Consider the following 101,960-nt stretch of genomic DNA (forward strand, 5'->3'; position numbering starts at 1 on the left):
AAGCTTTTATAAAAAAAAACCCTGGTACCCCTTAAATCAAAACAGCTGTGCAGTGTGCACATAATATTTCATTTTTTTTAAATTAAACTTTATATATTATGCCAAATTTTAAAGCTTATTTAGCCCCCTTAACTTTACCCATAAACTATTTATCATTGATAGGTTTAAGGTTACGTCACTGTATAATGTATATTATAATATTAAGTACTGACTTATTAAATAACGTAGAAAAGAAATAACAATCGAAAAAAAATCGGGACTCGAAGGCATGATGATACCACCTCTTATAGAAAGATGTTAGTCAAGCGTTAGCGCGATGTAAAAGACGCACGGCGCCATCTAGTATGAATTTTTGGAACTAACTTAATTTGAACAAATTTTCGTATTTTCACCCCCTTACAACCTTTTTTCCAGTAAAAAAGTAGCCTATGTCCTTTCTCAGGCTTTAGACTATCTGTATACAAAATTTCATTACAATCGGTTCGGTAGTTTTGGCGTGAAAGCGAGACAGACAGACAGACAGACAGAGATACTTTCGCATTTATAATATTAGTATAGATTAGTATAGAAGTATAGATTATTAAATCTGGTAAGTACTAATACCTGCTGATAAGTAGTTTGGCATGGTTTGTACCAGCGCAACGTTACTATTGCATATTTTTAGATTAAAAAGTAGTTCTTGTAAGATAATAATAATTGTAGTAGTCAGACATACGATGTCGCGGACTTTTACGTTGATATTAATGTCCTCTATAAGACTATAGTACATCACTTTGCGATAAGTAAGTATAGTCTATAATTTATAAAGCATAAGCAAGAAGGAATATTTTGGTAGATTTTTCACACAATTATTAACACTTAATACGGTTCCCTTTTTTCTCTCATTAAATATAGCCTATATTCAGCAGAAATAGTGTGGATTAAAAAATATGCATTAATACTTCCATCGTGCATCGGCATCGTGGGTATCGCAGACACAATAGATCTTCAATTGTTATGCTGGCAGCCGGCTGCCGCTATTGGAGATTTATAGTTAAAGAAATTAATGAAATATAATAGCAATCAAAAATAATAGTCATTCAAAACTTATTTTAAAAAGTTCTAAAAATATTACTTTCGTAGTAATAACTTTTAAAGCTTTTTTGAAATTAGGATTATAATAATGAAGCACGATAGTCTATATCAAATCAATAAAGCAGCACCCGGCTGTCGCATAACTATTGAAAATCTATTGTGTCTGCGATTCCCACGATCGAGGTAATATTTACGTGGACTCTCCGGGCGAGTCTGTGGCACTGATAATTAAATCTCTCCCCTACCGCACGCACACCCGCGCATCGCGCCTTGACGCCCAATTCGCAACGTGCAGCAAAAATCGTAATATTTTAATTTCGCCATAACATTAAAACCAAACGTCCAATTTTAATCATTCAAAGACCGAATATTATCTACATTAACTGTACTTAGTGATGAAATAATTTATTTTGATAAGGGTCAATAGCATGATTTAAATAAACGCATTTAAATATAGTCCAAAAAAAAATCTAGATTTTTTAATAAAAAAATGGTTATTGTGCCTCACTCAACATAGATAGGTATAGTGTGTCGCGGACTTTTTTGTAGATATTTAAAAGATCTATAATTACTTAGAACATTTTATGCCTCTATCTTTTATAGTTTAGGCAGCGTACGCAAAATAAGTAACTTTTCTGGTTGATTTTTTAAACCTTGCGTCCGAAAATCCCAAATATCTTACTGAAACTTATATTTTTCCAAAATAAAAATTAGCCTATGTTCAGCAGAAATAATGCAGGATTCCAATGGTAAAAGAATTTTTCAAATCGGTCCAGTAGTTTCGGAGCCTATTCGACTCAAACAAACAAACAAACAAACAAACAAACAAACAAAAAATCAAATCTTTCCTCTTTATAATAGTAGTGTAGATAGAACTAATCATACTTATTAGTTGTTAGTATGTTTTTGTTTATAGTTTTTAATACGTTAGAATATTATGTTTAATAATATAATCACTTGGTATAATAATAATCAATCTATCTTATCTTATAGAACTCCTACTGCATTTCTAATCCATACTATCCATACTAATATTATAAATGCGAAAGTATCTCTGTCTGTCTGTCTGTCTGTCTTGCTTTCACGCCAAAACTACTGAACCGATTGCAATGAAATTTTGTACACAGTTATTCTAGAGTCTGAGAAAGGACATAGGCTACATTTTGATGTGGGAAAATATCTTATTTCCATGAAAATATCGATGAAAATGAATTCGCATTGCGCGTGGCCAGCGCTCATCCCGGGGGTCCTGGGTTCGAGTCCCGCAGGCGGAACAAAAAGTTTTCAATGTTCCTGGGTCTTGGATATGTATTAAAATAAAATTTCAAAAATCTTAAACATATATTATGTATAATATTATAAAAAATCCAGAAATATATCGACGCAGTGAACATTTTAGTTCTAATACGATTCAACAGATGGCGTTTTATTTCTTACTTTATTGTACCATAGAACTAATCATACTTATTAGTTGTTAGTATGTTTTTGTTTATAGTTTTTAATACGTTAGAATATTATGTTTAATAATGTAATCACTTGGTATAATAATAATCAATCTATCTTATCTTATAGAACTCCTAACTGCATTTCTAATCCATACTATCCATACTAATATTATAAATGCGAAAGTATCTCTGTCTGTCTGTCTGTCTGTCTTGCTTTCACGCCAAAACTACTGAACCGATTGCAATGAAATTTTGTACACAGTTATTCTAGAGTCTGAGAAAGGACATAGGCTACATTTTGATGTGGGAAAATATCTTATTTCCATGAAAATATCGATGAAAATGAATTCGCATTGCGCGTGGCCAGCGCTCATCCCGGGGGTCCTGGGTTCGAGTCCCGCAGGCGGAACAAAAAGTTTTCAATGTTCCTGGGTCTTGGATGTGTATTAAAATAAAATTTCAAAAATCTTAAACATATTTTATGTATAATATTATAAAAAATCCAGAAATATATCGACGCAATGAACATTTTAGTTCTAATACGATTCAACAGATGGCGTTTTATTTTTTACTTCATTATTGTAACAGAAGTAAGAACTAATCATACCTACTTTATTATATATTGTTTTTATTCATAACTAGCTGTTGCCCGCGACTTCGTCCGCGTGGACTTTAGTTTATAGCGCGCGGTGTCAACAAAATTTGTGTCAAATTTAAAAACTTTTTAAAACCCTGGTAAGTGGTACCCCTCTTAGGGCCGCGTTACACCGGAATGGCAGCGCTGAAAGTGCTCGCCTCGCCGCTGCCATTCCGGTGTAGCGCGGCCCTTAATTAATCAAAATACCCAAAAACAGCTGTGCAGTGTGCACATAATCTATACTAATATTATAAATGCGAAAGTATCTTTGTCTGTCTGTCAGTCTCGCTTTCACGCCAAACGCCAAAAGTATCTCTGTCTGTCTGTCAGTCTCGCTTTCACGCCAAACGATAAAACTACCGAACCGATGGTAATGAAATTTTGTATACAGATAGTCTAAAGCCTGAGAAAGGACATAGCCTACTTTTTTTACTGGAAAAAAGGGTTGTAAGGGGGTGAAAATGCGTAAATTTGTTCAAATTAAGTTAGTTCCAACAATTCATAATAGATGGCGCCGTGCGTCTTCTACATCGCGCTGACGCTTGCTCAAAAGTCTTCCTATAAGACGTGGTATCATCTTACATTTAAGTTTCGATTTTTTTCGATTGTTATATATATTCTACGGTATTAAATAACTCAGTACTTTATCTGTGCAGTGACGTAACCTTAAATCTATCAATGATAAATAGTTTCTGGGTAAAGTTGTGTAATCGGAGGGCTAAATAAGCTTTAGAATTTGGCATAAAATATAAAGTTTAATATAAAAAAATGAAATACTTATTGTGTGCACAATGCACAGCTGTATTGATTTAAGGGGTACCAGGGTTTTTTTATAAAAGCTTTTGACACCAATTTTGTTGACATCGCGCGCTATAAAGTACTATAAACTGAAGTCCACGCGGACGAAGTCGCGGGCAACAGCTAGTATACATATATTCTGTGCCCCCGCTAACTTCTAAAGTAGGGGGGGGGGGGTAACATGATAAATCTTAAAAAATATATATGATGTACATTGCTATAAAACTACCAACGAAAATTGGTTTGAACGAGATCTAGCAAGTAGTTTTTTTTATACCTTTTTAATGGTAAACCTTAATTTAACTTTAATTATATCAACTGAAACATAAAAGTAAATGAAAAACTTTTAATTACATAGAAATAAACCTAATTGCTGCTGTGGAACCCTTCATGGGCGAGTCCAACTCGCACTTAGCCGGTTTTTTAACCTTTAGCTGAGGCTGACATGCACCGTGGCAGTGTTGCCAGATCAGGGGATTTTCCCTTAGATTTAAGGGGTTTTCGACCAAGATAGGGGTAAAATAGGGGGGTTCCCCGTAGATTTAGCTAGATTTAGGGAGTTTTCGATCAAGATAGATGGGAAATCAAATAAGTTCAGGGGTACGTCGCCGAGACCATCTGGCAACACTGCACCGTGGATTTGGATCAGAATGCCTTGAGCAGCCATTCTCAAAGTGTGCTCCACAAAGGCCTCGTGGGGGCTCTGCGAGGCCTTCATCTGTCTGATGATATTTCTTTTTAATCAGACATATAATTCATTTAGCAGGGAGACAATTAACTCAAAATTCTTTAATTTTCTTCTCTATGCATTCTTTTTTGGGGGTCTGTCAAAAATTTCACTTTTAAGGGCCACGAGGCGTGCTTGTTTCATGCAAAGATCGTTTTACGTTAAGCCGTCGGCCGTCGCACGACGACGCGATGCGTTAGCATTCTATAAAGTTTGTGACGACGCGACGGTGAGCGCACGGCACGGGCGGCCGCGCCCGCGCCTGGCGGCGGGCACACGCTCAACGCAGCGAACGCCCTTAAAAGGGTTAAGAGGACACCTTAAAAGTCTCAGAATGGCTGACCTAGAGGTTTAATTAATGATTAATGAAATTAATATTAACCACAAAGATGATTGTGTACATCAATGATAGGACCTATTATTGATGTACACAGAGAACTCAAAAGTTTTTGGATATTTTCTTAAGATAATTTTAAGTAATAACATTAATTTGCTGGGTGTACATATTATCTTGGTCTCTACTCTCACAGATTACTAGTATATATTTGTAGATCTACTCTCTTGTATTGTATTTCAGTCATATTTCAGTAGTGTCACGAGCTAGTTTCCTACTCTTTGGTCACAAGGTCACAAGTAATTTGTCAAAATATTATGATAGATGATGAAAAATTTTAGGTATTTATACTACAAAAAGAAAGCACATTTTAAAATAAAATATGGACAACAACCCAAAGCCAATGAAGGATTTCAAACCAGTAGAGGTACCTAAGTTTAAAATTACCTATATAGGCTTTATCAAACTATCATGATCAAATCTGAAGTACAGTTGATTAGTCAACATCCCTAATATAAAATTATTATAAATGCAAAGGTATGTTGGTCTGTTTGTTACCTCTTCATACCTCAATAGCTGAAGTTATTTTTATTTTTAGGATTAAATTAGAGACATACTTTGAGATCTAAGAAAATATGTAGGAAAGGGCACGGAAAGTTTCTATTGCGTAAAAATGTACGGTCCTTGCGCGATAAACTTATTTCGGAACAATGGAGTTGAGGGCGTTATCTAAACTATTCCTCAATACTTTAACACATTTAAGAACCCTATAAAAAGGCTGGCTGTGTTAAAGTTTAGACCATGGTTTCTCTTTGATGAAGTGGTTAAAAACCAGACTATAGGTAGGTATAATTATAGTGCCTGATAGACGTACGAACTTAAAGCACGCGGGTTTTAAGTTCGCGAACTTACTCGGCTCGCGTCGCGTCGGTGTCCGGTGACTCACTAGAATCGCTATCACTGCACTGCACTGACTGCCGCCGCGCCGGCAGAAATAATATCCAAAGGGTGCAGATTTTGGTTTTCTTTCTTTTCTTTTCTTTTTTACTTTTTACGAACAACAGTGACTGCCTATTCACCTCAAAAGAATACATTTAGTGCCGAAACATTACGAACTATCTTTGTACGACTTTTTATTTCAATAATTCCTGTTGATTCCGAGATTCCCAAGGGGTGCAAGTGCACAACCTGGCACCCCCTTGCCGGCGCCCATGCACTGGATTGCCATGCCCCCAGGCTCGCGGCTCGCGGCTCTTTGCTGACACACAGGCGATTAAGATCGTCGAGCCATAAGTCCGCGTACTTACTCGCATGTCTGTCACCCCCTTATTAAAATAAATAAATATAAAAATCGACCAAGTGCGAGTCGGACTCGCGTACGAAGGGTTCCGTACAATTATAGAGCAAAAATATATAAAAATGTGTTTTTCCCCTTAATTATTTTATTTAAATTTTATTATTAATTATCTATACTAATACATATTACAATTGGGAAGAGTTTGTTTGAACGCGCTAATCTCAGGAACTACTGGTCCGATTTGAAAAATTCTTTCAGTGTTAGATAGCCCATTTATCAAAGAAGGCTATAGGCTATATATTATCACGCTAATACTAATAGGAGCGAAGAAATAGAGGAAAGTGTGGGGTAAAAACGGGAGAAATTATTTGAAATGGCTTATTTGAGCGCGCTAATCTCAGGAACTACTGGTCCGATTTGAAAAATTATTTCAATGTTAGATAGCCCATTTATTGAGAAAGGCCATAGGGCAATTACATATGTGACTGACTCTACATTTGATACGACTTGCGTTTTATTTTGTCATATATTATGGTTACTATCATGTTGTTAATATCAATTTTAAGATGGCTTTGTAGCAGATTAAACAAGTTAACTTATGCAGAAAAAATGGTGTACACTGTTGTTTTCAAATAGCATTTATTTAGTCAAACATAAACGTGACCGACACTACATGCAAAAGGAAGTCGTTTCCGAGAGTGTTTGTAAACACCAATAATCTTCCTCTCTGTGTGCTAAATAACTCTACTTTGTATTTTTATCGAAAGTGCATGAAACAAACTATTATAAAATGGTTACCTATAACCTGTAAGTTATTTAAAAAAATATTTATTAGCAAAAGAAATTGTGACCGACACTACAGCCCAAAACGTGACCGACACTACACTCACTTTGTGCAGGTAAAAGATGGTAGTTTTACATGACACCTTAAGATTTATGTATCTCAGCACGTACAATATGAACTCTAAAATTATATAAAAGCAAATCAGTAATTAGTTAATTCATTAAAATGCTTTTTTTTAACTTAAACATCACAAAAACGAAATCACTAATAATTTGTCAAAAAATAACTCAACACGAAATCTTCTAAAAAACTATTAACATAATAACTCAATAGCCAGCGATAGGCAGACTTTCGTCATTTTTTTAAGCTTAAAAATTTCCCTTTATATGACCCCTATAGAGGTAAGAACGACCGGACACTATGGAGTTTCGGTCGCTATTACTTTAGAAGGTTTCCAGTTCTGCAGTCTGTGTCTACCCTTACGTGCTGCGGTCGTATGTCACGTGTTTCCCGTAGTCCTACCTTCATGAGCAGGAACACCGTTGGGGTTTTAGTGGGTAGTCCCGGGTGCGGATACTACATCCGTCCCGGGGAGTCCCACATACCTCGGTGGTCCTCCCCAGGCCCCGGGGATGCGTAAATGCATTTCCCCAACGATAAAAAAAAAAGAAAAAAAAGTCTACCTTACGTTCAATAAAGTTTAAAGATCAATAATTTTATCTTATTTTCTTGCGATATCTGTAAGAATCTCATATTCTATTGCCAAATTTTTGTGACAATTGCTTCCCATTTCCAGACATCGCTAAATTTTGGATTATATTTGACTTTAACTGGTCTGACAGCTTCTTAAAATAATAATTTAGCTTTCTGCTTCTCTCTCTCTGCTTTCTATAACTATTTTCGCCATCTATCACCAAACTAACAAACAAAACGCTACTTTTGGGCGTGATCAACTCAATAATGTGACTACAAAAATATTTTTTAGAGTTTAGGTGTTATAAAAAAAGATGACAAATTTTTAAAGCCAGTATCATTTGAGTAACGGCGTCACGTAGGAAAGTTTCTAATTTTATTGATGTAAAAGTAATTTTACTGTAGTTAAAGACAAAAGTAATGTTTTTTATGTGACCGACACTACAACTTGACACTGTGATCTTACAAGCCTATGATATCTTTTTAAAAATGAATTTTCCCGAATCTCAAAAGCTATATCGGTATTTAATTGTGTGAACAATCAGTGTGTAACAAAATATGACAAGAATTTAAAATAGATAACGTGAAAACTAAGTCAGAACTTCATCACACAAAATCACACTCAGCCGAGCTCAAGACATCATCTCATAAATGGCAGCTTTGCTAGAAAAGTAATAAATGCTTAGAAATTGTTGCTTCTATGAAATATTAATAGTACCATAATGTTGTGACTATAATTAAGTATATTTAATATAAAAATAAGGTATTTATTTTCTTAGTTTATGGTAGACTTTTTCATGGAACTGCCCTACAGGCTATATTTATTCACACTAAGCCCCAATTTCACCAACGACTGTTAAAGTTAACGTTCGAATTAGTATCACGTTATCTCTTTCGTTTTTCTTATAAATGAAAGAGAAGACATTACATTTTAACAATCTGTTAACACTAACAGACGTTGGTGAAATTGGGGCTAAGACTAATTGGAGCGAAGAAATAGAGAAAACAGTGGAAAAATGGGGTAAATTATTTGAAAGGGTTTATTTGAACGCGCTGATCTCAGGAACTACTGGCCCGATTTGAAAAATTCTTTCAGTGTTAGATAGCCCATTTATCGATGAAGGCTAATTTTATTAAGCTAAAACTAATAGGAGCGAAGAAATAGAGGAAAATGTGGAAAAAAAACGGGGGAAATTATTTAAAAGGGCGCTTATCTCACGAACTACTGGAGCAATTTTTCTGTTATTTGGCACAGATAAGAAGTAGACCACGTGAAGGGTCATAGGCTATTTTTTGTGGACTAATTTGTCTGTGAAATATCTAATTTACGCGGGCGAAGCTACGCGGAACGTTATATTTCGCGTGGTCACGACACGCGTAAACGGCTGGACCCATTTTGCTGAAATTTGGTATAAAGATACTTTGAGTCCCGAAAAAGAACATAGGATAAATTTTGTCCCGGAAAAATGTATCCTATGTTCGGTGTATGTATCGGTTACTGCACAATATACTTTTATAATTTGCGGTGGATTTGCGCGTAAACTATTCCATCTATTTTGATGGAATTTGGCATGGAAATTGGAGATACTAATTTGAATCTGGGACAAGGAATGTTTTTTGTTCCGGAAAAAATTTGCGGTTCCCACACAATATACTTTTCTGATATGCGCGTAGGTAAACGACTCAATCGATGTACGGGAACAAGTATAAAGTAAAGTCCACGCGGACGAAGTCGCGGGCAAAAGCTAGTTAAAGTATAAATACAGGCTACAGCGGAGTATTTTGTGTACATTTCAAGTGCCTACCTGTTGTCATCATTGATACCGAGCAAAAAATGTTTGAAAAATCACGTTTATTATATGGGAGCCCCCCTTAATTTATTATTACCCGACTGCCAGGAGGGTTGTGTGTTTAGCGCGTATCTTGTATGTTTGTAATATTCTTTATTACCTTGTATCTCCAGAACCGCTAAACGGATTTTCACATTTGAGGTATCGTTAGATTTGTCTTAATGACCCAAGTGTTCTTAGATAGATGACATTAAAAAAAAACCAAAATGGCAGATGTTTGATGCCATATTGTGAGGTAAAAAAAATAAAAATCTACCAAGCATATCGAGTGGGGTAGGTATCAAATTATAGGATTTTAAACACTGATTCTAAATATGTATATAACTTGCAGTTTTAATATTAAATGGAACGATAAATCTACACTAATATTATAAAGAGGAAAGATTTGATTTTTTGTTTGTTTGGCTCCGAAACTACTGGACCGATTTGAAAAATTCTTTTACCATTGGAATTCTACATTATTTTTGCTGAACATAGGCTGAATTTTATTTTGAAAAAAAAAGGGTTCCGTAAGATATTTGGGTTCTTCGGACGCAATGCGTAAAGAATCAACCAGAAAAGTTACTTATTTTACGCGTACGCGGCCTAAACTATAAAACAATGAGTTTCTAAAATACTAGAGTAGCAATGTCTTACAAAAGATTCTCAGAAATGCGTAACCACTTTTTTGTTCAAAAGACAATGTCAAGTCATATATTCGTTATGTCATTATGTAAGTGAGATATGCCTGCAGGCATCTTCGAAGTGGCAACGCGTTGCTACCGTAAACTTCCAATCTAGTTACGTTAGTAACATAGAATATCATTGCTATAAAAGATAGAACCATAAAATGTTGTAAGTACTTAATTGTAGAACTTATAAATATCTACAAAAAAGTCCGTGACACACTATAGCTATCTATGTCAAGTGAGGCACAATAACCATTTTTATATTTAAAAATCTTGAACTTTTTTTTGGACTACATTTAAACGCGTTTATTTTACTCATTCTTTTAATCCTTATCAAAATAAATTATTCCATCACTAAGTACAGTTTATGTAGATAATATTTGGTCTTTGAATGAATAAAATCGGACATTTGGTTTTGAAATTATGGCGAAATTAAAATATTACGATAGTTGGCGTCACCAAGGCGGGTGCGCGTGCGGGAGGAAGACCATATTATGTGTGCGTCGTTATAAAACAAAAACAAAAAACCCGCCTGCATAGATAACCACAATTAAAAAGCAACTGAAAAGACTGAAATTGTTAAAATAAGAGAATTTCCAGAAGCGGTATTTGTGGAGCTTGATGACCCAAGTATAACGGGAACCTACCTGGTATTGGAGTCCGGATTGAGCCTTGTGCTACAGAATTTAATGCTTTACGTGGTAAAGGCAAGATCGAGCGACGAATGCTTCCCTTAATTTTATGCTGGGCAGTGATGGTGCATAAATTACAGGGCACAACTTTAGACCGAGCAGTTATAGATTTAAGTAGAAACTTATTTGCAAAAGGTCAAGCTTACGTTGCTTTGAGCAGAGTGAAGACTCTCTCCGGACTAGCTAAATAAGTTCTCTTGACGCTAACAAATTGCTAAATCAACCACATGACATAAACTCATTTAAAGAATTAATCCGGTTACGTAATCTTTCTTAACAAAAATACATAAATAAAGTAAATTAATTCAAAAAACCCGACTGCAAAAAATGTTGACTAAAAAGAACGAAACAAGACCTAATTCTGCCGGAGGCATCGAATCCATGTTTTAATTGATATAACTCTTGCTTACGAGTTTCATGCCAGGATGAATCGAAGGTTACATAGAAAAATGTAGAAGAAGAAAGTGGACCACAAAATGCAGTCGGAGGCATGTTGCACATTACCTATTACCATCAATTCATAAATCATAAAATATTATTATGCCTCCGACTGCATTTTGTGGTCCACTTTCTTCTTCTACATTTTTCTATGTAACCTTCTATAGGATTTTTTGTTATAGCGGCAACAGAAATACATAATCTGTGAAAATTTCAACTCCCTAGCTATTACCTTGTTATTCTTGAGTTACAGCCTGGAGACAGACAGACAGACATCGAAGTCTCAGTAATAGGGTCCCGTTTTTACCCTTTGGGTACGGAACCCTAAAAATATAGCAGACTATGGTATTATGTTATCATTGTGTTTGTGTCTATTTATGTTTAGACGGTGGACAATGCTGCGGACCAGTTTAGAAAGACTCAGCAGGCTCAATATGAGTCCATGGAGCGGGCCAGTCGGGACAGAGTCCTGATTGTAGAAAACCATAACCAGGCCTGTCCCCGACTCCAAGATGAGCTGCAGAAACGCCTTTCCATTTCAAGGGTAAGACTGGTTACATTTACCCATAAGGCAAATTCTTCACAAACTAGCTACCTTTCCGAATTAAAGCAAAACAAATAATTTTTGAAATTCGAAAAAGACTTTTTTAGTGCAGTCCAGAGTTATTCAACATGTAAGTTGTGAACTTGTGACCCCCTGAGGGGTTAGTGCGAGTTTTATTCGATCATACGCATCGAGCACGTTAACGCGAATTTATATGGAATCAAAGCAGCGCCATCTACTGGCTAATGTAGATACTGCTTTGATCCCATATAAATTCGGGTGATCGCAAATATTTTGTCGCCAGAGGTCGAGAGAACTATTTCAGTAATCAAAAAAACAATCAAGATAATATATGTAAATGAATGATAATTGTAACAAAATTTGTTTTAAATATATTTAATAAGTGATAACAAAGCAAAGAATGGGAAGTAGCATCATAAAAAAGATGATAGATGATGGAGATAGATGGAGCTTTTCAGACTTCCTAGATAGAATAAGTTTGAGTGTAAAACGTCCAGAAACCTAACAATATTTGAATATTTGTACTTTATATTACTCGAGCTTTTGCCCGCGGCTTCGCTCGCGTTAAGAAGTATTATTATTAGACATCGGATTATATGCATTTGCATACTTGCATATGCAAATGCATATAATGGCACTTTTTAGGCGATAGTGCATATTTTGCATATTTCGGTTGTATTATGCCCTCGTAGTCTCCAAAATAGCTAATCATGACACACACCGAGGCCACAAAACAGAGGTACAATATATCAAAACACTTCGAATATGTGGTCCATCCCCATTTAAAGATTGCAATACACCCAATATACAATATCTTTCTAGAAACAAAACATGTCTTTGTAGTTGGCAACATTATTAAAATAAAATAGTTAACGATTTAATGAACTTCCATGGACATTAAGATTATCGGAAAAGGTAGAAAATTATTATTGGTGCTGTATAAGAAATGAATAATCCTGGATTTGATGAAATTTTTAAAATTGGCGCTTTTATTAACGGCACCACCGGAAAACTCTTAGAAAAAAAATTAAGTGACTTTTGATTGTGCATATTTTGTGCATATTTCGGCCTTTTTTTGTGCATTTTTGCATGCATATTTCGGCACTTTGATCGTGCATATAATCCGATGTCTAATTATTATATATATTACTAGCTGACCCAGCAAACGTTGTTTTGCCATATAAACCGGGGATGAAAAATGTTTAAAGGTTTGGTGATAAAAAAGTAAAAATTTAGGGTTGTATGTATTTTTAAAATATTTTTAATGCCACATTATAAAAAAATAAAAACAAAAAATTTCGTCCAAAAATAAAAATATTTTTTTTTAAGGGTGAACAACCCTTATTACTTAGGGGTATGAAAAATAGATGTTGGCCGATTCTCAGACCTAATACAATCGCGTCACCGGCAATTTTTAAGTTACGATGCTGTTGCGCATTAGTATCGAATATCGATACAGTTGCGCATTAGTATCGAATATCGATACAGTTGCGCGTTAGCATCGATACACACGCGCGACACCATAGATTTTTGCATCGATTTTGCTTCTGCATCGCGACAGCATCGCTACTGTATCGCGACCATGAAGCTAATACAGAGCACTGTATTAGCTTCATGATCGCGGCTGTATCGATGCAGGATGCTTAAAGTAGCACAAGTGTGTAAACTAAAGACTAAAGATGGACTATTTGCGACTGCATCGCTGATAAAACTTAAAAGTCGCAGTGTGTAAGGGTTTTTAGGTGATTATTGATTACTATATTGTACCGTCGCGTAGGTATTATAAAATAAATAAAATAAAATATCTTTTTATTCAAAATGGGTATCATGATACACTTTTTGAAAGTCGAACGAAGAAACTACGTTGCCTACCACCGGAACTACCCCGCCGAGAAGAACCGGCTTAAGACACTCGCACGGGGCCATCTTTTACTAAAAAAATGGAAAATTACAATGTTATGGCTTACAGCTATGTAACAAAATTAAAAGTAACCTGCATGAAGCCACCCTATTCCCAATTATTAAAATACGCAACAGGGTCGATTGCTGAAAAAGTGTATAAGTGTCAAAATAAATGAATAATTATTCGTTGGTGATAAATGATAAGTAATAACAGCCTTATTTTACAAAATCTGATGTTCTCATGGAGTAAATTTTTAGGTAACAGCAGAGTCGTGCGCGCCAAAAATAAGCGCCTGCAGAAAGTCGACTAGCCGCCTACAGTTAGGAAACACTAAATCCAGGCGCAAAAACACGAAAAATAACAGCACACGTACAAAAATTGAAAAAGGAACGAAGAGGAAAAATTCAAATCGAAAAAATAATCTTAAAAATCTGATTGGCACCTGCCCACAATGCCTGTCCAAGTTAAGAAAAGCAAAGCAAACACCCTTCCGTATTAACCGTTCGATACAAAATATATTTACGGCTAAAGAATTTGATAAGTCGTATTCTGATGACGATGCTGCATTACTGATGATCGTAGAAGGGAGAACTAAAGCTAAGGATAGCCTCTCAGTTGCATCTTCGCAATATCCAGACACTAGTAACCAATCCTTAGCCAGCTACCACTCTTTTGACTCCATGGATAAGGAACCTATGGTCTAATAGAATGTTTTAGCTACTTACACAAAAATGTGCCGTAAATTATTTTTAACCGACTTCCAAAAAGGAGGAGGTTATATTTTCGGCTGTGGATATATAATATATATATATATATATATATATATATATATATATATATATATATATATATATATATTTATACCTTTTTTATTAATTAATATAAAGTCTGTCTTTTTGGTACAAGCTTTGCTCTGCTGTAGAAACCACTTACCATCAGGCGATTCGACTTCTCGTTGACTTTTGTTTATTTAGTCGTTAAAAATAAAATAGTGACAAGTCTTGTTTATATTTTATTTTACACTTAGTAAAACTACGCTATAAGCGGTCGTTTTCAAGGATTTCAACTTTGGAAGTTTCTATTTCTCACTTTTTACGATTCAACATAAATAGCGAATCGTTGCAGTTTTCCTGATGTGCAAACGTCGTTAGTTTTGCATTTAACAATAAAATTTTGCTTATTCTACAATCTACACGATGAATTAATTCTTAAAAATGCAAAATTATTTATTTTAAATATTACAAGAATAATATAATTAAGTATATTTAACCATCCATTTACTATATTATTTTAGTTGCGACCGGAAAAGACTAAAATAATGTGCCAGAACATTATTTACCTATTAATGACATCAATATTCAAGTAATTAGGTGACTGTATCTAGAATTGCCTACTTTGTACAAAATCATAGTTCATAAGTTTACTAAAAGCTAAGACAAAGGCAAATAATTACTTACTTACTCATTTACTTTAGCTAGACAAACTATGTTTTAAAAAAGAGTGGGTAGGTAGCCCCCACCAAGCTTAATATTATGCCATCATTTAATGTTTTTTTTTCAATGTTCCCTCATATTATAAAGCCAAGCCAATTTACTCTACAACTGAAATAATTTTCGTTATTATTTATTACCCATCGCGTGTAAAAAAAGCGTTGACCAAACAGGTCGGGTTATTCCGAGTGATCAAGTCTAAGTTATTAAAGTTATTTACCTTGACGCATCAGTACGGGCTCGCTGTATTCACACATAAGACGTTGGCATTGAAAATTAAATGGTATCAGCCAGCGACGAAAAAAAATTAATTTCAACAAAATGAAGAGGCTATGTGTGATTTTGTTATGTTCGTGGAGTTTTGTTGAAACGCAAGACGCTGGTACGGGGTCCGGAACGAATGGAAATTGTAAGTAGATTTTTTTGAATTTTAATAAAATTTGAATTAGGAAAGAATATTTTAGTAGAAGTTGCAGAATATGAGTTCATGGCATTTATTAATAATTATTATTAATGCAGACTTAGTAATATTCGTTTCGTTATAATATTTTTGATGAATTTCCTACTACCGCGGCTGTTCTTGCTCAAATTAAATGTGGGTAGGGTAGGGTTGCCAGACGTCCCGTATTTCCCGGGAGTAGGGAAGTCTCGTATTTTAGGCATAAGTTTAAAATGTCTTGGCGGGACTGACTCTGTCCCTTATTTAAAGCGTCCTTCGTTTTTAGGGTTCCGTACCCAAATGGTAAAAACGGGGGTCCCGGTAATGCCCGGTATTACTGAAATTATCTCAAGAACCGCTGTGGCTAGACTTCTGAAATTTTCACAGATTGTGTATTTCTGGTGCCACTATAACAACAAATAAGTAAGTACTAAAAACAAAAGTTAAAACTGACTTGATCCTCGAAAAAATATAAAAAAACTAGATGACGCCCGCAACTCTGTTGCGCCAAAATTCGTTTATCGCGCGGGAACCGTACATTTTTCCGGAATAAAAAGTATCCTATGTCCTTTCCCGGGACTCAAAGTATCTCCATGCCTTTCAGCAAAATCGGTTCAGCGGTTTGAGCGTGAAGAGGTAACAGACAGACAGACAGACACACTTTCGCATTTATAATGGAAGTATGGATGACACTATAAATAATTTTGTTTTTCATTTGTCCCGGGTAAAAAACTGAAATCTCGTATTTTTTTGCCCATTTAACCATTTGTCCCATAGGCTGAAAAAAAAATCTGGCAACCCTAGTAGGGGACGCAAACTATTGAAAATTATAGGTACCTAGAGTAAAAAAATGAAATAAATTTTGCGCAAGTAATTCCATAAAGATAGTGCTAAATACTAGACAAAATAATTTAGGTGCCTATAGTATAGGCATAGATGATAGCCTGATAGGTAACTAGATCGTATTTAAAATCCTGGTTATTTCAAGTTTCAACTTTCAACCCCAATATTTGTTGTTATCAACTTATCACAGTGACAAATTAATTTTTGTCCATTGATAACAACAACAATCTAGTACGCCAATATTTTGTAGGTAGATACAGCAGGTTGTGAGACGTGGTCTCACTTGACTTAGATGGGTGATCTCTTTGTGCCCAAAATCTCTAGATAAGAGGTAACTGCAGGCCTGCTTTGTACTGAGGTCACTCAAGTCCGCTTGCACACAGATCTTAACCCAGCGTTAACTTTTACCCGCTTCAGGGCGTGGACTTCAGGAATCTAAATTCTAAATCACCCTATGATTTCGGGCTGTTTCAAAGCTTCTATAAGTACATATAAATTGGACTATCCAACACGATTTGTGTAACCAGAAACCGGGAGCGATCCTCATAACATCTTCGTAGAAGATGTTATTGCCTATAAGTGATTAATAATAGCTACAAGATGATGCCCGCAACATCGTTGCGCCAAAAAATTTTTAATTATCGCAATTTGCACGGGAACCGTACGTAGTAAAAGTCAGTGGGAAAAATCCCACTGACTTTTACTACGTACGGTTCTGCATAACAAATTTCATTAAAATCGGTTCAAATAGGTCACCATAATAATTAAACCCAGGGTTAACCCGTGAGTCCAGTGAGTGAGAGATGGTCGTAAGTGGGTCCCAGTGTCGTAATCACTTATTATAATATCATCCAATTTCCAAACAACTTTTTATTATGTTTAAGGTGTTTTCCTCATCGTGGGTATTCCCCATCCTCTGTTGTCTGAAACTGTGGTCTGTGACGTCACCGACGGACTTGAAATGTCTTTTCCTCACAACGGGCAACCCCGATGACACATTGTCATAGTATTTAGCGTTTGGGTACTTGTACTATTATCTATTCTGTGGTTTGGGTACGAAATTCTTTAAGATTTCAAAGAAAATAAAAATAAAGTTTAAAAAACTAAAACCCGACTACTAAAACACGCTCTAAAAAGTACGAAACAAGAAAACAGTTTATAGGGATATCGAAATGTTTAAAGGATAGCCGTATTTTATTATGTATTTGTACTCGTATAGATATTGTATTGAAGTGATTTATGAATTCTTGCAATTATCTGGTGATTGCTCTTAAATCTGTGAGAAATTGATTATAATGTTTACATATTTGAAATGTGCTAATAAAGCTCTTTCTTTTGATACCCCACACGACATTGTCAGGAAAAATATATTTTTTTTGTTCTTTACTTTCAGTCCCCTAGATGGTGCTACAGTCAATTTAACGTGATGTCATGTAGCCTATAACCAGCGGACAGTCAAGCGGTTTCAACATCCATATCCACATACATACATACATACACATACATACAGGCCAAAATCATAACCCCCCGTTTTGCTTCGCCGTAGTCGGGTAATTACAAGTATCCATTACAATAATCACGAGGTGAAGTCTTTGAATAGGTCGTAACGACATTATTTCTTCTACTATCATAATAATATTAAGTACTATGTGTATTTAACACTCGACCCCCCCAACTTACCGTACATTTTTTCGGGATAAAAAGTATCATTTTGTAAACGACTCAAATTATCTCGGCAAACTTGGTTCAGCGGTTTGGGCGTGAAGGCGCAACACTCTTTCGAATAAATTATTATTTATGGATTTGAATGCAACATCGAAAAGTTGGGTGCAGACTGCAGACTGCAGTATTCATTCAAAGTATGAAATAATATGAATACATTTGTTTAGTATATTTTAGTGAGGAGGCCACTCGGTCACTCTCAAGGTCTCTAAACCGGAATGCCACTTCGAGTTTTTTCGAAATAAATCATTGTATGATGTAAAAGTGTTTTGTTGATGTTATCCTGATATATGAGCAGTCAAGACTTAAGATGTGAAATAATAATATACATATTATCATTTAATTAGTCAATTTAGTATTTGTCTTCTTTCTGTATGGTTAATGTCCAGAGAAAATATTAAGTACTTACTGAAAATTCGAAATATTTGATTGGTATTGCCGACTATTGCCTAACATCGTCATAAAGCTTTACCCTAGCACGGTAATAGCTAATTTCCCGCAACATAAATAAGTATATGAAAAAAATACACCTATGATGTACATTAGGCACTATTAAAACTACCAATGAAAATTGGTTTGAACGAAATCTAGTAAGTAGTTTTTAGGGTTCCGTAGCCAAATGGCAAAAAACGGAACCCTTATAGATTCGTCATGTCTGTCTGTCTGTCTGTCTGTCCGTCCGTATGTCACAGCCACTTTTCTCCGAAACTATAGGAGCTATACTGTTGAACCTTGGTAAGTAGATGTAGTCTGTGAACTGCTTTAAGATTTTGATACAAAAATAGAAAAATTATAAAAAAAATTAGGGGTCCCCATAAATACAACTGAAATAGAAAAAAAAAAATTTCATCTAACCTATGCGTGTGTGGTATCTATGGATAGGTCTTCAAAAATCATATTGAGGTTTCTAAAATCATTTTTTCCTAACCTGAATAGTTTCCGAGAGACACTCTTCCAAAGTGGTAAAATGTGTGTCCCCCCCCCTCTAAAGTAGGGGCATGACAAGTCTAAAAAAAATATATGATGTACATTACTACAAAAACTACCAACGAAAATTGGTTCGAACGAGATCAAGCCAGTAGTTTTTTTTATCCATACTTACTAATATTATAAATGCGAAAGTATCTCTGTCTGTCTGTCTGTCTCCCTTTCACGCCAAAACTACTGAACCGATTGTAATGAAATTTTGTACACAGATAGTCTAAGGCCTGAGTAAGGACATAGGCTACTTTTTTTACTGGAAAAAGGGGTTGTAAGGGGGTGAAAATGCGTAAATTTGTTCAAATTAAGTTAGTTCCAAAACTCATAACAGATGGCGCCAAGAGTCGCCTAGATCGCGCTATCGCTTGCTCATATGTATTTATTTAAGAGGTGGTACCATGTTGGGCTTGGTTTATCGATTCTTTCGATACCTATACGTTATCAAATAACTCACCCACCAACATAGATCAGATCAGAAACAACAGCATACCAATAATAAATACTAAATAGTTAATGGATAAAGCTAAAGTTGTGTAATGCAGCTAAGTTGTGTATAGATAGATAAGCTTTAAAATTTGGTAAGTATAAAAGTTTAATTTAAAAAAAATTATGTGCACACTACACGGCTGTTTTGGGTATTTTGATTTAAGGGGTATCAGAGTTTTAAAAAGCTTTTGACACCAATGTTGTTGACACCGCGCGCTATAAACTGAAGTCCACGCGGACGAAGTCGCGGGCAACACGTTATAAATGGTAAACCTTAATTTAACTTTCATTAAATCAACTGAAATATGAAAATAAATCAAAAATCTCTTAATTTCATAAAAATAAACTTTATTGCTGCTGCGGAACCCTTCATGGGCGAGTCCAACTCGCACTTGGCCGGTTTTTTTTAAATAAGTACGTAATAAATGGTTAACCTTAAACCAATTTATTACGTACTTATTTAAAAAAAACCGGCCAAGTGCGAGTTGGACTCGCCCATGAAGGGTTATTTCCGCCCATTATGCGTGTGAGGTCTTCAAAAATGATATTAAAGTTTCTAACTTTCTAATATAAATGTTTTCTAACCTGAATAGTTTGCGAGAGAGACTCTTCCAAAGTGGTAAAATGTGCCCCCCCCCCCCTCTTACTTCTAAAGTAGGGGCATGATAAGTCTAAAAAAAATATATGATATACATTACCATAAAAACTACTAACGAAAATTGGTTTGAACGAGATCTAGCTGGCAGATTTTTTATACGTCATAAATGGTAAACCAATGTGGTAAACCTTAATTAATTAACTTTCATATATCAATAAACATAAAAATAAATCAAAAACCTTTAATTTTCATAAAAAATAAACCTTATTGTTGCTGCGGAACCCTTCATGGGCGAGTCCAACTCGCACTTGGCCGATTTTTACTTTAACGCGGCGTCACCCTAGGTAAGTACCTACGGTATATTAACTTTGTGGTCCCGGCCGGGTATGTGGAAAGCTTTTCCGATGTAAAAATAAAATGAAAAGAACGTATAATATATATGTAATAGAAATAATAATGATATCTGGAACTTATGAGAACAATACAATTATTTTATAGGGCATCTTCCTTGTACTATGTCCCAATAGGTAATAATAGGTTATTTATGATTGACCGCCATTTTCCTTGTAGACTAATAGACATTAACTTAACTGATTAAGATGTTAACTGTAAGCTTACAAACAGGTAATAACACAGGAAAATGGTCAAAGTTATTCGCAGAATAACGCGAGTCTCAAGCATTGTGCCGGGTGCCCTTGCGAAATGCTTGTCCAATTTTCCTACTTGTAATGAACTGATTCACAAATTAGCAATCAAGTTCTCCCACACTTGTTATTGTAATTTGTATGAAATAACTAATATATATAATAAGGGGGGGGGGTCCCTAACGTAAAAAAGCGGCCAAGTGCGAGTTAGAATCGCCCATGAAGGGTTCCGCAGCAGCAAATAGGCAACGTATTTAGGAAATCAAAAATATTTTTTTTAAATACATGTACCATACCGATTTTAATCGGCGAGGTACATAATATTATATTATTGTCGAAATTGGACAAGTAAGATGGATAATAATGGGGGGGGGGGGGGGGTCCGGACCCCCCAGGACACCCCGCTTATATACGCCCATGTGTATTACTGAGCCGCAGAGGACGGAGTACATGCTATATAATTTTCTATTTTCTAACCAAGCATCTTCGTTACGATATTAACGTTAACTGCAGTTTGTCTAAACTTTATCATCATGCCCAGCCAGTTGCCACTCGCCAGCCAGCGCGGGCGACAGCCAGGCTTTGTCAATTTATAGGTACTTCTTTCATTTCGTCCGTTTTTCGTCGTTCTTACACCTATACGGGGGTCATATACAGGAAAACTTACAGCTTTTATAAAATGTCGTACTCGCTGGCTCTTACTCTATTAATGCAGTGCAGAGATTTAACAAAACTTTGGATTTATTTCTGACACTGATTTGGTTAACTGCGGCCTTGTAGTTGAGGGCCTAAATAATGTAATATGCCTATATTATATTGAATTACCTATGTTGAAGGCCTTGAAGCCGAAGAAAAATTACTTTATATTGACTAGGCCAGGGCTTCCCAAACTGTCCCAGGGGCGTCGCATGTCAACACAACCAAATATGTCATTCTGAATACATCCCGGGCCCGGTTTCAGAAGCTATGCTCAGAAAAAAATATCCACAGCCGAACGTATAACCTCCTCGTTTTTGGAAGTCGGTTAAAAAGCAAGCGTATCCTTCACTTTAGCTAGCTTTGCTGTCAATAGCTTTCATAAAATTATCTTTTTTAATTTTTATGTAAATGTTTTGATTTGGTCATTATTTCCTAATAAAAATATACGCGTCCAAATAGTGTTTTTATGATAACCTATATAGGCTGGTTCTGAAATTGAAAAGTATTTTTGGGGATTAGGTTGAGGGGCGTCGTAAAGAAATGGCAAAGTCCCAAGGGCGTCACAGTACAAATAAGTTTGGAAAGCACTGGACTAGGCTGCTGTTATTACTTAGGTATAACTTCTGTGGAATGGAAGCAATTACAAAAATTTCGTTATGCGATCAGCCATAATGGCATGTCACACTGCACAAGTCGCAATAAGTAAGTAATTAATAATTATTATTATATTATGACGTCTAATGAATCGTGATGACCAAACAGATCGTTAAATAAGTACCTATAGACAAGTTTTTTTATTATGATTTGTAAGTTATAGCATGCATGCTTGTAACATTCATCTAATTCAGCAATTCTCAAAGCGTGCTCCGTGGAGCCCTGGGGCTACGCGAGCGATACATGAATTGTTTTTAGAAATGTCATCAGACCCCAGCATGAAGAAAATTGAATCAATTTCATTTCAATTCAGGTAAAACATTGTTATTTTAGGGGGACACCAAAAAACGTTTGAGAACCGCTGATCTAGCTAAACCTACATAAGAAAGATTCTAACTTTGTCACGTTTTTGGATCTAGGTCACTGGTAAGGTAGAAGATGTAATAAGTACCTAAAGTCCTAAACACACGTAAAATATAATAATATCTTGGTTCATTTGAAACTTTGTAGTGAAATCGTTAGCTTTTAAAATATGTCATTGAAAATAAGTAAGTACTTACTTACTTTAAATATACATATTTTATGTAGGTATGTTATAGCATTAGGTACCGTTAAAGTAGCTTTAAAATTAACGTTTCATGTTAATTGTAGTGAATTTAAAAGTTTGTAATATTTTTGTTTAATATTTCAGTGCGACTGTGCATCGTGGAGGGGAAGGGCGCGTACAAGCGCGGAGCCAAGTACTGCCCCGTGCTGGATGATGAGAAATCCGGCATAGAGTGTGTCCTCGGCATAGACAGGTATGGACTATGGCAGTGTTTCTCAACTTTTTTCAGCCACGGACCCCCAGGATGTCAAGCACAGTTTTCCCGGACATTTAGTAAAATAACCCATCGATCGTGGAATAACGAGACACAATAGCTTATCTATTGTTATCGCGGCCGATGCGGCCGCTTAGGTCTTCATGAAATAAACAGCAAAAAAGTCGATTTACGTATGGTCCAGAGATGACACCGCGGACCCCCAAACAAATACTCACGGACTATGGTGTACTGTAGACAGAACTGCGACTTGCGTGACGTGGCACTTTATTATGGACTTAGAGCGAGGCACACTGCTGCGGCCTGCGGTGCTCATACCACAGAGAGCTACGGCAGCTTCAAGAGAAGTGTTTTCGTCCATCTCATTAGAGAAAAATAATGGTCCATCTTCTCTGAGTTCATAACTGCGATTGAACTAAGCGAGAATGTACATGATCGCACTCGGGCAAGGGGCTCTCGCACGAGACTCTCGCCCGAGAGCTCTCGGCGAGAGTGTACAGCCGATATAAGGTGTGCTGCAGCACACTGGCATAGTAAAAGGAGGGGAAGTAAGTTATCTTCATACAAAGGCACCACGCGCGGCTTGTTTGTGTGCGCCATAGTAACAATCCGTCGCCACGTACCGCACACAACAAAATCTCGGCGGTACCCACGAAGCTAAACTGGCCGAGATTTTGTTGTGTGCCGTACGTGGCGACACATTGATACTATGGCGCACACATGCAAGCCGCGCGCGGTGCTTTTGCATGAAGATAACTTACTTCCCCTCCTTTTACTATGACACTGGTGTACCGTGACCAGCTGTAGTTGGTGTGCCAAAAAAATTACATTTTACCTACTGTATATTCCTAGTTTATAATAATCAAAAAGGCATTATCCACTGACCTCCATTATACAAGTACGCTGGACTTATGAGTTATGATACGACGCATAAAAATCCAGCCTAAAGTCATAAAAAATCTATTAAACTTACGTAACTTGACGTGTCTCTTCCAGGCTGGACTGCCTGCGCCGCATCAGCAAGGGCACGGTGGACTTCGGCGTGTTCAGCCCCGAGGACCTGATCGCCGCCAAGTGGGCCAACATCGATGTTCTAGTCACTAACGAGCTAAGACTTAGACCGAGTAAGTAGCAATTGTTGGTGTAATGTATGAGCATGAGCATTAAGAAAGCGCGTATACCTACAGTCTTTTGAGCAGTTATACAGCGTTTCACAGTTCACACTACACGACACTTAGGCCCGATTTTACCAACGTCTGTTAGTGTTAACAGCTTGTTAAAATGTCATGTCTACTCTTTCATTCATATGAAAAACGAAAGAGATAGCCTGATACTAATTTGAGCGTTCCCGTAATAAAATTATGCAATTGCCTAGCCCTCACGTCTGAGGGGGCACCAGGAGAATAAAGGTTCAAAGACCGATTCTAGTTGACATACGGATAGGGGGACAGCAGCATGCATGGATTGCTTAAGGCATTAAGTAGTCTCACTGACTCTCAAACAAATTCGCGTTCTAATTAAGCGATAGCACACTTCGGTATTGTCGCCACTTGCATTATTATTTACAATTCGACGCCCCCACCGAATAATCGGACAATCGTAAAAATGAAAATGTTCAGCGGGGCTAAAATGGTCGCTTTGAAGAATCATGATATGAATCATAATATGATACATTGTTCTAAAATCGCAAAATGCAATTCTGCTTGCAATTCATTTCTGTATTTTTGTACTGATTTTATTGTACAAAAATACAGAAATGAAATTGCTAAATGTGACCATTTTAGCCCCGCAGGAGAGCCGAAAAACTGATATTTATAACTCAAAAAAAGCTAATTTTTTTGCCTATGTTGCTATGCTAACAATATTTAATTACTACCGAAGGTTTTAATTTAATAAAGCAAAACGCAACTTATCGTTCTGGAGTAGGTCAAGCTCTGAACATTATTGTCTATTGCATGATTATTCGGGTAATTTTGCGTTTCGACTTCAATAAAATGCACATAATATAACATCTCATTGCAATATTCTTCGGGGAAATTGTTTGGGATAAGAATATTGGTAAACACCTATTACTTTACTATTCGGTCATTAAAAAATATTGTACACTTTATAATTATAGTCATTGTCGTTTATTCCAATAATTTTCTACTATAGGTAAAATAAAAATAATATGTATTTTTATTTTAATACATTCATTATTTGATGACATAAATGACATTCTTGCATTCGAAACAGCTCTTGGTTAAAAAAACACTCTGGAGACTGGCTCTATCATTTTAGTGGTACTTATAATCATTGCAGTTAATTAAAATGTTAATCATAACCCTCATCGCCACCGGAGTGTCAGAGTTGGTGTCACAATAATCAATATCATATTATGTTCTAATAAAATGAGTGATAATGGAAGGAAATTGCTTTAGACAGTCTTTCGAGAGCATCATAGGCCTTTCTTATATGACGGTAATTTAATCGCCGACTTCTGTCTACATCGTAATACAGTTCAATGTAATCAGGATCAAAACTATGTTAAAAACTTCTCAAGTTACAATACAATACAATATTCACACAACACACTATAACAGCACATCTTATAGTAGCTAGCAATCGCATTCCTAATTAAATACTGAATTGGGTCCCATTAGGTTCTGCAAGACAACTTCCACGAATAATGCTTGACTGTCTGACAGCTGTTTGCAGGTGTAAAACTGTAACAAGTGCTGTGGTGACAGTTTTAAGCACTTCTTAGGAGTCTTTGCGAAAGAAGAAGATATCTAAATACGTTCTCGTTAATTTGTAACAGATCTCGCTGCTTATCGGCCACGATTAGTTTATTTTGTAGCAAGTATTGCCCATACATCCTTGTTTGTGAGAAAACCGGCATGTGGATTACAAAAATCGAAACATTATATCTCCTGAAAACTGAAGAAGACGGATTCCTTTAATAGCCGTAAAGTATAAAATTATATCGTTAAATTAGGTACATTGCTCATATTTTTAATATGAGCAATGTACCTAATTTAACGAATATTAGGAAGGACTTTACCACTTGATGTCTTCCAAAACGACGACGTTCTTACGTCTATGACAACTTAAGATATCCAAAAAAGCTAGCCAGGGACAGTCAGACATTCTTATTTTTTTAATGAAGAAAATCTGACAATTCCTGACTCTTCGGTCCTGTCTTCTGCGATGACTGATCTGATGCTTGTCTGAGACTGGAGGCTGGAGGTGAGTGGACTGAGATGATTACCGCGATATGATGGTCGTCCGACTCAGATTCTACAAGTTGTCCAAAATAAAACCCAACCAATATGCCTTTATGCCCCAAAGGTGCACTGAAGACGCCCTCTATAGGTTATTGAACCACATCAGGAAGAAGAGAGAGGAGGAGAAAATTTCTGTTGTGGTATCGCTGGACACAGAGGGGGCCTTCGACAATGCTTGGTGGCCAGCTGTAAAGGTTCGGTTAGCTGAAGTTAGGTGTCTGGGGAACCTAAGGCGGGTGATCAGCGGCTAACTGAGTGGAAGGAGTGTGAAAGTGAAATGCGCAGGAGTGGAAGTGTGCAGTAGGCAGCAATTTATTTGCCCGAATAGTCATGCAATAGTTGTTTATCGTCAATTCGTTTTGACATATTTTTTCGCAATAGCCTATTGCCCAGTTTTTGGTGTAAAATACAATTTTAAGTATCGTTATGGAATAAACACATAATTTTTTATATCTTTGTAAATATCCATAGAAAAATTCTGAAAAAAATTCACATGATGTATTTTGACTTCTAGATGCCAAAAATCGCATAACAGCAAAAACCCCACAATAGCACATTGTCTGATTATTCGGTGGGGGCGTCGAATTGTAAAATAAACCAAAATTAAAACATTTTAATATTAATTCACCTTCAAAATGTTATAAGAACTCTCTGCGCGTTGGGCCATAATGGCGAAGCTATATCATACATAATGGACGTCGCGATTATCATTAGCAGTAATTGTAAACAAATACCTCATCCTCTTCGTAATCGCTTGAATTAGACCATCATGAGCCAAGAGACTGCGTTTACAAGATTCAAAAACAATCTCCATTTCCAGGGCCATTCGAGCGGAGTGTGGTGGCAGTGGTGAACCGGCGGATCCTGCCCGCGACCCCGTGGTCGCTGGAGGCGGTGCTGCGGAACACTACGCTCTGCCACCCCGGCAACGGCGTCACCGACCTCAGGCCGCTCTCAGATACTTTAGCTGGGGTGAGTCATGATTTGTACCTTGCACGAATTGAACCTACTTAGGGAAGTAAACCGCACGGATTTTATTCGCGCGAATTTATTCATATAAACTTATTGCGAAATTTTATCGCAAATGCGATTCATGCTCTCTGATTCAATGTGTTACAGAATTGCAACAAAAATCCGCGCGATTGAAATTCGCAGTGCGGACAGTCTCCTAGATTCTCCTTTCTTGTTTTTGAGTCATGAAAAAAAAGAAGGCTAAAGTGCGCTTTTATAATTCCGGACGTCACGTTATCGTGGACGCCGACTTCCACAGTTAAAACGTTGGGTACGTTAAATGCGCTTTTGATTTTACACACCGCGGACGTTTTGTGGGGTTCACAAGAGTGTAGACGTCGTGATGTCCTCTAACGTACACGTAAAAAGTTATCGTCGACGGAAATTTAAAAGTGTCTTCATATATTTTCATACATTTTATGTATCGTTTTACCGTGAACGTTCATGATATTACCGCCAGGCCACGTCCAAAATTATAAAAGCGCACAATCAGAGGTTTGCCAATATCTAACCAAAATAGGCGCGTAACCCAGTGAAGTATATTTACCAGCTGAAGATTTGTACGGTATGACTCCCGTGGTCCACATGACCTTTAGAGTTTGGCCCTATATACTTGGCTCTTGCAGCTTGCTTCTTCTTTGGTCGTGGGTTCGATTTCCGTGTAGGGAATTAGGGCAAGTGTGCGATTCTCGCGATAAAACAATTTCAGCGCAACAAAGTTTTGGACTACGTCTAGTAAGGCAGATGTTGACTCCATGATATCTATTTCAGTACCTGGAATCACTGATCGTCACGCGGTCGTGCGACCCGCAGCTGTCCCTCACGGAGAACAGGCTCAAGGCCATGGCCTCGTTCTTCTTCAAGGCGTGCAAGGCCGGCCCCTGGGTGCCCAACGTGGTCAGAGACGCTGACTTGAGTGAGTATTGTTTACAAGCTAGCTTGATTTGGAATAAAGAGAAATTTCTTATTTTCCTGTGCCGTAAATAATACGGCATCTCCTAGTTTTGTATTCAATGCAAGTCAGTTTGTGTGTGTGTTGTGATAGATGAAGATACTGCAAGAATTAAGAAATGTGTTTTTGGAAATCAATAAAATCCTTTAATTTGTCTTATCTCGCTTATCACAGCAAATCTATTGAATTACTCGCCACCCTGCTCATCTTGATTCGTTGTTTTCCGAAGGAAATCCAGCCTTAGACTGCGTTTCCACCAGAGGTGTGTTGCGAGGAATGTGTTTTTGAGAACCAATAGAATCGCTTCATTGACGTGAGCTTGCCATGACATCGCTCAGCGCGGCGAGTGGAAGTCTGGTGGAAGTGGAAGACTCTGGTGGAAACGCAGCCTTAGGATCCCTAAAGTAGGTTATTGAAATCTTATATTTAACTTTAAATGAACCGTGTTTGCCACAGAGAAGCGCTACCCGTCTCTCTGCGAGGCGTGCAACACGGCCACATGTTCTCCGAACGACCGCTACTGGGGCACCGCCGGCGCGACCGCCTGCCTGGTGGAGGAAGCTGGTGACGTCATGTGGGCGGAGCTGGATGACGTAACGTCTTACTTTGGGGTACGTTGTGTGATAGTAGCTAAGGAATCTTTTGGTGAGGTGGGGAAAGATGGGTTCAACTGGGTAAGGAACAAGCATGATCTAAAGATGCGTTTCCCAAACTGCGGACCATACGTAATCCGATTTTTTTGCTGTTGTTTAATCAAGGGGGTAAATGAAAACTGTGCTCGACATCCTAGGGGTCCGTGGCTGAAAAAGGTTGGGAAACACTGATCTAAAGTCATGTCTAGAAAAGAGACAGCTTGGAGCTCTGTTTACGTAGTAACTATTGAGTAATCTGTGGCTCTGTCAATCGCCCCATTATACTTAGGAGTGATTTGAGTGATTCGAACTAAATGCTAGCTGTAATATATAACCATTAATAATTATTATGTGTTGATGCAGTCTACGTCCGTATAGACGGCAACATTTTAAAATTGCTGAACAAGTGAACACCGAATAAGTATATCTTTAGCAGAGAAGATGGCTGTACAAAGAAGATGGCGTTAAAGCAAGATAGTTTCGGTATTTTCTTGTAAAGTTTCCGAATTCCGAATCGTGAATCGCATTTCTGGTTCATTTCATTAAAAAAGGTTCAATCTCCAGCTGAACACTAAATCGACGCCACAGTACGGTTCGCCGGACAACTTCGCGTTCCTGTGCCGCGACGGCACGTGGCAGCCGCTGCGCGACAATGCGCAGCCCTGCGTCTGGCTCAATAGACCCTGGTCAGTCGTCGTCGCTAAGAGGTAAGAAGAACACGATCAGTCGATCACTATAAAAGGTTTCTTTATGAGGGTGCAACCGAGCCGAGTCAAACTCGTTTTATAAAACGAGGGTCGAGGGTTGTTATAAGTTTGAGTTTTTTTTTTCTTTAAAAGCTGACATGATCGAGACTCGAGAGTGTTCTTAGCTAGGTAGTTAATCATCATCAGCCTGCTCAATGCTGTAAAATCCGCACTTACTATTTTTGAAAGGTAAAATGCTGAAAATGTTATTATCTCACAGGAAAGCGGCAGAGTCAGTGGGCACTCTGCTCTCGACGCTGAAGGACGGCCTGCTGCTGGATGGTCACTGGCACGGCGCGCTGGCGGCGTTGCTGGAGGCTCGCGAGCCGCCGACGGTGCTGCTGCCGCCGCGCGCGCCGCTTGACCACCTCGCCTCCGCGCGCGGCTTCCAGGAGGCCTACAGCCAGACCGGATGTAACCCATCCAGGTAAGTAGTAATAATTTAGATCAAACTTATCTGTACGATCTATTTTTGATAACACGGCCGCGGCACACTGCTATGAATAATACTCAACCTCCTATCTATGAATAATTTAATCGTAATCAAAATCATTTTAATGTTGTTTCCCACTCAAACTCTTAAGATAATTCCCAGGCATATAACAATCTGCACGACGTCGCTGCTGGAGAAGAACAAGTGCGAGTGGATGAGCGAGGCGGCGGCCGTGTACGGCGTCGCGCCGCCGCTGCAGTGCCGCGTCGCCGGCGACGCGCGCGCCTGCCTCGCCAGTGTGCAAGCCGGGGATAGTGACGTCACAGTGCTCGGCAGCGACTGGCTCGTGCCCGCTACTAGGTGAGGATATTACGTGATACGAATAATTGTACAGTTCGACAAGGTTTTTTTTTATGAAATAAGGGGGCAAACGAGCAAACGGGTCACCTGATGGAAAGCAACTTCCGTCGCCCATGGGCACTCGCAGCATCAGAAGAGCTGCATGTGCGTTGCCGGCCTTTTAAGAGGGAATAGGGTAATAGGGGAGGGTAGGGAAGGGAAGGGAATAGGGGAGGGTAGGAAAGGGAATAGGGTAGGGGATTGGGCCTCCGGTAAACTCACTCACTCGGCGAAACACAGCGCAAGCGCTGTTTCACGCCGGTTTTCTGTGAGAACGTGGTATTTATCCGGTCGAGCCGGCCCATTCGTGCCGAAGCATGGCTCTCCCACGTATAAAATGTTTATGAACGTGGCTAGGAACTGAAGCTTCTATCATACAAAATCGTCATTTTTGACAGTTCTCCTTTACCAGCAGCGCCTATTGACATCATTGTCATAATATTCATATAAAGCCTTGTCGAACTGTGTACGCTTAGCCTAGGACAGTGTTTCCCAAACTTTTTCAGCTACGGACCCCTAGGAAATGAAGAACAGTTTTCGCTGATCCACTTAACCCGTCAATCCCCAAGCGGCAGCCGGCTGTCGCAAAACAATTAAAAATCTATTGTGTCTGCGATACCCACGATCGAGTTCTTAATACAAAAACAGCAAATAAAAATCGGATTATGTACGGTCCAGAGATGACACTGCGGACCACCATAGGCCATACCTATACTCGCGGACCCCCAGGGGTCCACGGACCTCAGGTTGGGAAACACTGGCCTAGGACATAAGAGCGCGTTTTTTTTATCGTGTACGAATGCCGAATGCCGACAATGATATTGGCACTTATGTCATGTATTTTAGCGGCGCGACACATGATATAAGTAACGCCGCCGTGCAGTGTGTTTATAAACGTTTTATTTTTTAAGTCTACGATGAATTTAAAGTATATTGTATGGAGTGGCACCACCAAGGCGCCGCTGCAGTGCCGCGCTGCAGCCTGTGCCACGCCAGTGCATGCATTTTATATAATGACGTTACAACTCATAATGATCTTCTGTCTTCTTGCAAGCTTATTAAAGTACTTTATTTTCAGAGACTACAAGTTGGAATCCCTATTGTACGAGACAACGCCGATCGTCGAGAAAATGGATACAGTGATGGCGTACGTTAAGAAGGATTCGAATATTGAAAGCATAAATGATTTGCGCGGGAAGAGGGCGGCCTTCCCCGTTGTCGATGGTTTGGCGTGGCATGCCGCTTTGCAATATCTGAAGAAAATGGACGTGTCGAGCTGCAGCCAGGTTCTGCACGGGTTCTTCGGTGAGGTCTGCGCTCCGGGCGTCGAGCTGCGCAACGTGAGCGCCGATGTTGTGGACAAATACACGAAGTCCTGTTACAAAGATGGCGAACTGACAGTGACAGGGGAAATGGCGGCGCTGCGGTCGCTTTTGGAGGGAAAATCCGATGTCGCGTTCATCAGCATGAAAACGATCGCGATGTACCAAAGTAAGTGAAAATTTTCCTTCAATAGATATAATACTGCAGTGTTTAATTTAGATAATACTAGTTGTCCCGCGCGGCTTCGCCCGCGTAAATTAGGAATTTCACAGAAACCGTACATTTTCAAATAAAAATAGCTATAAATACTCCTTTCACGTGGTCTATTCTATATAAGTGCCAAATATATGAAAAGGCTCATAATCATGGGACGATGCATGGGTAGTGATGATGATGAATGTAATTTGCATAGTAGTATATGCTTTCCATTCTTAAAACAACGACGAAACTCCCAAACTTGTATCTATAAAGAATCAAGAATTCTCTCAGCACCTTCCGAACCACGGTATACCAGGTATACCTTGGTGCAAAATCTTACTTGTTTCTAGCATATGCTAAGAATACTTCTCACGAAACCGAAGTCACTACATGTTTCCCCATAAATTTTGAGGAGTTCCCTCGATTACTAATGGATCCTTCATCAGATCACCACTTTTGTGAATATAATACCAAATTGGGATGATACCCTATGTACCAAAAGAAAAATTTTGAAAATCGGTTTACAAACGGCGGAGTAAACGTTGAACATAAAATCCGTTCAGTAGTTTTTGCGTGAAAGAGTAACAACCATCCATACATCTACACATCCACACATCTATATATCCATACATCCAAACAAACTTTCGCCTTTATAATATTAGTAGGATAGTAGGATAGAAGTGGTATGTAGGTATGTATAGCTATCAGGAATTAAAATTTGAAATTGTTGAACGAAGCGGAATTCTGTCAGTGTGATTGGACCTTGGATTGGACCCTCATAAAACTGAAACCAAAGTTTGGTTGAGATTTAAGTTTTCGTGATATTTTAAATAACTCTATTTTTACAGATAAACAGATTGTCGATCCATGGGCGAATGTGGACGTCGAGATAGTTCCCGTGTGTCCCGAAGAGAACAAGAAGTTCTGCTACCTGTCCTGGGCGCACATCGGCCACGTTTACGCCGCCAATAACCTCACCGATGTCCGAAGGAACGAGATTGTAACTGTGTTCACCAAGCTCGACCAGCTGTTCGGCAAACACCAGCCCTTCCACTCGCCCATGTTCACGATGTTCGGGCCCTACAACTTCCAACTGGACGTGCTCTTCCACAACAACACGAAGAGCCTAGCGACGGAGCACGTCTTCGACACGCACCCCTACGATACCATGCCGTTCAACTTCGAGCGGTCCCTGGCGAACGGGACCCGCTGCACCGTGGAAGACATCTCGGCCAGTTCCGCCTTCGTTTTTTCACCTAGCCTCGTAATACTGCTTTCTAGTCTAGTCTTTTTATACTTGTAATTGAATTTTGTGATATATTTTTATTTTTTAATATAAAGTTGAAATATTTTTTTATGCTTTTTCATTATAAACTATCCCAAACTCCTAAAGGCGAGGCCGCACTAAAATGACACTACGCGGCAGCGACGCGACGCGACGCGAGTGGCGATTCACAAGTCACAACAGTAACCACAGAATACAAATACAGTAACTATAGTTGAATTATAGATGCGCGCGCGGTGACACTTTATACAGGGGGCTGGGTCACAAAAAAAATTATTGCTCTTTCAACGCTGTTACTTTCAGAGTGGACTCTATGAAGGGACACACCCTTAAGTATTATCACTTAATTTTGTACGCGCCCCTTTTTTTTCGGTGGGAAATGTGTTGCGTATTCCTGACAGCCCGAGGGAATGGCCGCCGGGATATGTGGAACTCCCCAGGTGCTGCGGCAAGGAAGAGCACCCGGGTTTACCTACTAAAACCCACCGGTGCCTCCTTCCTCCGCTACGCTGCTGGGCCACAGGACCCGCCTACGAGGGCGATATCTGCGGCAGCCCAGTTAGCGGCATCAGCCTGTGCAGACTCCGATGGAGTAGGAGCTGTAAGCTATTGAGCCTTCGGGAGAGCAGCCTGAGGCATCGGGCGCTCATCTACCGGGCAGGGCCTGTGCAATGGGCAGCGGATTTGTACGCGGGCCTCTAGTCCAGTGGTCTCCAACCTTTTTTTCATGCGGGCCACAAACATGTTCGTCTTGGTGTCGCGGGCCGCAACACGTTCTTCAAAATTAACGATTGAAAAGTGCCAAAAAATTCACGACTTTCACGATGACTTTACATTATTTTGTCGTTGGGCGTCGACCTTTAAAAACTTTGTGAATTTCAAAATGGCAGCTATCACCAACCCGCGCTAGACGATCAATTTTATTGTGCAATATCACGTAGGTATTAATCATAGACTTAATATATCCTGGTATTAATAAATGTAATATTATGGACCGTCTAGACTCTAGAGTCTAGACTCTAGGGCAGGGGTCACCAATTAGTTTCGCTCAGGGTCCGTTATAAAAAATAAAATGACCTTTACGATCCACACATTTTATATAAAAAAATATATTATTATTAACCAAAGGTAATCACGGAAATTACAAAGGTATTTCTTTATGTCGACTGTACACTCTCGGCGAAAGCTCTCGGGCGAGAGTCTCGTGCGAGAGCCCCTTGCTCGAGTGCGATCATGTACATTCTCGCTTAGTTCAATTGCAGTTATGAACTCAGAGAAGATGGACCATTATTTTTCTCGATGCATCGAAAGATATCATTGTAATCCAAAGATCTATAATCGTATTTAATTTTATTTCTCACAGATAATGACTGATAATGACGTTTATTATTGTTATTTTTCTGTTCTGCACTGTCTATCGGCGCGACTAATAGTGAAAAACGCGAGAGTGTACAGTAATGCGCTCGCTTTCCTCGCGAGACCCTTTGTCTCGGGCACAAAATACCGACACCGGACCGAGAGGGTCCGAGACAGGCGAGACGAGGCGAGCGCACCCATTTACACTCTCGCACTCGGGCCGCCTCGCTGTGTCTCGGCGAGAGTGTACAGCCGACATAACATAAACGTCCGGATGCGGACCACGGCTCGCCATTTGGTGACCCCTGCTCTAGGGTAAGATGGCGCCGCCATCATGGCGGCACTCGATATAAGGCCCGATACAAAAAAGCGGCGTACTCGTTAGCAAAGCGCGTACTTCAAACGCCAAAACGCCCAAAGTGTACCAATTACCATACCATCGAAAGTTCCGTTAAAGGTTTTTACAACTATACTGCATCGAGCGACTCGACCCCTTGATTGTATTGACTTTTATTTAGACTTTCGACTTAAGGACATAGAAAAACGATGCAGGAAACTGAAAATTATTACAATAATATTGTTTTCCCGTTATTTACTTGACACTAGCCATTGTGTAATATGTAGCCGTAGGGCCATAATATTTAAAAAAACATATGTCAAATGCTTGTCACTTTTTTTTTTCTTCTTATAATGGCACTTCGGCTATAACCATGGCCAGTGTCGAGTATAATATTATGGCGGGAAAACAATATTCTTTAATACAATTTTTTCTATATTATCGTCAGGTCAGTCAGGTCTAAAGTCTAGTCAAAGTCTAAGTATAAAGTCAATACAGTCAAGAAGTCAAGTCGGTCGATTCAGTAAAGTGGTAGACGCTTTACTGAAACTTTCGATGGAGTTTTGGAGGGAACACAAAAGAGCACGTTTCTGGTTATTACATCACTTTCCCACACTTGTGCACGATAACAAATATATAATGGTTAATATCCTACCAATATTACACATTAAAAACCCAGATATAATAAGTCTATGCAGATAACACAATTTTAGGAAAATAATATAAAATGCTTGTCACTTGTCACCACTTGTCACTGTTTGACATCTGTTGTCAAAAGTAGATTCAAAACTTTATTTCATCTTTGTTTGCATCTTTCGCGGCAATTTGTTTCTGTTTATTCAATTATTTATAAAAGGGTACCGTACTATTTATTGCAATTTGCAATACTTGTATTAGTAGAATCGTACACTAGTTACTGAACTTAATTTACCGTTCGTAGGTAATCACAGTTAAAAATTATTAAAGTTCACAGCTATGTCTACAGAGAAGTTGGATAAATTCCTCAAAGCTCTGGACGCAGTGAAACAGGATTATACCTGTGGATTTTGTGATAAACTGTGTAATAATCCTGTTACATTAGATTCCTGTTACCATATGATTTGCTCCAAACATTTTAAAAGTCTATCCGCTTGTCCAACCTGTAACATCCCTCTTGTCCACTCTAAAGTAATAACGGACGTCCGCTTAGAATCCTGTGTGAACTCAGCCAAGCAACTGTGCGACATATTCGACAAATTTAGAACCAAAAATGTCCTGGAAGAATCTAAAACGGAAAGTTCTGTAAAAGTTACCAAAAAACCATCCAAGCAAAATCCAAGCGCTAATGCTAACACGTCAGACAAAGAAAATAAATCGGCTACTAAAACAACAAATCTGAAACAAATCCCTGCATCCAAAGATAATCAAGTCAGAAATAAAAACAATCACAACACCACCATTACATCCACTGCGAGTTTTAAATTTAATAAGGGAATAGAAAAGAGAAACAACAAGGGCGAGACGGCCCTTCACGTCGCCTGTCGGCAGGGTAAAATTGACAATGTGATTGAACTATTAAAACAAGGTGCTAACACCAACACAAAAGATAATGCAGGCTGGACACCACTCCATGAAGTAGTGCAGAACGGCCGACTGGATCTGGTGAAAATACTGTTGCAGTACAATACCTTGATAGACGTTCCTGGCCAAAGCAACGAAACCCCCCTCCACGAGGCAGTGAGATACAATCACAAGGATATTGCAGAGGAGCTGGTCAAGAATGGGGCAGATCTGAATGCCAGAAACTGTAAAGGGGAGACGCCTATGGCATTAGCCTCTAAAGAAATGAAAAACATCTTATATACAGCTGCAGAAAATCTGATTCAAACGCAAGGAGTTAATATTACATTTATTTCAGAGCTGTACACTGAATTAGATTTTGATGACATAAGAGTATACTGCGTATCTCAGTACAGGACAGTGCATAACAAAATTAAGTTGTTGAGTAAACATCATTCTAATGTTCACATTGAAGCCAAGCTTACCAATAAAGTGACACACATGATAGTCGATGATGAAGATGGTGTCTGTGCTTCCAGCTTGGACATTCTTCAGGGTGTAGTGTATGGTGTATGGATTTTATCATCAAAGTGGATCACAAAGTCCACGGAGGACAAATTGGAGCCGTTCAAAGACTATGAAGTGGAAGGAATAGGTAGTAAGTCATACCAAGGCCCAAAGAACGCTCGCTACAACAAATACAAACAGTTGCCGGGTATTTTTAATGGTTGTCACTTCTATCTTCATAATTTTAACATTAAATACGAGATAACCAAATCGCTGATTGTAACCAAGACTACGCTTTCAAAACTCATAGTGGACGCCGGTGGAATTGTATTGAGACGAGTGCCCAATCCGGAACTGATACCTGAAGCCGAGAGACTTGTGCCGTATCACGCTAAAAAGGGTGGCAAATTAGCAGAATGTTCCCATTACATAATTTTCAGAGATATGTATGAGCCCATGTACAATATGTCTCACATAAAAGCTCTGCCAATAGGATGGCTTATTGAGTGTCTGGAAAAACATGAGCTTTGTGAGCCCTGGTAAAATTTTTGGAAAATATGATCTATCAAACTGTAAAATTTACTCCATATATAATTCTTATTTCAAATAAGTACATTCTATAATTATTTATAAAAAAATACTTTTCTACTAATGATCTTGGGAATATGTATTAAGAGATAGATATATATTAAATATTTTGCTGTAATCAGCATTGAGTTTGTTTATTAAATTATCAATTTTCTTTTCTTTATTTTTTATTTCCTTCTTAACCCATTCAATCCCCAAGAGGCACCCGGCAGTCGCATAACAATGAAAATCTATTGTCTGCAATTCCCATGATCAAGGTATTAAATTATCTCAATGATTGGTATAAAAATAAAACCATTATAGTTGCCAACAGATTGTAACCATACTTTGTATTTATAAATATAAAAATGATGTCTTATAATAACACAATATTATCTAGTATTGATATTAATAGACTGGCATTAACCATTTAGTAATAACTTAATATTTTACAGAAAAATGTCTTGGTATACAGTAATAAAGCCTCAAACAGGAAATCCTATTGTTTTAAATAAAACACCTCATTTGGTGGCACTTCAAGAGAACTGTTACAGGAAATTCTATTATTGACATTCCAGGGGGGTGAGCCAAAATCTTTTCGTTTTCGCTTCGTTATAGAATGAAATGAAAATGTATGGAATTGACATAAGCGTTCGTTAATTTGACGTTGACATTCAACTCGTCTAATGTCAATTCCATACATTTTGATCGGGGATTCTATAACAAAGCGAAAACGAAAAAGTTTCGGCAAAATAGCCTTGTATTCATTCCTTCCTAGTAAAAGAAATCTAAGTAGCCTTTAACAGGATCTAAGTAGCCAAACTGCCAACTGTTAGGTAGTTTAAACTTTATCAAGAGATATGATTATATCATATCTCTGTAACAACAAATCGTTTTTCAATATTTTTATAGTAGCAGCCATTAACTGACAAAACAAATAATGTTTTATATAAAATAATTATATTATCTAAATCTCGGTATTTCACCCTTGCCAAATAAAATTGGTACTTGTTTAACATTATTATTAATCCTAGTTTAATTTTTCAATTTCACATAATATTTCCAGCAATTATATTTATCTAATTTTAGTTCATATTGCAGTTTGTCAACTTCTTGCATCATGCACACTCTCTGGGACTTTGATTTCTAATCCATCCATTTCCTTGGTGAGAGTAATCTGACATCCGAGTCGTGAGGTGTCTGTCAGACCGTACGCTAAGTCCAACATGTCTCTCTCTTCATCAGTCACTTCGTCTGGTATTCTGGAACATGGAAACAAACATTTCAAACTGTTTTACTTTATGGTTTAGATCGAGACTGGACATAGACCATATTATAAAAAAATCTGTCTATCATCTTGAACTTTAATTTCTTTCATAGTAGATGGTAAGGATTACAGTAACATAAAATTATTATTCAGAAATAGTATTCAACCTGTCATAGTCTTCTTTCTTCAATACAACATGACATGTTGAGCATGTGACGGTGCCCTCGCATGCACCATACCCGTCTATGTCCAGGTCGTTGTTGACCACCACATCGAGGAGAGTGTCTCCCACCTTACCCTCTGCTTGCAATGTTCTTCCGTCATAGAGATGGAATGTTACCTTAACTCTGAAACAGAAATGTTTTGAGAATGTAGAAAGCATTTGGACTTTAGAAAAGTTCTGTGTTATGTAAAGTAATGCCAATAGTAGTTCTATCATCTAAGATAAAGGTACTAATTTAAAAGACTGTTTTAATTAATGATTTTTTAAATTAAATAACGATAATATTATGAAAGCTTATCTAAGGGAATAATAAAACTCTTTTTTAAGACATAAAGATTAAGTTAAATAATACTAAAATGCAGAATTAATTATTAAAAAATAAGAAGTAGGAACTCAAAGGGTAGGTGTTTCAAACTTACTTATCCTCCTTTAAACATGGTTTTGTAGTCGATAACGGTATAAAACATTTGTAATTCCCAAAAACAGGAGCACCACTGTTTTTTAATAAATAAATGGAACGGGGATTGGTGAAAGTTTTTAAAATGTGTCTGTGAAACATTTCAACAATATTTTTCACCGCTTTTTAATATCAACGCACTAGAAGCTTCTTTATGGTGAAAAATGCTGGCACTAAAATATATGTAAATATATTATCTAAGATAATACATTGCAATATTTTACTCTTGACCCTGATAAAAATGTAACAGTTTGAAGAAGCAAATAGCAATTGAAAAATTGACAATTGACAAGTGACGAGTGACGACTTTGACAAGTGACAACGAAGTAAGGTTGTTCTTATTATGGCACCTCGGCTATTTTACCATAGCCAGCGTCAAACTTTGCAAGCATTCAGCTATAGAGTTCTTAGGCAGACGCCAAAAATAAAAAAAAATTCGCCATGTTGACTGACTGCTGTCAAGGTCAACTGTCAATTGTCATACTGACAGTTGTTTCATGTTTGTGGTTGTTTGCTGCAAGGTTACTATATACTAGTAATCTGTGGTGTTTTGCTCTATTTTGCCCTGTTTTACCCTATTCTATCCTATTTTACCATAGACTTATTATATACTGTCGTATTTTACCAATATTTACTTTTTGTAATTTATAGAAGTAAATTAGTCACTTTTTAACCAGCAGTTTTCTTGTAAACATGTCGGATAGATTGAAGAGCACAAACAACATTTCGAACGAAGAAGTAATAGATGATTTAACAAAAGATTTGGAGTTTTCCCTGCGCACAGAGGGGCAGGATGACTGCCCAGTTAACCCAAGTCACAGCTTAAGCGACTTTGAGCCACCGAGAGATTTACCTGCAGAGAATCTAACGGGTATGTACCTACTGGCTACTACCTACCCAGTACCCTACTATGAATCAACATAATATTACATGTTTGATGCTCTGCAATATGAATGTCGTTACGAGCAATAATTTACTATACAAAGGCTTTTTAAATATTTTGCGATGTAGATTAATAAATACCCACAAGCATTCTCGCTTTCCTTTTTTATTCCGCATCTTTGTTTGTGAAAATTAGTAAATTGTGTTGTATGTTACATTTGAAAATAATCTTGGTATTTAGTTTAGTTTGAGCTTAGTCACACCTCCATTTAGAATAATAATATTATATAAATGTTTTCTCTACGAGTTAAGGTTTATTGCACACTTACTCAACTGTACCAATAATAGTTTCTTATGTCAATGGTACCAATAGAGGTTTATGTCTTTTGAATATAAAACTGTGAAGTTAATTAAGTTAGTACTTTTTATATTTGACATACCTTATAGCTTATGTGGCTCGTCACATTTGAACTTGAAGGTTATTACTAGAATAGTCTTAGTTTTGATTTTGTTTTGAAATTGAACATGGGTATAATAAAAGAAGTCAGGTTTTAATTTATTTTTCGTTTGGTAATTAAAGCCCATCAGTACAGCGACAATGAGACAGAATTAGACAAGAAATATGAAGCCAGTGACAAAGATGAGAGTGATGATGATTCCATCGATGAGGTGTCACTGAAGGATGCAGAGATGGACCTGACTGATGATCAGAAGGCGGAGAGACAGATAATTGCTGAGCAGTTAAAAGTGGCAGGAAATGAAGCTTTCAAGGTCGGAGAGTATGAGAGGAGTATAGAGAAATATACAGAAGGTGAGAGTTTTACACAGCATCCTTGACAATATTAAATAAAAAAAAGTAACAAAATCAAAAATCTTTATTTGTATAATATTATAAAAGTACAAATTGAGCATTACTCTCCTCCAAACTAGGCGCAGCCTGTGCTATGGGGGAATTTATAGGAATACAAAATATTGATTGCAGCTTACAACTTACAAGTTATCATTGTTACAATATTTTGCTGTATCACCTATAGTCTTTGACCAGGCTAAGTACTAACAAGTAAAAGCAATCAATAACACACAGAAAGAAATAATGGTTACATTTATTTAGTTATTGTATGAACAACTACATTGCTGAAGTAATATAAAATTTTTATGATTTTATTTTCTTCTTCCTAGCACTCAAAGTATGTCCCCTGCAGTTCTCACAGCAACGTTCAGTTCTGTATTGCAACAGAAGTGCGGCAAAAATGAAGATGGAAAAATATAAAGTGGCCATCAAAGACTGTTCTAAGGCCATTGAACTGGATGACAAATATCTGAAAGCGTACTACAGGTAATCCATATTATTATTAGCCGTCATTGAAGTTCTAACACCACGTAAGGGCGCGTTCAGACGTGCGCGTGTTCTGCGCGTGTTCTACTATAGCGTATGGAAAAACGCGCGCGGCCTGCGCGCTGGTTCTGCGCGGGTTCAGCGCGTGCCTCGTGCGTGTTTTCCCACACGCTATAGTAGAACACGCGCCTGAACGCGCTCAAAGTGACTTTTTGCCTATTTGGACGTTTTAATGCAATTCCCTAGAAAATCGGAAGATGCATCTTTTTTGCCAATTAGGAACATATATAGGCCACTAAAAACTCGTAAAATATGTAGTTAATACTAAATACACATTATAAGATATAATCTATACAAAATTCAATCACTTTTTTCTCTCCTGAAAAGTTCCTATTTTTTACTAACATGGTGTTAGCACTTCAACGACAAAATGTGAAAATGTGTGTGTCTGTCTGTCTGTCACACCCAAACTGCTCAATCGATTTTGTTGAAATTCAGTATGAAGATTCTAACTGACTGTATTATACTTCACATACTTTACACTTTTTTCCAGGGAAAGTCTAACTTTCCCTGAAAAAAAGGATAGTTTTTATTCCGAAAATATGTACGGTTCCCGCCTGATAAATGAGTTTTGGCGCTGCGGAGTTGCGGGCGTCATTTAATTTCTATATAAGTATTTCTTTTCTTTTTATTGTTTGAATGAATAAAATATCTTGAAAAAACTACAAGTCAAGTAATTGTAATTAATTTACATTATTTTTGTTTCTACAAAAAGATAGACGAAAAATGCAAAATGAATATATAATCTCTTGGTAGTAAGATTTAATTTTGCTCATATTGAATAATTTCTATATTTATCTTATGCATTATTCAAAATATTTCAGGCGAGCACAATCTTATGAAGCCACAGAGAAATTGGATGAGTGTTTGGCAGACTACAAGAAGATACTTGAACTAGATCCATCCCACAAAGAAGCCTCCAGCGCTGTAGTACGCCTGCCTCCTCTAATAGAAGAGAGGAACGAAAAACTAAAAACAGAAATGCTCGGAAAGCTAAAAGATTTGGGGAACATGATTTTGAAACCGTTCGGACTGTCAACCGAGAACTTCAAATTGGAACAAGATCCAGAATCAAAAGGCTATAAAATTAATTTTAAACAATAGTTTAATGCTTACTCTCTAAGGTTACTTGTGATATTGTAATATATTTAAGGTTATATTATGTGAAGTTTTGTTTTTTTCATTAATATTTCAATCTGTTTATTCTATTCAATTTTCAAGTAGGCATCAGCCACCCTGAACAAAAGTGATTCATTATTATTTCTGCATTTTTGTAAATACTGTAATATTAGCCATAGAAGTAAATAAAGATTGCCGAGGGCCATGAGCAACATGATTTTTGTGTACATAAAATATGGTGTTTCAGGTTGTTTGAGGTAATATTGTATGTTTGTTTTGTATAAATATTTTATTGTAATGGACTTAAGAGACTATAGAGGCGTGTACCAAACCTCTTTGGAGTTTGATAGTGTTCAAGAACTTATTTTCAAATTGAGAACAAATTTTGAAAAATTCCATCTATCACCATTTTGACGCAATTATTCTTAATATAGGTACCTATTGAAAATTTTCAAGAGGACTACATATTTTTGATACATTTTTTTTTCAAAATTAATGGTGTAATTTGTCCAATACTGTAATTGTAAGTATTTCCATTAAGTATCTAAAGAATCATAATGTTTTTAACCCGCTTTCAAGTTTTTAGCCTTTAGAAAAGGAAATTTCTGTAGTTGGACTTTCATGAATCATGATCTTGATCGCTACACATTTCTTCATAAAATATCGCGAGCAAAATACGGCTAGACTAGATCATCATTATTAGTATAGGCCGTGCAATACTTTATGATCGCTCGGCAGATATGGAAGAGGAGACGCATTGTGCGCTTTTTAGGGCCTTCGCTAGCTAGGCAGACGGCGCAAATATAGTGTGCGCCAGCCTCAGCTGTCGTAGGCGATAAAGCCCTCAGCAAACGTGTCTGTGGCTGTTTCCACACACGCCGCAGCGGCACCACCACCGCGGTGGTGCTCTGCTGCAATACTCATCCTTGTATTTCTATGAGCCCTTACACACGGCGCCGCAGCGGTAGCGGCAAATAGAAATACAAGGATGAGTAATGCCGCTGCGGCGTGTGTGGAAACGGCCTTTGTTGGGGTAAAGATTTTATCTTAATTCGACGCGATAGGAGTGCGAAAGCTATATACTTGTGAGCGTCTGAAAGAGACAGCACTGATAGATCAATGCACTAGACATGCTCAGCGACCAGACTCCAGACTACATATCTTGCCCCTTTAGAGATTTACATAAAATTTCTGTTATTTTTTGTTTACTTTTAAGAGAACATGGCGCCCTGTGGATGCACTCGAAAGCTTCGTCGGAGGTGAGAATAACAATTTAATTATTATATTTACCTAAGTAAATCCAAATTACACATTACCAAGTTCAGAACCCTATATCCGCCGCCCCGTGTACGAATTGGGAGTAATCATGCGACCATGTGGACCATGAAGCTAATACAAAGTTTAGTATTGTTTTAGCTTCGTGATGTGGACTGTGGGCAATCAGCATTTTCCATAAATCCACTAAATAAAAATTGTCGATTGGTCGAGTGCTCAAAACCGAATAGTTGCTGTTCGGTTCGAAATTTCTAATCATAGAATTCGATGATGACTTTTTAACATAATAATTTTGTTTTTATTCCAGAAGAAAGATGCGGTAAGTGCTTGGAATACCTTACCTATATTATGGAAACCATGATTCACTTCGGGCATCGGCAGGTACCAGTAGCCACTCATTAGCGATGAGTCGTTTCGATCCATTCCAAGAAGAAACAACAACGATCTTGCAAATTAAATACCCCTAGGTATAATAATAATGAAAACAGGTAAGCATTACTCTAAACTCTTAATTATGCACTTAAGATTATATATCTGACATATTTTAATTTAATGAAATTGGTAGTATAATAGCGATTAATTGAGCTTATTGTCCCTTTGTTTAAGTTTATATTAATTATTAGAAAGGAAAATAAATTCATCTGATAGGTACACTGGTTCATCTTTAACCTCCGACGCAATATTTACTGATACTTTGGAAACTTGCATCCCGGAAAAATGTACGGTTCAGTTGTAATAGTTAGTTGCGACTTGCGGCCTGCGGGCGACATCTAGTGACTAGTGTTATTATAAAGCAAGATGTTGTGTTTACAGTAAGACGCGGTGTCGCTCGAAGAGCGGGCGCTTCAAGCGTTGCCGCTGCGGCGATCGCCGGTACCCCATCCGCAACGTTACGCGCCGCCGCTCTCGCTGTCGCAGCCGACGCCGGAGTCGGTAAGACAGTAGATAATATGCAGCTACTTTACCACAGCTTGAGTTTAGATAATTATAACCGTAAATCTCCTCGCTCTGTAATATTTAATCTGTTAATATACAGGGTGCAATTAAACCTTCCTGCCAATTTTTTTCCAGGACTTAGGTATCACTAAGTGAGTCCATTTATCCAAAAAAAATTGGACGTTATTTTTTTTCAATGACATATTTTATCCCATTTAAAATCGTTACAGAACGGTCACTCGCGGCGCGGGGGAATGAGAGGGGGTAACGCGCGGGGTCACATCACGCGCGGGCGACGCGTCGTGTCCATTAATTGTAGTGTATTTTAGGAAAACTTTCGGAAGCTATTTCTCAACATATTAGTACTGAGTGATTATAAAAGAAAAAATACATGTATTTTTATTTTTAACGAGGATCAATATATCAAAATTTGGCAGGAAGGTTTAATTGCACCCTGTATAATATTGTCTGCCTATATAGCTATGGAGAAGTCAAGTCGGGTCACAAAATTTTTATAGACCCCCGTTATCGACTCGTGTACCCTCATTTTTCGTCCACGCAAGCGTAGACCCCTGTCGGGCTCATGTGGACCCCTGGGGGTCCACCTGGACCACTTTGGGAATCAATGCTCTAGAGCCTACCATTTTACCGCAAAACTAGTGCCCACACGGAAATGAAGTCAACGGGCAAAGGGTGGCCGCGAGGAGAGCCGGCTTGTCCGAGGCCATATAGGTCCAAACCACAACATTGCGTGGCGGCCTCGTATCGAAAAAAAAATCGGACCAGTAGTTAAGTTCGGCCAAACCTGCGCGTCAGTAACGCGGTGACGCCCGGGACCTGTGCGGGACCCGCTTGGCAGTCGCTTTGGTCGCGTAGGTTTGGCCGAAGCCAGTGTTGCGATGTTTTTCAAAAATACATCTGTTTCTAAGGTCATAGGGTGCATTCTGCGTCGTCGTAGATGTTAACCCTATAACGGGTCACCCACATACATCTACCTATTACATCACAAAAAATTGGATTTTGAATAAAATACTTTAATTAATATTAATAACATATTGTTTTTGTGTAATAAGTTTTTTGTTCTTCCAGGTACCAGACGCGATGTCGGTCGCGGTCGGGCTCCTTCAAGCGGTGCCGATACTGCGATAAACGATACAAGATCCGACGCTGAGCTGGTCGGTTTGTTTAAATATAAAATTAAATAATATAATATTAAGTATAGAGTATACAGGGTAATACTACTATCTACTACAAAACAAAGTAATAATACTAATTAGGATGTGCCCTGTGTATGAGTCCCCTGTTGCAGCTGTATACATAGAGTTGGCTGTGAAAGTAGCAGAGTGCTGAAAGAGCATCTTTTTTTTAACTTTTTAATATAAAATGCTCTTTCAGCGCTGCTACTTTCACAGTGAACACAATATAAATATAGGTACACATTATACACACCCTATATATCGTATTATCACTTTGTTTTGCTACACCTGACCCCTGTATAAATAAGGTAAGTTCTACTAAATACTTAAGATTGCACGGCGAAAATGGAAGAGAAATACTTTTCTTTTTCGGCGCAGTGTTTAAGTTCTCTTTTGGTGGGACGACTGGACGAGGAGTGACTGTGAGACGACGGGGGCGGAAACACGCTATTGGTAGATCAGTATAAGTTCAGTAGTAGTAGATCGCGACCAGCCTCGCGTCCCTTGGACCACGAGGAGTATTTAGGATAAATTACGAGGTTTGATACTCGTATTTAAAAAATTAAGACGTATAAAAATTACTAGCTATTTGACCGAGCTTTGCTCGGTAAAAACACGAATAAAATGGCATTTTCTAAAAATGATTCTTAGCTAGATCTATTTATCGCCCCCGAAACCGCCTATATACCAAATTTCATGAAAATCGTTGGAACCAATTCCGAGATTCCCGTGCGTCATCAATCAGGGCCTCGCAATACATATCTTGCCCGCATCTAAATTTGGTCTTGCCCCGCAGCCCGCCACTGAACGCGACCATACGATGGCACATTTTAGTAAGTATACATGTGGCAAGTACCCCCTTCAGTTTTGCCTTGCGATCTGCTCCACTAGGGGCACTAGGATACTTTCTAGGTACGCAAGACCTACATTTGATGTGGGCAAAATATATTTTGCGAGGCCCCCTGGTGGATACTGCAAGGAGACGGATTAGTTGTTGTGAGATTTTTTGGTATGTAGGTACTCTTAAATCCTAAAAAAGACGCGCCGTCCAAGAGGGTGCGAGGCCCCTAGGACCGCGAGGCCGTGGGCAGTCGCCCACACCGCCCACGCCTTACGCCGCCTCTGTACGAGCGGCACCCGTTTATTGCGCGAACACATGGGCACTTTAACATCTTCATAATTTGTTTAATGAATTCTTATTTATGTTTCAGTGCCACGCCAAACTCGTGCAGCATTGAAGTTCCTGACTCCTCAGACTTTTTTATTACAAACATTTGTTTCGGCTACAATATTATTTATATAGTTTAAAATTTGTTTTATGAGTGTTTTGTTTGTTTTTTACTGTTTTTAATATATCATTATTTTGAAACGTATGGCGTTATTATTAATTCGTATTCGTTCACTGTATCTTCTGATGGAAACAAAGCCATGGTTAAAGTGGGTTAAAGTGACACGGCGCCGCAGCGGCAGCGTTTTTCGCCGCTGCGGCGCCGTGTGCTGTATTAGCGGCATTACGTAGATCGGTGTTCATCTAGGTTGCTTTCTACAAACAAGGATACGCGGATGGAAATAAACGAATGTCAAAATTGTTTTTGTTCCTTCATTCCTAAGTTTATGATATAGTGTTTGTATTTTGTACAATACGGTAATATTATGTTTTAAAATAATATTTTAAGTGCACTTCAGTCGCTCTCTAAGGCGCGAATGACGATGGGCCGCTCGTCGCGACCATTCATGATCAGACTTGCCCGTGTCCGCGCGGCGTGCGGGTAATGCGATCTCGCGGACAGGCTGCGGGCACGGGCCTACGGGCATGTCTGTGCCCGTACCTAGGAATTAGGCGGGTCCAAACCAAGCGAGCCGCCGCGGCCGAGGCCCACCGCGCGCGCCAAGCGAGCAGCCGCGGCCGAGGCATGCTCGCCGAGGGCAAGGCGGACGGGCGTACACAGCAAGGTTGCCTCGCTCCAACAGCCCGAGCCGCTCAGTTGAGCACAAAGACACGATGGTACCAAAACATGTGACGTCCACACTGCGCGCGGCAACGACTGAGGCGCCTTTGAGCATTTCAAAAAACAGACACCGCTCGGCTCGGATGCGCGCGCGCTCGCCCGAGCGTGAGCATGCGCCCGCCTCGGGAGAGCAACGTCCACACCAAGCGAGCGTACGGCGCATGCCGCGCGAGGCGGGCCGCGGCCGAGGCGGCTCGCTTGGTCCTCCTATTAGCCGCCATTTCAAAAAACCGACTCGCTTGGTGTGGACCCGTCCACACCAAGCGAGTCGGTTTTTTGAAATACTCAAAGGTGCCTCGGTCGTTTGCCTCGCGCAGTGTGGACGTCACATGTTTTTGTTTGTGCCGCGGTTAAAAATGAACGATCAGAGTCGACAACTAATTAGTTTATACGCCGCAAATGTATGGCTTTGGGATGCCAGGGATCCCAATTACACTAACAGAGGGATGAGGGAAGATTCTTGGAGAAAAATCAACCGCAAAATGAATATTCCTGTTAAGGATCTAAAAAAATGGAGTCGTTGTTAGGATCATACAGACGAGATTCTCCTATTTTTTATATTTGTGTATAGCAAAATAAAAGCATATTAAGCTACCATGGCTGTGCATACGTGCGGTGCCATCGTGTCTTTGTGAGTAATGGCTCGGGCTGTTCGAGCGAGGCAACCTTGCTGTGTACACCCGTCCGCGTCACCCTCGGCGAGCATGCCTCGCCCGCGGCTGCTCGCTTGCCGCGCGGCGGGCCTCGCCCGAGGCGGCTCGCTTGGTGTGGACCCGCTTAATGACGAGCGGACATGCGACAGACCTGCCCGTGACGGGCGGCCTGGAACGACTAGCGGGCGGCCCGGTAGTCAATTCCCCGATAAGGGCAAATACTAAATAGAAACCAAGTATGTAATGGAACGGCACCGCCGCGGCGTGTGTGTAAACAGCCTTATAGCAAAAAGGAATAATTTTTTAACAAATAATTTGCTATTGCTTTACATTGCTATACATATAAATAAAATTGGAGTGTCTGTTTGTAATATTCAAAGAACCGTTTTTTACTAAATGCTTAAGAATGTTTATAGGGTACAGACACCAAAACAACATTTTTTACAATTTTTGTCTGTATGTCTGTCTGTTTGTTCCGGTTAATCTCTGAAATGGCTGGAGCGATTTTGACGGGACTTTTTTAGGCACATAGCTGATGTAGTAAGGAATAACTTAGGCTACTTTTTAACCGACTTCCGAAAAGGAGGAGGATATATTTAACTTTTTTTATAAAGAAACCTTTTAAAAGGGGATTTTTTTTCTCTTTTTTATTATCTTTGTTATCATCACATTTTGCTGTCGCGAAGTCGCGGGCAATAGCTAGTTCACATATATATTTTTATTTAGTGGATTCCCCCCAGATGCCAGAAAAGCCAATAAAAATGTTAAATAAAAATATATGGTAAAGAAATTATGCAGAGTCAATCAATAAAAAAATACCAATAACTTAGCTAGTATAAAATAAGTATATTTCATAAAAGCAGTAAAAACAAAGTGTGGTCCCATGATTCTTAATAAGCTATTTACATATTGTCCCTCATTTATTCAACTGAAAAGAAAAGCCCAGCAAATTGCTTTCTATAAAATGTAGTATCTCTATTATTATATATTTTTAGTGCAATGTAGCCTCAGGGAACATTAATATTAATTTATATTCTTTGCCTTAGAAAAGTAATAATATTTAGGTACACCTCAAGCCCTATGTGGTACTTACAACTAACATAGGTATAACCACAAAATGAACAGATGAACAATCACAACATTTGAGACTAATAAGGCATCAATTTGATTTAGCAAATCACTAACAAACTATTCATCTTTCCAAATATAACCACCCAATCTGTACACTTGTCTCAGGTCCCACTTGAATATTCTTTTGCCTTGCCCTTTGCCACCGGCCCCCGCTATAACAATAAGGGGCATCAGATGTTCAGCAGCGTGGGGGGGATGAGCCTCTCTTGCTCCTGGTTGTTTATCCCATACTAGCAACTTCTTTTTTCGCTCCTCATTCTCTGAGGTACAGGCACTCTCTAGGAAGCCATCAAACTCTTTATTTACAACTGAATCTCGAGTTCTTCCGTACATGAACTCCCGCATGTTATGATACGACATTCCCGAGCCAAACACGGCGACACCCTCCTTACGGAATTGATACAGCACCTCCCCAAGTTTGTAATGGTCTTCCGGATCCTGACTTTTCAACACCGAGATTTGAACTATAGGCACATCTGCCGCTGGATTGATGAGTAACATAGGTACGAACACCCCATGGTCCCAGCCACGTTTTGGGTCTAGTTTAGCATCTATGCCTGCACTCTTTAGGGAGTTATGTATCCGTTTAGCGAGCTCGGGATCCCCGGGCGCGTCGTACCTGTACTTGTAGGTTTCCGGAGGAAAGCCGTAGTAGTCGAAATACAGGTCGTGATGTTCCGCAGATGATATAGTAACTTTGCTTTCCTCCCAGTGTGCGGTCACCAGAATAATAGCCTTTAACTCCTTAAGGTTAACGTGTTTCTTTACCTCGTCGCGAAGGAACTGCGTGAGACCCGCGCTCTCCTTGTCGCCCATGAGCGGCATGGGACCGCCTCCGTGGTTGACGAACACGGCCGGCGCGAGCACTGCCATCCTCTTCGTGGTATTAGTAAACTGACGTATTATATTCATAGAAAGTAAAGTCATAAAAACTATAAAACCGACGTGTACGAGGACCGATAATGTATTGAGAATGATCATGAAGGCTTAAGGAAGAAATCTTACTTATGAACAATAGTAATTATCTCATTACTTGACTCATGAGTCATGTAGGCCACGACCTTGCGTTCGCTTAAATTATTACAGAGTAGCTGGTTATTTTCATACTTATTTGCTACGAATAAGACAGGAAAACCGTAAGAAAACCATAGAAATAAATGTTTCGTAACAATAAAAACAAAGAAAATGACATATTAGTTTGACATTTGACACTTTCGGACAGTCACATGCTGACAAATGACACTTTTGAGTTTTGAACGAAAATCATCCTCGGATTTTAATCATTGTCCTCGGAATACGTTTTTGGACGACTTTGTGACAAAGAAAGCAATGGCAATAGACAAAGATAGAAATATTTTGTTCGTGCCTTCGTGATTTAGAAATGGCGTCTCTGTGAGTTGTCCTTTTCGCACAAATATTACGATTTTATTCAAACCAAAACAAGAAAAATCTGTTTACAAACCGTGTAATATAATTTTCTGTATTACTCCAAAGCCGTATTTAATCTTATAATGATCCAACGTGTTAAAATGTGACCATGACTGATATCGGGCAAGGCGTTTCGATTTTAGTCCTCAAAATTTCCAATTTATCTAATAAATCCTGGGTCAAATATAATTTGGGGCCACTTTAGTGCAAAGTACTAGATAACTCTATAAAAAATGGATAAAAAGGGTAAGAAGAAAACTGTCATAAAACGAAAGGCCGACGACTCGGGCGAAGGCGAGAAAAAGCCGAAAATGGTGAACCGAGCGAAAGCCGAAGAGGAGAAGGACAAAGTGGAGGTGGTGAATCAGGTGGTGGAGGTTCCCGTGGAGCAGGGGCAGCAGGTGGTACACACGGGGCAGCTGGTGGAGGGGAACTTCGAGCAGCCAGTGTTCGTGAACATGAAGGGCGAGCCGGTGCAGCTGGGCCCCAACACGGTGATCCTGTACGAACAGAGCGGGAACCCCTCGAACTTCGCGTTCGGCGGCATGTGGACCATGGACTCCTCGGGCCGGATTGTGATGGCGGAGACGATTTATGACGTGAAAGGGGAACCCGAAGAAGAGAGTGCTACTTTCGTTCAGAACGCCACAGAAGTTAGCAGTGTAAGTTTCTGATTGAATGATTTTTGAGGAAAAGGGTTCCATATCATTGCAAAAAGTATTAATTACAAGCTAAAGTTGAAGTTTTTATGACCTATTAGTATATAAATAACTAAAATGGCCATTCACCAATGGCTTTTATGTGGCAATAATTAATATTAGTAATTATGTTATCATAATATATATGAAATCCAATACAGTTTTTGTTAGATTTTTTAAGTATTCCAATATTTACATATTGCATTTTAAGTTTGTATATATGTATATAATGTATATCTGTATATTTTGGATTGTATTTTTAAGTTGTTAGATTGTTATCCTATTATTAAATATTCCAGCAACCAATAGAAGAGACGAGTACGACATATCAGCAGTTTGAACTGAGCAACAACAGCCAGGTGGAACAGGAGTATGAGGTGGCCATTATTGAGAACACAGAAGATACATCAAACAGGTTAGGGCATTTTATTGTAGCAATGGTCAAAACCCACATATATAACTTTGTGATGGTAAATGTCTCGTGAGGACCGCATTATCTTGGTTGATTCTATTTTAATTTCATAATAGGTAGTAATTCATATAAATATTCTGTATGGGGTTGCAGAGAATGCAATGTTCATAAAATGTTTAATAAAACTTTTCTAAGAAAAATAAGCAAACTTTGCTATTATTAAATTGGGCAATTTATTGTATCTGCTATATTTAATGATTGAGATTGTGTTATTTTTGTATGCAGCATACAAAAATATCACAATCATAGTTAAATGATGTATGAATAATGTATATTCCAGGCCTACGGAGACGCAGGTGATCACAAATGAAGCTCAGCTCCAAGCACTCGGAGCGGCGGCGATGCGCTGGTTGAACCAGAAATACGACTTTGTTGTGAGGAAACTACAACTCAATTATGGTATGAGTTTTATAATATATTTTATACTCATAAAATTTATTGTTACATGTAATAAGAATTTTACTTGTAATTTACTTTTTACTTACATTTACCTACAAAAACATTATATGTACATACATACAATAATATTTTGGTTCTGTATAATATCTCACAGTCTTCCAGTTAATTTGGCCAGATAACTCAACAAACAGTATAGTAGCTTTAAATACTGTGATTTCTGAATAACACCAGGCTAAGTACTTCTTAAATAAAATAAAAAAATACAATGTACTGTAACTACACTGTTCATTTGAATACCAAAGCTTGTTGTTTTTATATGTAAATACTAAAATTTTGTAGATGCTGGGGTGAAGCTCCTACACTCACAGTCGGGGTGCATACAGTGTGTGTATCTCACCACTCCAAGCATGCAGATGGCGTTCAACGCTGTGCCGCAGTTCTTGTGTATTGAGACAGGTATTTTCTATCTATTCCTGCTGTCTTGTCGACATACTAAATTGTCGATTTAGTATGTAAAAATATATATTGTCATAGAACATGTTTTTACATTGTCATAGAACAGGTTATTTGTATGGGCGAATACCAGCTTCATGAATTTTCCCATACAAAAGTGAAAAATAACTCTTTTAGCACTGCTACTTTCACAGTTATCTCTATACAGGGGACTCATATACACACCAAAGTATTAAAACTTAGTTTTGTTACACCCTGTATAAAATAAAAATAAATAAAATAAAATATCTTTTTATTCAAAATGAGTATCATGAATCATGATACACTTTTTGAAAGTCAAACGAAGAAACTATGATGCCTACCGCCGGTTCGGGAACTACCCCGCCGAGAAGAACCGGCGTAAGAAACTCGCACGGGGCCATCTTTTACTAAAAAAATGGAAAATTACAATGTTATGGCTTACAGCTATGTAACAAAAAAGAAAAGTAACCTGCATGGAGCCACCCTATTCCCAAGGTGTGCTGTCCTCGAAGAAATCATTTACTTTATAATACGCTTTAGCACACAAACATTTTTTAACTGCTTTTTTAAATTTGTTTAAAGGTAGATTTTGAACATTTTCTGGGATTTTATTGTATAGGCGTGTATACATTGGCTTTAAAAGGATTTGCTTATTTTGGCTAGTCTGAAGTCTGAACATTGGTATTGCTAACTTGTTCTTATTTCTAGTATTTATATTATGATTATCACTTTTCTTTTTGAAAATATTTATGTTCTTTCTAACATATAAGAGATTTTTCCAAAATGTGTATATTCTTTAATATTTATATTACAGGTATAGAATTCAACAGTCCTATGACGGGTGTAGTGGGGTCTGCCACGCCGCTCGTCAAGCACAATGTCACTCTGTTCCTGGCTGAGGACGGCAACGGAAAATCCGTTATAGTTAGCGCAGGTATGAACTCAATATTCACTAGCCTATACTTTTGTTTATGTTGAAAAATTTCTGTAGGTATATTAGACATTCAAATCGGAAGAAGTGAGTATGCTTTTGTGATACCATGTAAGCTGCAATTAAGTTTAAGAGGCCTAGATGATGGATTGGCTAGTCACATGTGTACAATATCCACCGAGTATAATAGCTACGTGAAGTGTCGCGTCGCTCCGCAATTACTGTCTCTTCGGGCCAGGCCACAACATTGCGTTGCGCTTGCGGCGTCGTATCGCAAAAACAATATCGCAAAATTTCATATAGTATAGCACTCTTTCATCGGAAATTTTCACGATGCGTTATGCGGTGTCGTAGATTTATACGTTGCGACGCCGCAGCGCAGTGTTGTGGCCTGACCCTTAGTGCAGTCTCGCCGTTAAGCTCTGTGCGGTTACACAATGGATACGCTATTCCATCTTGTCCTTATCTGTAAAACTAATTTTGAATGTGTAAAACAAGAACAAAACATTGGTAAAAAAATCTTTACAGAAATATATTTTTGGATTCAAGTATTGTTGTGTCTGTAGGAATATCGACGCTGATCGGCGACGACCTGACGTGGCTGCTGGAGACGTTCAAGTCGTGCAACCCCGCGTGGAAGCAAGTGCGCTGCGTCGTCATCGACCCGACGCGCAGCCAGCATGTGAGTTAAAAAATATTCATGTTTCATGTTTGCACTAAAAACACACACTTAATTGATTTTTTTTTTTTTTATTTATTTATTTATAACACCTGAGGGCTAAGCTCAAGTTTAACTTTAAGAGGATACACCAGGGGCGAGAGAAATTGAAAATAGGTATTTGAAAATGTATTGCTGTCTCACCCATCTCAAGTCTCCCACCGCAGAGCGCGATAGAGACAACACGACAAAAGTTCTAATAAAAGAACAAAAAATCTTCGATTCGTTGTCCGCTGATTCCTTCTCCAAAACTTAACCGATTTAAATATTTTTTTCATTAAGAATTAAAGCAAGGCTTGAGCTGTGTTCCTATGTTTTATTTTTTTTTGTATATTCTAGCCAGTTTTGTTTTCTGGGTGTTTGAACACAGAGGAAAATCTGGCCATTTTTTTGGGTTTTTGGTCGTTCTTATCTTTTTTAACAATTAAATTATGAAAAAAAAGAAAACATAGGGACATGCTAATAGTGGCCATAGATATTCAGGAAAAAAATTATAACTCTACCGGCATTATCCAGGGAGGAAACAGGGGACAGCGTTTGAATGGAAAAACGGCGGTGTGGAATCCTCTTAAGCTTCAACGCTCAATCCTATTTCGTAACCAAGTTAAGAGACATAATAAGGATACACTTACTGCAAATAAAGACTAATTTAACCTCCATCTTCAAAATTCTTTTAGCCACTTTAATATGGAAATAAATGACACTGAAACTATTTGTAAAAATATTACAGATAGCATCGACATCGCAAATAAAAAAATCAAACCTACGAAAACTTACTCAAGAAACGTTAAATATAACAGATAAAAGATCAAAACTAGTAAAAGGAACAATGGAATACAATATTCTTGATAAAGTAGTAAAACGTAAAATAAGACAGGATTTAAGAAAATTAAATACATTAATAAAAAAAGCTCTGGAAGAAAATAGTTCACTGAGGGTAGTGAAAAACGGAGCAACCAAAACCAAGTACTGGATTTGATATTGAATGTACTGTCACTTCTTGGTGGAAATTCATCTTCAATTAAATAATTATATACACTATCCTTGCACTTATTCCACTTTAAATAATAAAGTGGAATAAGTTCTGGATTACTGATTTAAATTATGTTCACCAGAGCGTGTGCAGCGCGTTCCCGTCGGCGCACGTGTCGTGCAGCGTCTGGCAGGCGTCGCGCGCCGCCGCCGCGCGTGTCGTCGCCGACAGCCGCGACCACGGCGCCGCAGTCGCTGCGTTCGCCGCCGACGACGTCGCCGCGCGCTGCAAGACGTACGCGCTCGCGTTGCTGCGCGGTGACCACACGCCCGCTCAGCTGCAGGTAACACTGATATATACGCTTTGACAAAGACCGCAAAGTATTGCTAGTGGCCCCATTCAGTTGTCGCCCCACCGATGAGAACTAAAATTCAAACACTGCGTCTTTTTTTCTTCCATTTCTGTCGAGCGTTCTTCAAGATGTGCCCGGGTTATAGTTTAAACTTGAAAGGGATACAAGTTTATTAATTATTTATTGCATCATGATAATGTATCTGAAACTGAATGATTGCAGGTTCTGAAGCGCAGTATAATCGGCACGGGCGCGGGCACGCTGCGGCTGTGGGAGGTGCTGACGCGGCCGGGCGGCGCCATCGCGCGCCTCGACGCCTGGCTCGAAGCCGACAACTACACTAATATATTACACAAGGTGTGTACTGTACTGGGTGCTGAGGCGCAGTATAATCGGCACGACCACGCATCGCCTGTCTCTTTGGCTCAGTTACGAAACTGGCGTCACGTTATTTAGACGTGTGATAGCTATGTTAGTTAAGTGGGAGTGAACGAAGCAAGCATGATGGGTTCAATGCTTGTCTATGCACCCATCACAGAGAACAATAATGCTACATGATGCCTTGAACAGAATTATAGTCGTCGGTCGAGGTATGTGTTTCAAATCAGTTCTAGATATTGATTTCTTGGTGGATAACCATGGTGTTTTCAATCTTGCAGGGCTTGGAGCGTCTGGTGGGTAAGTTCATGGGTCTGGTGCGCACGCAGCTGCAGCCCGAGGACTTCGTGTCGCTGTTCTTCAACGTCGCCAACCAGCTCGAGGACGAGCGGCGGAGCTTCGCCATCGGCAAGCTGAGGGTACGTTCTATTATACGAGACTTAATGAAAGCCTTTTAAAAAAAAACTTTTACTTGCTGAAAAATAATACAAGAAAATGAACTAACAAGAAATAGAAAATTACAATTGGTTACTAATATTTCGAGACTGAGTTGGAACTGCTCTCCGTCTGACGCTCAAGCAGCATCCCCTTCTATCTCTTGCTTATTTAGAAAAATAGAGAATCATTAGTTAAGCTGTAAGCATTATTGCTTAGGCATCTATTATTATATTGACTGTCGCTTGCATGATCGTGTAGATCATGTAAGCGACAGTCAATTCCGTCAATCATGAATTATGTTTGACTGATGGTGACTGATGGACTGACGAATGGTATTAGACGTTTGTTTAATTCTCTTCAGTTGTCTTGTCAGTCAAGTTGGCGCTCATTGGGGATGGCCTACGTTCAGCAGTGGACGGCAAAATGCTGATATCAGCCTATGACGATGATGATGTGTCAAGCAACATTTATTTGTTTTTTACAGGATACAGAGACGTTGAAGCAGTCTCCGACAGACACCATCACACAGTACGCATACAACCTCATGAGTCACCAGACGAAGCTCGCTCAGCGGTCGTTGGACGACCGGGCTGGCAGGTAAAACTCATTGAAACGATTGTTTCCGAAATGTATAATTAAAGACGTGAGTGGAAGAACCAGATAGCTAATATTTTATAACATAATGAACATTACTAATTTTTTTCCATAGAATTTAAACAAATATTGTAACTTACCTTCTTCATGATCTTGCCATTATATCTGTCTATACATATAAGGCAAGGCAAGGGCCACCAAACAATTTTTATACGGGACCTAGCCATGCAACGCTGCGCTTCTGATTAAAAGGCAAATAGCGATAAAAATCATACTTATTGAGTACTCAATGTCGACAGACGGCACAGCAACGCGGCGATCTGCAAGTACGGCACGTCGACGCAGGAGTGCTCGTGCCTCTTCAGCAAGGTGTTCCGCCTGCCCTGTCGACACATCCTGATGCTGACCACGGAGCTCAAGGTACACATAATATATCCACATTCTGTTGCGTTGCGTCGTCGCAGCACGACGGGTCTTTTCTTACTTAGTATTATCACAAATCAAATTGATAATACTTTAGTAGGGTGTGCATATGTTCCTTTTACCTTAGTCAAAATGCACGATAGTTGAGCAAAACAGTGGACCATGACAGAGTACATAGTCAAAACGCATTCGCTAGTTTTGATAGCAAAGTTAGATGTCAAAAATGTATGTTTGACACAAGTCATAACGCAAACCTGTGTCACATTTTAGCAGTGCGCTATGTCAAATTCCAACCATTTTATGACATCTAACTTAGCTATCGAAACTAGCGGCTGCATTTTGACTAGTACTTTGGTATGTGGTCAAGATCCTCTTGTTTCGCTTAACTATCATAATGAATAAGATATAGAGTAACCCACACCGCTACGGCATTACAGGTGAAGACTCACATCCCGTTCGAGCCGCGGTGGACGGTGCAGCACTGCCTGTTCGGCTGCGAGAACAACCCCGCCGTCACCGCCAACGCCACCGGTATGTTGTGCACATCCTACTTCCCGATGGTCGTTTTTAACACGCTTTTATTAGCTTGGGCTGTATGTATGTAACGGAATCTCTGAGCACGATTTTTACCTACATCCAGTGGTCCACTAAATTCGAAACTTTGAGCCAATGACAATACAATAATTTGTTAAAAAAACACCAAAACTTGAAGAAAAATTTGTTTAGCATTAACAAAGTCGTAACGAAGATAAAAGAAAGAAAAATGAAAACAATAAGTCCTGATTTTGTTAGGGGGATGGACATTAAAAAAAGACGTGAACTTTAGTGATCGAAGCGTGAACGCCATAACTCTACAAAAACGTAAAATATCAACGGAATAACCATGCGGCGCCGGTGACCGATACCTATTGATTTTCAGAGTTTGTGTGTGCGTGGCGTCTTAATTTGGTAAACTTATATTTTGCTCCCTCAACTGGTATTCTATAATAATATCTCTCTAAAATAAATATTTTTCACGTCTTAAGAATTAGAGCAATTTTAATGAAATTCGCTATGGAGTTAACTGATACCCTGGATTAACAAATATCCTGTGTTTTACTATGGCAAAATTAAAAAAAAATCTTAAATAAACCTTGGTTAACACCGCGGGGCATAGGTAGTTGGTTATATTTGTTTAAAGTGAACATTTAAAAAATGTAATGTGATGTAACTCTCGCAGGCAACAGCGGGTTCATGGAGCAGGTGGTGATGGAGACGGCGGACGGGCACCGGCAGGCCATACAGCAGGCGCCGCAGATACACCAGGTGAACACGGACACACTCAACGCTACTACCGTCGAAGAGATCGATTCATTGGCTGATGACAGACCTACGTTAGGGCCACAGCCCTGCGTTGCCGCGTCGTATCACAAAAACAACATCGCACAGAGATGCGTTGCGATGTTGTTTGTTGGAAATTTCCACGATGCGTTCTGCGGTCGTAGATTATAACGATGCGACGACGCAAGGCAGTGTTGTAGCCTGGCCTTTATAAGAAGACACGACCAATTTAGTAGGTCCATCATCTGCCTATCAATCATTTTATCTTGTACAATAATCCAGAATGAGGTTTTCATTGTGTCGATTCAGCGACCAGTGATGCTAGTACTGCTTATTTTAGTATCTCAGAATATCGACGATACAAAAAGAATATATTATGAGAAACAGACGTAATGTTAATAACACTTGTTAATTAATATTGCAGGTGAGCGGCGTCCGGCAGCAGCAGTACGTGTTGACGGCGGCGGGGCAGCCCGCCACGCCCGTCTCGCAGGTAATGTCGACCTCATTATATTATAACTAGGATTATACTATAGAGAATATCTTCATTTAATTACAGTTAAGCTTAGTTAAGTAATTAATATTCGTCTCTGAGTGCGACAGTAACTTGTATAACTTGCGCAGGTGATATTCTGCGGCGGCGGCGTGGGCGGCGTGGGCGGAGTGGGCGCGGTGGGCGGCGGCGCGCCCGTCATCACATCAGTGCTGCCCGCCGGGGGCGCCGTGCTCACGCCGCATCATGCGTTACACCACTAGGGACACACCAGGAGAAAATAGCCAGACATTGGCAGACCTTGACATCGAAGCTAACTGTGGACAAGACACAGCCAGACATGGAAAACCCTTGCCAACACCAGAGTTAACAAGGCGTCAACATACTACTTGTCAGACCCTACAGCAGAAAAGAGCTCCTCAAAATGGACAGATAGCATCAGATACAGAATGCCAGATAGCCTCAAACATGTCTCATGTAGTCAAAGTGCTAAAAAGCAGTAGCCAGTACAGCCAGTCTGACTTCTAATACAGTACAACACTGGCACCTCTAGACACTGCATTCGCTGGTTTGAATTCCTTATTGCTGTACACAAAATTTGTTTCGTGTCTGCGTACTATTAAGGGTCTCCTTCTAGAATATTGTGGGGCGTGGAACTAAACAGCGAAAGAGATATGATCAGTCAGTCGTGACAAAATTAGAAGTTTTCTAAACAAGCATATTTTGTACAGTTATTAGCGAGTAAGAAGTGTAAACTCGTAAAGGACGTTTTAATATAAACCTAAGAGGCATAATGTAACTTTAATCCGTACTTAGGACACCATATTATGTCGATGTATGTCGAAGACAATTTCTTAAGGCTGATACGTGACACTCGCTACGCGGGTAGATTTAAGGGCCAATAACGCGCGTGTACGTTTGTCAACATATTTCCCTAACATAAAAATATGGAAAAATGTACAATTTTTATGTGAAAAGTGACACGTCGCGCCGTTTGGACTCTTCAGCAGTGTGACTCGAGCCTGGGCCAGTTCACATTGCAATGACGACGCTGCATTTGTAAATGACCTATTTAAAATTATTGAACTTTATTTACTACATAAGAAGAACCACAGATATATATCTTGATCTATGTCCGTGAGAAGAACATTGAAATGGTTTGCCGCTTTCAGTGTTGGACTGCTCATTCAAATTTTAAATGGCTCATTTAAAAATACACCGCCACGTCATGGTGCAATGTAAAGTGATCCTAAGGGTCAGTGCACACAGAACGGAACGCACTAGAGAGGATTTTATTATTAACGCACTTCAAAATAAACATTAAAATTAATATACTCAAGTGCGATAAGAGATTCCCGCGTATCCTAGAGTACATACATACATTTTTTGTAATGCATTTTATGCACTTTAGGATTAATTTTTAAAATTTATTTTCAAGTGCGTTAATAAAATCCTCTCCGCTGCGCTCCGTTCTGCGCTGACCCTTAGACCATGCTCAAGAATGGCAAATTGCGGCGTAGCGTCGCGTTGCCATCTAAAGGGCCGGAGCAATGATATTATCAATTATGTGTTGTTACATGCAGTTTGCAGCATGGACGACTGTGAGAGGCGCGGTCTGATCACATAACCTAATGTAATGAGTAGTTAATAGTAAAAGGTGGCTTTCCGTTGCTTGCCGCAAGCGACCGTGACAAAAAAAAAGAAATAAAATGCTATTTTATGACATAGGTTTCATTTTCTTCCGAAATTGGTCTAGCGACCCGAGCCATGAAGTAGCATTTATTTGAATTGTTGTTGGTCGCGATCGCTTGCGGCAAGGATCGAGAAGCCACCTTGAAACATGTAGCATACAAGTGTATGGGATAACGCTATGGTGACTTTTGTAAATACAACCTCAATATAGTACAGTCAGATACAAGAGAGTGTGTAATGTGTATGGATCGTTAATGCTCCGTTTCTGGATTTTCGACAAGAGTTTTTAACGTAGGCATCAAAAGTGCTGGTGGTTTGATAAACTTCTGCAAAACAAACTCTCAGAAACGGGGCATAAAAAAAGTTGAAGTGCTACTCATATATTACAATATTCTTTCTTCTGGCATCAACTTAGTATTATTTTTTTTAACACTGAAGATAATTGAACATGAAAATAATTTATATGTAAAAACTATTGTTAAGGACGCTATCACAAGAATTATGACAAATTTTGGCAGGTCAGTACGAATATCGACGTTAAGGACATTAAAATAACATTCAATATCAGCGCGCCTTGTACAGTGGCGGTTACGACGCTCGCCGCTTTCTTGATAGGGCGAAAATGTATGAAGAAATTTGAGAGAGTTTCTTATTTTTCTTATAAATGGAAATGTTAATTAGTTTTATATAAAATATTTAGCTATTCGTATAGGAGACTAAATAAGTAACAATTTTTTTGTATATTTATTTTCCTTAGTTCAGTGTATTTAGCTATAATGGTACCTAATCACACCCGATTTTTAAAAATATTTTGCGATTATTGTGATGGTTAAAACGTATTTATGTGAAAATTTTGTATACGGCTATAACATTTTTATAGTATAGACGTGGAGATGAATATATTATCTTTCATTTGAAACCAAAATATCCTTGCAGTGTGACTCCTAATTCTTTAAAATGGTACCTGGAAATCGCTGGTATTTGTGAAAAAATGTGATAGCGTCCTTAATACCTACATTCGTATTCGAAGATTCGCCGAACATACTATACCGTTGAGCTAGCGCGTCAGATGCGTTCCATGACTATAACGATATTGTGTCACAAACGGGGAAGATGCATAAATATATTAATTATCTCATTATTTTGCGACATTTTAATATTGTAACTTTCTGTAACACATTCAGAAATTACCCTAAGTATGTTCTTCCTTTGTTTGAGTCTGAAAGTACGTATGACCATGGGCGTACCCAGGTTCTGGGCCAGGGGGGGGCAAATTACCCAGGTTATGGGCCAGGGGGGGGCAAATCAGATTTTCTATAAGCTAGGTGTTTATAAAGAATAAAAAAATAATAATTTTTTGTTGTAAAAATATTGTATTGCAAACAAATGGCAAAAATTTGTTTTCTTAATTTTTAATTTTTATAGATAAAGTACAAAATAATATACTTAGTAGGCACGTCAACATGTTCCAGCTGCCCCCCCCCCCTGCCCCCCCTCGGTACGCCCATGTGTATGACTGTTTTGTATTTTATATTAAAATTTAATTTTGTATCCGACTGTACTGTAAAGTATTTAAGGAATATATTGTTTTTTTATTTATAACAACATTGGGTATTATTTATGTCGTCGTCCCCTTACCTTCTGACATTTATTGAAACCGGGCAAGCAACATACACATGTGTGTCGTTTTACTCCTGTTAAGTGTGTGCGCAGTACAAGGATTGGTCCTTTATTACTTTAATTTCATAACCTAGTGAGATGGATAATAATATCCGATATAACCAGCGAGAGATCAGGCGCAGGACCGACTTTTTACAATAGGGATGATGACAAGGTCAAAGATTAACGAATTTTGTTAATAAAATAAAGAAATCACGGTGAAAAATAAGTGTTCCCAAAATTACAGCTCGATAGCATTTTTATTTTTTTTGTTATGCGCCTTCAAAGTTAGATAATCAAGTCGATTTTTTTTTCAATTACATTTCTTAATATTTGTATACCAATCGATAACTTGCGGCCGTCAAGATTCAGAGGACGCTGGTCCTCCTCCCAGACTGGCGAGCAAATAGCGACTGGCTGTCAATGCAGCTAAGTCCCAAGCGCTCGCCGTCACCAGGAGTCGGGGTTTTCCGGCCCCCCTGAAGATCGGAGATGCCGAGATCCCGTGGGGCAGAACGGCGAAATATCTGGGGGTGATTATCGACCGGTCCCTTTCCATGACAGCCCAGTGCCAGGCAGCGGTGAACGGAGCTAAGGCAGTGTAGCCCAGCTGCACCCGGCCTACTCATCACCGCAGGATGTGGAATGTGTGCGGGAGTGGACCCATACACGTTCCCTTGGTCCCGGCCGGGGCCCGCACGCACCATTTGGATAACCTGCTGCGGCTGATGTTCGATTGTGGCCTGGTCAGGCGTGGTATGGTCTGTTGCTCTTGGTTTTCCCCGCGTTCTGTCGCGGGGGTTTTCCCGTTAAACGGTATATAAGAATGGTATTTTCCCATGCAGAGGGGTATAGCCCCTGGACATGGTTTCCCACCCGGGGCCCTTTCGCGGGCCTTGGCGTGTGGGAAGTTACGACCTCTGCATACACATTCACATCCGACAAGCCAAGCAGATGCATGCGTAAGCCCTGCTCCACCAACACTCCGCTCCAAGCAGTACCAAGTTTTTTCCTGTGTTTCCTTCTCGTCTCCTCAACCTGCACCTCCTTCTCCAGGAATCTTCCATCCGGCATCCTTCACCCACAAGATACAGTCCACTGCTCTACCACCTGGCGACCACGGCCCCGCCGAGTTTGTCGTGTCGCCAACAATGGTACTTCCGTAAAGAAAATATTATAATTAAGTAGTTACAATAGAGAATTTTTGCAATAATAATAGCAGAGTAGACAGAATTAGGTATGTATTTTTATGTCTACGGTTGCTATGTGTGCTACGGTTTGCTACGTGTGCTGCGGTTTGCCACATGTGCGATTTGCTACGAGTGCTACGGTTGCTATGTGTGCTACGGTTTGCTACGTGTGCCTCGGTTTGCCACATGTGCGATTTGCTACGTGTGCTACGGTTGCTATGTGTGCTACGGTTTGCTACGTGTGCTGCGGTTTGCCACATGTGCGATTTGCTACGTGTGCTACGGTTGCTATGTGTGCTACGGTTTGCTACGTGTGCTGCGGTTTGCCACATGTGCGATTTGCTACGTGTGCTACGGTTGCTACGTGTGCTACGGTTGCTACGTGTGCTACGGTTGCTACGTGTGCTACGGTTGCTATGTGTGCTACGGTTTGCTACGTGTGCTGCGGTTTGCCACATGTGCGATTTGCTACGAGTGCTACGGTTGCTATGTGTGCTACGGTTTGCTACGTGTGCCTCGGTTTGCCACATGTGCGATTTGCTACGTGTGCTACGGTTGCTATGTGTGCTACGGTTTGCTACGTGTGCTGCGGTTTGCCACATGTGCGATTTGCTACGTGTGCTACGGTTGCTATGTGTGCTACGGTTTGCTACGTGTGCTGCGGTTTGCCACATGTGCGATTTGCTACGTGTGCTACGGTTGCTATGTGTGCTACGGTTTGCTACGTGTGCTGCGGTTTGCCACATGTGCGATTTGCTACGTGTGCTACGGTTGCTACGTGTGCTACGGTTGCTACGTGTGCTACGGTTGCTACGTGTGCTACGGTTACATACGATTGAGGCCTACAGCGACTAAGCAAAGACGTTGCTTAACTACTCTAAGTTTTTTTATAGATAAGTAAGTTTAGAATAAAAATATCATAGACTTATAATATATACTGTCGAAAAATATATTGTACTCGTATTTTCCAGCGTCTTCGGTCTTCGTATGTTTTACGCCTTTATGGCCTACGGCTACGCAAAAACTGCTACGATATTTTACTACGGTCTACGGGACGGGTCTACGAAAATGAAAGATACAATAAATACAGAATAAAAACCGTAGACTGTTTATGATAAATACAAATATACAATAGGCTAACTCAACTGTGTTCTTCAAATCTTATTTAACAATCAATACTATTACATAGAAACAAATTTTGTGACATCAAATTCTGCATTATACCTACTCTTTAGAGTTATTGGACGTAGTACGTGGTATTTGTGTTATCCGGCTCTGATTCCCGGTTGCGGTAACCCCTTGCACGCAACTACCGTCACGCCAATGTAATTGGGTTAAAGATCAATACATGACACCATTATTTTATAAACAGTGATTGCTGGTTTTAAACGAAATATTTATATTTATTTTAAAACGTCCTAAAAATATCCACAGCCGAACATAATATAACCTCCTCCTTTTTGGAAGTCGGTTTAAAAAGAGGTTTTTAATTTGACCCGTATGAATGTTAGGTTTCATTTATGTTAGGTAGGTATATCAGCGTCCGAACAAATGTGCCAAAATAGTGTATACTGTATATGTATGTAAGTTTTTATGTTTGCGTTCGCATATCTCCGGAACTGCAAGTCCTATTTCAGTTTTTTGTTATACTAGGCATTGTTTAATGTTTAACCCAGGTAAGACTTAAGTACAAAATCGGTTCAGTAGATCTGAGTTAAGTAGTATTAAGTACAATTTTAAAGCCCCCCTTTTTAAACATAAGTTACAACTTTTATTGTTCTATGTTTAAAAACTTTATTTAACTTACTTATTATATAAAGAGGATGCATATTTGAGGAAGTGTCGTAATTAAATTAAATCTATTAATTAATGTTTTAGTAATTTTCAAAAAATATTCTGTTGTATGTATGCTTTATTTAGTCGCGGCTTTCTCTGAACACAAGAATATATTATTATGATTAATAAAATCGCCTAGACAGATTAGATATTCAAAATAGACCAAGAGTCAGCGACAGCCAGTCTTTCGTCATTTTATAAAGCTGAAAGTTTTCATGTTTATATGACCTCTATACCTCTAGAGTTAAGAGGAGTCCACACCGCCCTTTTTTCCATACAAACGTTGTCCCCTGTTTCCTCCCTGGTGCTAGTAGAGTTATAATTTTTTTCTTGAATATCTACGGCCACTAATACAATGTCCCTATGTTTTCTTTTTTTTCATAATTTAATTATTAAATAAGATATGAGCGTTCAAAAATCCAAAAAAATGGCCAGATTTTCCGCTGTGTTCAAACATCCAGAAAACAGATTTGGCTAGATTTTACAAAAAAAAAAAAAAAACATAGGAACACAGCTCAAGCCTTTCTTTATTCTTTAATGAAAAAAGTACTTAAATCGGTTAAGTTTTGGAGAAGGAATCAGGGGACAGCGTATCGTTGATTTTCTGCAGTTGTCTCTATCGCGTTCTGCGGTATAGGCTTGAGGTAAGGCAGACAGCTATAGATATTACACGTACTTTTTTTTCATTTCTCTAGCCCCTGGTGTATCCTCTTAAGAACGACCGGCAACTATGGAGTTTCGGTCGCGGTTACCTTACGAGTTTCCAGTTCTGAAGATCTACCTACCTAACCTTGGATAGAATATTAGGTATAAAGCTTAATTTTTTACTTTAAAGTGGTCTGGCAGATTCCAACACTTATCCCGAGGAAAATAAGGGAAAAATGGGATATCTTAATAAAACTTCCTAAAGTAACCATGTCCAAAACTCTAGTTGCTGATCGTTCTTACTTCTATAGGGGTCATAAACAGGAAAACTTTCACATTTTAAAAAATTACGAAAGACTAGCTCTTACTCTATAATCCTTTACTTAGATTCAATTTGAATTGAAGCGAATTTTTGCAACGAAATGTACGTAGCACAATGAACTTCATGTCAACAGTATAACACACTTGAAATTAAATAGTAGCCAAAAATTGGAGACTTCTCCGGCGCGGTGCCGTCTATGGATATTGTGGGTGCCATGTGCATGCGGGTGCCAAATTCCTCGCATGAGGCGACATTGATGCTTCCATTCTGTTCCATTCCGCGGCGGTGTAAATTGATTGCTGTTTTACCAGTGCCCTTGTCTTCTTTGATGTGTTAACGTGGAATATGTATTCGACGAGGAAGTACACAAGTTCGACGAAGCTGATGAGACTCGCGCCGAGGAAGAGTCCCGCTGCGCCGCCGAAGGACACTGCAACAAATTGGTACTTAGGTAGTAAAATTATTGAACTCCATAATTAGATGTCTCATGTCAGACATGTATGGGTTTTGCGATGGAGTTTTAACAAAACACATCCTAAACATGGTGCTTGCGAAGCCTAATGTCAAGTCGGTAATTTTTTGGCATTGAACTTCGCCGTCGAATTTATCAACGACTTGACTTGACTCAGATCCTGGAGGACCTGCAACTCACCGACCAGCTGCCGTGCACCGCGGTTCTTCGCGACCAGGTCCTGGCGCAGGTCCTGCAGCTCACCTACCAGGACTTGGAGGACCTGCAACTTTCCGACCAGGTCCTGGGAGTGGAAGACGATGTCGCGGGTGTAGCGCTCTCGCGGCGCCCGCACCGTTAGCCGCACCGGGTCGCGTTTCTTCGAATCGCGACCAGGTGCTGGAGGACCCGCAACTCACCGACCAGGTCCTGGGAGTGGAAGACGATGTCGCGGGTGTAGCGCTCGCGCGGCGCCCGCACCGTTAGCCGCAGCGCGCCGCGGTTCTTCAGCGGCCCGCGCTCCCTGATTTTTTTTAGGGCTAGTCAGACACAGCGAAAATGGCGCGGTTTAGAGTCGTGCATTTTAACCACTCAGAAAAGGCGTTGTAGCACGGGAAACGTACAGTTTTTTTTTCATATAACTAGCACTCACGCCAGTACACCCACGCTGCGAAACGCGAAACAACTACGAAACTGTAATAGAGCGAGATGCAATACATTGTCGTGTGGCGGATAGTACCTACGTAAATCGGTTCGCCGCTGTTTCGCAGTTCGCAGCGTCGCGTCGGTGGACTAGAGGCAGTGTTATGTGATGTCCATGCACGAGGATTGGCAATTGTCTACAATTTAGATTTTATAATATACTTAATGTCATAAATATGTATACTATGGGCATACCCAAGTAGGGGAAGATGAAATAACGTCCATTTTCCTGGCAAGTAGAATAAAGTGCGACAAGGCTTTAAAATTTCAATGAACATGGGCGGGGCGCTGCTGGTAAAGGAGAACTGTCAAAAATGACGTTTTTGTATGATGGCAGCGATAGTTTCTTTTTTCGCCACGTTCATATAAAGCCTTGTCGAGCTGTAAACGTGTTACCTACGCTCTGCGCAAAATGAAGTGTTGGAAACAAAATATATTTTTCTCACCTCCGGGCGGAAAACGTACTCAACTTTCTTCCCGCTCGCTGCGCTCACCGATGTTGCTGTTTTCCGCCTCCGTCGATGAGAAAAATAGTATACACACCAGGGGCAGTAAATGTTTTATTCAGTCAGATTAATAAAAGTCAATTTTCATGATTTTTTGTTTCAATATTTACCTAGGCTGTTAGGACTGTTATTTACAATCTGTAAAAGACATTCCTACCTGCCTATAGATCTAATGAGAACTGTTGTGGTACCTGTTATTAAAAATAAAACTGGAGATATATCAGAAAAGGCCAATTATCGGCCAATATTGTACCTACTTGATGGTTTGCTTGAGAGACAACTTAAAAAAATACTTAACTTACATGATGCGTAGTTTGGTTTTAGGCCGAAATTATCCACTGAGTGTGCGATTTTGTCTCTCAAGCATATCATCAAGTACTATACGGACCGCAAAACATGTGTTTATGGGGCTTTTCTCGACTTGCAAGGCATTTGATCTGGTAAGATTACAATGTTCTGTGGTCTAAGATGGTAAGGTATGGCGTGCCATCTGATACAGTAAAGTTATTTACATATTGGTACGAACACCGATAAACCAGGTCAGATGGCTTGGACAGTTGTCAGATGAGTATAGGCTAGAGTGTGGAGTAAGGCAAGGTGAATTGTCGTCACCTACTCTATTTAACCTATATGTCAATGAATTGATTGATGAACTCAGCAACACTCAGGTTGGATGCTCACTAGATGGTTATTTTGTTAACAGCATTAGTTATGCGGACGACATGGTGTTGCTGAGTCCATCAATCTCAGCTCTACGGAGACTGATTAGTGTCTGTGAGACATATGCAGAGTCACACGGCCTTGTCTACAACGTCCAGAACAGTAATCTCGTGATTTTTAAAGCAAGGGGACGTAATGTAGACTCAGTACCGACTGTGACGCTGAATGGTATGGCTCTTACGAGGGTATCGACTTTCAAATACCTTGGTCACATTGTGACTGAGGATTTGAAAGACGATAGTGATATGGAGAGAGAACGGAGGGCGATGGCAGTCCGATGTAATATGTTGGCCCGCAGATTTGCACGGTGTAGTGCAGAAGTTAAAATAACTCTTTTTAAAGCTTTTTGCCAAAGTATGTACACGTGCAATCTGTGGGTCAACTACACGCAGAGATCTTACAACACCCTCCGAATTCAATATAATAACGCACTGAGAGTGATGTTGGGGCTGTCACGATTCTGCAGCGCATCAAACATGTTCGCACAAGCGCATGCTGATGGCTTCCAGGCCGTTATAAGAAAGCGGGTTGCCTCCTTGATGAGCCGAGTTCGTGACAGCACCAACAACATTCTTAGTATAAATAAGTGACAAATTTGATTGTCCCTTTATGCGCCATTGGGTACGTATACATGTGGACGTACCTAGTGCAGCAAACAGGCTACACAGATACTTAAATTAAAGGAATTATTGTATTATTATGTCTACTAACATAGTTTTTAAGTACTATACTATAATATTGTAAATTACTAACTAATTACCGTATGGACTTAGACTTAGCGACCATTTTAGCCCCGCAGACCGACCATCTTCTCGAAACAGATATGAGTTACCATATAGTATAATAACTTTAATTTTTATGATCTTATTTGCGTCGGATGGTCATGCAACAGAAAGTTCTACATTAATTGGCATCAGGTAGGTCGTGTAAATTGAATATCTAAGCATTTTCTCCCTGAGCAATTCAACGTAATATTAATACTTAATCGATAGTAAAAACAAATTATTAATCAAACTAGTTATCTTTATCGAAGTATCTTATCACAAACGATTGCTATCTATCTGGTACACATGTATTTTAAAACGTCTGGATTAACATTACATCAATGTACTTTAGAAATATTGTCAACTATATAATACGCTCTACAGTCTAGGGGACATGTAATTAGTTAGTAGTTACCTACTGTGAAACTCACAGGATCTGGTCGTCATTGGAGACCTCCCGGAAAACGGAGTCGAGGCACTGCTGGGCGCAGACGCAACGAACTCCGTCAAAGGTGGCGAGGCGGTGCGCGTGACCGGCCAGGCACCACATGCCTGACGCGTTGCACTGCCGCTCCAAGGGAGAGAACCCTGACCATAGAGCTTCTATGAGTTAACCTAGGGATGATGCTCACGATGGTCTGGTCAAAGTGCTTGCGAAGTTACGATAATTATTTTGACAGCGTAGTTAAAAATAACAATGGATTTGACAGCGAAGTTACAAATAACTATATTAATAATGGCAGCGCAAGCGCCATATTATCTTAGTGACGCGTTTTGTCAAATGCCTTGGGGACTTTAGCGACGATACCTTCATAGAAGTAGTAGAATGGTTTGCAGCCACACAGTCGCAGCGCCAGCCTCGCGCGGCAGCCGAGCCGGCAAATGTTTGTGCTATAAACCTGGAAGTAAAGGAAGTCATAGCTCATTAACTACCTAGATTTAAACGCTTGTAGGTTCTAAAGGCGTTTCATGAGACCCGCAACTCAGCTGCGCCGAAATAAATGTTTAGCGCGGACCCATACATTTTTTCGTAATAAAAACTATCCTAGACGTCCTTTTCCGAGACTCAAAGTGTGAAGGGGCAACAGACAGAAAGACAGACACATTTTTCCACTTGTCTCAGTATGAAAGCTTTACTACTTTTAAACTGCTTTATACTGCTGCTTTGACTGAAATATCTTCAAAGCCATCCAACTCACTCGTCTGCCGGGGCTGGTGGGCTCGTCGGTATGTCGGCAGGCGCGGCGAGCGGGCGGCAGGTCGCGGACGCCGGCGCCCGCCCTGGTCTCCGTGAGGGTCAGCTCCGTGAAGCGGCTGAGCGAGGGGAAGATGAGGCCAGCTGGCAGTGCCACGTCAGCGGTGTCATACGGCGAGTGAATGTAGTACTGAAATTGTCGATTGCCCCACTCAGATATATATGAATATGAACTTACTTAACTGTAAGTTAATCAGAGTAAATCACTTTGACATAAACTCCAATCTCCATTCGTTTTTCGTCAAACTCTTGATAATATGTGAGTGTGGCCGGAAGAAAAGCAGCCACCGAATTCAAACTCTTAAATAAGTGGCAGGAATCAGAATTCAAAACATTGAACCGACTGAAGTTGCTTACTGTATACCTTTCATTGAGTAGATAAACCCTAATTTTCCTGCACCGAGCAAGCTGATGATGATAAATATAGCTGATAATACTTTCAGAATGTTTTATTAATGATCTTTTGAGCGACTTTTCCAAGGAGCAAAACATCGTCTGCATGGGACAAATATTTTTAATAGTAAGGGCGATAAGTAATATCTAATAGATATTCTGAAGGACTGTTTTTCTAACAAAATATGTAACTAACTCACCCTGACGACCCTGCTGGTCTCTATCACGAGGTAGCAGCCCTGCGCCGAGTACGCGCACGTGTGCGGCAAGGACTCAGCGCTCGATGGCGTACTGTTCATGTTACTGAAAACGTTACATGAAAAACAAATATTTTGGTGAAAGAAAAGGGACCTAGATCCCTAATCCCTGCTCACGTAGAGTTCTAATACAATTATTTAGGTATAACTTAAGAACGGCGGAATTAGTTGATACATGGTTTACCAGTAAGGTTTCTTTTTACTGTGAGAAAATATTATCACAATTTATTTTCCTGAACCGTGGGTATATACCGCGGGGCACAGCTAGTAATTGAATAAAACGAACGAACATGGCGGAGTCTGTTGTGGCGAGGGAGTTTATGGTGTGGCAGACGCCGGCCTCCGTGACCGCCGCCGCCCACCGCGGGCTGATCCGCTCCGACGACCCCGTCTTCATCACCAGCTCACCTGACACCTGGCAATGAGGGTGCTTGAAATTCTATTTACCACCAGGTGGCTCTATGTAGCCTTAGGGTCTATCCGCTAGGCGCGCACATGACCGCTATATCGTGACTATGTCAGCAGTTTGACAAGATAGACCCTAGTAAGGCTACATAGCGGCACGGTGGCAAATATAATTTCAAACACCCTCAATTATAGGGTCAACTATTTAGAACTTTACTTGCTGCTGCTCGAGGCTTCGTCCTCGTTAACACGTTTTTAATTTAAATGATTTTATCTGTTTTTTTCCTCAATACATTTATCTAGGAAAAGTTCATCTATTAACAAATGACGCTGCAACCAGTAGGAGCAAGAAATCAGTAAAAATGTGAAAAAAAAAGAAAAAATATTCATTTTTGACTACCCTATTAAAAATAACTTATTTTTCTTAAATAATTTGATCCATTAGTTTCTGACATTTGTAGTCTTATAAAATTTGTTGTGTGCTTCCTATACCTACATACCAATCCTACGAATACGACCTGCAAACTTTCAAGAGGAGAGCGTATTCCCTCAAAGGCCAGCAACGCACCTGCAGCTCTTCTAATGTTGCGAGTGTCCATGGGCGACGATAGTAGCTTTCGATCAGGTGACCCGTTTGCTCGTTTGTAATAAAAAAAATACCTTCAGTACGATCTGGAACAGGTCCACATCCAGGGTGGTGTCGTTCTGGAAGTCCCCATACCCCTGCAGGTGGTACAGGTCGGAGTCGGCGACGGTGCTGACGAAGCCCGCATAGTACTGGTACGTAGAGTCCGCTGGTGTCACGTTCCAGATCAACTTGATGGTGCTCGGCAGAGAATCCGCGTTTACTTTGTTCTGGATAGGGAGTAGGGACATCTTCATGTTATCATATCGTATTGTCACGCGATTTACCTTACCTAAGGCAGGGGCTCCCAAACTGTGCGCCGCGCCAAATATTGACGTGCAACTGCGCCGCCGCGCCACAATAGACATAGCGACCAGTAGTTCGACTGCAAAGAGACGGACAGGTTTCAATATCTGTCAAATTCGTTGGGTTTCACTAGGATTATGAACGGAATGTGCCTCGCGCTGGCTGATATAATTTATTTTTAAATATTTAAAATAAAGGTTTCAAAATTAGATTCTGTCAATTTTAATCGCATGTGCCAAAACATAAACAACAATACGACCAAAGAGGAACACGTCCAGCGAATATGTCATAGTTTTGAATTCGTATGTAACAAGTTAACAACCCTAGCGACGATTTTCGTCATAATACGTCAAATTTAAAAATTTCAACATCAGTTCTAAGTCGGCATACTCTATCATTCTGTCTACTCTGGCCGCGCCGCGCAGGCTGAAAAAGATTGGGAACCCCTGACCTAAGGGCTCACAAAATTGCTAATTCGCATCGCATCGCAAATTTCTGCGACAAATTTAATAAGTAATAACAATGACATAGAATGCGATGCGATGCGAATTCGCAGTTGTGTGTGGGAGCCCTAATACGTGCAAAGTTACAGGGCAATTCGAAACCGATAACTATATTTTCCTTAGGGCCTGTTTCACCACTTTCTGATAAAGTGCTGAATAGGCTATTCAGAACTTATTTGACAGATTCTCCATACATGGCTACGACGAACGACGAATAGGCTATCCACGCTTGGTGGATAGCCTATTCGTCACTTATCAGGAAGTGGTGAAACAGGCCCTTAGTCTATGCAATAACAATAACCGGAGCGAAAGTAATAAAAGTGCTAGAAAGATAAAGGATTTGACTTTTATAATTTTCAATTTGGTAATAGTAGCCTCTTCACGTTGACCTGTGGAAGCCTGTGGAGCAATACAAGCGAATACAAATTACAAACGTGTTGAGGATTCGTGTTGTAGCTCTTACTTATTGTTCTTAAATCTTAGTATACTCTGTCACCATTCTCGTCGCTTCGCATGTCCATTCTCCAATGCGATGCGACATATTCAATGTAGGTATCATCGAAGAAACTGCCAAGAAAAGATGTATCAACTTTTCTGATAGAAAAATTATAAGCAGTTATTAAGATTGCATGAAATAACGGAGAAAACGAATTTAAATGCCTCCAACTTTCTGTTTAAGGCCGTCCCCCGAGCAAACGACCTTGGCCATACATTTGCCGCGTTAACGAGATTGCACCAAACCCAATAGGGGTTTGGTGCGATCTCGTTTGGTTTTTACTTATCTTACTTCAAAATTGACTTAAAAAAATTAAAACGGGGAATATGTAGTTTATGATATTGTCGATCTATTGGCGTGTGTTTCAAATAAAAGTAATTTGTAAATACTAAGGAGATGCTGAATGTATGCTTGAATTTTAATAAATTGGCTTTACTTTGGAAGCTGATATCATGAGTATAAAGTGGAAAGGAATGTTAAGATACTGAAGATTATTGCTGTATTTTTGTTATAACTCTGTAGCTTTCAAATTATGAGTTTATAAGGCTGTAAATACGGTAAATTACGGATTCTCCGTAAATTTGGATGTTAAGGTTACTTTCAACTTAAAATATATGAAGGGTTGTATTCACTTTAATTAGTTTAAGTGCAGATGATTAGAAGAAAGTAAAGGACTTGCACTAATCAGTCGCTGACCACCTTCTTCTAATCGCTAATCTCCTGCACTTATAACTAATGAGTAATGACTTATCAAAGTAAATACAGGCCTTAAGTGACCGACCTGCTCGCACACGGTGACCGCCGGCAGGGTGTACCTCCAGGTGCGGTAGTCTTTCTCCAGTGTCACCACGGTGGGGCTCTCCAGGAACCGCTGCAGCTGCCCTCGGCTGATGTCCACCACACCCCAAATCGCTACCCCCAGGATACCCACCCAGAGTAATCTACCAAAGAGGTTTATCTACCATTTTACATTTGTTAGGGCCTGTTTCACCACTTCCTGATAAGCGCCGGATAGGCTATCCACCACTTATCTTGACAGATTGAGTATAAGAGAATCTGTCAAATAAGTTGTGGATAGCCTATCCAGCACTTATCAGGAAGTGGTGAAACATAGGCCCTTAATGTCTTAATAGGAACTTATCAGTTATTCGGTCAAAAGTTCTAGCGGTCAGTTCTAGAGGTTAAAGTCACAACTTACCTTTCTCGCGCTTGCTTTCACTATAATTGCGTTGTTGCACAAAAGCCTACTTAAATTGATTGTAGCAGATATACCGTAATTTGGGGTGAATAGATAGGTCTTCGAACTTTGGTAATTATTTTCGTAAGGTTGCAGAACGGATACCCACTTTTTTAGTCGTGTATATTAGGCCTAAGACTCAATAGTCTTAGGCCAAACTATTGATATAAATTTGTTTCTCTTCGAATATGTTTGTAGTTAATGAAAAAAGACACAAAATATACGTAATTTCTAATTACTACTTATCAGGGGACAATAGACACACCTGAGGGAAAATCAGATTTTTCATAAGCTAGGTGTTTATAAAGAATAAAAAATTAATAATTTTTAGTTGTAAAAATATTGTCAAAAATTCGTTCTTAATTTTTAATTTCTATAGATAAACGTACTAGATAATATACTTAGTAGGAACGTCAACATAATCCAGATCCCCCCCTCGGTACGCCCATGAATGTAGCCACACATAAAAAATTGCCAGACTAAGGAGAATGTTACCAACAAATTTATAAAGTTGCGGGTTTTTTACTGGGGATACCGAGTTTGCCATAAAATTGCCATTAAAACTTATCCTAAGATTTTTTCCTATTGCCCCCTTCAATTCTATTCACCCCGGTTTACCGGTACCTTTATAATTTACATCAAATGATTTTTTAATAGAAAGAAATGCTCTAAATTTTACACATATTTTTATTTTTCCCTTAATTTTAATCAGCTTTAAATTATGCTTCTCAAACCTTTCTACCCAGTGTCGGCGCGGGGCCGCTATGTGACTGAACCCATGTATACTCGTCTGCAAGCAGAAGGTTCTGCAGCAGCTCAGCACGGCCTGGATTACGCCATGTCCTGAATATGGTTGATTGGACGGCATCTCGGTGCAGGTCCCATAAAATCGGTTACTTCTACAAAATGCTATGTTTAACTCATGCTACGAAGGCATGCAATTTTCTTGCATCAAAATCGATGTAATCGCAAACAGTAATTTTTGTTATAATGCATATGTCTTGTTTTACAAACGTTTTGCGTGATAAGGTCAGGTAAAATGCTCCTGAAAAGCACATGCAATGGTTTGTTTCTAGTAAAATAAGCATAAAAGAAAATAATATTATTATAGGCTTATAGTATCGTCACAATCGAAATGTCTATTTTTATGCGATGCCACATAACTGTATAATATAATATTATATTCTAATTTCTATCCACAATTCCTATACAATCCATTTTCAAACGATAGGCGATTTCAGACAAAGCTAGCCATTTAAATGGTGAAAAAAACATAAACAAGCAGATTAGGTAGTATAAACATTTTAACTTTAAACAGTATAGAGTCTATATACTATATTGGACGACATCGCAGAACAATGTCAACTCGGAATCACAGTAAGAATCGAAAGTTATTATTGATCCTACGAATGATATCAAAAATTAATGAAGTACCTTTAACAATTGACCCAATAATGGAGGTCAATATGTAACGACTTAATAGTTTTACGTTCGGGCGACTGATTCATAATTTATGTCCGGAAATGAACCTAAACAATATCCTAGATAATATAAATATTACTATCTCTGAGTCAGGTGAAATGTTACACAGAAAAATAATATATTTATCAGAAACATCTATGAGTGTATTTTTACGAGAAATTAACGAAACTAAGACGAACTTTTTCAGTAGTTAGTTTTTCCATAAGAAGCAGCTAAATATTAATGGCTATAAAGCGAATAATTATAATTAAATAATGATAAGTAATGGAAAAAAATCATTTAGGGCTAAGTATAACAAATATCATATCCTGTCAATATCAACAGCTTAAACAGGAATCACGAACAGCTATTAAAAGCCGGTAAACGACATCAAAACTCGATGTGGTTTTTTTGATCGCTGAGCAAATAGATCGATGAATCCGTTCCCAGAACCTTATCAACAGATAACGATACACATTCACCGTTAGGGCTAAACACTTATGTCATAATTTTATTTCAATGTATGAAAAATTGATAAAATTTCGTAAAATATTTTAAACAATAATTGTACTGCTGAGACCTTATTTGGAAATTAACATTATAGGTAAATAGAATTTAACAAAAGTTAGTGAAGTGGCGACCAATGATGGTGACTGATAATTCATGAATATTAGCAATTTTTTTGTTTTTGTAGCAAATTAGTTAACATATTTTTTTCCCAAATAACAAGGAAAAATTCAATTTTTATAATTATGTTGTATTGCGAATTCGATTTTATTGCAACCGCAAACGTCGAGCAGCGCGGGGGCCAGCACAGCGCCCTGCGGTACCCGGCGGCGTTATCACGTTATCAGCTATATTATCGCCCACCTTTACACTGAATTTCAACACTGATAAGATTTCACGACTCCGCACAGGACGGTTTTAAATAGGCGATACCGATAGCGCAATATCGGACAGTATTAGTGTACGGGCGTGCCTGGAGACGCCGGTGTAGTGTGTGAAACATGGGGCTCAATTATTTCATATTTGTTTTAGTGATCGGGTATGCGTCTGCGCAGAGCTGTGAGTGTTTAATCCTACTGTTATTGTTATAATTTCAATCGCTTTTCATGCAAAAATACAAAATAGTTAAGGTTAAGACGTGGATGGCAACGGAAAATTCGATAATTTTGATAAGGCTTTTGATTGTGATACACAAACCGAGTAATCTTTATTCGTTATTGTTGGATCCATAATGTTACATTTTTTTTCAGAAAACTTCCCACTATGTTTAAAAAACTAACCAAAAATACATCTTCACTGAAATAACAACTACTTAATTCAGTAAAAAAGCATGTTTTATGTTTTTTTATTAGTACAATTATACTTCGTTGGTAGTTCATATTGTAAGAGAATTTTGACCCAAACCATACTCCTATCTTGACATTCACTTGTTTCCAATAATTTTATCGTCCACTTGTAATATTCAATAGTAACAACCAGTAGTCATGTTTTATTAAAAGTACCGAGGTACTTCAATGGATTAGTTAGAATTTTTATTACAAAGATACACCCTCTTTAAAGTTATTGCTTTAGTATTTATCCAAAGATAATCAAATTTCATAAAGCATCAGTATGGCTAGCATAATAATATTTTAAGTTTAAAGGTATTAATATTATATGTACGAAATGTAGATTAATTAAGTATTATGAGTTTAGACTTTAGTGCTTTCCATGATTTTCCGTACCCGTTCGCGAAATGTAGAGTTGGGACCACGCCTTACATCATTTACAATAATATTTTATACTGTAGCTTGAACTATCTTTAATGATTCAGAATTATTTTATCATATCATGAAGGTTATTGGATGAGGTTTACTGGAAATAGTAATGTTACAAGAAAATATTATGATACTTTGAAATTTTGTTCTTCTATATTTTAGCGGATGAGTTTTATAGTCTTCAAGAAAATAAATATTTCGTTTATCATAATATCATATAATAATAGCTCCCACACCGGTTTCGGTGACGGTGGCCGATTTCATTGAAACCAGACCAGCTACGCAGGAGTAATTTTATAGTGCCCAAGTGTGTGCGCAGTATACAAGAGCACTCTCTATTCCTTTACTCTCATAACCCAGTGGGACGGAACACCGACACGACTGGCGAGAGATCAGGCGCAGGACCGACTTTTTACATGCCCATCCGACGCATGGATCATCTTACTTGTCAGACAATCAGGTGATCAGCCTGCATTGTCCTAACCAAACTTGGAAATAACATGTTTCCAACGCGGGAATCGAACCCACGACCTCCGAGTCAAGAGCCGCGCTCTATACCACTAGACCACGGAGGCGTTATATCATATGACTATGTTACAAGATAACATACTTCAGGGCGAGTCGCATTAGTCATCAAATTTAATCTACAAGTAATAGTGATATGAAAAAATATAATAAATCGATCGCTAGTGGACGCCATTTTATAATAATAAAGAGTTTAAATTCTACTGAAATATTTGGTCTGGCTCTGTTAAATAAAAATGGATTTTCAATTTTGTTAGTCTCGCTAAATTTCGAGAACGGCGGAACCGATAATAGCTAATTTTTGGTCTTGAAATGTTCGTGAAAGTCCAGGGAAGGTTTATATTAGGCTCTCCTAAGATGTTCACAGGGACATCTAGTGATTCATTAAAATACATGATTAAAAAACCCCCGCCAAACAACTTTAAAAAGTAACGAAATAATAATAATAAGAAATACGTTATAGTTTAGGGGTTAGTTTTCAGCGAACCAAATCGAGACAATCAGTGACATGGCGATACAAAATGCAAAATACACTGTTGGCGGTCCCCCGACACACCGTGACAACAATAATTATGGACTAAAATATCACTTTACACTTAGGAATTATTTAAACTTAAAGTTAGTAAAAAAAAAATATTATTTCATTACTTTTTAAAGTTGTTTGGCGGGGGTTTTTTTAAATTTCTTAATTTAATTTTATCGATGAGGCCGTTAATATGAGCCCAAACATGAAACCTCCACTTTGTGTTCATACGAAGCTCGGTTCCTATAGAATCCAGGTGATGCTGCAGCAGCAGCATGTAAATATTTACTGTCTATCTACTTCTTACTGGTTGTCGCAATTAAAATGAGCCCAAACACGAAACCTCTGCTCTAAGTAGGCGAGGAGTTGGATATCCTATTGATTACCAGGTGATGCTGCAGCACCAGGTCAACTTTCCATTAATGTCACGAACTAGAATGAAATATAAAACTCATCAAACGACTGCAAGTTGCTAACGGCCTTTCATGAACCAGATAAACCCTGATTGTCCAGCACTGAGCAGACTGATGATGATGAATTATAGCCAAGTACACTCTCAATCATGTCACCTTTCAAACAAAAAAAACTAGATCAAAATCGGTCCACCCGTTTGGATGCTACAATGCAACGGACAGATACACACACAGACAAACAGACAGACAGACAGACACGTCAAACTTATAACACCCCTCTTTTTTGTCGGGGGTTAAAAAGCAGAAAATACAATAGTCACTAATTATTGCATTGCTATAATTATAGAAGTATAGTAGGAATCATTAGGAATAGATAAATGAAAAGATGATAATGAAATGGTAATTAATTATAATTAACCAAAATTCTCACCCAAAATGATGAATTTCAGTTCCCTTACACTCTTTATACGCAGACAAATTAATCACATTAGAATTTATACCAATTACAAAATATGAAACCAGAATTCCAAGCAGAGCAATTAGCATTTTTTATATATCCTTAGTTCTATAGATTAATTATAGATCCATAAAGTATAAACTATTGTTGCTTGGGTTTCTGGGTTTCCGAATGCGTTTTCTGCGGCTTTCTATGTTTATTTGATGTTTATGCAAAACCCGTTGGTTGCTAACAATAAATAATTTGTTTCAGTGCGAGTATGTATGCCCTCCACCAGCACCGTAGTTTGTCAGAGTTTGGACAGAGATGACAGTCAAGTAGTATGCGACCCGGTAGAATCAAGGTATGACCATCCTTAAATTCAGTTGTAATAGTTCTACTTAAGATTCCATTGATCCGTAACACATTCCGCTTAGCAACTGCCCTGCGTCTTGGTGCTCCCCATGTCGTCCCCCATCAGTGTGTTTGCAGCGCGCACGTAGACAGTTACGGTCACCATGGGTTGTGCTGCTCGCGAAGCGCTGGACGCTTTTCGCGGCATCACAGCCTGAATGACCTCATCCGTCGGGCTCTTGTCACTGTCGGTATGCCAGCTATACTAGAGCCCTCCGGTTTGGCGCGCGACGATGGGAAGAGACCCGACGGAATGACCCTGGTCCCCTGGAATGTGGGACGGGCCCTTGTGTGGGACGCTACTTGTGTCGACACACTTGCCCCGTCCCATGTCCAGGGAACCTCGAGCTGTCCGGGAGCAGCCGCAAACCAGACAGAAAAACTGACGCGGCACAAATATGAGAACCTCAGCGGAGATCTCATATTTGGACCGTTTGGGGTAGAAACCCTAGGCGCATGGGATCCGGGGGCACATAAGCTTTTTAGACAGATATCTAAAAAGCTTATTGAAGCTACCCGAGACCCCAGAGCCGGGAGCTACCTGGCACAGCGGATAGCCATTGCCATCCAACGTGGCAAAGCTGTCAGCTTGCTAGGCACTCTGCCAGGTGGGGACGACCTAGGGAAGTTTTGCTTTTTATAGCTTTATACTTTAAGTTTATATATTTTAGATTGTATTTTTTAGTGTTTAGATTGTCCTCTGTATCTTAGTTTACTACTTTCCTTATTAATAAAATAAATAGATTCCATTGTCAGACTAAAAATACAGCGAGTTTTTGTTGCCGATAGAAGCTTTCTCAATATTATTTGAAAATATCGCTAGCCAGGTTTTCTCAAAAACACTAAAAGAATATGTGCGCAAAGAAAATATCATGGTATACCAAATCCTTTGATATTGAATAAAAGGATATGGACGAACAGTTCATAGACGGCCCCAATTTTAATAATAAAAAAAAATCCATTGATATACTTAAAGGATCGACTGTGCCATCAAACTGGCACGAGGGACTGCCGACTTCGGAGTGTTCTCGGAGGAGGAGACGGTGCTCTTGTCGCTGCAGCAGCCCACTGAGAACAGGATCGTCGCTTCCATCAGAGATGTTCAGAGAACCGGTAAACCTTTTGATGTTGTTTCTAAGGCTTTTTTGTTAACGAAAAATCTTGAGCTCTAAGAAATCTATAAGCGACTTTACCTTATTGATTTCTGGTGCTTCAATAAATTATTCTAAGCTGAGTGCTAAAGTTTACATTGTAAACAAGATGTCAAGATTGAATTTTGTCTGATTTTGTAAGGAAGACAAACAGTGATTTGAAGAGGCTTAAAGTCGTGTTTCATTTCTTTTAGAGCCGTACGCGTTTGAGGCGGTGGCGGTTGTGCCCGCCAACCACGTGGGAGGCTTGGAAGGTCTGCGCGGGGCTCGATACTGCCACCCAGGTCTGGATCAGACCGACCTGCGCTGGTCACCACGAGTGTTGAAGACCTTCGAACGAGTTGTAAGTAATTCATTAGGACATATTCTTATTCGTGGGAGAGCCATGCTTCGGCACGAATGGGCCGGCTCGATCGGAGAAATACCACGTTCTCACAGAAAACCGGCGTGAAACAGCGCTTACGCTGTGTTTCGCCGAGTTTACCGGAGGCCCAATCCCCTACCCTATTCCCTTCCCTACCCTCCCCTATTCCCTTCCCTTCCCATCCCTACCCTCCCCTATTACCCTATTCCCTCTTAAAAGGCTGGCAACGCACCTGCAGCTCTTCTGATGCTACGAGTGTCCATGGGCGACGGAAGTTGCTTTCCATCATGTGACCCGTTTGCTCGTTTGCCCCCTTATTTCATAAAAAAAGTAAAACAAAAAAACTTTGTGGAGAAAACGCTGCAGAGCAATTATTATTTCATATCAAATATGTTTTAAATAGGATGGTCCCAGATTAAAAATTATAGTAAGAGCAGAAAAGATAGTAACCAAATTATGAGCTTATGGTGAGCAACAAGAGAGAAAGTGTCCAAAGTGTAAGTACGCACGCTTCCCTTCATTTTCCAGGTGGCACGCACCGACCACTGCCCAAATGTGAACACAGACCATAAGACGGCCGAGGAGGTGGAGATGGAGACTCTCAACAATTTCTTCGGCAGCGGCTGCCGGCCCGGAGCCTGGAGCGCTAACGTCACTGTTGACGCTGATCTCAGTAAGTATAATAGACAATGAAGAATACACGCAAAATCAACACTATAGACCTTATATTTTCATTAGGTTATTCGTTGATTAAATACTAGACTAGATGTTGACGGTAACTTCGTTCGCACAGAAAGGCACGTGTACAATTCCCTCTTTGCCGCGATAAAACTATGTATTCCGTGTCCTTTTCGAGGACTAACACGAACCAGAACAAATATAATTAAAATTTGTTTAGCGGTTTATGCGTGAAGAGGTAACAGACCAACAGATAGACGAACAGACTTTCGCAATTACGACATTAGTATAATATGACAGGCAGCTGCGAATTTGATTGTGCACTTATGAATATTGATCGAAACTATTATTACAGAGAACAGATTCCCGAATCTCTGCTCGAGCTGCGGCGAGGGCGCGAGCTGCTCCCGCTACAACCTGGACATGGGCGTCACCATCAACGGCATCAACAACAACAACCGCCACATCCAGGCGCTGGAATGTCTCCGCAGAGGCAATTCCTCCGTCGCCTACGTCGCGTGGCAGCACGTCCGGGAATTCTTCACTGTTAGTCTTTGTTGTAATTTAGGAACCTTCAGGCAATATTGTTTAAAATGTAGTAACCTTTTTTGGTGCATCTGGTAAAAAATTAACAGTTTAGCCACGCATAGCATTTGTTATGCTGATTATTTTTAAGGGATGTAAAATTAACAAGTCGAAAACTATTTATCCATTCAGTTTTTGGGCATGACCAGTTTAATGTTTATTTAACGGAGTATCAATAGAATGTCAATCAATAGAAAATAATGTTCGGTTATTATCTAGCTCTAACATTGTTCAGATCCGTAACCCCCAAGAAGCGACGTCGTACGCGCTGATGTGCGAGGACGGAGCCCTGCGCGTGCTCACGGCCGAGGTTCTCGCCGCCGCCACCGCCCCGTGCTCCTTCGTCAAACAACCCTGGGCTACCGTTGTAGCTTCCACGTAAGGATATATTCATGCTATATACTTTTGCAAAGCCACTATGCAATTGGTTGGGCTTATTTTCTTTGTTACCTACAATAAAATGTTTGCTTACGTTTCTGTATGTTGTGTAGAAGTAATAGATATACGAATGATCATACTTCCGTATTTATAATCTATGTGTGCAGAAACGAGCATTGCCTACAATATATTGAACAATTTTAGAGCTAAGGCATCAGCAGTCCTTACAAAACTGCGCGAGTGGTGGCCCAACGGCGTCAGCCCCGGCGACAACGGCTGGAGGTCGCAGCTGTACTCCAACATTATCGGCGGCGCCAACGCAAGAGTATTCTTCGAAACCACCCCCCTGACTGCTAGCAACTACACTTCTCCCGGTAGGCTTACCTTCTCTTGATTCTTGTTATACTAGTGTATTTTCGTAACAACTATCAATAACGAAGAATGCGGGTTTTTTTTAAAGAGTTTCCCTCTTTAAAAAAACCCGCATTCGTAGCCTGAATAATATGTAGAGATTTTTATAATCTTCGAATTGTAAGTCATAAGACAAGTTGATAGGAATGATACACCCATGTAGACCACAGATTACTACTATGCACTTCAGAAACAATTCAAAACTATACACGATCTACATTTATCGTCATTTATCTAGATTCTAGTTTTTTCCAATCAATAAAATATATCGTGATTGGCGATATCATTTCAAACATCGCGATCGATATCGAGCGCGTAGCATCCGCCAAAGAGAGACGTAAATAAAAGCTTGAATATTTCAGTTCGCAACATAGCCGATATCAGTGCTTCAACATCGTGTATCCCCGCGCGCCGCTGGTGCACCATCTCCACACAGGAGCAGACCAAGTGCCAGTGGCTGCGCGCCGCCGCCTACGTGCTGGGCATCGAGCCCCACATCACCTGCCAGCAGCGGAACAACATATTCGAGTGCCTCGCAGACATCAGGGACCGCAACGCCGATCTCATCGTATCGCCTTCCAACTATGGCTACCTGTCTAGACAGTGAGTACCTTACCTACTGGAATTAAGGGCACTAAAAATGATATGTCATTAAAAAAAAAGGGATTCCTTCGATTAAGACCGTCTAAATTAATGTGAAGTTGATACACTACGTTTCTCTTCCAAGGCATTACAAGCTCTCCTCGGTGAAGTTGGTTCAAAACTCGAGGAACAACCCCGCCGCCTTCTCCCGTGTCGCCGCCCTCCTGAAGGAAACCACCACCCAGACCAACGTCACCAGGTTCGAAAACCTTCGCGGCAGGAGAGCTTGCTTCCCCGAATACAGTGGTATCGGTAAGTGATCATCAGATTGGCTTAAAAGTTAAAGATAATAATAACATACCCTATGTTGTGGGGTAAATATTTAAAAGTAAGAAAGCTTGGTTGTTGATGTAAGTAACTTAATTTTTCTTGAGCTCTCAATAGGTATTCAATTAAAATTGAAATCTAAAAATTATATTTGTGTAAAGCTTTCGTGGCGTTCGTGAGCGTCGCTCACGAGAGAGGTGTGATCAGCTCATCGGAGTGCGACTACGCGCAGGCAGTTGGGGAATTCTTTGATGGTGCCTGCGCACCCGGAGCCGAGGCTGCCTCACACGCCATCGGAGACAGCGTAAGTGGAAGTGCTTTAGACGTAGGTTACACGCTCAGTTTTTCATCAGTTCAGTCCATCAATCTGGTAAGATTGACGCGAAATTGAACGTATAACCAGTTAATTGACGGATTGATAATTTATTATGTACTTTTTAGTTACGTTAGTAACATAGAATATCATTGTTTTTAGCCATCAATCTGGCGTCTTATGCTTTTAGCTTTCATGTTGAGATAAATTGTAAATTCGAGTAGTTTGCACACTTAGTTGAGAGTATTCTTATGCAATAGTAGTATTTTCATGGGCTCCTGGTTTCTTGTGTAGCGCATACTAGCTCGGTACCAATATACCACTTTAGTAATTCAGTAAATATTTTGTTGCAGAGCTTCAACGCGACCAACCTGTGCACCGCCTGCCGTCCTTCCTACTTGACTAGCAATATTACTTGTAAGTGGTTCAATTTGGTTTTAGAGAAAAGTTTCTTAAAATATCAATACTTACTTATATTAACTTTTTTAGTCCTATTTTATATTTTAGCACAACCTATTTCTTATATTTTCCCGTCCATTTCCAGACACTTGCGCCTACGACTACTCCAACCTGTACTACGGCAACAACGGCAGCATATCCTGCCTGGCCGACAGCTCCAACGACGTCGCCTTCGTCGAGATTCAGAACATTCAGGGTAGGAATTAAGAAATTTTTAAGTAACGTGGTTATAATAAATTGTAGAGCAACTTACAGCAGAAAACACTAAAATTGTAGACTTAGGGCCACTTCGCATTTTAACATGACGAGCAATGAGGTGTATTTTTTAATAGCTACGCCTCGTGGCAATGTGAATTGAGGTTCAGTTTCCAACCGAACTTTTGCATTCAATTTATCATGAAAGCAGAAAGCCTGTAATAATAATAATAATCATTTTATTTTCAGATTAACATCCATATTCCATAGTATTTTTTTAAGTCATTACGTTACCAAACATTATCAGAACATTATACAAATCATCACTTTAAATGTTATTAATTTTACGGTTCAACCTATCCTATTTTTAGTCCCATTAATATTTTCATCCATTTATCTTGAATGATGATGAATCTGTTGTATGTAATGATCTGATGACATGGTCGATTGTTGAATGTTGTAAGTATATTGTGGTGCCATTCAAGCAGTTCTGTTATAGTCTTTGTAGAGTTATATCATACTCCTTGATCTTATACTGTTATGTTGTCTGTAGCTCACCTGACTACGGCGGGTCTGCAGGCGTCGCAGGTGCGCGCGCTGTGCCGCAACAACACGCTGGCCATCACCACCGGCATCGACATCGATCAGAACTGCCTGCTCGCCTACGTCGTCGACTCCGAGGTGCTCGCACGACGGTGAGTATCGAGCTGTGCTCATTTCGTGGAATTATTAGCATAAAATCTCCAGTCTCTCCAATCAATTACTACTCGGTAACTTCTTTGATTGTGGCGAATGTTTTTAAAGAGTAATAAAGGGGCACGAAAATTCTTTTAAAATGTCGTATTAAATAAGTCCGCTCCGGATATCCTTATATTTTTAAGGATTGTCTTTAATTCTCATGTTTTTATTCTAGGGACGACCCTCTCCTGAACGCTTTGAACACTCTGCTGGACTCCCTGGACTCCCACTTCGGGTACAACGAGCCGATCTCGACGCAGCTGATCAACCTCGAGCTCTACTCCCCCTTCGACGGCAAAAGCGACCTCCTGTTCAAGGACACCGTCGTCGGCCTGGCCGAGCCCTCGGCTACCACCAACGAGGCCGCTAAGAACTACTACGACCTGTTCAGCCACCTGGAGTCCTGCAACGCCGCCGCCTCCACCCCCGGCATGGCCTCTCGCAGCATCTACTCCGGCCTCACCATCATAATGATGTGGTTCCTCACCAAAGTGGCCATGGACTAGGTCCGACCCACCTCTAGTTTAGGTTTTAATGTGACATTTGAGATATTGTATTAAAAATTAGGATGTCCCGTTTTCATGACCAGTAGTTCTATGTAGAGTTCTAGTTGCTATCTACATAAATAGACTTGTACATAATACATATAATTATATAGGTTAACTATAAAGTAAGAGTAACAGTATTTAACGGCAAGATTGCAAAATGTCATTCTTCTCTTTATAAAGAATACAATTACAATATTATGTTGTAACCTCCTTTCTGTTCTGTTCAATGACAGCATCTAGTAAGTAGTTAATATATGACTACTTAAACACGTACTTAGGTACCGGTGTTCATCATTATTTAAGATTTTTCAAGTTCAAAAGTGTCATTAATTGTGTTCATGTCTGTAAAGTTTGAATTTTTGGTATGTAATAATATGTTTGTATGGATTTAATTAAACTTTATTTTGTATTTAAAATGTTGTTTATTTTCCTTTTGAGTAATTATAGCCCCTAGTAAAACACAAGTTAATTTCAATATTTATTAATTTTAAATTTGGACGCTGTTAAGCATTCGTGTACTACCCCACATAAAAATTATGTATTGAGTGAATGCAGTTATGTTCTATAAATGATTTAGAACAAGACTGCATTCAAAATTTATCAACAAAAAAAATTGTGGGTTAGGACACTAATGCTTAACAGCGACCATTTATAAGGATGCAAATAAATCCCTAGAGTATACTCACTACATTAAATGAAATTTTATAGAAAGTCGCTGTGTAAAAAATAAGAACTGACTAATTCAACAACAAGACAACATGCTACCTACTTTCGATTAGTAGGATATCAGAGATGATATAACAAGTAACAATGATCAGTAAACTACATAAATTTTTCGTGATCGTGGTGAACACTACACATACAAAAGTGTCAGTCTTAATTTTTAGCAGTTTTGTTAATGTTAAGTCTCCTTTTTTCTTGCTCGTATTCGAGAATAGTAATTGTAACATAGTCTGTAATCATAATTGTCAGTTTAACCAGATCTATCTCAACAATGTTCTAATACAGAGGACTGAGGATTCCGTATCGGTGTACCTGTGAAAAGGTTTAAACAATTAGTAAAATGTTCACCTACTTTTAGTTGGTCTTCCATAAAAAAGTATTTTGTTTCCTGACGTTTTAAAATGGCCAAATTTAATTAGTTCAATTATTTAAATGGCCATTTTAGACCTACCCAGTCAGATGGCCATTGGCCATTGCCTACAATCAGTTTTCACAGGATATCCGGTGATATTGTATTTTGCGACCGCACAGCATTGCTGTCGAAATAATTGCGTCTTTCAAAAATGTACTATAATTTTTCACTGGCAGTTAAGTACCTATGCTGTAAAATTTTTTTTTCGTAAAAAAAGATAAATTCCTCCACCGACGCGCGACGCATGGCTCTTTCAACCGTTTGTTCGTGGTTATACGGACAAAATCTTTAAAAATTCTTATTCTTATTCTCTACTGTCCTAAGTCCAGTCCTCCTTAATTGCCTACAAACTTATCAATCTTTTTCGTTATTAGAGACAATATCCTTGCAAACCTCATTTCTGTCTCATCCAGCCCAGGCGGCTCTTGCCCACGACGACCATCAGCACGTCGTCAGCGCCGGGAGCCACGCGCGCCGACCGCACCGACCGCCACGATGTCGCTGATTTGGGTGCTAAAACGATGATCGCAGTCAGATCGGAGAGAACATAGACCCATTGCTCTCATTCACGCATGAATATAACATTATACTGTGTAGACTGTAGTGTATGTTTTTGCGACAGGAATAGACAGTTTAACTAAACTAAGTGGTAACACTGTAGGGTGTGGAACTGTGGAATAGGGATAGGGCGGGAATGCCGTGTTATTCCTAGCAGCGCTGAGAGAGCTATTTTTGATTTATATAAAAAATGCCTCACGTCATGAATTTTCCCACAATTATAAGAAAATAAGAAAGTACGGTCTAATGGAGAACCCATTTTGGAAGATGGTTTGAAGGCTGTCACGTGACACGTCACTTACCGCCAGTGCGGCGCTGCGTTCGCTACGAGGGGGAGTGAGAGACACCGAGGGATCGCCTGATGAGCGAGCAGGACGACAACAGCAGGTGGAGCGCCGCGAGACTCGCGTATATCGCCACCTGGTGCCGCTGCAGCCACTCCACCACGGCCCGCTGGCAGTCCTTTCAACAATTACATTTTGAGCTATAAAATATAATTATTCTAGAAGACACCCGCAACTCTGTTGCGCCAAAATTCGGTCCATAAGTACATTTTTCCGGGATAACAAGAATCCTATGTCCTTTCCCAGGACTTATAGTATCTCCATACCAAGAGTTAACAGACAAATAGACACACTTTCGCGTTATAATATTATTAGTATGGAAGTAAGGATTTTAAAATGTATATGTGATCAGAGGCTGCCTGATGGCTTTACAATGGCACGACTTTATTAAAAATACCTACTCATCTACTCGTGTAGACTATTGTAAACTCAAGTGTTTAGGTAGTATTTACTAGTTTTTTGGCATAAACAAGCGAACAGTTTTTAGCTAGAAAATTACCCGTGTGTAGATGTTGTCAGCTGTGCAGTTCTTGGGGAAGTGGTCGACGCCGCAGCACGACCAGGGAGGAGTTATCGGTTCGGAGACAGCCCTGAAATCGGAGGTATGACAACATTGAGATATGACGTCAAAATCGGTTCAGCCAGGACAGGAGAGTGACCACAGAGGAGCTATTAAAGGTAACAGCCAATAAATATTCAAGAAACAAGGTCGCTGTGTTTCTCGTGTGACTTTTTCGATGTGCTACAGTCTACACAGAGACAAGTAGACATTTTATAGGTATATGCTGCGTTAATATATATCCTACTAATATTATAAAGGCGAAAGAAAGTGAGGATGTATGGATGTATGGATGGATGTTTGTTACTCTTTCACGCAAAAACTACTGAACGGATTTTAATGAAACTTTACAATAATATAGCTTATACATCAGAAAAACATAAGCTAAAATTTTAACCGACTTTAAAAAAGGAGGAGGTGTTATGTTCGTTTTTGTATCCTCGACCTTTAGGATACATAAACCGATTTTCAAATTTTTTTACATGTGCTGACTTCGGTTTCATGAGCATAAGCTAACAACAAGTAAGATTTTACACCCAGCGACACCCACCCCATGGTTCGGAAGCTGCTGGGAGAACTCTTGACTCTTTATAGATGCAAGTTTGAGAGTTTCGGCGTTAATTCTTAACGGAAAGCATATAAGTACTACTATGCAAATTACATTCACCTATTTCATCATCATCGCTACCATAAACCATTATTTTACTATGCCATTATACCATGCATCGTCCTATTATGACCCTATTATTTGGTACTTTTCATAATCTTTTAGATCGAGACTCAAGTTTGTCAAGCGATTTAAAAAAATATATACTAATATTATAAACCTGAAGAGTTTGTTTGTTTGCTTGAACGCGCTAATCTCAGGAACTACTGGTCCGATTTAAAAAATTCTTTCAGTGTTAGATATTATGTGGATATGATAGTGGCACAGATATATGTAGAGTAGACCACGTGAAGGGACATAAACTATTTTTTGCGGGGAAATATACGGTTTCCGTAAAATTCCTAATTTACGCTGGCATCTAGTAATTTATTATATGATATATTATAAAATAAAGGTAATGTAATTATTGCACAAAACAAAAACGAGTCTTTCGCATTAACATCAAGTATGACACGGTGACATCGGTCGATAACTAGCCTGCCGAGCCGATGTCATACAAAATTGAAACCACCACATGGTCGCTCGCACGCCACATAGCTCATAATGCGAATGAATAAAACAATGCCTATATACAGTAGTTAGTACTTACAATGTATTATTGCATGACTTTTTCTTGCAACTGTTATGGTTACAGAAACAGAAACGACTTACGTGTAGTTTTTATCGCAGCATTCGAAGACGAGCCTTAGGGCGTGCGTCCATTGGCCGTCGTCTTGAATACCTTTCTGAAAAAAAATAGAAAAATATACTTAACTATTAATAATACTCCCCACACCGGTTTCGGTGACGGTGGCCGGTTTCATTGAAACCAGACCAGGTACGCAAGTGTGTGCGCAGTACACAAGAGCACTCTCTATTCCTTTACTCTCATAACCCAGTGGGACGGAAGACCGACACGACCGGCGAGAGATCAGGCGCAGGACCGACTTTTTACATGCCCATCCAACGCATGGATCATCTTACTTGTCAGACAATCAGGTGATCAGCTTGCATTGTCCTAACCAAACTTGGAAATAACATGTTTCCAACTCGGGATTCGAACCCACGACCTCCGAAGTCGAGAGCGACGCTCTAACCACTAGACCACGGAGGCGTCACTTAACTATTATTGTACCATCGAATACATTGATTCGTAGGCAGGTGGCGGACAACGCCATTTGGACTTTTGAGACGTTATGTTAGCTGCAGGGTTTGACATAACGCAACAGAATTTCGTGGGTCCAACTACTCTGATAGAGCATGCAACTTTTATGAAAAAAGGCACCTCATGTTGGGCCATGATTTAGCTATGATTGGCACTATGTTTGCGAAGTAATCTACGTTCCATAACTATTATTTAAATTCGAGATTGTTTATTCACATTAGATATCGATTATAGAAAATCATAGACGAATATTCCCTTCTTCGCGTCGCTATCATGGTGACGTAGACAAGCTAATAGTCTTAAGAGAAGTAGTGACTGACCTCAACAATGTTGGAAGAGAAGTAGAAAACCAGAGCGCATTCCAACAACAGCAGCAGGAACACCAGAGCCGCGTACTGAAAAATGGTTACGCAAACTGGAGTCATTACTCATTAAAGAAGTCATTCATATTTCCTTCTACCGGCCCCTTACTTAAAGTGTGTTCTAGTGGCTATTTACTATTTAGGTACTTACCATCACTTAAGATTTTAATAAGGCTCGCTTTTCATCTAAGTCCTTGGTATCGCAGAATTAAGTTAAGTAACTCAGAAATTGTTGGTAAAAAGATTGGATTAAAGAAGGAAGGTGGATCCGCATTGCGCGCCTAACGGGAAAACCCACCTTACGAGCGATTTCTAAGTTTTGCGCAACCAATCAGAGAATCTTACCATGAACAGGAGGAACTGCGAGGCGGATATAGCGCCGTAGACGCCCATTAGCGAGATGCAGAAGAAGAAGGCGGCCAGCAGCGCCGAGCCCACGCCCACCTGCACGCCCACCCACTCCTCCGTCACCAGCGCCTGGAACCGGAGCCGGCAGGGTCTGTCAGTTGGCACCACACTCATAGCACAGCTCATGGTCAGTTTGGTGACAACTGACAACTGACAGCTGACGCATTGCAAGGATGTACGTCTTGTGACATTCATTTGAGTTCCAATAATGTTTAAATTAAGAACAACCACCGATTCAAAAATTATTGTAAGTACTATCAGAGAAGTTGATTCCTATGCAAATCGGGGACCTAAGTAGTTTGGTTGCGTTACGTCAAACCCAGCTGACAGATCACAATCAACATTGAATTGACATATTCGACCAAATAACGTTGGTCTGTCAATTGCATAGGAGTCAACTTCCTCGATGGTACATAGAAAATACTCAATTTTTTCACCACTGCAGTGGTGAAAAATTTGAGTACCATCAGCATCATCATCATCCGCCCGTTTATGAGCGGGCTGATGATGATGAACTATAGCTCAATAATGGAGCTGTTACAATCAAAATCGGTCCACTCGTTTGGATGCTACGATGGCACGGACAGACACACACACAGACAGACAGACAGACACGACGTCGAACTTTTTGTGAAACGATTATGTGTCACCGTTTTAAAAATAAGAAGTGATTTAAAATCATCGTCGAACAAACAAGGGTGAAGGGCGGTAAAAAAGTAACATATACGGCCGAATTAAGAAATCTAATTTTAGGAAGTCGGTTAAATAGTATGAGTAACTAGTAATGGGAATTAATGCTATTTTCTATTAATTTCATTAACATGCTAATTTTGATATCTTAGCATGTTACGTGCTATTGCTTTGCTATTTGCTAAAAACGCAACATCCTGAATTCGCGGTTCGCATCGCACTGCTCGCGTCGAGTATTATTTCGCATCGAGTGAAAAATAGCAATTCATAATTCATTAACAGTTAGCGCCGCGGTGCAAAACATCGCGGACTTAAAAAACGGACGGAAAAAAGTAACATAATATACGGCCGAATTAAGAAATCTAATTTTAGGAAGTCGGTTAAATAGTATGAGTAAGTAGTAACTAGTTAATGCCCGCAACTCCGTTGCGCCTAAATTCGTTTATCGCGCGGGAACCGTACATTTTTCCGGGATAAAAAGTATCCCATGTCCTTTCCCGTGGCTCACAGTATCTTCATACCTTTCATGTCAAAAGCGGTTCAATGGTTTAAGCGTGAAGCGGTAACAGACAGACAGACAGACACACTTTCACATTTATAATATTAGTATGGATTATTATTAATCAAGGATCAAATATTACTATTGTAACAGCTATTGGTATAACAATGAAATTAATCCACCTGACCACAAACACATTATTGAACAAAGAACGAACTTAACCGTATGTTTAATCATTCATTCGTAGATATCATTGACTGAAATGAGTCCAAATGAATTATGAAGTCTGAAATTGTCCCGCCCCCGATCGGCGGTAATAACGTAATGGGTTATGGGGGGTTCCGTGTCCGGGTTATTACGGGGCTCATCAACACGATATTGACTAAGGGCCGGAACACATAAACACGATACGACGTCATGTCGTGCCACGATGCGGCGTCGCTTCACAATGCGACGTCGCGTCGTGAGAATCTACGACGTCGAGCATCGTAAAAAACTACGTCGCGACATCGTAATTCGTAACATAACGACGTGACGTCGCATCGTGAAACGTGAAAATGTACGTGTCACCAGTTTACACACACAGGCCACAGCTTTAGTTTTCTCTTAAAGTTTGAAATATAGAACGTTATATCCTAAGATCCGACCGTAAAATCCTGCATGAATCGTTTTTTTAGATCAAATATATTTTCAAATAATCTTTAGAACGTATAGAATGGATTAATGTTGGGTTGCCTTGTTAAAAAAATATTCATGTACAAAATGCATAAAACTTTAATTTTGTATAAAAATTATTAAAAAAATCGATGCTTCAATTTTGATGAAGAACTATGTCTGTTTACGGGCTGGCAACCCTAGGTTGCAGCCGACTTAGAGCTGGCAACCATTTATATTTTATTTTGTCTCGTCATTTTCTTTCAAATGATGTAAATTTACTGAAAAAAATATACATACAAATTATGCATTTATCTCATGAACATTAAACTTAATTAGAGGTAAAGGATTTTACGGCCGGATCCAATACTATTACTATTCCAAAAAAAAGTTAGTTTTTTTATGGAGAATCTTAAAAAATCCTTACGGTGAAAAGTGACAATAAAGTTTCGTTTTTCGGTACCTACCATATTAAGTCATAACTCATAACATACACATATAAGTTAAGCTTCTGCCCACTTTTATTTTGTGATACGAACTACCCTCGGTGTATCAAAATTAGATCGTGCAGATAAGTTTGATCTAAATTACTACGTTAGGTCACTGGCTAGTTCCATAACGTCTAACATCGGTTTTAAACTGTTATGACTTAATATCTACCTAGTCATTGAATATAATATTATTTTTTTTATACATAAAATACCTGTATAGGTATTTCATAATTATTACAATCTAGCCTAACTAAGACCATATAATAGGTAATTTTACGGTGATAAACTTATTTTGCCGCAACGGAGTTGCGGACGTCTTATGGTAATTTTATTATTATAAAATGTGAGGGGTTTAAAAATTTCAAGCGAATTCAAAATTTGTCTTTTGATAAAAGTTGATTTTGAAAATTCAAGATACTCTGCATTCAATAATTTACATCGAATAGACGAAAACTGACAAAGTTGAGTAGAACAAATTGCCCGCCCTGAAACATCAAACAAACATAAACTAATGACATCTGAAAAAGTAAATAAAGAATCACCATCACCGCTATTCGACTCTGGAACTCCCTACCCGATTTCATTAAAAAATCTGAATCTATAAATATATTCAAAAAACGTGTAAAACAATATTACTTAGACCTCTCTATATAAAACCGTTGGTGTGTTGGTTCTTTTATTTATACTTTTTTTTGTCTTATTATATCTGTGTAAAGTTTATTTCCTTTATTCTATTACCGTATGTTATTAACTTATTACCTACGAATAATAAAAACTATTATTACTTATTAATAATGTATGTAATATACTTAATAATATGTAAGTATATTTATATTTTTATGTCATTATATTTTTTAATATATTTTGTTTTCGGTTGTCTGGAAGAAACTGCTTAGAGCAGTAAGACCGCCTTTTTGCACAATTTTGTAAATTTTTTTATACCTTTTTTGTTGTTATTTCTTTTGTTTTTTTTTCTTTTATGTGCTTTTGTATTTTCTTTTGTGTGTGCAAATAAAGAATGTATTATTATTATTATTATTATTATTAAAGAATGTGTCCCATTTTATTGAGAACAGTATTTCAGGTAGTAACAAACGCAAGTCTGCTTCAGTTTATTATTCAGTGAGTAGAGCTTATGGCAAGTATATCACATTGAGTAGGTCACGGTACCTGGTACGGTACCAAGTACGAACTACGGAATCCAGCACAGCTATAGAAGAACATTGTTGAACTATAACGTTATGTTGTATTTTTAGTATCATAGTATGGTTACCACCATACTACAAATACAACATAACGTTATAGCTATTTTAAGAAACAAATCCACTTCCTTTTCAATAAATAAGCTTAGGATCATCCTCCTTAGTTTCTAATCATAATATTGTTAACTTTCGATATTAATAACAAGATAAATAAATAGCAATAAAAGGACCGAATTCGTCACTTTTCACGTAGAGTTAGGTTAAGTTTTAGGTTGTTTCGCGTTAGGGGCCGAAGAGTTTAGCTGGCCTACTCGGGGCGGGGGAGTCTGACATATCCCTGTAGCCTCCCGGGAATGCGTAAACAATTCACCATTTACAAAAAAGTTACGTTTAAGGTCCTTATATATTATAATATATCCTTACAGCTGCTTTCCTGCGGATGAATGCGTAATACGTGTGCCACTTAATGAAAGTTATGTTAGGCTGGTTTTATCGTTAAGCGTTTCGGCAGCGCCGTTGGAGCGCCGCGCGTTCGAAGATGTATGGGGGTAGTAGTAGCGTTTTAAAGTCGCGCGCTTGAGCAGCGCCGTTCGTCCATACGTTTGTTACAGCTTTGAACGCGCGCGCTCCAACGGCGCTGCGAAACGCATAACTATAAAACCAGCCTTAGATTTAAGGCTAGGCAGTAGGTACCAAATAGACGATCTGACCTTAAGGGCCGGGGTGCCGAAGACCTGCACGGCGTGCACCAGGGTCCGGGGAGACGCCACCGCCCACAGGCTCAGCGCGAACGCCACCAGGCAGCACAGCTGGAACAACACCGATTTGTGGATACCGCCTATTATTCTAGTACACAGTCATAAGTAGCTTATCGTTGAAAAATGTTGAGTAGAGTTATTAAAATATATTTTGGGATTTTCATTTTATTTTTTTTACCATTTATTTCAAACATCCAGGCCCATAATACAAATACCTTATAGACTAACATACATATTCATATATTTTGGCAAGTGATTAATTATTACAACTTTTCTATAGTGGTGAAACCGCGCTAGACGCTAGTGCGACACTTCACTTCCATAGAACCATAAAGTTAATATACCTACCTAGCGGAATAGAGCAACAATCTCAACCTGTCAAACGTAACCGAAATTGGTTTCATCTGTGTGTAAAAATATGTGTACGTATACATTTACACAAGCATGATTGAACTGAATTCTATGAGATTAAATTGTCAACGTGCGGCACGTGCCGACTGGACGTCAAAAAAAGAATGCTACTGACATGTATCACACGTCTCTTTTTACCACGCAGTGTTACTGATAGTGACATCTCTCTTGCTCAGGCCTTTGTTTCTCTATTTCGCTAGGTATATTAACTTTATGCATATAACTGACTTCTGTGGAAGTGAAGTGTCGCGTCGTGTCGCGTCGCATTAGTGCGGTTTCACCTTTGTCCTTTGCGATACTCATAGAAAATTATACTTAGAAATCTGCATAGCCTGGGCCCTAGCCCCGAGGACCTAGGTCATTGACGTCGTGTAGCAGCAAAACATTAATTCTTAAATCAGCTGCTAATAAAATTAATTTATATTTTGGACAAAAAACTGTGTTTTTAATTTTACTTACATTATATTCTAGTATCTAGAAATTTTTGATCTAGAAACTAAATCTAGGCAATAGACCTTGACACGAAGATGTAACCTAAATGTTCAGGTCAAGGATGTCTGTTGTTTGTGGACAGGTAAATTACCTGTCAGTGTGTTAAACGTGTGCAGGCGATATAGCGCGAGCTTCCGAATGTGGGTCATAGATAATGGTCGTGGGTCGTTAGCGCGTAAGGGGCGCCTATATTATGCACCCTGAATGAAAAGGCATCCCCTATAATATTATTACCTACTAGCGCGGCGCGGCGGACCATAACAGAACTAAGTTATAATTACTTACTTTAATAATAATAATAATAGCTCCCACACCGGTTTCGGTGACGGTGGCCGGTTTCATTAAAACCGCACCAGCTACGCAGGAGTAATTTAATACCGTACCCAAGTGTGTGCGCAGTACACAAGAGCACTCTCTATTCCTTTACTCTCATAACCCAGTGGGACGGAAGACCGACACGACTGGCGAGAGATCAGGCGCAGGACCGACTTTTCATCACCATCCATCACATCCGACGCATGGATCATCTTACATATTCTCTATGCATGTTACCAACATTGTATAGCAATTAGAAAATTTTGCTACACAATATTGCTAATTGCTATACAATATTGCTATACAATGTTACCAACATTGTATAGACAGCAATTATAAAATTTTGCATGATAGTACCATCGAAGTTCGAACTCGAAGAAATTGATTCCTAGGCAATTGACGGACCTACGTCATTTGGTCGGATTACCTATGTCAATTCAATGTTATATTATAAATAGTTGTTATCTGTCGGATGGGTTTCAAATAACGTGACCAAATTACATTGGTCCTCCATCTGCCTGTGAATTACCTTCTCAGATAGGTATAGGACATATCGTACAATTTTCGCCATAAAATTCCTATTGCAAGATACAAAATTACCCTGTGGATTTGTATACTTTTGTTCCATTATTTTCTGCATAGTTATGATTTAATGTATAATAATTAATTAAATTTTAATCACTCACCATTACAATAAAGTTGACAACTATAACAATCGCTGCAGCAACTCTGGACGTATTACTAGTTTTCTTTGCCATTTTTGGACCCTGAAACAATAATTAAATAGATAAAAAATATGAAAAAACACACTTCAGTGTAAAAGAAAACCGTCATCTGACCAACGACTCAAACTAATCTCCACCGCTAATTTCATCAATATCGGTTCAGCATTTTGTGAGGAGTTAACAAGTACTTTCGGTTTTGAATATTAGTATTCTATATCTACTTAACGACAATTATTTACAATCCCCAAAGTTTATACGTAACAATATCAGCAATCTCTAATTAATGTTAATTTAACAATAACAATTAACAACAATCGTAACAATAAACAATAAACTTGATAAGGGACAGGTTCAAGATCACTTGATATTATGTCGTTTATTCGTTAAGTACGTAAAAATATTATTATCGAAGAAGTTAGGGATTGATTTACAAAAATTAGACTCATTGTTAGATATAATGGCGATTAATTTGAGATTATACGCCTGTGCAGCTGTGATCTGAATTTACAAATCATATTAATCATATCATAATAAATACATATATTTTTAGAGTTTGGGTACTTTGGGTACGCCCAAAACGTAAAAACAGGGATTTTACCACGAAGCTATTATAAAGTCGCTTCATGGATTTTACTGAGACTTCGATGACTGTCTGTCTGTCTGTCAGTCTGTCTTCAGAATGTATCGCAAGAACCGCTTTAGCTAGTCTTCAAAAAATTTCATAGATTGAGAAAATTTCAGAAGACAGCCTGGAAACAAAGATACAGACGGGCAGACACGAAGTCTTAATAATAGTTGGTACTACTAATATATATTCTGTGGTAATAGAGTCCCTTTTTTACCCTTTGGGATGGTACTCCTAACTACGGAATCCTCAAATTAGAAAAAAATTAAAACCCAATTTTAAAAATCGATATTCCGTTTTTAATTAAACACACCTTGTAATTTGAATATTATAGTTATGATCCTGTGCCCACTGCCCCGTGGGAATTCCGGCTATTGCATGCTACGTGTACGTAGTTACTTTGTAAACTTATGGGTTGTTAACCTTTTCTTTGTTTTATTGAAATATGGAAAATATAACTTTAGCTGTTTGCAAGTAAATAGATGGCTATATGCAGTGGCTTGCACGTTTGTTGCAAACACCATAAATTAGGTAAAGAAACTTACTACAACAATGCAAGAAATCGAAATACAAAATGTTTGTAACAAAGCTAAATTAATAATAATAAGTAATTTTGATTTTTGAAAGTTAAGTCATCGAAATATTAAACCGCACGCAACAGTTGTGCGAAGCGACGCGACGCGCTCCGCTCGAACTCGGATGCGAACTGAAAAGTGAAAATAATCCGCCGCGACAGCCCTCGACAATGGTGGATTGTAATCATTTCAAATATAGGTCAAGTGACACAATTTTCCATATCCACTCATAAATCTAATGATTACACGACACTTTTGGTCTTTGTTGGTTTTCCTGGCCAAAGAGGTATCGATTCGTAAAAAAAATGTGAGAGTCCCACAATTGGCTGACTGGCTGTGAAATTAGCAGGAGTGGGAGACAAATATATTTCGAAAACGTACCCGAAAGTACCTTTACGTCTTCTCTCTAACCTGTCTATTGCACTCTTACTGCCGCACTCAACGACATCTAAAATATTACTTTCCTGTTATTAAATGAAGATTTTGCACCATAAATTATCAGTTAGACTCTTCAATAAAGTTAAGTTTAAACATCATTAAAAGTCTCTTAGGGTGAAGCCAAACGAGCGTAATTTGTGAGTTGTGAGTCGCAGAATTTCGGCCGGCAGAAATTCTGCGACTCACGACTCACAAAATTACGCTTGTTTGCC

At 39.1% G+C, this 101,960-nt stretch overlaps 11 protein-coding genes across 13 annotated transcripts; 7 read left to right on the plus strand and 4 right to left on the minus strand.

Annotated features, from left to right (window-relative positions):
* The first annotated feature begins 5,336 nt into the window (after positions 1 to 5,336).
* LOC121740355 lies at positions 5,337 to 14,651 on the plus strand. The gene is made up of 3 exons (XM_042133028.1): positions 5,337 to 5,442; positions 11,823 to 11,981; positions 14,163 to 14,651. Exons 1-3 carry the CDS (start codon positions 5,398 to 5,400, stop codon positions 14,607 to 14,609), a joined length of 651 nt encoding a protein of 216 aa, XP_041988962.1. The 5' UTR covers positions 5,337 to 5,397; the 3' UTR covers positions 14,610 to 14,651.
* Positions 13,020 to 37,958, plus strand: LOC121740354 (BRCA1-associated RING domain protein 1-like). Its single transcript, XM_042133027.1, has 3 exons — positions 13,020 to 13,057; positions 17,961 to 17,965; positions 36,191 to 37,958. Exon 3 carries the CDS (start codon positions 36,196 to 36,198, stop codon positions 37,807 to 37,809), a length of 1,614 nt encoding a protein of 537 aa, XP_041988961.1. The 5' UTR covers positions 13,020 to 13,057; positions 17,961 to 17,965; positions 36,191 to 36,195; the 3' UTR covers positions 37,810 to 37,958.
* LOC121740353 (transferrin-like) lies at positions 15,474 to 33,600 on the plus strand. The gene is made up of 11 exons (XM_042133026.1): positions 15,474 to 15,804; positions 23,153 to 23,261; positions 24,279 to 24,406; positions 27,369 to 27,520; positions 28,331 to 28,475; positions 28,968 to 29,122; positions 29,708 to 29,850; positions 30,110 to 30,316; positions 30,485 to 30,682; positions 31,800 to 32,212; positions 33,091 to 33,600. Exons 1-11 carry the CDS (start codon positions 15,717 to 15,719, stop codon positions 33,543 to 33,545), a joined length of 2,193 nt encoding a protein of 730 aa, XP_041988960.1. The 5' UTR covers positions 15,474 to 15,716; the 3' UTR covers positions 33,546 to 33,600.
* Positions 37,959 to 38,907: 949 nt separating the features above from the next.
* Positions 38,908 to 40,051, minus strand: LOC121740356 (adrenodoxin). Its single transcript, XM_042133029.1, has 3 exons — positions 39,743 to 40,051; positions 39,268 to 39,447; positions 38,908 to 39,095 (listed from the first exon to the last, which is right to left on the minus strand). Exons 1-3 carry the CDS (start codon positions 39,880 to 39,882, stop codon positions 38,939 to 38,941), a joined length of 477 nt encoding a protein of 158 aa, XP_041988963.1. The 5' UTR covers positions 39,883 to 40,051; the 3' UTR covers positions 38,908 to 38,938.
* Positions 40,052 to 40,329: 278 nt separating this feature from the next.
* LOC121740293 (tetratricopeptide repeat protein 1-like) lies at positions 40,330 to 43,226 on the plus strand. The gene is made up of 4 exons (XM_042132958.1): positions 40,330 to 40,651; positions 41,243 to 41,473; positions 41,842 to 41,998; positions 42,883 to 43,226. The coding sequence occupies exons 1-4, from the start codon at positions 40,474 to 40,476 to the stop codon at positions 43,160 to 43,162; spliced, it is 846 nt and encodes a 281-aa protein (XP_041988892.1). The 5' UTR covers positions 40,330 to 40,473; the 3' UTR covers positions 43,163 to 43,226.
* A 69-nt stretch (positions 43,227 to 43,295) lies between these two features.
* On the plus strand, positions 43,296 to 47,899 carry LOC121740294 (splicing factor, arginine/serine-rich 19-like). 2 transcript variants are annotated; one of them, XM_042132960.1, is made up of 6 exons: positions 43,296 to 43,434; positions 44,394 to 44,436; positions 44,760 to 44,771; positions 45,266 to 45,385; positions 46,478 to 46,563; positions 47,796 to 47,899. In XM_042132960.1, the coding sequence occupies exons 2-5, from the start codon at positions 44,399 to 44,401 to the stop codon at positions 46,557 to 46,559; spliced, it is 252 nt and encodes an 83-aa protein (XP_041988894.1). In that variant the 5' UTR covers positions 43,296 to 43,434; positions 44,394 to 44,398; the 3' UTR covers positions 46,560 to 46,563; positions 47,796 to 47,899. The 2 variants fall into 2 exon arrangements, with proteins under 2 accessions (XP_041988894.1, XP_041988893.1); XM_042132959.1 differs by lacking the exon at positions 43,296 to 43,434 and adding an exon at positions 43,561 to 43,700.
* Positions 47,900 to 50,074: 2,175 nt separating this feature from the next.
* LOC121740292 (4,5-DOPA dioxygenase extradiol-like) lies at positions 50,075 to 51,557 on the minus strand. The gene has a single exon (XM_042132957.1). The coding sequence runs from the start codon at positions 51,356 to 51,358 to the stop codon at positions 50,435 to 50,437; it is 924 nt and encodes a 307-aa protein (XP_041988891.1). The 5' UTR covers positions 51,359 to 51,557; the 3' UTR covers positions 50,075 to 50,434.
* Positions 51,558 to 51,732: 175 nt separating this feature from the next.
* LOC121740291 lies at positions 51,733 to 60,849 on the plus strand. The gene is made up of 15 exons (XM_042132955.1): positions 51,733 to 52,467; positions 52,803 to 52,918; positions 53,256 to 53,374; positions 53,714 to 53,830; positions 54,663 to 54,782; positions 55,346 to 55,461; positions 56,613 to 56,813; positions 57,045 to 57,179; positions 57,482 to 57,619; positions 58,123 to 58,235; positions 58,532 to 58,652; positions 59,093 to 59,186; positions 59,875 to 59,960; positions 60,400 to 60,468; positions 60,600 to 60,849. The coding sequence occupies exons 1-15, from the start codon at positions 52,039 to 52,041 to the stop codon at positions 60,729 to 60,731; spliced, it is 2,106 nt and encodes a 701-aa protein (XP_041988889.1). The 5' UTR covers positions 51,733 to 52,038; the 3' UTR covers positions 60,732 to 60,849.
* Positions 60,850 to 68,006: 7,157 nt separating this feature from the next.
* LOC121725496 (acid-sensing ion channel 4-A-like) lies at positions 68,007 to 77,300 on the minus strand. Its single transcript, XM_042112498.1, has 10 exons — positions 77,167 to 77,300; positions 75,977 to 76,136; positions 73,926 to 74,120; positions 73,151 to 73,275; positions 72,804 to 72,906; positions 72,155 to 72,340; positions 71,759 to 71,854; positions 71,387 to 71,526; positions 68,683 to 68,786; positions 68,007 to 68,242 (listed from the first exon to the last, which is right to left on the minus strand). The coding sequence occupies exons 1-10, from the start codon at positions 77,298 to 77,300 to the stop codon at positions 68,007 to 68,009; spliced, it is 1,479 nt and encodes a 492-aa protein (XP_041968432.1).
* A 1,485-nt stretch (positions 77,301 to 78,785) lies between these two features.
* Positions 78,786 to 89,112, plus strand: LOC121725293 (transferrin-like). The gene is made up of 15 exons (XM_042112184.1): positions 78,786 to 78,958; positions 81,827 to 81,917; positions 82,944 to 83,080; positions 83,313 to 83,461; positions 84,011 to 84,155; positions 84,516 to 84,706; positions 84,981 to 85,123; positions 85,328 to 85,497; positions 85,897 to 86,137; positions 86,262 to 86,428; positions 86,605 to 86,747; positions 87,110 to 87,173; positions 87,301 to 87,411; positions 87,964 to 88,105; positions 88,324 to 89,112. The coding sequence occupies exons 1-15, from the start codon at positions 78,901 to 78,903 to the stop codon at positions 88,652 to 88,654; spliced, it is 2,283 nt and encodes a 760-aa protein (XP_041968118.1). The 5' UTR covers positions 78,786 to 78,900; the 3' UTR covers positions 88,655 to 89,112.
* Positions 89,113 to 89,309: 197 nt separating this feature from the next.
* On the minus strand, positions 89,310 to 101,389 carry LOC121725294. 2 transcript variants are annotated; one of them, XM_042112186.1, is made up of 10 exons: positions 101,284 to 101,389; positions 100,072 to 100,152; positions 98,120 to 98,218; positions 93,811 to 93,942; positions 93,424 to 93,498; positions 92,611 to 92,684; positions 91,233 to 91,323; positions 90,692 to 90,851; positions 90,225 to 90,344; positions 89,310 to 89,731 (listed from the first exon to the last, which is right to left on the minus strand). In XM_042112186.1, the coding sequence occupies exons 2-8, from the start codon at positions 100,141 to 100,143 to the stop codon at positions 90,714 to 90,716; spliced, it is 681 nt and encodes a 226-aa protein (XP_041968120.1). In that variant the 5' UTR covers positions 100,144 to 100,152; positions 101,284 to 101,389; the 3' UTR covers positions 89,310 to 89,731; positions 90,225 to 90,344; positions 90,692 to 90,713. The 2 variants fall into 2 exon arrangements, with proteins under 2 accessions (XP_041968120.1, XP_041968119.1); XM_042112185.1 differs by having other exon boundaries at positions 101,049 to 101,389.
* Between the last annotated feature and the right edge of the window lie 571 nt (positions 101,390 to 101,960).

Source organism: Aricia agestis, chromosome 3, assembly GCF_905147365.1.
Source record: "Aricia agestis chromosome 3, ilAriAges1.1, whole genome shotgun sequence".
Classification (NCBI taxonomy): Eukaryota; Metazoa; Arthropoda; class Insecta; order Lepidoptera; family Lycaenidae; genus Aricia; species Aricia agestis.

Bases quoted from the DNA above. Each gene is read 5' to 3' on its own strand.
- LOC121740355 (XM_042133028.1), top strand. From the start codon at position 5,398: ATGGACAACAACCCAAAGCCAATGAAGGATTTCAAACCAGTAGAG. The intron at 5,443-11,822 runs GTACCTAAGTTT...ATTTATGTTTAG, and splicing joins AGGATTTCAAACCAGTAGAG to ACGGTGGACAATGCTGCGGA. The intron at 11,982-14,162 runs GTAAGACTGGTT...GTAAATTTTTAG, and splicing joins AACGCCTTTCCATTTCAAGG to GTAACAGCAGAGTCGTGCGC.
- LOC121740353 (XM_042133026.1), top strand. From the start codon at position 15,717: ATGAAGAGGCTATGTGTGATTTTGTTATGTTCGTGGAGTTTTGTTGAA. The intron at 28,476-28,967 runs GTGAGTATTGTT...TGTTTGCCACAG, and splicing joins GGTCAGAGACGCTGACTTGA to AGAAGCGCTACCCGTCTCTC. The intron at 32,213-33,090 runs GTAAGTGAAAAT...CTATTTTTACAG, and splicing joins AACGATCGCGATGTACCAAA to ATAAACAGATTGTCGATCCA.
- LOC121740354 (XM_042133027.1), top strand. From the start codon at position 36,196: ATGTCTACAGAGAAGTTGGATAAATTCCTCAAAGCTCTGGACGCAGTG.
- LOC121740356 (XM_042133029.1), bottom strand. From the start codon at position 39,882: ATGTTTCACAGACACATTTTAAAAACTTTCACCAATCCCCGTTCCATT. The intron at 39,448-39,742 runs GTAAGTTTGAAA...TTTCTGTTTCAG, and splicing joins CCATGTTTAAAGGAGGATAA to AGTTAAGGTAACATTCCATC. The intron at 39,096-39,267 runs GTTGAATACTAT...TCCATGTTCCAG, and splicing joins AAGAAAGAAGACTATGACAG to AATACCAGACGAAGTGACTG.
- LOC121740293 (XM_042132958.1), top strand. From the start codon at position 40,474: ATGTCGGATAGATTGAAGAGCACAAACAACATTTCGAACGAAGAAGTA. The intron at 41,474-41,841 runs GTGAGAGTTTTA...TCTTCTTCCTAG, and splicing joins TATAGAGAAATATACAGAAG to CACTCAAAGTATGTCCCCTG. The intron at 41,999-42,882 runs GTAATCCATATT...AAAATATTTCAG, and splicing joins TATCTGAAAGCGTACTACAG to GCGAGCACAATCTTATGAAG.
- LOC121740294 (XM_042132960.1), top strand. From the start codon at position 44,399: ATGGCGCCCTGTGGATGCACTCGAAAGCTTCGTCGGAG. The intron at 45,386-46,477 runs GTAAGACAGTAG...TTGTTCTTCCAG, and splicing joins CGCAGCCGACGCCGGAGTCG to GTACCAGACGCGATGTCGGT.
- LOC121740292 (XM_042132957.1), bottom strand. From the start codon at position 51,358: ATGATCATTCTCAATACATTATCGGTCCTCGTACACGTCGGTTTTATA.
- LOC121740291 (XM_042132955.1), top strand. From the start codon at position 52,039: ATGGATAAAAAGGGTAAGAAGAAAACTGTCATAAAACGAAAGGCCGAC. The intron at 58,236-58,531 runs GTAAAACTCATT...CAATGTCGACAG, and splicing joins TTGGACGACCGGGCTGGCAG to ACGGCACAGCAACGCGGCGA. The intron at 59,187-59,874 runs GTATGTTGTGCA...TAACTCTCGCAG, and splicing joins CGTCACCGCCAACGCCACCG to GCAACAGCGGGTTCATGGAG.
- LOC121725496 (XM_042112498.1), bottom strand. From the start codon at position 77,300: ATGCCGTCCAATCAACCATATTCAGGACATGGCGTAATCCAGGCCGTG. The intron at 74,121-75,976 runs GTCGGTCACTTA...CTCCCTATCCAG, and splicing joins CGGTCACCGTGTGCGAGCAG to AACAAAGTAAACGCGGATTC. The intron at 71,855-72,154 runs GTGAGTTGGATG...CTTTACTTCCAG, and splicing joins CCACCAGCCCCGGCAGACGA to GTTTATAGCACAAACATTTG.
- LOC121725293 (XM_042112184.1), top strand. From the start codon at position 78,901: ATGGGGCTCAATTATTTCATATTTGTTTTAGTGATCGGGTATGCGTCT. The intron at 81,918-82,943 runs GTATGACCATCC...ATATACTTAAAG, and splicing joins TGCGACCCGGTAGAATCAAG to GATCGACTGTGCCATCAAAC. The intron at 83,462-84,010 runs GTAAGTAATTCA...TTCATTTTCCAG, and splicing joins TGAAGACCTTCGAACGAGTT to GTGGCACGCACCGACCACTG.
- LOC121725294 (XM_042112186.1), bottom strand. From the start codon at position 100,143: ATGGCAAAGAAAACTAGTAATACGTCCAGAGTTGCTGCAGCGATTGTT. The intron at 93,499-93,810 runs GTAAGATTCTCT...ACCATTTTTCAG, and splicing joins CGCAGTTCCTCCTGTTCATG to TACGCGGCTCTGGTGTTCCT. The intron at 92,685-93,423 runs GTCAGTCACTAC...ATTTTTTTTCAG, and splicing joins TCTCTTCCAACATTGTTGAG to AAAGGTATTCAAGACGACGG.